The 144,179-nt window shown below is 37.2% G+C and overlaps 1 protein-coding gene across 1 annotated transcript; it reads right to left on the bottom strand.

The window, feature by feature from the left end:
• Positions 1–47,485: 47,485 nt before the first annotated feature.
• Positions 47,486–133,869, bottom strand: LOC150089207 (START domain-containing protein 10-like). Its single transcript, XM_090390373.1, has 6 exons — positions 133,507–133,869; positions 105,719–105,866; positions 88,384–88,487; positions 84,051–84,168; positions 71,162–71,214; positions 47,486–48,479 (listed from the first exon to the last, which is right to left on the bottom strand). Exons 1-6 carry the CDS (start codon positions 133,660–133,662, stop codon positions 48,255–48,257), a joined length of 804 nt encoding a protein of 267 aa, XP_090246499.1. The 5' UTR covers positions 133,663–133,869; the 3' UTR covers positions 47,486–48,254.
• Between the last annotated feature and the right edge of the window lie 10,310 nt (positions 133,870–144,179).

The raw sequence follows: 144,179 nt of genomic DNA, 5'->3' as shown, positions 1-144,179 counted from the left end.
CCCTTTAGTGCATTTTAAATCCATTGTTTTGTCGTACTTTTATCTCATTTGAATAGTATTTCTTTCGTAATTCAAATTCGCCTTTATGACCAAATGTCATAAACGCGAATTTGAATGTTGCGAAAGTGAATGTTGCGAATTTGAATGTTGCGAAAACGCGAAAGTTGCATGGGGGCTTTTGATATTTCTGGGGCCGGGTTGGGGTTCACCACTGACCGTGTGTCAATAGCGAGGAACACATTATGAGTTTTAAATTATGTAATATGGTTGTAACGTATCATTTCGTAATTTATTCGCATAAGGAGAATTGGTAAAGAAGAAATCCTACTGACTGAATAAAAGGTAACTCCTTGTTTATTTCTAAAAAAGTTGCAAACTACATAGCGAAGTGCAAAATGCGTTGGATTCTGTTCAAGGGAAGCCCTGATAGCAGCGATGTTTTCTGACTTACGTGCACATTTTCCTTCTTTACCTGAAAGTGTCTTCTTTGGTACGGAATTCCCTCAAAAAATGTAATACACGTTTTGATGACATGAACGTGCAGTACTGTACTAGTTATTAAAGCTGATGCTGAAATGGAGGCAAAATAATCGTTAAGCATCCACGATACATATGATTTTTATAATACGCTTTAATGTAACTGAAAGCTACTTTATTAGGTGCACTTGTCCATTATAAATAAATAAATAAATCTTTATTGTGAAGTAGATTTACAGCACAATATCCCATCACGGCGACGAGCGCCAGGGGTTCACATATAGATAACATAAGTACAAATTCAAATGGCTACAAAATATAGCGAACACATACAAAAGGCTACAAAATACAGATTACAAATGCAAAAAGAAATACAAATACATCATTAAAACAAGGAGCTGAACACAAATAAAGAAAAACAAATACAAGTTGGCAGTGATTCAGGTTTCAAGAGCTTTGATAAACTTGTGTCTGTCCTTCTTTTTACTTATTATGGTGTCGATGTCGGCGTCCACACGGTTGAGGGCAGCGAGCATCTGCTTGGGCAGAAATCTTTCGGTGAGTACAAGCCTGTTGTGGTGAGCCACAAGTGCTGGTACCGACCTTAGGCTTGGCTGTGGAATCCTCCAAGAGCAAGCATTCCAAATATTTGGAGATGATATTTGGCCTGAGATGAGTTTGGCTGTGAAGACCAGCCTCTTTTCAACGATCAGGAACTTCAACCTCGGGATGTCGAGTGCTTGTGCCATCATGGTAGTTGTGGTAGCGGGAGGTAGCCGAAGCTTGTTATTCGCCCATTTCAGTAGCCAGTATTCAGCAGTGTACAGCCGCTTAAGGTTTGTATGTGCAGCAGAGGCCCATATTTTTGCACCATAGAGAATGGCAGGGTAGACGGTGGAGGTGATGAACCTTTTAACAGTGGCAGGATGTCGGACGTGTAGCAGCTGCTGCTTTGAGATCCACCGTAGACGAGAAAATCTGGTACTGAGTTTGTCGATCTGGTGGACAAAGGACATCTTTTGGTCGAACAGAACGCCAAGGTCTGTGTGCGAGGGTACGTTTGGTATTCGTACCCCTGCGAGTGAAACGTTGAGTACTGTCGGCATGGATTTAAGGGAGAATATAACCTGAGCAGACTTCAGAGGGTTGATTTTTAGATTGAAGTTTGCCAGGTACAATTCTAGATCCTTAAGTTGGGAATTGATCCTATTGCTAAGCTGGGCGGGGTCGTCGCCAGGGTTAATTGGAGTTGTTTCAAGTTGTTTATCAAGTTGTTTCCATTTATCCCCTGAAGAACAGCCTAGATTCGTAGTGACATGGAGTCGAAGAGGTGTCCAATGCGCACCACAAAGGTGCTAGTCCATATTTTTTCGATTTCTTCACAGTTTCTGCAAATTAGATGGTTCTGGATCTCTACCCAGATGAACTCGTTCCACTTCATTCTACAGGTTGTCAATTAGTTGGAGATCTGGTGACTTGGGGAAACCACCACAGCAGGCTAATCCACTATTATGTTCCTCAAACAGTTCCTTACGGTTCTGGCCTAGTGATATAGGGCATTATCCTGTTGGAAAACCTATTCGCAGATAGATGCACCGCAGCCATGAAAGGCTTCACCCGGTCAAATAATCAGATAACTTGCGACATCCAAATGTTTATCTACTGGTATCAAGGGGCCCAGTATACCCCACTAAAACACTCTCCACGTCATTACACTACTACCAACACCACTACCACCACCACCACCACCACCACTAAGCCTGCATTGTTGATATCTGGAAGGGTGGGTCCATGAACTCATTTAATTTTCGCCATTTTCTGAAACAGCAGGAAATGGGATTTATCAGATCACGCAACGTTTTTTAGTCATACCCTGTCCAGTGTTGGTGCTCCTAAACCCATTGTAACTGGAGTCACAGGGACAGCTGTCCCTGTGACTTTTCCCCCTCCCACCATCACTGCAGTCCTTCCTTGTTCTGCATGCTGTCTTCATTTCCTTGGTCTTCCGTGGGCTCCCAGATCAGGAGTGATTCCTACTTCTCCCTTCCAAACTCTTCTTTCCGCTGGAAGATGCTTTCTTTTCACATCCTCCCTCTTTTGCCTACTTTACTCCACCACTTGTACTATGTTCCCCACTCTCTTCCCTTTTTTTTTTTTTTATCTTGGTCTCCGTCCAGAAAGTTCAGGCGGCCTTGGCGGAGACCAGCTAGTGTATGATAGGCAGCCTGGCTCACCACCCAGTGGTGGTGGCGGGCAACGTAGGTTCCCACTAAGGGCCCTGCAGCCAAGCAACCAGAGACACACAACAGCACAAAACACAATACTGCATAAACTAGACACTATACTTTTTTCTGGCTTTTTCAGTAGCTCTGCAATCCAACATAGAGTACATATGGGGCAGATGTGGGAAACCACCGGTGGCACCTGACTCTAAATACTATGCCACTATGTAACTGCACCATCTTGTGTTTTGGTGACAGGAGTAGAACCCGCTTCGGCCGTCTGCTACAATACCCTATTCGTGACCAAATACGACGAGTTGTGTATTCTAAGAAGCCTCTTTGGTTATCACTGTTGTACTAGGTTATTATTTGACCGACTACAGTCTTGCTGTTACTCTGCACAAGCTCTGTTAGCCTCCATTGGCGTTTGCATCAACGAGCTGTTTATAACCACCTTTGGCTCGATGTTATTTGGTTCTTGGACCATCTCGATACACCCGAGACATAGTCTTATGAAAATCTCAGCAGTTTTGCGGTTTCCGAGATACTCATACCACACGTCTGACGCCGACTACCATATCACATTCAAAGTCGCTTAGAAATTTTTCGTCTTGATCCTTCTCGCATTGGATTGCATAGTTACAGCATCCCTACGTATCTTCCGTCTCCTTCATGTCTCATGTACGAACACATGAAATGGCCACTCAGTGTATGCACCGATTCACAGCTCTGTCGCTACTAAATTCTACGATTCTCACGTCACAAGAAGTAGCCAAATTAGCCCCACCCTAGTAGTGCCGGGCAAACCAGTTTTTACAACTGTCTGTTTCTCTGCTGTTTTTATTCTACTATGTTGTTACTTTCGCCCTGTATGCAAGTGCAAGTAGCAACGTCATAGAGCAAATATGGCTAGGTAAAAAAACAAAGAAAAAAAGTGGGACATTACTTTGGAGTGAACCGCATATAATTAAATTTATTTATTATATACTGGGCTGGATTAAACCTTTTTGGTCTCAGGCCAGGAAATATTTTAGTGCTCCCAATTGTTCCATTTCTGCACTATTTATATACTGTATATGTAAATGTTTATATATCCAAGACTCATTACAGGCGTATATGCTCTCACAAAGGCCATCAACATTCGCGACCAAAACTGTCTTCCTTGTTTCACATGTCTGTGGGACGACGGTCAGTATCTCCTAGTTCTTACATCTTCTTCATTCTTCATAATAATGATTATACACAACTACGCACGGTATTGTATTCCATAGCAGGTTAAGTATTAAATTTGGTGGCGGGGTGGGGGAGGGATTTGCTCCTACGAAAGGTAGTTCCTGAAAATTCTGGACCAAGTCTCACATTGGCCCAGTGGTTAATCCAGTTCTCATTAGTATCACAAAATTCTAAATAGACTGTGTATTATGTTTAAATATTTTATTTTATGCGCTGAAACTTTATATTAAGTTCTTTTATCTAGCTATTATAATGAGAGAGAAAAAAAGACTGCTGGAGGATACATAAATTGGTCATCAATTAATTAGAATAAATACAAAAGAGTATTTATAAAAGCCACAGCGATACATGAGACAATGACTTTAGTGCCTTTGAAAAACTTTTAATTCGGTCTCCCTTCCTTATTCTTGTCTTTTTTTTAAGAAAAATACACCTGCTAAAAGTTGTGTCAAAGTAGTTGACGTATTGCCTCGTGTATCTGTAACCCTGGATGTACTACAGAGCCCTTTGACCTTACCCAGGCCCGACTCAAAGACAAAATATTATTTTTAACTAGTATAAAAGAATAGTATAACTTGGAAGAGAAATACTGCAATATAGCCTGATAAATTACTCACACACTAACATTTTTAAATAAGGAAAACGATTCAAGACTGTCATGATCATTAATGGGGTAAATTAGGTTTGAAAAATTAACCTATATGTCAGTGTGTTACCGGTACAGATATTACAATTTACGTTTATCTTATGTTGATCCTTTGATCCTTAAGGGAGCTAGCTGTTCAAGGGCGAATTGATTTTATGGCAGTAAATAACTATTGTTATTATGATTATCATTATTCTCAATATATTATTATTATTTAATAGTAATTAATAATATAATTAATTAAAAATTTTAATAATAGTACTAGTAGTAAACTAATAAGTGAATTGTTAATAAGTGAATATGGCTCGTAGATCAGAGAGTTGGAACCCGACAAAGAGAAGACAAATTCACACAATTTCCTTCTCTTCTATATACTCTCACAATGGAAATATTTAGGTACACTTGACCCAGCTCTGATCTGTAGATATATTCTCCTTGTCCCATTCGGTTAGCAAGTCCTCATTAACATTGAATTAAAATACGGTTGAGAGATCGCAGTTGTGATAGAGGTCTGCAATGACCATAACTTTACAATTTTACTCTCGTTGTCCCCATAAACCATTGAAATGTCCCCAAGTTCCAGGATTGGAATTTTGGGTCATTTCTATGGTTTATGGGGACAACAGGATAGAATCCTCGAAATCGGGAATTGGTTAATCACCAACCCGAATTTTTCGGGAGATATTTCAAAGTTATCAATAATAGATTTGCAAAGTGTTCATATCAATTAGATTGATTCACAGATTTCACTTTGGCTGTTCTTTCACGGAAACAACTGCAAATGCATGTATATTTTTATTATCAAACCTTCATTAAAAAAATTCATTTTAATGGATAATATTAGAGTTTTAAACTTTAATATTATCAATAGGTGCCCGAAATTTTGTGATAATATTTGATTAATATAATTGGGACCAAGCCCGAAACAAGCCAGATCAGCCGGAATGTTATCGGTTTTTCCAACCCGAGATCATCGGGCCAAGCCGGGTAGACCATTACTGTATGATACTCCTGTGCTATGCTTTGTCAACATGGCTATGGTGTATTGCCAGGGTGCATCCTATATATAAAGGATGGATAATGCATATACTGTAGAATACGAACCAATTGATTAAAATTATTCAAGATCATCCAATTTTATTCAACACCTGAATGTGTTCTGTATATATTCCGTTTATTTTATTTATACTCCGGCGCAACCACTAGGTCAGAGAAGTTTACAATTGATCATTTCGACAACGAACCAAATCGTTAACCGCATTTAGCAGTCATGCGAGCTTTTGAGTCTACTCAAAAGCATGTGTTATGCACTCTGGGTTTGACCACTCGGTTATGAACATAGAGAGTTGATTATACTCAGAACTTGAGTCATATTGAAAAATATCAATAGCATTACAGGGCTGTAACAGCAGAGAAATATTTGCCATTTGTTGTGAGACTCCTGTAGCTACGATGTGGAAATATAACAAAATTACAACTGCGCATGAGAAATATATTCACTTAATATCTTCTGCTCACTTGGATTAATATAACGACGCGAGGACTTCTAACCGAAACATTTTCATGCTAGTATTCTCAGCCGTAGCAGTAAATAAAAATTAGGATACTGGATTTGCCAGTTATTCTGTTCTCGCTTAATTTTTGTTGTGGAGTTTGAGCATCACCGGCTAAAGCCATATTACTCTGTATATACTGTCTGTAAATTGCCTGTGCTCTGTGGTCGATTTTCTGTTTGCTGGACGAAAAACCCGAATTTCCGGGAGAAAAACCATACTGCTCTCGCGTGAGATCAACGAACCCACGTTGTGAAAAAGGCCCATGAAAATTCCTCACATGATCGACGGGACTCCAACTCAGATCTTTTCCACCCGGTGTAGGAAGGACAGCAATTCTACCAGCTGTTCTACCCACGAGGGCTAGTTGATTACATTAACGATACCAGCTATAACTATGGTGAACAGGATTAGAGTGATAAAAACGCTTGTCCTCACAACTCTAGTCTAAGTTTACCTATGTTTTTTCAGCTTAATAATATCCTTTATATTTTCGCAGAAACAGAATTCAGCTGTCATGAAAAAACAGCTGAATTTTCTTTCATGCAGGAGAGAATATGGCCTTGCATTGACAAATTTTGTCAGTGTAATGATAATAATATTCATGTTTTAGATACTATATTTTTTTACATTACAATGTGACCTTTAAGGCTTCTTCTTGGTAGGAATTCACTAAAATCCCAAAACGAAATCAATGGCATTTGACTTTGCAGAAAGCAAAGTCAAATGCCATTCCATACACTAGTTGTTATCGCCCTTTCATTTCCTGGAATTGTATTTCCAATTTTAATTTAACTATTTTTATGGTCTAGTAATGTAAGACATGACCTTATGACCTGCACAGTATCACTGATATAATTATTTATGTCCTTTTTCTTTTCCTCCTTTTCTGGTAGAGACTGAACCAGAGCAGTTTTCATTAAATTAGGTTACCATTCAGGTGAAAAACTTTTACTCAGTTAAAGTCTTAGTTTGTTCGTCCAGCTAAACCGGCTCAGTGGTTAGCTCGCAAGCCAGCCTGCCCGTAACCTATAGTGTGCAGTGGAAGGCTTTAATTGTCACCACAACCTGAAGTTGTCCAGTTGTTGTAGCGACATCTAGCGGTAGCCATATATATAAACCGATGTAGGTTACCCTTGGTTGGGTTCATACAGTTATACCAGGAGTTTACTACACAACATGAAACCAAAGGTAGGTGCTTAAAGAGTAATTTTTATTTATTTATTTTTTAGTTTTGGAAAAAAGCCTGCAAGTGGTCTGTACGAATGGTGGAGGAAATTCATTTAAAGAATTTCAAATTTTGATTTCCAGATATTCAATGTTAGAACAACGCAATATTTGCAAACCTAAAGGTGAGGGAAAAAGTTTGCCTTCCAGCATTTTCAGAAGAAAACTCGTTAACAGAGTGATAAGCTTATTAGGATCGTAAACGAAATATTTCTAAATCTATGAATAACGGACCGTAGGACGGACCAGAATATTTTATCATTGCTAATATATCTATAAATAGTGCCTCATCTTTTAATCTCTATTGGCACAGTATGAAGACCAGTTATCTCTTTTTCTTCCATTTCATTTTCTCTTTAGGAAAAGTGAAACTGAATAAATTATAGAAGCATTGAAAGTCCAAACGTATTCGCAGTTTTTAAAAATATGGTCCGTTTATATATTTTGTGGCACGAAAAAGACCCTGTGGACTGGAGATGTTAAATGCATCTCCAGTTCATAAAGCGGGAACAAAGGGTGAAGCAAGTAATTACAGACCTGTTAGATTGGCTTCTCTTCCACGAAAAATAAGGCAGTCATTGATTAAAGAAGTAAAGAACCATTTGGAAGGAATACAGTTATACTGCAGTCAGAGCATGGATTTGTTAATGGAGGATCTTATATGACCAATCTGATTGGATATAACACAGTAAAAGGATCGGGTTGCAAAGTATCATTTTTCTCCATATACTCAGATTTCAGAAAACCTTCTGATACTTTTCCACATAAAAGACTGCTGTACGTGTTTGAGCAGTGTGACATTAGGAGCAAGTTACTGGGATGGATAAAAGGACGGGTGAGTGGGAGAAGACAGAGTGGTTATCAATGGGCATTGCTCTTGGACTAATGTTATTAATGCAATTCTCTCAGGTTTACGGTCCGGGGACATTGTTGTTTTCAACATTTATTAATGCAAAGCAGGCTTAATGTCAAAGTTTGAAGATGATACAAAGGTTGGCAGGGTGGTTAATGACATTAATCAGGCTGCCAAAAAAATCTTATACGAGGGGTGATAATTTAATATGCGGACTGGTGCAAGATCCTATCTTAATTGTCATCATATGAATCTTCACTGGATTTCTCCCTCTCGAAATGCTCTCCCTTGAATTTTACACATTTTCGCCACCGTCGTACCCACGCATTAAATGCTGCTTTCAAGCAGTATTTAATGCATGGGTACGATGGTGGCGAAAGTAGTGTCGTAGTGTCGAACGCGAAACGCTTGCCTTTCACAGCTTTCTTCAGACATGGAAACAGGAAGAAATCACACGGAGCTAAGTCCGATTAATAAGAGGGATGTGGAAGAACCTCGGAACCTAGTGATCACTGCGTTTTTTTTTTTTTTATGAAGACCCCAAACATGAGAGGTATTAGAACCTATCGGCGCCTCCGTAGCCAGGTGGGAAGGAGCAGCAGTGCGTAGCACACGCTTCTTGATTAGACCGGGGTTCGAGCCCGTCACCACCAAATACGGAGGATGCGGAAAGGTCAGGGAATGACCACCGCACATCCCGGAGCAATATGGCCTTAGTTGCTAATGCTCCTAAAAACTAAATAACAAACAAACAAACAGAACCTATAGTGCTTAGCGCCGTGCTTGGGATAGAGTTTGAAAAGACGAACGAAGATATTTGTTGACATTAGACTTAAACTTCTGTAGACTGTAATTTTCAGGAAATACGTATGAAGGAAGGTTGTTCCAGAAAACGGCAGTTGAATGAATAAACGAGGAAGATGAAAAGTTGGTTCTGTGAGTTTGAAGTTGGATAGTAAATGGATGTTGGCTGGTGGCGGCACGTGTTCGGACTGTTTTGAAAGAGAAAGCGGGAATTATACAAGCCAATTCAGAAGAACAGTGCCCATGGAAGTATCTGTAGAAAAGGCATGCAGCAGAAACAGTACGTCTATGAGACAGCGAGTGGAGAGATTCTGTTAGAGATGAGTCATTAATTAACCTAACTGCCCTCTTCTGAATGGAATCTAGAAGCCCGAGAGATGTTTTGGGGGCACCGCCCCAGATGTGGAAATAATATTCCATGGTACGACAGATTTGCGATTTGTACAGCGTGAACAAATCTGCTTGGTTTTCTCTTTCGCCGAGAGCGAAAGAGAAAACCAAGTGTTTTAAGTGCAGAGGAAGAAATATTTGTAATGTGCCAAGAGAGATTAGAAGTCAGGGTAATCCCCAAAAGAGATGTATCATCTTGCCTAGTAATCGGAGTGTCACAAAATATAAGCATAGGAGCAGAAGAATCCTTTTTGCGAAATATAAGACAGGACTGAGTTTTAGAAAGATTGAAATCAACTAAGTTGTCTTTACCCCACTGGAGAATTACATGGAGATCGGCATTTAAGAAATTGGTAGCGGATATTCGATAAGTTGAAGCTGATTAAGCAGGGCAAGGTTTTTTTTAAATGGAAAGTAGAATGCAATGTGTTATCATCGGCAAAACTATGAATAGGATTTCCAGTTAATGGAAGAAGGTCATTAATATACAAGAGGAAAAGTTTGAGGGGAAAGAACTGAACCTTGGAGGACACCAGCATTAGTTGAGAAGTTAGAAGACAGAGAGCCATCTGCCATCACCCTCAGTGAGCGATCAGAGAGAAAACGGGATAACCACTTACAAAAAACAGTTGGCAAACCATAAGATGAAAGCTTGTTTAGAAGACCTTTATGTCAAACACGATCGAAAGCCTTTGAGATGTCTACAGAAACTACTTGTGTTTCATCGAACTTTTCCATTGAATTTGTCCATAAATGGGTAACATAAGCCTGAATATCACCCGTGGATCGACACTGACGGAATCCATACTGGCGATCGTTGATCAGACGGAATGTTTCTAGGTTGTTTAAGAGTTGGCAGTTAATTTATTTCTCCATTACTTTAGAAAGAGTAGAAGTAATTGCAATGGGATGATAATTGTATGGGAGGAATTTTTCACCCTTTTTAGGAACTGGCTGGGTATGAGCAAATTTCCAAGCAGAAGGAAAAACACCTTTGGAATAAGAAAGTGAAAAAAATGCGACAAAGGACAGCAGTAAGTTCTTCTCTTTCTTGGTGATTCACCCCCCCCCCCCCTCTCTCTTCCGGGGTAACTCAGAAATATATATTTTTTTGGCTGGTGCAGCATAAGCCTCAGGCTTCCTTGCACTATACAGCTAATAATAATTCAGACATGTAAAAAACACGCAGAAAATTCTTTGCATTATTGATGGGATTTGAACTGAGATCGTACATGCCCCGTATATGTCTGAATTGCGTGTGTTCTGTGGTCGATTTGCCCAGGTCCTGCGCTGGATATCATCATTCTTCTCTTTCTTGGTGATTCCCCCCCTCCTCTCTCCCAGGGTAACTCAGAAATATATTTTTTGGCTGGTGCAGCATAAGCCTCAGACTTCCTTGCAACTATATAGCTGATAATAATAATAACTCAGACACGTAAAAAACACGCAGAAAATTCTTCGCATTATTGATGGGATTTGAGATCCTTTCTACCTCACTAGTGGGGAAATTACAGTGATAAAACCAACTGTACTAAAAACAAGAACTGAAAAGTTAAGATTTTGACGAATGATTGGCGCGAATAAAATTTCAATGAAGGGCTCAAATAAACTAAATATTACTAGCTGCATATTTTAGTACGTTATATTCCTCTGTTCGTTATAATAATTTAACAAACCTGCTGCGTAACGCACGTGCCCCTGAATGTAACACGCTAGTTATATTTATTGCCCTCCTAAACCGGGTGGAAAAAGCATGAGTTCAAATCCATTCAATGACCAGAAATTTTTATGAAGTTTCTCATAACGCAAGTAAGTTCATCGGTTTCAGGTGAACAAAAAAAAAAAAAAAAAAAATTGTTTTTTTTTTTTTTTTGCACCGCAAACAGCAAATCAACTGAATAATGCACACAGTTACAGACAGTAAATCTTGCGTATACACACACATAACATGTTACGTTTTATTATTTTAATAAATACAAAACTGCTTCTTTGAATTATAAATTACTAGCCTCTGTATTGACAGTTTCATCCATCAACCCTAATTTATTATTTTTAATAAATAATGCAAAAATGCTATTATTGAATTATAAATTGCTAGTCTTTGTGTTGACATATTCATCTTGCATCTACATGCTTGGTATTTCCTATGGGACATGGTCTCTGTTTTGGCTTGCCAACCTGGTCCCATTTTCTAGGTCTGCCAGTGGTGAAATAAAGGAATTAAGAATTTTTTTTCGGCACAGGAAACGTTTTCACAGATCCCCACGTGAAAAAATCCAATAATGTGAAATCAGAACTTTTTAAAGGAGGCCAGATTATCAGTTCACATGAATGGGAAACCTAGCATTCAGAGTAATTAAAATCTGATGACTGAAACGTGGTGGAATCCCATTTAATTTGTGGGAAAAAGAAATAATTCAATCACATGGGGAAAAATAATTCGAGTGATAATTTTTTTCTTTTTTTTACAACCAAAATGAAAGGTCAAGTCAATCATAAAGTTATTATTAAGTGCCTCAACTAGATTGGCACATGATCTTGAGTATCAAGGTTACAATATAGAAGGTACCGAGTTATTCATTTAACATGAAAGAAATAGAAATACTGTACTTCAAATAAACTACTACTTACAAAATTATGTTAGCATCTGCCAAACATGAATTATCAAGAGATAGATAGTTTTTCAAATACCATTCAAAAGTAGATTAATTTTTTAAAAAATAAAAATAGGTAACCAAAATTTTCAGTGCAAACCTTATTCAAATCAGTTTTAAATTTGAAAGTGACAGGCACCATAGGAAGGGGAACATGGTGAGAGCCTTGTCAATCAATTTGACAGTAGAAAGACTACAAGGCTCATGGAGTAGAATTTTTCCCAGTGTGGTCTGTGCTTGTTAAGAGACAGACAGGGATATACTGTACTAAACAGGGATATGGGATATACTTAAATAGAAAGGGTTCAAGGATATTTGCTAATGCTGTCGAGACATTGTTAGGTGGGTTGAAAAATTGCTAGCATGGTGACACACAAGCCAATAGAATTACAACAGCCACAGGCAGAAGCGTAAACGAGTGTTGCACTACCTCTATTGAATAATACAGCAGCCTGAAAAGAAAGTTTTTGGAAAATTCAAGGCCTACTGGGGGGGCCTCATAGAAAGTTTGTTTTGTTTGGGGATTGTTAGGCATGTCGGCAACTATGGCCATAGTGCACCATTATAGAACAGGCAAATACCTGGGCTGTGATAGGATTACTACGAGTAAAAACAGGTGTATATATGCCTGCATGTACACTATTGCTAGGATCATAGTAAATAAATTTGATAAATTTGAGATACCGGTCGAGACATCAAATATATAGAAATTGTACGGATATCAGAGACATGGTGTCACTGCCATAAAGATGCAGAATTTCAATACGATATGTACAAAAATGAGAGAGAGGGCAGAAAGATGGGGAGTTATGGTCTTAGTTAAGGAGCACATAAAATCTAAGGTAATGCATCCAGTTGACATGAGTGGCCAGTGCAATGCTGATTTAGCTTCATGTTAAGTAGGCACTGGGAAAACAAAATTGGGATTAGCTGTGTGTTAATCCCAATTCATCATAGACATGACTGTGATGAGTTTAACAAAGAATGTACAGAAAAATAGAGTGGGCCAAGAAATCAGTCTCTTTTAATAGAGGATTTTAACTTTTCATATATTGACTAGAATTTGTTGGCTGGTAACTCACAGTAGAATACATTTGTGGATTTATTGTATGACAATTTCATACAACAGCATGTTAGAAAGGCAATGAGAGAAAGCAATACTCTTGATCTAATTATCAGCAGCAACTCTTCATGCATTAGAAACTGTAGATAAAAGAACTACTAGCTAGCAAGATCGCAGTGTATTTGTGTGAGATTTACTTACAGATGTAATTCCTGTCAAGGGCAAAGGTGACTACAATAATCTCAGACAGATTTTAAATTCTATGCAGTGGGACCAACTGATGATATTACCAACAGCAAATCCTAAATGGGAAGCATTTTGGGAAGTAATTGTAGGGGCTACTAAGAAATGCTGTTCAAGGCAGCTAAATAGATGTCAGATGTACTGGTGAGACTTGTGGCAGAGAAGACTGTGTGGGATGCATTTAAATTATCAGATGATATACACTGGTGTGCAAAACTTAAGGACCAGTCAGGTTTTCACCTGTAGCTTCTCATAGGAGTGGCTTTGATATGGGAAAAGCAGACCAAAGGAACCTCGTGAGGTACAGAAATGATGAAGGAAACAACACCGCCACAACAACGGAAACAAAATGGTACAGAAGGACTTTATTCAAAAATAGCAACATAGCACTGGCTGCCATGATACAGATGCATCACTGCCAAAGATGGAACAAAGGGAAGAGGTGGTCCTCAGTAGGAGATATGGCCACCTCTAATGTCGATGCAGGTTTTGCACTGCCTGTCCATACTTAGAACAATATTGTTGATAAGTTCTTGTGGTAACATTGTCCATTCCTCTGTCAGTGCCATCTTCAGCTGGTGAACATTTTCTGGTGGGTGTGGACGTGCCACTAGGCATCTCCCCAGAGCATCCCATATGTGTTCAATGGGATTTAGATCGGTGGAACGGCAGACCAATCCATACAAGCACTGTCCTCACTTTCCAAAAGCATATCAACAACTGCAGTGCGATAGGGTGTGGCGTTATCATCCATAAACATGAACTCGGGGCCAATGGCACCTCGAAACAGACACACATGGTGAAGGATTACCTCAGTACAGTAGCGTGCACTGGTTACAGTACTGCCTTCCAGTATCTGGATTTGTGTACTTCCATCCAAGATAATGCCTCCCCAGATGAGAACACTTCGACCGCCATATCGATCCCTTTCAGTGATGTTTGCGGGGTGATACTATGTGCCAACCTCTTGCCAGATTAGCTGACGTCCAGAATTGCTGCTGAGACTGAATCTATTCTCATCAGTAAAGAGTGCCTTACCCCATTGCGCTGCTGTCCAGTCCTTGTGTTCGATGCACCCCTGTAAACAGTGTCTCCGATGAGCTTATTGGCCATCGGGCAAACAGTCCACCTTTGTGGAGTCGCCTGGTCACAGTAAACCACGATATCCTACATCCTATGCAGCTGGTTTGCAATGGGTCCCACAGTCTGGTGTCGGTCCCTCTTGGCCTGTAAGAGTATATAGCGGTCATCGTTTGGAATTGTTTTTCGTGGACAACCACCACTGGTCCTTCGAATAGCTGTACCTGTCGTTCTGAAGGCCGACCATGCATGTGAGACGATGCTATGGGCAATACTGAACTCTGCAGCCACACTCCTCGCTCTTCCCAATTATGTGACCCCGGGTAAAGTCATCCAGATGTTGTCTACTGGCCATTTCGTTGTTTGTAGCACTGTACGAATCCAATTGAACGTCTGTAACAATCGTGCTCACCATTCGATAATTTGCACATAACTGCTGCTTTTATCTGTAAAAGTTTATGTAAGCCTTCTCATCACGATTCAAACTTTTGCATGTGCAACAGCTTTCTACTGAACGGCCAGTTATGTAAATTACCACAGGCTGTTTCGTTTGATTTTGTGGTTGTAACCTTTAGAAATAGTGTTGGTCCTTAAGTTTTGCACACGTGTAGAAGCTTCAATTGGTTATAAACTAGTCTGCAACCCAGTCACACAGTAGGTTAGGCAAGCTAAGGCAGATTGCAAGAGGTCTCTGGCAAAGAGTGCAAAGATAAACAGCAAGTAATTTACTTATGTAAATACTAGAATGAATGGGATGAATCATATTGTTCCACAGGATATGAATGGTTTGTTAAATCGTTGATGATCTGGCTCACGTTGCTGACAAATTCAATCGATATTTTTGGCTACATCCACATATAGTTTTTTTGGGATGGGGATTAGCATTAGCATTAGTAGAGGCATTTGATGCAAGAAAGCAAGCTTATGCATCAGCCAAAAAAAAAAAAAAAAACCCACTTCCACTTCACCCCTCTGTTTGTTCAAAATACCTGTCCAGCTGAGCCTTAAACTTATTTAGGCTATCAACCTCCACCACAAGGGATGGAAGTCTGTTCCACCAACCAACCACCCGCTGGATAAAGGCAAATTTCCGCACGTCTATCCTACATCTGTCTTTCCTCAATTTGAATTTATGCCCTCTCAGGTGATTTTTCTGAGCTAGAGGAAGAATCCCATCAGCATTGAGCATGCTTAAACCATTTAAGGCTTTATACACCTCTGTCAGATCACCTCGCTGGTGCCTAGTCTCCAGACACTGTAATTTGCAAAACTTAAGCCTTTCTTCGTAAGAGCACCCCTTTGTTCCATTCACTAATCTTGTTGCTCTTCTCTGTACTCGTTCCAGCAGCTCTACATCCTTCTTGAAATGAATCCTCCAGACCTGTATACAGTACTCTAGGTGTGGCCTGACCATTGCCTTATACAATGGAATAATCACCTCCTTATCCCTGCTGGAAAAATTCCTGTATATCATTGACAATACTCCATGAGCTACTCTTGCAGCCCGTCTGCACTGCTCAGAGAACTTCTTATCTGCCTGCACAACCATCCCCAAGTCCCTTTCATTCTCTACCACTGTCAGTGTAGTACCACAGAGTTGATACGTTACTCTGGGGTTGCTGTTTCCCATGTGTAGTACTTTACATTTGTCAATGTTAAACTTCATTTGCCACCTCTCAGCCCATCTGCTCAACCTTTCCAGATCCTGTTGCAGCAGCATAGTGTCAGTAGTGTCCTTGACAACCCTGCCAACCTTTGTATCATCTGCAAACTTGGACATTAAGCTTGATATACCATCATCAATATCATTTATAAATACAGAAAACAATAATGGACCCAACACTGAGCCCTGAGGGACTCCACTAATAACATTAGTCCATGATGAGCAGTGTCCATTGATTACCACTCTCTGTCTTCTCCCCCTCAACCACCCCTTTATCCATAGCAGCAATTTGCCTCCAATGTCACACTGCTCCAATTTGTGTAGCAGTCTTCCATGTGCAACAGTATCAAAAGCCTTTCTAAGATCCAAGTATATAATATCAAAGTTATTCCCTGCATCCAGTTCTTTTGTGACTGCATCATAGTATCCAATCAAGTTGGTCAGGCAAGACTTCCCCTTAACAAAACCATGCTGTGTCTGAGCTATAACTGAAGTCTTGTCTAAATGATCCTGCAGTGCTTCTTTAACCAGTGCCTCCATTAATTTTCCTGGAACTGAAGTTAAGCTCACAGGTCTATAATTACTTGTGTCAGCCTTTGATCCTCCTTTGTGAATTGGGGTCACATTTGCACATTTCCAGTCTATGGGTACCTCCCCTGAGTCCAAGGAAGCTCTCATAATTATGGCTAAGGGTTTGCTTACTTCCTTTGCTGCCTCCTTTAATATAACTGGATAGATCCCATCCACCCCGGGCGCCTTTCTTGTGTTTATCTTCAACAGTTTCTCCTCCACTTTACTCCCAGTTATTTCAAGATTCTGTAGCTTACTGCTAGAGTTGAATACACCTCTGGCATTCCCCTTGCTGAATAACTCCTCATGTGTGAATGTCGATGCAAAATATTCATTTAGTTTGTTAGCTACCTGAGCAGGATCATCAACAGTTGACCCATCAATATCAAGTGGACCAATCTGATTCATCCCCTTCCTTCTAGAGTTTACATAAGTAAAGAACTCTTTGCTGTTTTTCTTTGCATCCCTTGCCAAGGATTTCTTGTAATCTGCCTTCGCCTGCCTAACCTCCTTTGTAACTTGGTTGCATATCAACTTGTATCTATCATAGGCTTCTGTGTCATGTGTTAATTTGTAAGTATCCCATGCATTTTTCTTCTCTGCCATATGCCTCATTAGTTCATCTGACATCCATTTTGGCCTAAACCTTAAACAATATTTCTTAGTTGGTATGTAAAGCCTAGTAGCTTCCAAGATAAGTTCTTTGAATGCTTCCCATTTTGAATTTGCTGTTGGTAACATCATCAGTTGGTCCCACTGTATAGAATTTAAATACTGTCTCAGTCCATCGTAGTCGCCTTCACGGAATGCCAGAAGTATATCAAATTCTAACAGGGAGCTAAATGATTTTGTGATAACTGGGAGGATAGTGGAAGGAAAATTGTTGAAACTAAATGTAAAAAAGGTACCTGGATTGGATGGTATCTATCCAATTATATTAAGGGGCAAAAAAAGAGGTGAGCAAATCTTTAGCCATAACTGTAAGAGCGTCTTTGAATTTATGGAAGGTTTCTGTGGACTGGTGCTGTTGAATATATTCCAAATTCACAGAGGGGGGGGGGGGGTATCAAAGAGTAACAAGTAATTATGGATCTGTTCACTGATTTCTTTTTCAGGAAAAATAATGGTGTTCATTGGTTAAAAAAGTAATCCCAGACCATCTAGATAGGACTACAGTTAAATTCAGTCAGAACATGGATTTGTTAATGGGCAATCTGAGTGGATGCTATGATGAAATAACAAAGGAAATGAATGCAAAAACAACTTTGACTTCATATACTTGGATTTAAGAAAAGCTTTTAACCCCTGGCCTGCCATGATGTGCCATAATACATTAAGTGTATTATGGCCATCTTAATTTCAGGTTGCAATAAACATCTCTCTCTCTCTCTCTCTCTCTCTCTTTTGACACTGTTCAACATAAAAGACTGCTGTACAGATTGGAGCAGTTGGGCATTATGGGAAAGTTAGTGATATGGATAAAAGGATGATTCACTGGGAGAAGACAGTGAGTTGTTATCAATGGGCACTGCTCTTGGACTACTATTACTAGTGGAGTTTCTCAGGGTTCAGTGTACTGGGGGCCAGCATTGTTTTCTATATTTATTAATGATGTTGATGAATGCACATCATGTGTAATGTCTAAGTTTACAGATAATATGAAGGTTGGCAGGGTGGTTAATGACAGTAATCAGGGTATGCTACTGCAACAAGATCTAAAAAGTAGGCAGATGGATTGAGAAGTGGCAACTGAAGTTTAACGTTGACAAATACAAGGTATTGCCTATGGGTAGCATAGGCAATATTTAACATACCAACTGTGTGATACCACACTCAGGACAGTGGAGAATGAAAAGACTTGGGGATAATTTGTCAGGCACAAAGTTCTCTGAGAAATGCAGATGGCTCCTAGGATGGCAAACAGGTTTTTTTTGTCAATGATATAAAGGTATTTTGCCAGCAGGAATAAGGAGATGATTATCCTGTTGTATAAGGCAATGGTTAGGCCACATCTTGAGTACTGCTTACAGGTCTAGAAGCTCCATTTTAAGAAAGATGTGGATCTCTTGGAACAAGTGCAGAGAAGAGCAATGAGATTCGTGAGGGAAGCAAAAGGGTGGTCTTACCAGGAAAGGTTTTAGTTCTGCAAATCTTCAGTCTTGAGACTAGGCACTGCAAGGGTATCTGAATGAAGTGCTTAAGGCTTTGAATAAGCTAAATACTGAAGGAATCCTCTCTCTCAGACTACACAAGAGTGCATAAATTCAAATTAAGGAATGATGATTGCAGAAATTTACTTTTGGCCAGCTGGTAGTTGCTTGTTGGAACAAACTTCCCTCTGGTATTGCAGAGCTGGCTAGCTTGACTAAATTAAAGGAAGAACTAGACAAATTGTTAATTAAAAAGGGGATGGACAGGTGATATGGGAAGTATTTTTTTCCTCTCTTTTTTGGTGTTTGCTTTCTAGCATCATTTGCCATCACTAATACTAACCCAACTGTTGATTTCTGATCATCATGCATATATAATATTAATTATTCTCTTTTCAATCTCTCTCTCTCTAGAATACAGTCCTTTTCAAAATATTCTATTTCTGTCCCCCTCCCCACTTTTTGTAAGCAAGCAGTCCGTTCCTCTCTCCTTATCTTTTTCAAATGTTTGTTAATATAACACCTTCACATCAGCATGTTTAAAAGTGGTATTTTTTCGTAGTCATTGAGTTTTTTACATTAGTCCAAATCAATTCAGTATGAAAGCAGTATATCCCTGATTACTTAGAAGCAAATCGATATAATATTTTTTCAGTTATGGCTTATTTAATTTTGTTATTTCATCCAATTTTGATTTTAGTATTGAATAACTGTATGGAATATTGTCTTCTCGAAGTCATTTTTTAAATTTACTTTTATACTTGATGAAATAGGAGTCTTCATCTCACATTTCATAGTATGAAGTGTTACCATAACTACAACTGCTGGAAAATTAGGAATCAACTTTTCTTTGGTCCAATTTTGAAAAATTTCACCACATTTCCATATGATAATCTCATCTTAATTGTGTTGGCTTATATATGAACAGCAAACCTTTAAAAAATCCAATGTCTTCTCTTGCATGAACAATAATCAGTCTATTTCTTTTAGACAAGGGGGCAGGAAAACTTATCCATATATTTATATGTGCAGTTTGAAATCTGTACATATAAATATATGGATCTATATAAATAGATCTGTATATTTATATATACAGATTTTGTACTGCTCATAGTCTTCCTTTACAGTATAAATAGTAAATCTGTTTTGTTCTCAACATCTATTAATATTTTACTAATAAATTATTAGTAATATATTGTTTTGCCAAATATAATCAAAAGTTTTGCTCCAAAATTGGCTTTGGATTTTTGACTGTTGTTGACATTTTTTCTAATATAAAAGTCATGAACTAATCTTCATATAGCACTTTTATCAAAATCATCAATTCCTAGCTTTTTCTTTTCTTCTTTTAATATTCTTATTTGCTATTGCTATTTAAATAATAATTTTGACATCATGTGTACAATCATTGTGCACATGATGTCAAAATTATTATTTAAAGTGACATTATAAAATACAACTCTCGCTTTAACTTATTTTACCAGACAAATAGAATTTTCTATTTTTGACTCTTTTGTCAAAAAACTTAAAATATTAGAAATGATAATTTCTCTTGTTTTATATGCAAGGACACTGTTTAAATCTTTTAATTGCTGTCAGCTTTTATTACTTCTAACCTACTTATTTCTGAGTAATGGTTTGCTAATTGCTAATGGGCATTTTCACTCATAACACTAGTGTATTTGAAACACCTAATACCTTGCCAGGAGCATTGAGAAAAGAGGTAAAGCAGGTTATCAGCCCTAGGCCCAGAAACTGTGGGGAGTATCAAAACTGGACTCTGCCCCCATGGAAAAAAAAAAAGGTGGGGTTGGCCCAGTTCCTGTTTTCCTGGGCCCATGCTGACCTTCAACACCCCTGCATATGGCAAACATTTGAGGTGTCACAAATTTTTAAATTTCATTTGGCTGTTGTACCTCCCAGTTTTTATAGTTGCAGTAGTTAACATGATCATTACTTGTGTACAGCTTCATCCATCTGAAAAAATTTTCATCAGTCCTTTTAATATGAAATTTAGGAATTCGGCTCATTTTGGATGATCAGTTACTTTTATTTCAAGTCTAACTTTGATTTTGTAGGCATGTAATCTCAGATGCTTATGTGACACATTTTGAATAATTTGTTTTAGTATACCTAAAGTTATAAATTCATGAACAAAAATTTATTCAGTCCCGTATACACAATAGTCTATTGCAGCGGTTCTCAAACTTTCTGAGCACATGCCTCCCGCCTGTAAAATTTTCCTGGCACCTCTCTCTTGAAGTAAAACATCTATAATTGTGTGATTTCTTATTTTTAATATGTTAATACAATAATTATTAATACATGAAATAATAATCGGGATATTTTATTTTTAAAAAACATTAATGTGTTTGTGCTTGCTTTTTATTGCATAATTCATCAAACCTAGGCAGTTTCGAACTGGTGACACATATTTCTTTTTCAACATTTAATTTTGATCTGTACTAAGATTTAATGACTGCCAATGCCGAAATCCAACTTCAAAGGTGAAGAACTTGCAAAATGCACTAGTATTTGCAAAGCTTTATTGCTACATTCCGAGTATTCGTGTTTTGCTAAATACCAAATTCATAACCAAAATAACATGCGAAAATACCCGAACCAATTGCTCGTAGTAACCACATCCCAAGAATACGGTCAGGGAACACAATGCTTTCTTTTCATAAAAAATACCCCAAATATTTTATATAATTATTTACATTAATAATACAGATCAAATAGTAGTAGACATCTAATAGTAAAAAAATCTTTTTAATACATTTTAATATTTTCCATGGAAATCTTACATAAACTACTACATCGTCAAACTATGCAACACACAGTTTGAGAACCCCTGGTCTAGTGTGTTCCAGAATCTCATCTAAATTCATTTTCTTCCCATTCATTACAATTTTAAAATGCTTCCAGTTTCTTTAAATTAAGTAAAACACTGACAAATTGTTTTTGTTAGTGGGAACTTCTCCACTATGTGTACATCTCCAGGTACACATGCACCTGGAGTTACACTAGCATACAAAATTGGCTTTGCTAAAAAATTATCAATAAATTTTAATGTCTATATGGTAAATTTATTTGTATTAATCATATGTTTTCGGTACATTCTTCGTCTCATTGTATTATAAATAAGCATCGACTTGAATATGTATTCAGGGAACATAAACTTTGAAAAAAAAAAAAAAAAATGGTATACAATATTCTTCGAGCAAATTCTAAGGGCTAAAATAACGAAAAGGAAACCATAATGCAGTATTACCATAAAACAATCAAAGTAACATTAAAAACTTCTTGACATAGAAACATCTTTGGTGGCACCTACTAAATTTCAGACTGAAGTAAAACTAGTTTGTCATGAAAATGTGAAGCGGAAATGATGCAAATTACTTCATTTTCTAGATGAAGCTAACGTAGTCACTAACGTTGATTCGATAGAGTAAGTAGCGAGTGTAAACATAAAACATTATATTGTTCATAACTTTGGTTCTAGCTGTTCGATTTTAAAACAGTTCTGATTTTCGTCAAAGATGTTTTCACAAAAACCATCTTTTGTGCATAATGGGTACACATGGCCTTTTTTTTCCTAGATGAAAATATTGTTCAAAATACAAGCAAATATTTTGTTTTTAGGGAACTGCTATTAACTGTATACAAGCAAAAAAAGTAACAAACATAACTGATTAACAACCGGAAATTAAAAAGAACTAGAGAATGTCATGAACTAAGGAAATTATGATACTGGGTTAACCTACAGAATTCTCCCACTGGATTTTTTATTACTATATCACTTATTCTTGGAATGAAAAACAGAAGTTTTTGTTTGGGAGCGGGGGTGACTGGGGAACCCTCAATCCTAGCTGATTTTTAGCCATAATATGAAAAAAAAAAAAAAAAACATAAATGTTTCTCCCTTTCAGATGGCATTTAAATTTGAATCCAGACCTTTTGCAGATGGTGGGTAGCCTTTAATAGCCACTTGTGCTAATTGTAATTGCTTGAATGTGTTGGCCAAGGACATTTCTTTCATTCTATAAAATATAACTATAATAAATATAAATGCAACAAGGCATATATGATACACTATAAAAGCTTAAAATTATGCTATTAAATATAGGTGTAGATACACCATAGATAGCTCTTAAACAAAAACTACAATCATAATGTAAAGGCATAATTTCAATTGTATCTCATATTGCAATCATCCTTCACAACGAGTTACCTTGTATTGCACTACCTCGAATAAGTAATGCTTCACTAATAGAGAAGACTAATGTTACTTATTCTTGGTGGGCACCACCACCCAGACGGCACCATTTGGCATGATCTCTGTTAGTGAAGCGTTACTTATTTGAGGTAGTGCAATACATGGTAACTCGTGAAGGATGATCACAATATGAGATACAACTGAAATGATGCCTACACAAGCCTTGAAATGGTGCCATCTGGGTGGTGGTGATGCCCACCAAGAATAAATAACAATAGTCTTCTCTATTAGTGAAGCATTACTTATTTGGGGTAGTGCAATACATGGTAACTTGTGAAGGATGATCACAATATGAGATACAACTGAAATGATGCCTACACAAGCCTTGAAATGGTGCCCACCAAGAATAAGTAACAATAGTCTTCTCTATTAGTGAAGTGTTACTTATTCAAGGTAGTGCAATACAAGGTAACTTGTTGTAAAGGATGATAACAATATGAGATACAATTGAAATGATACCTTTACACTATGATTGTAGTTTTCATTTAAGAGCTATCTATGGTGTATCTACTCCTATATTTCATAGTACAATTTTAAGTTCTTATAGTATTATGCCCTGTTGCATTAATATTTATTATAGTATTATTATATACATCTGGCATCTCTCATATTGTGGGATTAACTTTACAAATGAATTTTCATGATTGCAAAACCAGGATACCTGCCCACACACAGATAAAAGAACAAGCCTAAAAATGGTGCCATCTGGGTGGTGGTGCCCACCGAGAATAAGTAACAATAGTCTTCTCTATTAGTGAAGCGTTACTTATTCGAGGTAGTGCAATACATGGTAACTCATTGTGAAGGATGATCACAATATGAAATACAATTGAAATGATGCCTTTAAACTATGATTGTGGTTTTCATTTAAGAGCTATCTATGGTGTATCTACACCTATATTTAATAGTATAAAATATAACATATACAGAGTGATGCACACTCTCTTGTCACTCTTTCAAGAATGTAGAGGATAGCAACCCTACTCTCTTTCCATCTTTTAAAGACAAGTTTCTCACAAAACTGTTTTTTTTTTTTTTTTTTCATCCTACAAAACAAGAAAACAGATCACAGAATATACACATTTATAGGCATAATATAGTGAATGCTACGTCATGGCCTAAGTTTCCTCAGTGCAAATTTTGAATAATCTAAAACAACTCTCCCACTTTTTTTTTTTTTTTTTTTAATTTCAGGAGCATGTAAGGAAATAAATATTGTATATATTCCAGCATGTAAGTTGACCTTCGAATAACAAAAAATTCATCTAATATTTTAATATACAGAGTATAAAATCTTGATCTTGAATTAAGGGAATATGCTAGGGTTAGAAAGACATGACTTAATACTGATATATATACAATTTCTTATGGACTGTATACATTTTTACAGTAACATACAGTACATTGCCTCACCTTTTAAAACCGCAGAATTTGTGCATTACCTACTTCTTCATTGGAAGAAAAAAGTTCATGGAATTCACTGGGGGCAATCTTATCAAGTACAGAAACTCCCCGACTTACATAATACTCGACTTACGCAAATTCGACTTTACATAAGTTTTTGCTGGCCAGTGAAAACTGATAAAAAAAATATGGAAACATGTTTTGCATCTGTAGAGATAAATGGAGATATTGTGAAAATATAATATGAACCCAATAAAACATTTTATTTTATTTTTTTTTTGTAATTCGTTCCAACTCCTTGGAAGTTGAAAATTTCGCTATATTACTAAGCTTTTTATCTCTCTAAAAGGTAATATTTATAATGGCAATTGCACTACTCCTTCATTGTTATCATATGTTCCCGTTATAAGAATTTTGAACGCCTTTGTGATTTTTTCTAAAGCACGTTTCTGGAGGTCACAACCAAAAAACAATTTGCCCTTTCCGGTTTATTGGGCTTTTCTGTTAGCACAATCTATTATAAATGGGTAGTAAACTCGCTCTTATTGCATTTGCGATAATACCAATAACTGAAATTCTGTGGGTTTTTAAGTTACGGTATTATGGTGAAATGTGTTCCCCTTCACTGAAATTTTCAATCATATAAAAAACAAATTTTCAGAAACTTCTCTTCATTCCTATTTACGTATTACAATGATGAAGGGAAAGGGACCAATGGAAAGTGCAAGTGCTGGCAGTGCCAGGAAATGAAACAAAATTGATTTGGAAATGAAGATGAAAATGATTAAGTAAGAACCATGACAAAGTTTGTCATCTATTGCATGGGAATTAGGTTCCACTGCTTCAAGTGAATACTATTTCAAAGGACAGTGCACATATAAAAGAACATGTTAAAGGATCAATGCATTTAAGATCAACAGTGATCACAAAACAGCTTTCAGGTGCTATATCGAAGATGGAAAAGCTATTAATAATATGGATGGAAAATCAGATTCAGAAGCAAGTGCCCATTCAAGCAAAAGCAAGAAATATTTATGAAGATATTAAGGATAAGTATGGTGAACCCCAAGCCAAGTTCGTGGCAAGCAGTGAGTGGTTTAATAGTTCAAGCATCATGCTGGTTTTCAAAACTTCTGGTTTCCAAAAGTATGCGGTAAAGTTGCCACTGCGATTCTGCAACTGCAGAGAAATTTTGTGATGTGCTGTAAAAAATTATTCGTGAAGGTGGCTATTCAATGCAACAAATTTTTAACGTTGATGAGACTGCTCTGTATTTGAAAAAAAATTCCGGATCGAACATACACTGCCAAAGAAGAAAAGAAAATGAAAAGACAATGTCAGGTTTCAAGGCTTCAAAAGATAGAGCCACGCTCTTGCTTGGAGCTAATGCAGTGGGAGATTACAGATTAATACCACTGCTTGCATACCATTTTGGAAATCCTCATGCATTTAAGGGCATCAATAAAGCCGCCCTACCCGTGCATTTCCGATCAAACGAGAGAGCATGGATAACAATATCTGTCTTTCAGTATTGGTTTAAATGCTGTTTCATTCCCGAGGTTGAAAAATGTTGTAAAGACATGATGTTCCTTTCAAGATTTTGCTTCCATTAGATAATGCTCCTGGACATCCTACGCATCTAGATGATTTCAATTTGAATGTGAGCGTCATATTTCTACCACCAAACTAGACTTCACTCCTCCGAACAGGGTGTTATTTCGAATTTAAAAGCATACTATTTATTTGCTCATAAATAGTATTCGCATAAATCATATTCGCATAACATTTGCTCATGCATTGTCTGCAGTAGACGGTGAGAAAAATTTTATGGTAAGAGACTTTTGGAAATCTTACAATATTTACCATGCCATCTTAAACATTAATAAGGCCTGGGCGGAAATTACTAAAAAGATGTTTAAATGGCGTATGGAAGAAAATATGCCCATGGCATGTAAAAGGCTTCGAACGGTTTGAAAAGGACAAATCATATGAAGAGGTTACAGATAAGATTGTAAAGGTTGCAGAGCTACTTCAGCTGGAGGTTGGTGCCAAAGACGTGGAGGGGTTAACAGAGGAAAAGAAGGAATTATCTAACAAAGAACTTATTGACTTGCCGACAGCAATAGTGAAAGAAGAAAATGCTGACGAAGCTCGAAATGAACCAAATGAGGAGCCGAGGCACTTCATCACCAGAGAGATGGCAATGGCATTTTGTAAAATTGCATCAGGAATGGCGAGGTTTGAGAAGATGGATCCTGACAGCGAACAATTCTTAAAAGTTAACAGAGGGGGTGAATGATATGCTTGCTTGCTACAATGAAATCTATGATGAAAAGAAAAAAGCCACCATCCAGTCATCCATTAATATGTTCTTTCGTAAAGTTGGGTGGCTAACCCCCTCTAAATCTCCACAACCCTCAACCTCCATAGTGGTGTACTTATCAGCTGAAGACGTCAATTCTGGCAACAATGCTCGGGAGGTAAAACTTACTGCCATTATTATGCCTGTCCCCTCTCTTTTTTTGTAATTTTATAATTTTTACATTTTTTAAATTGCACATTTTTGTAATTTTTTCTGCGCATGAGATAAAAAATTGAATAAATACAATAATTCTATTCACATGTTCATCGAACATTTCTTTTTTGATTCAATTAAATCAGCGAGCACAGTTGCGAGTGTTGCATTAAAAGCATTCCGACATGTAAAAATCTGAATTACGTAGAGTTCCATGGAACGCAATCCTTACATTAATTGGGGAGTGGCTGTATACTTCTAGAATTCTAAAAAAGTTAACTTTTGAGCCTCAATTTTTTTATAGCACAGCAGTTCCTAAAGTGTGGGGCATGCTCGCCTGGAGAACACACTTGGTTTTGTTTTTGAAGAGGGCTTGTTGTTTGCTAGAATCACTAATCACTAATCCAGGCACGACGTGCTTTTATTTATTTCTATTATTCGTATTTTATTTCTTTGAGATTAAATGTATTGAAGTATATATTAATTTATAAAAGTATGTACATATTCATAGCTAAATTTTATGTTAAATCTGTTTATATGCACTTGTTCTGGAACTTGGGGACATCAAATTTATGAAAAATTTAGGGAGAGAACTCAAGGCATAAAAGTTTGAGAAGTTCTGTTAGCATTAGCAGAGGCATATGATGCAAGAAAGCAAACTTATACAGCATCAACAAAAAAAAAAAAACCCTTCCCATTTCACCCATCCATTTGGTCCAAAGGTTTGTCTACTTCTTCCTTGTATTTATTTAAGATATCAACTTTCACAACGGCAGATGGAAGTTTGTTCCAGCAATCAACTACTTGCCGGCTAAAGGCATATTTCTGCACATCTATTCTACAACTGTCTTTCCTCAATTTGAGTTTATGTCCTCTCGGGTTTGTAATCTAAGCAAGGAAGAATCCCATCAGCATTGAGCCTGTTCAATCCATTCAAGGCCTTATATGCCTCAATCATATCATCTCACAGGTGCCTAGTCTCCAGACGTTGCAATTTTCAGAACTTAAGCCTTTCTTCGTAAGAGCACCCCTTTGTTCTCCTCATCAGTCTTTTTGCCCTTCTTTGCACCTGCCCCAGCAATTCTTTGTTCTCCCATCCTTCCTAAAATAAGGCCTCCAGACCTGTATGCAGTACTCAAGATGTGGCCTGACCACTGCATTCTTATACAATGGGATAATCACCTCCTTATCCCTACTAGCAAAATTCCTGTATATCATTGACAAAACCCCATGGGCTGTCCTGGTGGCCTGTCTGCACTGCTCAGAGAACTTCACATCAGACTGAATTATTACTGCAGTCTTGCCTAGATGATCCTGCAATGCTTCTTTAACCAGTGACTCCATTATTTTCCCTGGAACAGAAGTTAAACTAACAGGTCTGTAATTACTTGTGTCATCCTTTGTTCATTCTTTGTGAATTTGGGTCACATTTGCACATCTAAGATCCATGGGGACCTCTCCTGAATCCAAGGATGCTATTATAATTATAGTTAAGTGTTTGCTCACTTCCTTTGCTGACTCCTTTAATATAACTGGATAGATCCCATCCACCCCAGGTGCATTTCTTATGTTTAACTTCAGCAATTTCTCTTTCACTTTGCTCACAGTTATTACAAAATCATTTAACTTCCTGTTAGAGTTTAATAAGCTTTTGTTCTCCACTTCCCTACAGAATTCTCCATGTGTGAATGTAGATGCAAAATACTCATTCAGTTTGTCAGCTATCTGAGCAGGATCAGCAACAGTCAAACTATCATTATCAAGTTGACCAATCTGATTCATCCCCTTCCTTTTAGAGTTTATATAAGTAAAGAAGTTTTTGATGTTTTTCTTTGCATCTTTTACCAGCGATTTCTTGTAATCTGTCTTCGCTTGCCTAACCTCCTTTGTGACTTGATTTCAGAGTAGCTTATACCTACCATAGGTTTCTGTGTCGTCTGATAATTTATATGCATCCCATTAATTTTTTCTTTTCTGCCACAAGTCTCATTAGTTCATCTAACATCCATTTGGACCTAAACCGTGAACAGTATTTCTTAGTTGGTATGAAAAGCCTAGTAGCTTCCAAGATTAATTCCTTGAATCCCATTTAGAATTTGCTACTGGTAACATCATCAGTTGGCCCCACTGTATAGAATTTAAAAAATCTCTGAGACCACTGTAGTTACCTTTACGAAAGCAAAAACCCTTCCCTTTACCCCTGATGGTAGTTACATCTTTAAGTAAATCCCACATCAGTACTTTGTGAAAATGCACTTCCATATTGAGCAAATGCAATATAGCAAATGCGCTTCCACATTGAGGCATTGTTTACGGAGAAACCAGTTTGTAGTATAATAATAAACAGGCACTATGGACTAGCACAGTTACATAATAAAAGCCTCCCATGTACACATATATTATCATCAATAATAGCAATGTCATGCCATCTGTTATGCGTTTAGGTTTTTGTTTCGTGACCTACGTAAAGGAGTATTGTGTACTCTTACTGCTTACTTTAAAATTTTCTGTACAGTGTAAATAAAATTTTACAATGTAAACTTTTAAAACAAAACTCAGAAGTAATTGAATTAATAATAGATAATGGTTCTTAATGCAAATTTTATTATAATTACCATATGCAAGACATGAGAGATGACTGCAGTATAAAGAAATTTGTGTGGAGAATATATGATTAAGCACAAATTTTCAAGTAAATAGATAGCAGTCAACTTATACACCAAATTGATAATAAAGAAAATGTTAATATGACCAAGCCATATGAACGTTCTTTATATTTTTTATTTATTATCTTTATTTAAAAATGGTTTTATTAGCTAGGTAAAAAGAAACACGTTCATATGAACATGCATTTAAAAACATATTGCTACTTTAAAACTTAAAGAATATCTAACATTCTTTGAATTATAGCCTAACAGCTTCTGGTTACTGTATTTCTACTAATTCCCGATAAAACAACCCCAGGGGCTCACATCTGGTGAGCCCCTGGGTCCTGAGCTGGATATCATCATTCTTCTCTTTCTTGGTGATTCCCTTTTGACACTCTCTCTCTCTCTCTCTCTCTCTCTCTCTCTCTCTCTCTCTCTCAGGGTAACTTGGGAATTTTATTTTTGGCTGGTGCAGCATAAGCCTCAGGTTTCCTTGCACTGTATAGCTAATAATAATAAAAATTGCAATGCTTTTATTAATTAAGTAACTCACCTCCTAATTCACATCCTAACAGTTTTCTAATTTTAAAACAGAATCCCCTTAGAATTTTCAATTGTTTGGAATTTGAACAATGTTCATGTACTCCTCACTAATCAGGAGTGAGTGCCTTTGTGCATGTGTCCAGTTTGATTCTTCTAACCTCTTGCATGTGCTTTATTTATGACAATTGAGAATGAAGTGTTTCTTTGAAAAGCCTTGTTTGCTAGAATTGAGTTATTTAATAAATGCATTGCTATTAAAAGACATCATTTCAATTCCTGGAATAGTTCAGGAATTTAAATTTTCTTTATTTTGAAAATGAATTATGCATATATTTAAATTTCTCTTTCTTTTTTTTTTTAGGTAGTTATTTTGATTCTCATTTTGGGATCTGTGCTAGAAGTAAAAGCTGAAATAAAAAATTCCAAGGACAGTCATGACCTCATGATCTCAGAAAGCATTCAGAATAACTATGGCCATCAAGGAGCTTTATACCGGGCATCAGGTGGTGGTACTGGCTATGATACACAAGGAAATAATTATGGAGGTGGAGCTAGAAGAGATTTTAACAGTGGCTCTAGAGGTGGTTACAGTAGTCAAGGAGGCTTCAGGAGTAGTTCTTTAGGTCAAGGCATTCACAGAAATGGCTATGGAAAACAAAGTTATGGAGTTGGTAATGCAGGCCATTCTCAAAGTCAAGGAAGTGGAGGAGGAGGATATGGTGGTCAAGGAAATGGAGGAGGATATGGTGGTCAAGGAAGTGGAGGAGGATATGGTGGTCAAGGAAGTGGAGGAGGATATGGTGGCCAAAGAAGTGGAGGAGGATATGGTGGCCAAAGAAGTGGAGGAGGATATGGTGGCCAAAGAAGTGGAGGAGGATATGGTGGCCAAGGAAACTACGGAGGACTCAATGGATATGGTGGGCCAAGAAACTATGGCAGCAGTCAGGGAACCTTAGGGGGAAGTGGAGGAGAAAAATGGGGTGGAAGTTTCAGCCATGCCACATTCTCAGCCAGTCGCTTCAGTAGCAAGCATGGGTCTCCGGGTGGATATGGAAGCCATGCACAAGTTTATCAACCTAGTTTTGGTCCAGGTTCTCAGTCTGGTCTTGGATTTCACAGAGGCTATGGACACAATCCTAGTTTGAGCACAGGTGGTAGTGGATATGGAGCTGATTATGGTAGTGGCTATGGAGGCAGTTATAGTAGTGGCCATGGAAGTAATTATGGAGGTGTTTCTGGGGGTGGAATTGGGGGTCACGGTATTGGACGTGGTCGTAGCAGAGGATTTGGAATTGAAAAAGTACTCAATGGTCCGAACTCTTTTGGACACAGCAAAGAAGTTGGATGGGTAACGAGTTATGATAATGTGGGTGGCAGAGGGCAAGGGGGAAGGGGCTCAGATAAACTAGTTGAAGCTGTCAAAAGCAACATCGACAATCTTTTTAATAATTTTTCCTTCTAGGTGAAACTGCAAAAGTTTTATTTAAAAGACACGGAATCATAACGGGTAAATCTAACATACTAGTTATTATAGATCTTATTCTCTATCAGAGAATACAAATCAAAAATGGGTACTCAAACATCCCTGACAATCTGTTTACTGAATCAAGCACACTGTTAACTGCTTCAGTTTTTTCTTTATTGTGCCGGCCCTTATTTATTTATAAGAAAGTATTCTGTTATATATTCCATACTTGTACAGTGAGAAATGACTGTAAGAAAAATAAGTTATAATATGCATATTAAAATATTTTTTGTTAGAGAGAGAGAGAGAGACTAAACTAATTAAATTTAAGAACATATTGATGAATTTATATATTTAATTATGTAGATGACATCACCAATATTATTCAAACAGTAAAATTACATGAATCAAACTGATGATAAAAAAAGACAAAAAGGAACAAAAGAGCATCACTAAGAAGCAGTTATGACCAGTTTCAAAATTTTGTACAAAAGATAAATTAACATCAACAATTACAACAGACGTTTACAATTAACAATTATCTTTATATATGTTATGTAATATTTATAACTTTTATCCTTTAATGGTGTATAAATTTATTACACAGTAATAATATGTGATGATGTGTTTTATTTACAACAGCAACTGTTGTTAAATAAAATTTAACAACGTTGTTAAATAAAACACATCATCACATATTATTACTTTCAATAATACAACTACCAGTATAGTATTTCTAGGAATACTGAATCAGGCAGAAAGTGGTTAAATGAGTTTTAAATCATCACATTTAATTTAAAAGTAAATGAATTTAGTTAATGGTCTGATGGAACAAAACAGAAGGTGGAAATTTTTGCGTATATTTTATTTTAAAATCTGAGAGGGGATTTCTAATATTTTTAAGTTATAGCAAAACTTAAAATAGAATAGAAAAATCTTGAAAAATTTAGAGAGCATAAACTTTACATTTGAAATAATAAAGTACAGCACTTAAAGACTAAAGTGAATCCTTTGCTTTTTCTTTTTCACTTCATCTAGCTAAAGATATGTCTAATTTTGAAGCATTAGCATTAGTAGAGGCATATGATGCAAGAAAGCAAGCTTATATAAAATCAATCAGCCAAAAAATAAAAATAAAAATTCCCATTTCACCGATCCATTCACTCCAAATCCTTGTATAGTTCTGCCTTGAACTTATTTAAGTTTTTGACCATCATTATGACAGATTGAAGTTTGTACCAACTATCAACCGCCTGCTGGCTAATGGCAAATTTCTGCAACAAATTGAGGAAAGATAATTCTACAATTATCTTTCCTCAATTTGTATTTATGCCCCCTCAGTTGAGTAATCTGAGCAAGAGGAAAAATCCCATCAGTATTGAGCTTGTTCAAACCATTCCAAGGCTTTATACATCTCAATTAGATCACCTCACAGGTGCCTAGTCTCCAGATGATGCAATTTGCAGAACTTAAGTCTGTCTTGGTAACAGCAAACCTTTGTTCCACTCACCAATCTCGTTACCCTTCTCTGTGTTCATTCCAGCAGCTCTACATCCTTCCTAAAATGAGACTTCCAGACATGTATGCCGTACTCAAGGTGTGGCCTGACCATTATGTTATACAAGGGGACAATCATTATCATTAGTAGAGGCATATGATGCAAGAAAGCAAGCTTACACAGCATCAGCCAAAAAACCAAACAAACAAACAACAAAAAAACCTTCCCATTTCACTCATCCAGTCCCTTCAAATGTTTGTCTAGGTCAGCCTTAAATTTATTTAAGCTGTCAACTTTCACAACAACAGATGGAAGTCTGTTCCAGCAATCAACTACCTGCTGGCAAACTTCCGCACATCTATTGTATAACTGTCTTTCTTCAATTTGAATCTATACTTCCTCAGGTTCTTAATCTGAGCAAGCAGAAGTATCCCATCAGCATTGAGCCTGCTCAAACCATTCAATGCCTTATACACCTCAATCAGATCAGCTCGCAGGTGCCCAGTCTCCAAATACTGCAACTTGCACAACTTAAGCCTTTCTGTGTAAGCAGGGCACCCCTTTGTTCCACTCACCAATTTTGTTGCCCTTCTCTGTACTTGTTCTAGCAACTCTACATTCTTCCTAAAATGAGGGCTCCAGACCTGTACATGGTACTCAAGGTGTGGCCTGACCATTTCCTTATATAAAGGGATAATCACCTCCTTGTCTCTGCTAGAAAAATATCATTGACAAAACTCCATGACCTGCTCTGGCAGCCCATCTGAACTGCTCAGAGAACTTCATATCTGACTTCACAATTACCCCCCACGTCTTTTTCATTCTCCACCTCCCTGAAAAAGACCTAGGGGTAATCACCTCCTTATCCCCGCTAAAAAAATTTCTTCGTATCACTGACAAGACCCCATGAGCTACTCTTGCAGCCTGTCTGCACTGCTCAAAAACTACATATCTGACTGCACAATAACCCCCAAGTCCTTTTCATCCTCTACTACCCTGAGTGTAGTACCACACAGTTGATATTTTACCCTGGGGTTACTGCTACCCACATGCAGTACATTACATTTGTCAATGTTAAACATCAGTTGCCATTTCCCAGCCTATCTGCTCAACTTTTCTAGATCCTGTATTGTCTAGATCCTGTTGCAGTAGTATACTGTCATTAACAACCCAGTCAACCTTCCTTTGTTGCCTCCTTTAATATAACTGGACAGATCCCATCAAACCCAGGTGCCTTTTGTATGTTCAATTTCAACAATTTCTACTCCACTTTGCTCTTAGTTATTATAAGATCATTTAGCTCACTGCTAGAGTTTGATAGGCTTCTAGCCTCCACTTCCCTACAATCATTCCTCATGTGTGAATGTAGATGCAAAATACTCATTCAGTTTGTCAGCTACCTCAGCAGGTTCATCAACAACTGAACCATCGATATCAAGTGGACCAATCTGATTCATCCCTTTCCTTCTAGAGTTTACATAAGTAAAGAAGTTTTTGCTGTTTTTCTTTGCATTCTTTGCCAAAGATTTCTCATAATCTGCCTTCGCTTGCCTAACCTCCTTTGCAACATGATTACATACTAGCTTATATCTACCATAGTGTTCTGTGTCACCTGATAATTTATATGCATCCCATGCATTTTTCTTCTCTGCCACAAGTCTCATTAGTTCGTCTTACATCCATTTAGGCCTAAACCTTGAACAGTATTTCTTAGTTGGGACATAATGCCTAGTAGCTTCCAAGTTTACTTCCTTGAATGCTTCCCATTTAGAATTGGATCAATGGGATCATCATCAGTTGATCCCATTGTATAGAATTTAAAAACTGTCTGAGACCACTGTAGTCACCTTTACAAAAGCAAAACCCTTCCCTTTAACCCTGATGGTAGTTACATCTTTAATAAATCCCACATCAGCACACTGTGGTCACTGCCAACTAATGGTTCCTTTATCTGCAGATTCTTAATGCATGAATAGTCACTATTAATAATCAGATCAAGAGCATTCCTCCTTCTACTTGCCTCCTGGACATGCTGCTGTAGAAAACAATCATCCAATAAATCCACAAAAGCCTTGCTAATGTGTGAGTGACCAACCCAAAGTTTCAATTAATATCTGGAAAGTTAAAATCCCCCATTATAAGACAATCTGATTTACTGGCTCACTCTGTTTCTCTGTACAGTTGTTCATTATACTCATCAGAATCATTAGTCCTACAACACAATCCTGCTCTTAGGTTTGTTTTCCCAGTGCTTATGTCACACCAAAATGACTCAACATTGCACTATCCACCCATGTCGGCTGGATGCACTTCCTTAGATTTTGCGTGTTTCTTAACTAACAGCATGACCCTTCCTCCCTTTCTATCCTGTCTGTACAAATTGTATTCCCCAAATTCAAGTTCTGCATTCCTTATCTCTGTGTGACATCACGTCTCTGATATCCTAACGATATCTGCATTCAATGTCTTCACCAGCACCTCAAGTTCATCCAGTTTATTTACTATACTCCTAGCATCGGTGTACATGCAAGTATACATGCACCTGTTCTTACTCTTAGTTATCCTAACATAGCCCATATATTTACTTGTTCCATGATAACTCCCAGCAGTCCTGGAAATCCCCAGCACCTTGCTTTCCAGGCTGCTGCTCATTCCAATACAGTGTTCTCCCCAGAAAATTTTGCCAGCCAGGTGGCATTATGAAGTAGCAGGGTAGGGAAGTGTACTACTTTGCAATATTATAAAATTTCTGTTATTTATAAATGTGACTTAAGTAATCCAAAGCAAAAATTAATTGCATAAAATAAAATTATATGCTGCTGTCATATTGACCTCGATCACATATATATGTTCGAATCAATATTGATCGAGATCAGTGAGCGGTTCCATACGGTACCATAAGAATCAATTAAATTTTAGCCAGGTGGTGCACCCATTCGATAGGTCCTGGGGAGCACACTGCAATAGAAGCAGTGCAAGAATCACTTTCACCTCTGCCTGCAACTACCATTAATCTATTAGGCTGTGAATCTCCCAAAGTTGGCAGTTTTCCAACCCACCTAACACTGCCTCGATAGCATTAGCAAATATTCTTGCACCCTTTTTATTTAAGTGTATCCCATCCCTGTAGAAACAATCTCTGCTGTTAAAAAGCACAGACTAGGTTCAGAAAAATTCTACCCCATGAGCCTTGCACAATCTCTTCAGGACTAAACTGATTGACAAGGCTCTCATCATATACTCCCTCCTATCATGTCGGCAGAACTGTAGACACTTTCAAATTTAAACCTAACTTGCGACTTTTTTCAACATTGACCTGTACTTGCTAAGTAAGTCCGCAGATCTCCTACTCTTAATGTCATTAGTGCCAACATATACGATATCACCCTTTGTGCCCTTAAAAGATGACATCTGCTCTACAACATCATCTACTTTTGCCCTTGGCAGACATAGCCTGGTCCTGTTCCACCTATCCTTCTTGCACAATATGTTTCCCTGTCTCCTCCCTGACAATAGTCACCAACAATAACTAGCTCCTGTGGGACTAGCACATTCTGCCCTGAAGACTGCCGTTGTGTTGCTTGATGCACAAGAGTGATCTCTGCCATTGAGTTGGGCAGTTGAGAGCTTGATGGGTCCTCCATTTTAAATCCTTTGAGGGCATCTACCCTGACTCTTCAAACTCTCATAGATGCCTATCAGAAATTAGGTGAGATGTCACCTAATTTCTTGACACTCTCTGGACCTAGCACACACAAAGACATCCTCCTTGGTTAGATCATGTCCTGTTCCAGAAAGTTCCACAAACATTTCGCAAGTTGCACATTTTTTTAAGCTGTGTTGCATTGGAGAATTGCCATCTTCGGTTCTATTCTCCCGCAAGCCACAGCACTCCAACTACTTTGTGCATGTTGCTTTACTGATCTAGTCTGGGGCTTGATTTCCGTTTAAATACGATTTAATTGATTAATATACTATATTATATTACACTTGACTATACAATACTATACAAGGCTAATGCAGTGATACGTATTATGCTATATAGTTTTATGTTATACCTCAAGCCCTCAAGTTTGAGATATATGCTATCAAGTTACGCTATACCGTAATGATCACAATATTAAATTAGTTATATCATTAGCTAAATACAAAAGATATATGCCCAAAAAGTGATTAAAACTTCAAACTACTTATTTATTACAATTAAAGCCCTACTTTTCTTCTGTGCTACTAGTTATGTGCTACAATATTCACGCCTGAAACGCTGATACAATAATGATATGAGTAGCGAGTCATAACTTACAAAATCACTAGCTAAATTTAAAAAATAAGCTAACGAGCACTACTAAGCCTATTTAATCTAGTTGTAAAACACAAATTAAAATGTTATTTAATCAAAAATACAATAAAATGCTTTGAAGAACACTTGGATGCAGATAACAATTTTGACATTATACAAGGGCTGTTCAATAAAGAATGATCATAATTTTTCATGAACAACTGTACCTTGCTATTTCTAGCTGAGCTGCAGAATTTTAGGCCAAATCAAGCTGCATCACATAGCAGCTGCGCAGTGACCTTGGCAGTTGGCCAAGTTCATTCCTGTTCAGATTTGACTACATAAAAATGAATGTGACATATGAGAAACAGTATGTTGCTCTCAAATTTTGTTTCCTTCTCAAGAAAATATCAGCTGAAGCTTATGATATGTTAAAAGAGGCTTATGGTGCACAGCTTGCAATTGTTTTAGAATGTTTAAAGATGGAAATGATTCAATCACAAAAATCAGTGGTCCTGGAACTCCAACCACTGCTGTCACCTCAGAAACTATAAACACTGCTTCTGTAATCATGAGAGAAGATTGTCATATAACAGTAAAGCAACTTGCAGAGACGTTGAGAATATCAGGGTGCGTACAGTATTCTTCATGACCATTTGCATATGACATGTGTTTGCGCACACTGGGTTCCAAGATTACTTGCAACCAAGCAATAGCAGGTTCTCATGAAGGTTTGTCAGGAGCTGCAATGGATGGTTACTGAAGATGGTGATGTTCTCCATGTGATAACAGAAGATAAGACATGGCTTCGTCATTTTGACCCAGAGAGTTAGCAACAGAGCTGTGTTTTGAAGTCTACGTCCAACACCAAAAAAAGCAAAAGTTGTGGCTTCTGCAGGAAAGGTTATGGTGATCTCTTTTTTTGACATTCAAGGAATGGTGTACCGATATGTTGTGCCATGTCATACAACTATTACGGGAACCTTACTACAGAACTGTACTGCATACTTTGCTTCACGACAATGCAAGACCTCACATTGCTCATACTGTCGTCAAGTACTTAGGAAGCATTAATGTCAAATGTGTTCCTCATCTGCTCTACAACCCTGACCTTGCACCCTGCAATTTTTTTTAATTTCCAAAATTAAGGAAGGAACTGCAAGGAGGGGCCTCCGTAGCCAGGTGGGCAGGAGCAGTAGTGCATAGCACACGCTTCTTGATTAGACCGGGGTTCGAGCCCGTACCCACCAAATACGGAGGATGCGGCAGGTCAGGGAATGACCACCGCATATTCCCAGCCCGCATAAAGGGTGAGGGTTGGCATCAGGAAGGGCATCCGGCCGTAAAAATTGCATGCCAAAACAATAAAAACGCCGACCCCATATAATAATGGGAAAAGGCGAGGATAAAAAAAAAAAAAAAAAAAAAAAAAGAAGGAACTGCAAGGAAAAACATTTCCGGTCATCATGAAAAGTTGTAAAGACTTGTAAATTTAATCTCCATGTCAAAGAAAATAATGGTTAAAGAAGTAACGCAAGGTCAGCTCAATAGGCATGAAGCCATAAGCATAGGCTTGTTAAAGGCAGATCATGCCTCACCAATCTGATTCACTAGGAATTATTCAGGGAGGGGAATGCCAGAGGTAAATTAAACTCTGGCAGTGAGCTAGATGATTTTGTAATAACTGAGAGGAAAGCGGAGGAGAAATTGTTGAAGATAAACATAAAAAAGGCACCCGGGTGGATGGAATCTATCCAGTTATATTAAAAAAAGTTAGCAAAGGAAGTAAGAAAACCCTTAGCCATAATTATGAGAGCTTCTTTGGACTCAGGGGAGGCACCCATGGACTGGAGATGTGCAAATATTACCCCAATTCACAAAGGAGGATCAAAGGGCGACACAAGTAATTATAGACCTGTTAGTTTAACTTCTGTTCCAGGAAAATTAATGGAGGCACTTGTTAAAGAAGCACTGCAGGATCATCTAGACAAGACTTCAGTTATAGCTCGGACACAACATGGTTTTGTTAAGGAAAAGTCTTGCCTGACCAATTTGATTTGATATTATTATGTGGTCACAAAGGAACTGGATGCAGGGAATAACTTTGATATCATATATTTGAATCTTAGAAAGGCTTTTGATACTGTTGCACATGGAAGACTGCTCAAAAAATTGGAGCAGTGTGGCATTGGAGGCAAATTGCTGCTATGGATAAAGGGGTGGTTGAGTGGGAGAAGACAGAGAGTGGTAATCAATGGACACTGCTCATTGTGGACTAATGTTATTAGTGGAGTCCCTCAGGGTTCAGTGTAGGGTCCATTATTTTCTGTATTTATTAATGATATTGATGATGGTATATCAAGCTTAATGTCCAAGTTTGCAGATGATACGAAGGTTGGCAGGGTTGTTAAGGACACTAATGACAGTATGCTTCTGCAACAGGATCTAGAAAAGTTGAGCAGATGGGCTGAGAGGTGGCAAATGAAGTTTAATATTGACAAATGTAAAGTACTACATATGGGAAGCAGTAATCCCAGAGTAACGTATCAACTCAGATGACAGTGGTAGAGAATGAAAAGGACCTGAGGGTAATTGTGCAGGCAGATATGAAGTTTTCTGAGCAGTATAGACGATCTGCAAGAGTAGCTCATGGTATCTTGTCAATGATATACAGGAATATTTCTAGCAGGGGTAGAGAGGTGATTATCCCCTTGTATAAGGCAATGGTCAGGCCACATCTTGAGTATTGTATACAGGTCTGGAGGCCTCAAGGAACGAGTACAAAGAAGGGCAACAAGATTAGTGAATGGAACAAAGGGTTCCATTCACTAATCTTGAGGTGTATAAAGCCTTGAATCTCAATGCTGATGGGATTCTTCCTCTTGCTCAGAATAAGATTGCCTGAGAGGGCATATATTCAAGTTGAGGAAAGACAGTTGTAGGATAGATGTGCGGAAGTTTGCCTTTAGCCAGCGGGTAGTTGGTTGGTGGAACAGACTTCCATCCATTGTTGTGGAAGTTGATAGCCTAAATAAATTTAAGGCTGAGCTAGACAGATATTTGGAATGAATGGAGGGGTGAAATGGGAGCGTTTTATTATTATTTTTTTTTTTTGGCTGATGCTGCATAAGCTTGCTTTCTTGCATCATATGCCTCTACTAATGTTAATGCTACAATGCAATTGTTACAAAGGAAATAAATGCAAAGATAATTATGACATCATATACAATGTTTATATTAAAATATAAATAAGAGCAATGTGGCATTAGGGGCAGGTTACTACTGTAGATAAATGGACGGTTAAGTGGTGGAAGGCAGTGGTTAAAAATGGCACTGCTCTTCACAGACTATTGTGATAAGTAGAGTATTGCAGTGGTCCATGTTGGATCTGCTTTACTGTCTTTAATATTTATTAATTAACATTTGCTTAGTTTATCTAGATCTTCTTGAATAGTATACCTTGGGCACTGATTAATAGCAGTAATTAGGGTATGCTATTCAAGATCTAGATAAACTAAGTAAATGGGCTGGAAAAGGGTAACCGAGGTTTAAAATGGATAAATGTAAGATTATGTGTTTGGATAGCAATAATCCCAGAATAGCATAACATTTGGACAATACCAAACTCAAGGTAGTGGAGCATGAAAAAGATCTAGGAGTAATTGCACCATATGGCATGGTAACCTTTCAGCAGTGCAAACAAGCTTTTAGAACAGCCCATGGGGTTCTGTCAGTGGTATACAGAACTTGTCAAGTACGGACAAAAGCTGACTGACTATCTCTTGTACAAGGCACGCCCTAACAATGCCACCAGATTCTAGTGTTGACCCCCCCCCCTTTTTAATAGACCTTGCCACTGAAATCCTTGAAAATTAGGCCTAATATACCTTCATATTCATGAAGGTATACTAGGCCTAATACTTTCATATTCATGAAGGTATACCAGGCTTAATGTCCAAGTTTTCAGATGATACAAAGGTTGGTAGGGTTCTTAATTACAGTAAGGATGGTATGCTACTGCAATAGGATCTGCTACTGACAAAAAAACTGTCCAAAGTGGACTGTTTTTAATGACTTTTTGTAGCTTCCTGAAGTAAGAAATGACTTCATCTTCCATTTTGCACTTCATGAGTTCAGTGTTTTCAATATTGAGGTTTTTTTTACCACTTCTCTTAAATGCTCTCAACAAGAAACGACAGTCTTCAACTCTTCAGCTGACACTTTTTTGGTGTCTTCTTCTTTCTCTTCAGTGTCACTATCCTTAATTTTCTCCAACTATTATCGCTCCTCTGTTGTTAGCTCATACCCATGAGCATCAATAAGGTCCTCCACATCCTCTTTGTTAACCTCCAGTGAGGCGACTCCATAGCCAGGTGGGCAGGGGCAGCAGTGCATATTACATGCTTCTTGATTAGATCGGGGTTCGAGCCCGTGACCACCAAATACGGAGGATGCGGAAAGGTCAGGGAATGACCACCGCAAATCCCCAGAGCAATATGGCCTTAGTTGCTAATGCTCCTAAAAACCAAATAAACAAACAACAACCTCCAGAGCCATTGATTTACCAAGAGTGACAATATCATTTGTCAAAGCACCATCATCTTCAAATCTGTCAAAGTTATGGATGATTAAAGGCCAGATGTTTTTCCAGGCTCAATTTAAGCACTTGGTGGAAACATCATTCCAAGCATTTACCATCAGCTTCACACAATACAGGATGTTGAACTTCAACCTCCAAATAATTTGAGGGTGACAGCATTTTCAGTAGAGGTCACTGCAAACAACTTGTGAACATTTTCTTGGTATATATTTTCTTGAAGTTTGCAATCACTTGTTGGTCCACTGGTTGAAGAAGAGGAATGGTGTTGGTTGGCAAAAATTTGACTTGAGCAAAGTCAGATTGTGCCTCAAGAGATTGAACAAGGTTGGGATTATGGTCTAGTATATTATCCAGCAGGAGCAGTGCCTTCACAGGAAGCTTATTTTTCTCAAGATAACTCTTCACTGAAGGACAGAAAACTTCAAGGACCCATTCACTGAAGACATATCTTGTAACCCAGCCTTCTTTTTGCTGTGCCAAAACACTCCCATTATGCTTTTTTTGTTGTTTAAATATGCTGGGGGTTTAGAGTGATACATCAGCAAGGCTTCAGCTTAAAATCTCCAGAAGCATTGGCACCCAACAGGAGAGTGAGCCTATCTTTCACAGACTTGTGTCCAGGTAAACTAGCCTCATCCTTAGTGATGTATGTTCTCCTGAGCATTCGCTTCCAGAAGAAGCCAGTTTCATCAACATTAAAAACATGCTGGGGAAGATAACCCTCCTGATCAACAAACTCTTGTAATTCAATTTTAAAGGCCTTGGCTGCATTTTTATCAGCACTGGATGCCTCTCCATGCCTTTCAACACTTTTGATATTTGCCCTTTTTTTGAAGTGCTCAAACCAGCCTCTGCTGGCTTTAAAATTTACAGAGCACACAGCACTGCCACCAGTGCTGTGCTGTGTGCAGAGCACTGCCACCAGTTGATGGAGCTTTAAGTTTCAGATTGTCATAGATCTGCTTAGCACATTGGCAGATAAAGGCACTGTGTCACCCTTCATCTGCTTTTCCCTAATCCATATTAACAAAAGTTTTTCTATTTCCACAATAAAATCCCTTCCCTTATGCAATGATGTGGAATCATTACTAACTTTAACACTCTTTAGTTGTTGTTGTTATTTGGTTTTTAGGAGCATTAGCAACTAAGGCCATATTGCTTCAGGATATGCAGTGGTCATTCCCTGACCTTTCCACATCCTCCGTATTTGGTGGTGACAGGCTCGAACCCCGGTCTAATCAAGAAGCATGTGCTAAGCACTGCTGCTCCTTCCCACCTGGCTATGGAGGCGCCACACTCTTTAGAATATACTATTGTTTAACTATTGTAGAAACTGTGACTGAGGAAACCATACGTACTAATGCACTAATTTTCACTCCATGTTTTTTTATCATCTCCTGCTTTACTTTAATCGAAATTTTATTCTTAACTTGCGCTTTAGGAGCCATGGTTATTTAATTTCAATTTATTTAATTAATAAATTCAAAAATATCCACAATTAAATTATTGTAATTATGTAAAATTAACAAAAATACACTGCTTACAAACTGAACAAGCACATCAAACAGAAAATAAAGAAACTGTCCAAAATATTCTAACAGGTGGGAATGTTGTGTTGAACAATAACAATGATGCCAATTAGTTGAGAACAATCATATGAGTAATGTTCCGCATGCCACACATCTGAAAATTTCCACCCATGCATCATTCCAGCTGTATTAGAAAGACATTGGTTCCTGCAAATTTCATCGTTCCTTAAAATAAAAGATTGTATGGAAGGCAAAGCGGTTCCAGAGAATATCAGATGTTGATGTTATTAACATCTGATGTTCTCTGCTTGCAATTGCCATTAAACTATTATATACATATTCAACATAGTTTTCCAACCATCTAATCTGCCTTGACAGTATCAGCAAATATTCTTGCACTCCTTCTATTTAAGCGTATGCCATCCCTGTAAAATACAGTTCCTATCTAATAAAAAGCACTGGCCACACTGTGAAAAATTCTAGTCCATGAGCCTTGCACATTCTCTCTAGGGCTGAACTGATTGACAAGACTCTCTTCATAAACTCTCTCCTATTGTGGCATGAAAAAATTCCAAACAATTTAAAATTGAGCTCTCAACTCATAGCGCTTTTTCATCACCTCATGCCTGTTAAGTAAAGCCTCAGAATGGTGTCATTAAAATCATTAATACCAATGATGTACAATTTTACCATCTGTGCTCTTATTATTAGTTAGTTATTTGGTTTTTTTTTTTAGGAGCATTAGCAACTAAGGCCATATTGCTCCAGGATATGCGGTGGTCATTCCCTGACCTTTCTGCATCCTCCGTATTTGGTGGTGACGGGCTCGAACCCCGGTCTAATCAAGAAGCGTGTGCTACGCACTGCTACTCCTTCCCACCTGGCTACGGAGGCGCCTCTGTGCTCTTAAAAGATGATAAAACGTTTATGCCAGCATCAACATTTTCCCCTATCAGGCATACTAGGGAGAAATAGTTAGACCTGTGTTAGTTAGACTGTGGGACCAGTGCCAAGGCTCTCTTCATAAACTCCCTCCTATTGTATCCCAGAAAAAATTCCGGCCTTTTGCTGCATTGCTGATGTACAAGCAGGTTCTAGTGTTGAGCTGGGCAGATGAGTGCGATGGATTCCTTGTTTTAATTCCTCAATGGCATCATCTTCAAGTTCTCTTATTCACTCTTCAAGAACACTGTACTTGTATTTAATCTCCTCTCACTCTTTGCACTGAAAATGCATGAAGACATGGCGCCTCCGTAGCCAGGTGGGAAGGAGCAGCAGTGCGCAACACACGCTTCTTGATTAGACCGGGGTTCGAGCCCGTCACCACCAAATACGGAGGATGTGGAAAGGTCAGGGAATGACCACCGCATATTCCCGGAGCAATATGGCCTTAGTTGCTAATGCTCCTAAAAACCAAATAACAACAAGCATGAAGACATCTCCAATGGCTGTACTATATAGATCTAAAGATGCTTCGACAAGGATGCAGCAAATGCATACACTATAAAGCCCCAAAAATTGGAATTACCCTTCTACTCTCCCACAAGCCCAATCATATGCACTATTTTCAGCTATTTGCTTTGATGCTCTAGCCTGCAGCACAATTTCAATTTAAATTAAATATACCACACTAAACTAAGTACACTAAACTAAGAGATACGTAAGTACACTAAACATAATCACACTAAACTAAGAGATACATAAGTACACTAAACATAATCACCCTAAACTAAGAGATACATAAGTACACTAAACTTAGAGATACATCAGTACAATAATAATGTTACTCTATTCCCAGGTTATGTGATAGTAGTAAGTACAATGGTCCCTTCATTAATGATGTCTTTTATTAAAGATATTTTGGTTCACAATGCATCTCTCACTGGATCCTAAGCCACTCCCCTCTCTTTCTCTCTGATTTTCATAAATATGTTGCCATTTTACTAAATGAAATCAATAGTCATAGCCTGAAAAGAAAAGAAAAGCAGGAAATCTATTTCTGTGCCAATGAAACAAGAAATTATTTCAAAATATGAAAACAGTAATTAAAGTTATACAATGTTCGTTATATAATAAAGCTCTGTAAAATTATCATTATGTAATGATCTTTTTAGCTAAGGGCAAGAATTTTTTTGCCAATTTACTGTATTAATCACGTTTGTATTTAACAATGTTAACATGAATATTTATTTACTAATATAAAATGTTCAAATACTGTAGAGTACTGTATTATAAAGTAGAGTTTATTTGTGAAAAAGTTCAACTTTTAATGGTCTTCAAATGGATTAAGCTTTTAACACACATTTCATATACTCGATTAACAATAATTTCAGTTTATGACCATTCTGTGGAACTGATTAGAATCATTAAACAAGGGATCGCTGTATTACTACTACATACTATCACAGAAATAGCTAAAATGTTGCTCTTTGAAATTATTTATAGGGATGAATGGTAAATTAAGCATTTTCACCTGCACAGAATAAAATAATTTTTAATTTCTTAAAGGAATTACAGGTAATTCTCAGTTGTTTCATGGCACATCCTGTACCACTTCTTCAGTGGCTGTATTGCCATCCTGATAATACCATCTACTACACACAGAGTGTGTGTGAGGCAGATAGTGCTGTTGTGTACAAACATTTCCTCAAAGCCTTAATGAAGAGTACCTACTGTATGTAAGGCTGGTTAGATGAGGCTTAAACCCACAGATCTGCTCTCAATGAAGGTGCCTGTTGCAGAATCACAGAGATTAAAAATGTGCTCCTGTTTTAACTTTATGAAAAATAGAAGTTAAAACAGGGGCACAAAAGACAAACAATCTGATACTTGGCCCACCAATGACATTCCCAGGTTCTGTTCGCAGTTGCCTCTTCATCCATATAATATTTTTTTATTTTAACTTATTCATGAATAGTAAAACAAAGCACTTTTTTCTGAAAAAAAAATTTTAAAAAATTCCGAACTTAATACCACATAAGCCACATTATAATATACCACATTAGCTATTTTTTCTTGGAATAACTAATCCACTGAGTAATACAAAATATATGCTGCTGTGTCTCTACTGTTACTAAAATAAAAAGAATCCCACAGAATATTTTATAAGTTATTTATTGGATGAAACATTATATGCAGATATTTCTGCAATCAAGGAGCTAAAAAAATGAGAAACTAAATTTCTCAGTCAAGCAGCAAAAAATATTTATTTGCATAAAATAAATCAACTTCTGGATAAAAATTAAATTGACATTTCATCTTAATTTACATATTCTTCACTTCTCAGGTATATTTCTTATATATATATATATATAATAATAATAATAACAACAACATTTTATTTTCTATATATGTATATATATATATATACACACACACACACACACACATACACATTGCAAGTAGTCAGATGTGCTTTTGCATATCAGAAACATATTTTTGTTGGAAAGGCAACAAAATCCAACATATGCTTTCTAGGAACCCCATAAAATATACAAGATATTAGTTTGTTTTTTTTTCATCTCTCTTTCAGAATATGATTGTGAATATTGAGCAGTAGATTTTCATTGTGAACATTTGTAGTGGTAGCACCATATGGTTTAAAGTAAATAAGTACATAACAAATAAAACAGATCATACTGATAAAGTAAAAAGTCACTACCACTGTTGGTTCTTATATAGCTGAAAGTACTAATTTAAACAAACGTTTTTAGGTTATCTAATAAATATTAAAATTATAGCAAAGGTTGCTGCACAAGACAACATTACCCATAGGTTTATAACTATGAAATATAAAAAAATTCCATATCAGAGTTGTGGAAAATGTTTATGACTGTGCGTGACAAACTTAACTGACCTATTAAAAAGTTCTGACTGCTGTCAGGATTTTTAAAAACAAAAAACATTTTGAAATTTGAACAACATACACGGTACATTTTTAGTTAAATCTTAGAAAATAAAAAGGATACTTCACATTTCTTCAAAGAAATATTGGGTACTTAAAGATCAGGGGTGTAAAGCAACAGTTTGGAAGCACTCAACAAGAAAAAATGACTATCTACTGAACATAACAGCATCCTTTGGTAAATATGCTTCTCTCTAAAGTTCAACATTAAAGATCTTTATGCACAATTTCTATTTTTTACTATATAATTACTAAAATCACTTTGTACAGAGTGTATTTTTTTATGAGCACCAGTAGGTCCTACTGCCATCCAGCAAACACACTGAGTGCCCATTAGCACCAAAAAAAAAAAAAAAAAATACATTCTGTCTTTCCAGGTTAAACCAATAAAAGAGGGGTATGAAAAATACAAATCATACATAAATTAAATATTAATGTCATATTAAATAATACTTCTAGAAAAGATTCTTTGTGCAGGAACCTTTCCTATTTAAGTGATAATGTTTTGGCTAGTGTTAAATAAACACTTGTTGAATTACAGACAACACTACAAAAAACTGGAATGCTCCAAAGTTAAAATGACTATCCTAAGAAAGGTAGCTGACTAAATGTAAGAGGCATACATTTAAATTCAGATATATCGCTATCACAATTTTAAATCACAGTCAAGACTAAAGTAAAATCAAAAAGTAAAAGCCAAGATTAAAATTAACTAGAGAAAGACTTAATATTTCAGTTCATATTTGGCTTTTATCATTGAAGTTACTCATCATCATCAAAAAAGTCTCCAGTCTTAAAAGAATTTTCTTCTATTCCGCTTTCATCTATAGACTCTGTAGAACCAAGAAATTGATTTTTAACACAGTCTTCTAGTTTTATCTTTGGAAGAGTCATCTGCTCAGGAAACAGCCATGGTTTACATTTTGGATTGTGCTTCTTCTTCCATTTCTCATAACCATGGCATGCTTTATACAATTTCTTTGTCATCTGCAAAAAAAAAAAAAAAAAAAACTGAACACTTCTTACAGTTCTTCAAAATTGCTACATCCTATGATCAAATTTTTATACAGTTCTGATTATAAATATAGGCCTATAATCTGCAACTGATTACATTACTTAACATCTGCAACTGGTAGAGAAATTTTTACAAAAATTTCACAAAAGTTGGCTTTATTTAAAGTATGGAAAATATAAGACTATGTAAAGCTTACATGATGAAAAAACTTAAATGCAAAAATTAAAACAAGTAGTAGTAATAGGAATAATACTACATGAGAACTTGCTTATGAGAATTTCAAAAAAAAAATTACTGACAGGCAGTGCTGCAGAACTAGAATATGAAATATAGGATTATTTTGTTTGTCATTAGCATAGGCACATGATGCAAGAAAGCAAGCTTATATAGCATCAGCCAAAAAAAACCTTCTCATTTCACCCATCCACTCACTCCAAATGTTTGTTTAGTTCTGTCTTGAATCTGTTTAAGCTATCAACTTCTACAACAACAGATGGATGTTTGTTCCAGCAATCAATCACCCACTGGCTAAAGGCAAACTTCCACACATCTATCCTACAACTGTCTTTCCACAATTTGAATTTATGCCCTCTCAGGCAATCTTATTCTGAGCAAGAGGAAGAATCCCATCAGCATTGAGCATGCTCAAACCATTCAAGGTTTTATACACCTCAATCAGATCACCTCGCAGGTGCCTAGTCTCCAGGCACTGTAATTTGCAAAACTTAAGCCTTTCTTCATAAGAACAACCCTTTGTTCCATTCACTAATCTTGTTGCCCTTCTCTGTACTCGTTCCAGCATCTCTACATCCTTCTTAAAATGAGGCCTCCAGACCTGTATACAGTACTCAAGGTGTGGCCTGACCATTACCTTATTATTATTATTATTATTATTAGTCATATGATGCAAGGAAGCCTGAGGCTTTTGCTACACCAGCCAAAAAAAAAAAAAAAAAATTCCTGAGCTACCCTTGTGTGTGTGTGTGTGTGTGTGTGTGTGTGTGTGTGTGTGTGTGTGTGTGTGTGTGTGTGTGTGTGTGTGTGTGTGTGTGTGCGTGCGTGTGTGAGAGAGAGAGAGAGAGAGAGAGAGAGAGAGAGAGTCAGAAATAGAAGGGAATCACCAAGAAAGAGAAGAATACAAGGGGATAATCACCTCTTTATCCCTGTTAGAAAAATTCCTGTATAACATTGACAAGACACCATGAGCTACTCTTGCAGAGCATCTGCACTGCTCAGAAAACTTCATATCTGCCTGCACAATTACCCCCAGGTCCTTTTCATTCTCTCCCACTGTCAGCATTTCACAGTTGTTAAAATGTTTTATTATAATTTAATGGATAATAATGTTACATACCTCATTTGATGTACTAAACTGGTGATATCTTTGATTCGGTAGTTCTTCTCAAGTATTAGCATAGAATATTTTCCGTGGTATGCTGAATTTAGAATACATAACATTTCTACTTACTGTACGTGCAGTATTTTAACACTCCCTCTCCCCAGAACGCAGATTCCTAGTTTTCAATATACACAACTCTAGAACAATTCTTCGAGTAACACACTAGGTTAGTTTAATCCGTTGAACAAAACAAACACCTATCTCAATAATATTTCTTCATAAGAAGCAGACAAAAACTTTTTTGCTACCGTTTACTGAAAATACATTTTTATAATTGTAAATAAATATAAAACTGCTTTTAAGTACTTGGAAAATATTTAAAATATTACATAGTATGAAAAGTGATAACTGTCACGAATTCGTGATCTGCTTATTTGTTCCAGAATGAGCGGGGAATGCCATCATCTCAGCAAAATGTGAACATCAACAAAAACCATTTGCTCATTGTCATTTGTGCCATTGCGCTAATATAACCAGGCGACAGTATTTAATTAGTTAGTTATGCATTACATTGCGAGTCGATCATAATAGGTTTTTTTCCTTCAAATTAGTGAATTTTAGATTGCTTCACAGCGTAAATCTTTTCATTAGTAGTACTCGAAAAAAATTACTGAATTTCACTCTATGAAGATTAAAGATACAGCCCCTTTACTTGATTTAACTTTTGATAAAGAACTTTCGAGTTTATTCATTGCTGTTGATAATTTTTAATGCAAAAGATCTATTCGAAAATAGAAAAAAAAACTGTGCTTTGATATATACACTGTAAATAAACTTTACTAAATTTACTACATAAGTAATTCTTAAATGCCGCTATATATATGCTTATGGTATGAGTTCATTGATTCCAATTTTTCTGTAATCTTTCTCTCTTTGGTTTCAATGTTAACTTCAGTTTGTTCAGAGGTTTAACGATCATCCTAAATAGTGACGTACGCTCCCCAATCAGGTGATCCATTCGAACGCAGATGAGGTGAGTACGAACTCTCAATGGATTAAGGCAGGCTGGTCCAATAAAAAATAATTTTCTCAGGACCGGTGGTAGTACTGACACGTATAGGTCCATTATCCTAAGTAAAATAGTTAAGTTTATCTAACTAAACAAGAAAACTCAACCCAATTTTGATCAAAATTGGGTATAGTGTTTGGAGAGGGGCTGTTACTTTGTATAATTCCATGCATTTTACTATTAAAGCAAGTGTTTTAAGAAATTGCATCTTTAAGGTTTAAAAGTTTATTTGTCATAGAGAGTGGATTTACTGGACCAAGGTGCAGATGGGCAAGGTGATAAGGGGCCTGCAACAATGTTATTACAAGAAATTTTTAATTGTTTAATTGCATTTCATTTACTGCATTTCTGTATGAATAGTGGCAATGATGCACGAAAGCAATCTTGCATATATAATAAGTTATAAAAAAAGTACTTCCCATTTTACCTCTCCATTCCCAATAATAGTTTTTTCCTTGATTTATTCTAACTTCCTACTTGCTAAAGGCAAAGTTTTGCTTGACTGTCCAGCAACAGCAACCATCCTCCTTAGTTTGAATTTAATCCCCCCTCATATGTGTAGTCTGAACAAGAGGAAGGGTTCTATCAGTATTGAGCTTATGTAGCCCATTTAAAAGTCTTGAACACTAGTCAGACCTCCTCACAGGTGCCTAGTCTCCAAATACTGCAGTTTTCACAACTGAAGTCATTTCTGGTAAGAGTACCCTTTTGTTCCTCTCACTAAGTTGTTTTATTAATGCCTCTAAATCTGTTCATAAATATCGTGTGAATAAATTGTATAGTGTCACATAACTGAGTTAATTAAGCTACTGTTTTATACAACAATTTAATATTTCATGTACTTATGTATGCCAGTCTCCTTTTAAGGATTATATCGCTCACTGGTTGCAATAGTGCCACGACTCAAAACTATTAATTTTTGAGATAATACAACTAAAGAGGTTGGGATAGTGGACTCTACATTTATGCAATAACAGTACAAAGTGAGTTCAATATTACCTCACTAGGTGACACAAGTGTCATTATGCTATCTGAGTTTTTATTGCATCGAGAAGCATCAACAGTGGCACTTCTTCAGTGTGCCCCAACCTTGGGACTGAATGGAGCGCAGTCTGTGTGCAACAGTGATCCTTTTTTGAGTTGTGCCAGTATTGGAGTGTAATTCAACCTTTGCTTATAATATCAGTTGGCATTATTTTAGTTGAGCCACTATTGTACTAAAAATTTATTATAACAACCTATTTGTATGCTGCGGCAAACTTTCGAATCAAAACCAGTACGCACAAATTTCTTATTGTAGGTCATATGCAAAACGAGGGTGACTGTGCACACTCATTATTATAGATGTTTGTTATTTGGTTTTTAGGAGCATTAGCAACTAAGGCCATATTGCTCCAGGGATATGCGGTGGTCATTCCCTGACCTTCCCGCACCTCCGTATTTGGTGGTCACGGGCTTGAACTCCGGTCTAATCAAGAAGCGTGTGCTATGCACTGCTGCTCCTGCCCACCTGGCTACGGAGGCACCTTATTATTATAGAGAAATATTAAAAGATCGCTAAAGTCTGGTCCTGTATTTGTCCCATCACAATATGGTTCATTAGCTAGAACTGCCAGAAAGATAGGAAAACCTTTCAAGGTGACAGAGATGAGTCATTGCAATTTTTACGACCTGAAAGATTTGGCACAACGCACTTCTATGAAATTTAATAAAAATACTGATGAAGTAAAATTCGACTTTAATGATATTGCTATCTTTAAAGTAGAGAAGCAGCATCTATACTTTTTCTTTTATAAAATATCATACAAACAGGATGATTATAAATCAGTTAATGTTAAAGCTAGTAAATTAAGAAAACCTTTGGTCATTTGTAGATTTCGAATTGAAAAAAGCCTACAAGATTTCCATTCCGATTTCGAAATAGAAGCACAGTGAACAAACAATATTGGTCAACTAACAATATTGTTTGTTGAACAATAACACAATTCCCAAATGTCATGCCGGCTTTTATAAGTCTAAAATTTAATTTACAGAAGGATTAAAAGTTTCCTAAGAATGACTAAATTCTTCCATTTTGCTTGTTTGTAGACCAATAATTACGTACTAACTTCTTGTTCTTATTTATGCTTTACCACAATTATGTTCTCAAAGATTAAAATGTAGTTCATACATGTTCCTGAGTTTATGAATATAAAAAAAGCTGTTGTTTAATTTTTTTTTTTTTTTTTTTTTTTTTTGTTCTTTATCCTAATTACTTTCCATCTTTAGGAGACTCAAGTCACAAATTTCGAGTGTTTGTTGGTGCAATAGTGGCACAACTCAAAAGGGGGGGGGGGTTGATTTGATTTGATTTGATTGAGTTTTTATTGGCGCATCAGCAGCTATGGCTATAATGCGCCAAACCCTGGGGGGGGGGTAAATTTCCAAGTGTTCTGGTTACTCATAAGGGAATGATGTTGTTAGTGTAGTACCGCACAGTTGATACATTACTCTGTGGTTACTGCTTCCCATATGCAGTACTTTACATTTGTCAATGTTAAACTTCAGTTGCCACCTCTCAGCCCATCTGCTCAACTTTTCTAGATCCTGTTGCAGCAGCATACTGTCATTAGTATCATTAACAACCCTGCCAACCTTCGTATCGTCTGCAAACTTGGATATTAAGCCTCATATACCATCATCAATTAGACCGGGGTTCGAACCTGTCACCACCAAATACGGAGGATGCGGAAAGGTCAGAGAATGACCACCGCATATCCCCGAAGCAATATGGCTTTAGTTGCTAATGCTCCTAAAAACCAAATAACAAACAACCATCATCAATATCATTAATAATTACAGAAAACAACAATGGACCCAATACTGAACCCTGGGGAACTCCACTAATAACATTAGTCCACGAAGAGCAGTGTTCATTGATTACCACTTTCTGTCTTCTCCCACTCAACCATCCCTTTATTCATAGCAGCGATTTGCCTACATTGGCACACTGCTCCAATTTGTGCAGCAGTCTTCCATGTGCAACAGTATCAAAAGCCTTTCTAAGATCCAAATATATATCATCAAAATTATTCTTTGCATCAAGTTCCTTTATGTCATTCATCAATAACAGTGCAAGATTTGTTCTTTTTCAACTATAAGTCCTGAAATGAGCTATGCATATTTTTATTGCCTCAGCCAGCAGAAACTTTAAGTTAATATGGCTAGATAGTCATCAAATTGGTATGGCTTATTAAGATAATAGTATGTCTCATTAAACTTCATTTATATCAACTTACGTGTCCTTTAATTGATGTGCCTGGGTTGTCTTGATACATTCGTCATACAATGTTCGATGAAGCCAAACCTCAATCCTCCCATCAGTGCAGCATTTTCATCCATTAGTGTGAAGGGCTTTGTTCATTAAACCTCTGATATGTTGCCATTTGGTTTATAGTATATTTCACCAAAAAAAGTTGGAGAACTGTTTAATTTTTTTTTTAGTCCTCCCAGACTTGAATGCCATACAACTAAGAAATATGGAGTCATACAAGCAGTGTTTATTGTTACTGTGGCATTGAGTTTCACCACTACAAATTTTAGCAGTGGTTGGCCATTTTGTGCTAATCTAACCATTTCTATTAGCCCCATGACTTGGAGAAGGGAGGAGAGAGAGAGAGAGAGAGAGAGAGAGAGAGAGAGAGAGAGAGAGAGAGAGCACTATGCCATCCAAACTAAATTATACCATATTCTCTGACGTTATCTGTCCTTTGTTCTATATGCATACATTCTGTATCATTCTCTGTTATTCTGGAATGGATGCATTGTGTCTTAGTTAAGGTGCTAGATTGTGTTTGTCACTGGATGTTGTTAGCTGTACTTTGAAGTGTATATATGCTGAATCTGAAAGCCAGCCTGCTGGACAACTACATCAGACATTAAATGATGTGTGTCTTGGCATCTATAGGAACAGAATAAATTTCACAAACACACATTATACTCTAATGTGCATTGGGGCATCTCACCCATGGGAAGTAATGATTAATTCCACATGTCACATGAGAGATAGGTGGCTAGTACCAGTTAAAAGTAGGATACATAGAGGCATGCACACTCAATGACAGAGAGAACAGAATAGGATGAGAAAGGACCTAGATTCCTTCAGAAGAGCTGTATTGCCACATAGCAGATCCATTTGGCAGAAAGAGCGGGATAAAAAAAAAGGTAAACTGCAGCCATTATCAAACCAATGCAGGATGGAAGCCTCCTCAATGATTCATGCTGAGGGAAATGGACCACAATCTGCCACGCTGGTCCAGTGCAGATTGGCAGATCGGCCATATTTAGCAGTCAGGGGCTTGAACCCCGATCTACTCAAAGAGCGTGTGCTACTGCACTCCTGCTCTTGACTACTCTGTAGTAGACTACGGAGGTTTACATAGAGTGGGATACCCAAAATCAACTGCTGAAAATCTCATATGGAAGACAGAAGGTAATGTGACTACTTGTCTTAAACCACATAGGACCACAAATAAACTACCAGAGGATGTCAACAGTTGAAACAGATAGGAAGAGAAAATCACAAAGGAACCCTTAATGTGAAGCTGTTTACAAGCAATGCAGATCACCATCTATTCTGGTACAGAGAAAGTAAGCTTCCCTGTAACTAGATACATTAACTTTAAACTAGGGTCTGTAACTTTTACCTTAGCACTCATAAACTACCAAAGCAACTCATCCTAAACAAGAAGAATTATTACAACAATATATTTCATATCAGAAATTGACCAACAAGAGATGATCACATGATTTTTTTCAAGGTGATTCAATGTGAGAGAGGGTGTGTGGCAGTCTTGTGAAGTGATGTAATAAACATACCACTGACATGCTCTCTGCCTACTTTTGCTGAGATTTAGCCCAAAAACAGAATTAAGAATAAATGAAAAAGGGGCCTGTGGTACTGGATTCCATGACAAAAGAATTAAGAATATTATTTTTTGGTGTAAAGAACATTAGTTTTACAGGACCCAATCTCAAAATTTCAGTTATCAAGTTAACAAGAATTTTAAAGCATTATTATACTATGGAGGTTTTGATAGGGTGATTGTTGTAGTTTGAAATAAAGAGATTCAATTTTTCAATGTTTGAATTATCAAGAGTCTACTGTAATAATAAAAATAATAAAATAACAAAAAACAACAACAACACAACCACCCTGTGCACTTGGTAGCAGTACCAGTCACGGGGTGGGACCCCCACATCAGGGAGAAATAATATAACAACAATAAAAATAATATTAATAACAACAACAGCAACAATAATGGTATTTAATTATATAACCACTCAGAATTTCTTGTTTATTCATAGATGATGAATGATACCAGTGATTCTAGTAAACATTTTCTTTATGCTATGAAAGCTTGTTGTCTTGCTGTTTTGTTTATTAATATTAATAAATACCATATAAATATTTTCAACATCCTTGGAAAATGGTTCCTAAAACTTATATATGTCAAAGTGGAGAAAAATGGTAGCATTGTGTTAACTTAAACAAAGACTCGAGATCTTGAAAATAATTGAGAGAGATTACAACCACAATGAGTCAGTAAGATAATTTAATGTTTGTTTGCATACTTACAATATTATGGCACAGAATTCTCTGGTTCTAAAATCTTCTGAGACCAGTAAGGTAGAGTTGTGTAATGGGCTTGAGTACAGGCATACCCTTTTTCAGCAAAAATTGGAACAGTATCATATATACACAAGTATCATTATTATTATTATTCTAACCAGTAGGATTATCTTATTACACTCTAAATATGAGGGACATTTGAGAAGTTCATATGAAGGGTTATTTGAGGAATCTGGTAAAATGTTACTTTTCAGCATAGTCCCCTTTGGATTTAATACACTTTTGCCACCAATGCTGCAATGCATTGAATCCAGCTGCAAAGAAAGTTTTCTCTTGGGCTTCCAGGAATGCTTCCACTGCAGCAATGGCATCGCTGTCAGTTGGAAAATTGATGCTAGCAAGTATTTTTTCAAATTAGGATATAGGTGAAAGTCCAGTAGTGCTAAATCTTGTGAATATGCAGAATAGTCCACGATTTCATAGCCACACTTTTCATACTAGACAAGTGTCTTGTCTAGTATGAAAAGTGTAGCTCTGAAATACTAGACATACTATGACATACTTGTGAGCAGGTGCATTGTCCTCCTTTGCTGAGTTTTCCTCGACATTTGTCTTTGATGTTTTCATGCAAACACCTTACACGGCCTGTGTAATATGACCCTGCAACTATCTGGCCTTTCTGAAGGTAATCCACTGGAAACACTCCATCAGCATCCCAAAAACCTGATGCTATCAACTTGCCAGAAGAAGGAACTGACTTGCTTTCTTTGGAAGGGTAGGGGGGAGAAAAACTATTTTACACTATCTGGACTGCTCCTTTGTAATGGACCCACATCTCATCCATGGTCACAAACTTTGCAAGTAATTTGCTGGATCTGCTTGAAAATGATGCAAATGTTCATTTGCCTTGACAACTTGTGAATTTTTTATTTGCTGTCAACAACTTTGAAACCCATTGTGCGGACACCTTTTTCACAGCATGAACCTCTATTATTATGTAGTACACACATTCAGATGAGATACCCAAGACACTGGCAATGTACTGAACTGTCACTCATCACTGGATTGTGCACACTATCAACAACTTCTAGAGCAATGAATACTGCAGGTCTTTCAGGTTCTCCCTCCCTTGTTTAAATTCTGCAACTGTGGAACAAGAAAGAGCATCCCCCCAATGTTGTAACCATATCCTTAACCTGACTAATCACGGTGTTATTCTTTTAAACTTTCTCTCCCCATACGCCAGTAACTCACATTGTTTCCCACACAACGGAACTCTTTCATCTTTTACCTCTAGATCACCTGCTGACCATACCTTTTAACTGCTACATACCGACCCCCTTCACCAAAATTGCCTTTGGCTTACTGCACACTAACTGATTTATTATTATTATTACAATTAGCCATATGATGCAAGGAAGCCTGAGGCTTTTGCTGCACCAGCCAAAAATAAATTTCTAAGTTTACAAATTTTATAAATTTCTGTGGAGAGAGAGAGAGAGTTGTTGTTGTTGTTATTTGGTTTTTTAGGAGCATTAGCAACTAAGGCCATATTGCTCCGGTGCGGTGGTCATTCCCTGACCTTTCCGCATGTTCCGTATTTGGTGGTGACGGGCTCGAACCCCGAGAGAGAGAGAGAGAGAGAGAGAGAGAGAGAGAGAGAGAGAGAGAGAAGGGAATCATCAAAAAAGAGAAGAATGATGATATCCAGCTCAGGACCCTGGGTGTGCCAAGCCCATACTCACCAGATGTGAGCCCCTGGTAGTGGCAAATGATTCAATAAAGCAAGCTTATAGAGCATCTTTCCTCATTCACACAACTTTGTTGACTTCAGGACTTGTAATTAAAAAAAGACATTAGTGAAACTACATGAAATTTGGCAGGTTACTATTTGAAGTGTTATACACTGAAATGACAGAATTCATGGGATACCTGATTTCTGGGCAACATGACGCTGTTACCCCTCTCGCTAGCAGACGGACCCATTACTTGGCAGGTATATAGGTACATAACAACACTGCATTCAGGTAGACGGTAATTCCGTGTCAGTATGGATAAATGTTGCAAGTTAACCGACTTTGAAAGAGGGACAATAGTAGATGTCAGACGCATAGATCACTCTATTGCAGAGGTGGTACAGAAATTGTGGTATCCCCGTTTGACAGTATCAAGAGTGTATCAGGAATACACTATTTCCAGAATAACATCTCATTGTGGACAGCACTGTGGGTGGAGAAAGGTGGTAGATGAATGTGGCCATCGACTTCTGTCTCACATTGTTTCAGCCAACCAGAGAGCGACAGTGGCACAAATTACTGCTGACTTCAACAAGGGAAGTGCCAGAAATGTCTCCACCAAGACGAAAAAATAATTTTGATATCATATATTTGGATTTCAGGAAAGCTTTTGACACTGTTGTGCATGGAAGACTATTGTACAAATTGGAGCAGAATGGTATTAAGGGTAAGTTGCTACAATGGATAAAAGGATGGTTAAGTGGGAGAAGACAGAGGGTGATAATCAATGGGTGCTGCTCTTCTTGGAATAATGTTATTAGTGGAGTCCCACAGGGTTTGGTGTTAGGTCCATTGTTGTTTTGTATATTTATCAATGATATTGATGAAGGCTTAATGTCGAAGTTTGCAGATGATACAAAGGTTGGCAGTGTTGTTAATGACAGTAATGGCAGTGTGCTACTGCAACAGGATCTAGATAATTTGGGCAGATGGGTTAAGAAGTGGCAACTGAAGTTTAACCTTGACAAATGCAAAGTACTGCATATGGGTAGAAGTAACCCTAGAGAAACGTACCAACTGTGTGGTACTACACTTAAGGTGGTAGAAAATGAAAAAGACCTGGGAGTAATTGTCCAGTCAGATATGAAGTTTTCTGAGCAATGCAGACAGGCTGCCAGGGCAGGTCATGGGGTTTTGTCAATGATATATAGGAATTTTGCTAGCAGGGAAAAGGAGGTGATTATCTCTCTGTATAAGGCAATGGTCAGGCCATGCCTTGAGTACTGCGTACAGGTCTGGAGGCCTCATTTTAGGAATGATGTAGATTTACTTGAGTGTGTACAGAGAAGGGCAACAAGATTAGTGAGGGGAATGAAGGGATCCTCTTACCAAGAGAGGCTTAAGTTCTGCAAATTGCAGTGGCTGGAGACTAGGCACCTGCGCGGTGATCTGATTGAGGTATATAAGGCCTTGAATGGGTTGAGCACACTGAATTCTAATGGGATCCTTCCACTTGTTCAGATTACGAACCTAAGGGGGCATAAATTCAAATTATGAAAAGACAGATGTAGATTAGATGTGCGGAAATTTGCCTTTAGCCAGCGAGTGGTTAATTTCTGGAACAAACTTCCATGTGTCGTTGTGGACACATAGGTTGAATAAATTTAAGGAAGAACTGGACAGGCATTTGGAGGGAATGGTGTGATTTTTTTTTTTTGGCTGATGCTGCATAAGCTCATACACTTGCTTTCTTGCATCAAATGCCACTGCTACTACTACTACCATCAGGCGATCATTAGCCGCAATAGGTTGGAGCTGCTGACCCACCAGAGTCCCCACACTGCTAACACTATGAAACAGGACTGACTCTATGCCTCAAATAGGCAAAAGAACATCGGCACTGGACCTTAGATGATTGCAGATGGGTCTCCTGGTCCGATGAGTCCTATTTCCAGTTATTTCGAGCAGACAGGAGGGTGCGTATCTGGCGGAAACTGCATGAAGCTATGCTGGCACACGTTGGGACCCCTGGTATGTCTAGATGCATCTCTGAATGGTCCAGGTTATGTGTCCATCCTTACAAACCATCTGCATCCCTTCACGGTCATCGTGCATCCACATGGCAATGAACTCTTCCAGCAGGACAATGCACCTCCCCACAGAGCCACGGCGACTAGAACATGGTTTGACAAGCATTCCGCAGATTTTACCACCATGGAATGGCCTCCCAGTTCATCAGACATGAACCCTGTGGAGCATCTTTGGGATACTGTGGAAAGGTCCATTAGAGCTTTGGATCCTCCACCCAGGAATGCGAAAGAATAATGACAGTGGTGCAGCAAGTACGGATGGAAATACCCGTGGAATGCTTTCATGAACTAGTGGACTCAATTCCTCGCTGTGTGACTGCCCTTATCCAGGTGAAAGGTGGGCCGACCCATTACTAGGTAGGTATTCCCATGATTTCTGTCCACTCAGTGTACATTAAGTACAAAAATTTTTAACACGGTACCACTACCCTTTCATACTCAGCCCACGAACTTTTCAAGTGCCCCTTCTTGTACATACAGAATTCATGTACATACGGAATTCATGTTCCAGCTATTGGATATTTTATTAAGGCTTAGCTGTATACAATAGTTTTCAAAATTCAGATAGCCAACATATCTGGATAACCTAAGATCCTGTTCCCTAGCCATTCTAGATAACCAAGCTTTTTACTCTATATTATCTGTAAAGAGTAGAATGAATACTGTTTATTCTTTATTACAAGGAACTAACTAGCATCTAAAATTCTGAAAGAATTTTCAATTTTAACAATAACTTCCAAAAAAGATTATCTGTATTTAATGAAGCCAGGTTTAGTTTATCTTCCAGTTTTGAGATTTGAACACATGGTAATCCGAATTATAATGATAATAATCTACTCAATATTATCTTGATTATTTAAAAGATTTACAAAGTATTTGACTTATTACATAATTATCCTTTCCTGTTATTTCTTATCCTTTCAAACTTCGAAAGGATACAGGAGATTCATATAAATTCAAATAAAGGAGATTCATAGAGAAATTCAACTAGATGGCCATGCATGTCTGTTCAGTATTACTGAAAAATAAAAAGTGCAGGCAGTTTTAGTGATCTGAAATAAAAGATGCTGTTTGTTGGAATAAATGGTGCTATCTGTTGAACCAGTAAAACTGTAGTTTAAAACAAATACATACACTTGAATGCTCCAGACAAGCAAATAAATGTACACTGCATTACAATTCACTAGAGCATAATATAATATTTCTCTAAATGTATAAGGTGTCAAACCTGATACATGTAGAGAAAAAGGGATACTTGTGGAAAACAAATCAATCTTCAGGAAAGCTAAACATTCCCAATATTATTTTAAAGAGCAAATAATAATTATTATTACTATTATTACTTATAGTAATAATAGTAAAGTAGTTATTGGTCCAAACTAGATTTCAAACAGGCCAAGATTAAAAAACTTGCTTCTTGTACAAATTGTAGTAGAGCATTCTGGTGTCTTTCCAAAGCTGCTGGCCACAACATTTGCCCATCTCTATTCCTATCTCTGGCAAGATCAGATGGTTCCATTACCACTTCAGCCATGGATGGAAATACCTTCCAACTCAAGTATTGATGATCTTGGTAAATCACTTCCTACCGTTCCCAGAGCACTCCATTCAATGCCTCTTGTGGTCTTCCATCAAAAGACGTCAGAAGGATTTTGAACAATCTTAATGCTAAGAAAGCTCCAGGTACTGATGGTATTTCTGCACTTGTTCTCAAATCTGTGCTCCTGAACTTAATCCTGTTCTGTGTCGCCTTTTTCACTTTCTTATTCCAAAGGTGTTTTCCCTTCTGCTTGGAAATTTGCTCATATCCAGTCAGTTCCTAAAAAAAGGGTGACAAATCCCTCCCATCCAATTATTGTCCCATTGCACTTACCTCTACTCTTTCTAAAGTAATTGAGAAATCCATTAACCACCAACTGCTAAACTATTTTTAAACATTCCATCTGATCAACAATTGCCAATATGGTTTCTGTCAGTATCAATCCACTGGTGTTATAATGGCTTATGTTACCCATCTGTGGGTAAAATTTAATAGATAAGTTTGGTGAAACTCAAGCAGTTTGCTCTTGACATTTCAAAGACTTTTGATCATGTTTGGCATAAAGATCTTCTAAATAAGCTTCTATCTTATGGCCTGCCAACAGTTTTTTTGTAATTGGGTGTCCAGTTTTCTTTCTGACCACTCACTGCAGATGATGGTAGATGGCTCTCTGTCTTCTAACTTCACTAATTCTGATGTTCTTCAAGGTTTAGTTCTTTCTCCCACTCTTTTCCTCTTGTATATTAATGATACTCTTTCACTGACCAGAAATCCTGTCCATAGTTTTGCAGATGATACCACATTGCATTCCACCTTCCAGTTTGAGAAACCTTGCCCTGCACAAACAGCTGCAACTTCTTGAATATCCACTACCAATTTCTTAAATGCTGATCTCCAGGTAATTCTGTAGTGGGACAAAGATAACTTAGTTGATTTCCATCATTCTAGAACTCAGTCCTATCTTATGTGCGGAAATTTGCCTTTAGCCAGTGAGTGATTGATTGCTGTAACAAACTTCCATCTGTCATTGTAGAAATTGATAGCTTAAATAGATTCAAGGAAGAACTTGATAAACATTTGGAGCAAGTGGATGGGTGAAATAAGGGATTTTTTTTTGGTTTTTTTTTGGCTGATGCTAAAGAAAGCTTGCTTTCTTGCATCATGTGCCTTTGCTAATGCTAAAAAAGGATTCTACTCCTATGCTTATCTCCGACGACACTCTGATTTCTAGGGAAGATCATATATCTCTACTGGGGATTACCCTAACTTCTAATCTTCCTTGGAATAAGCATATTGCAAATATTGCTTCATCTGCATCTAAAAAACTGGATTTTCTCTTTTGCTCTTGACATTACTTTTCTTTCAAACAGCTGTTCACTCTGTACAAATTGCAAATCCACCCTACCATGGAAAATCACTGCTCTAGATGTGTGAACATCTAGAGCGGTGCCCCTAAAACTTCTCTCAGACTTCTAGATTCCATTCAAAAGAGGGTGTTTGGGTTAATTAATAACTCATCTCTAACAGTTTCTACACTCTCTGTCTCATAGATATTCTGTTTCTGCTGCATGTCTTTTCTATGGATACTTCATTGGGTACTGTTCTTCTGAACTGGCTTCTATAATTCCCCACTCACTCACTCTCTCTCTCTCTCTCTCTCTCTCTCTCTCTCTCTCTCTCTCTCTCTCTCTCTCTCTCTCTCTCACAAGTATCTTCTTTCATCTTCTCAACCTTCAGTCCCTGCACACTACTAAGTACCATAGGTTCTAATACCTCTTGTTTTGGGATTTTCTTAATAAAAAAAAAAGTAATAGTAAGCAAATGATGCAAGAAAGCAAGCTTATAAAGCTTCATCTGTCCATCCTCTCTAACAACATGTCTAATTTGCAAAGTTTTTCAAATTACAGTGTCTGGAGACTAGGCACCGGCGAGGTGATCTGATAGAGGTGTATAACGTCTTGAATGGTTTGAGCATGCTCAATGCTGATGGGATTCTTCCTCTTGCTCAGAATAATCACCTGAGAGGGCATAAATTCAGATTGAGGAAAGACAGAGATGTAGGAGAGATGTGCGTAAATTTGCCTTTAGCCAGCGGGTAGTTGGTTGGTGGAACAGACTTCCATCCCTTGTTGTGGAAGTTGATAGCCTAAATAAATTTAAGGCTCAGCTGGACAGGTATTTCGAACGAACAGAGGGGTGAAATGGAAGTGTTTTTTTTTTTTTTTTTGGCTGATGCTGCATAAGCTTGCTTTCTTGCATCATATGCCTCTACTAATGCTAATGCCAATTCCTGTATATCACTGACAGAACCCCATGGGCTCTTCTAGCAGCCTATCTGCACTGCTCATAGGACTTCATGTTAGAATGTATAACTACCTCTAGGTCTTTTGCCCCTAGGTTTCTCTCATTCTCCACCACCTTGAGCGTGGTACCACCCAATTGCCATGTTATTCTGGGATTACTGCTATCCATATGCAGTACTTTGCCCTTAATGTCAAACCTCAACTGCCACTTATCAGCCCATCTGCCTAATTTTTCTAGGCCTTGCTGTAGTAGTAGGCCTTGATTCCTATCATTAACCACCTTGCCCACCTCTGTATCATCTGCAAAATTACATATTAAGCCTGATATTCCTTCAGCAGTATTGTAAACAGTAAGGGCCTAGCTATGAGTCTGAGGGACTCCACTAATAACATTAGTTCACTAAGAGCAGTGCCTATTTATAACCAGGTCAGTCTTCTGCCTCTCAACCATCCCTTTATCCACAGCAATAACTTTAAATAGAATAGAATAGAATCTTTAATTGCAGCATGACATACATACAATTAGTCCCGTCAAGGCATGGTGGTGCCAGAGTTTACAACACATATTTACAAAAGAGATACACATGAGAAAAACATGTTACATGATATACATCAAGATTATTGGAAGGCAAAAGCACGGTTGTATATTTGCAGTTCAACAAGGATTGCCCTCCTGTATTGTTTGTTGTTGCTAACTGTGTAGTTCTGAGAGCTGGGGGAAGGTGGAGTTTGATGCTGGCCCATTTTAACAGCCAGAATTCTGCAGCAAATATCTTTTTAAGATTGGGTTCAGCAGCTGAGGCCCATATCTCTGAAGCATATAGTACTGTTGGGTATAGGTTTGATACGATGTATCTTTTTACCAGGTGTGGAGCAGCTGTTGCTTGGCAGCCCAATGTAGTGAAGTCAGCCTCGAATGTACGAGGTTAACATGTTTGTTGAAGGATAGCTTGGAGTCGAAAATGACCCCCAGATCTTTGTGCGTTTGAAAACTTGGAACTGAGGAGCCATTGAGCACAGGATCCAACATTGTTGGGCTGCCCTTTAGTGAAAAAATGATTTGTGCCGAGTTCAGGGGGTTAATTTGGAGGTTGAATGCATTAAGGTAGTCAGCCATGTCCTATAGTTTCCTATTGATTTGCTTAGTGGTTTCAGCTGCCGAGTCAGATGGCAATATCCTAATAAGGAGCTTGACATAGTCAGCATATGTGAAATTTGCCTCTAATGGCATAATGCTCAAATTTGTACAGGAAACTTTTGGTGCATCAGTGTCAAAAGCTTTACAGATAACTAAATATATAATTTCAAAATTGTTTGTATCCAATTTGTATGTTACTGCATCACAGTAGCTAATCAGATTGGTCAGACAAGATCACTCCTTAAAAAGGGGGTGATCAATTGTTGTCTGACCAGGATTATCTCAACAGGAATAGAATTACTATTGAGATAATCCTGGAATACTTCTTTAACCACTGATTCCAGTATTTTCCCTAGAACTAAAGTCAAGCTTACAGGTTTATAAGTGCCCATGTTTCATCTGCACACCTCCAATCTATAGGAACTTCTCCTGAATCAAAAATGCTCTCATAATTATAGCCAAGGGTTTGCTAAACTCTTTTTCTGCTTCTTTTAAGTTAACTGGATAGACATTTAGCTTCCTGTTATAACTTTGTGTACTTCTGGTGTGGCGCCTCCGTAGCCAGGTGGGCAGGAGCAGCAGTGCATAGCACACACTTCTTGATTAGACCGGGGTTCAAGCCAATGCCCACCAAATACGGAGGATGCGGAAAGGTCAGGGAATGACGACCGCATATCCCCGGAGCAATATGGCCTTAGTTGCTAATGCTCCTAAAAACCAAATAACAAACAAACAAACAAACTTCTGGTGTTCCAATCCCAAAAAAACTTCTTCAAGCATGACTGCAGAATAGAGAATATTTAATTTGTACCATTCGTATCTAGTGTGCCAATATTTTTCATCCCTTTCCTTCTAATGATAAGCAAAGAATTCTTTGCTATTTTTCTTTGCATTCCTATCCAAGGACTCCGGTGGGCCTACCATTTAAGAAATAGTAGTGAAGAAATTGCTTTTGTCATCAACGAAGCTCTGGTTGGGCTGACGATCAGATTCATTTGTGAAAATCCTCATTCACATTCACTTAATGAAATTGGTATCGTACTCAGAGCATTCATCAAATGCTCTTCAATTTTTCCAAAACCGTCTTTTCGATTAGTTATTCTGGAAATCCACAAATTGCATCTCTTTCATTTAACTGAAGTCTAATTGGCAATTTTCTAACTTCACTCTCACCAAATTCCAACATTTTTATGTTTAGAAGGTTTAATACCTTCGCTGTCCTTATTTTCCTTCTCTCATCATCGATATTATCACTAGTTCTAAAATTTGAATTTTTTTCTTTTCTTTTCTTTTTTTTTAACTGTCCAAAGTGTCATTGTCATTTGGATATTCAGCTATTGCGACCATGTAAACAGAGATAGGCAAAATTTATGGAAAAATGTGGATAACGCACTTCCACGAAATAACAGATGATTATTTGTTGGGGTAAAAGTCTCAAACAGAGCACTTACAGTTGATTCACAGTGGGGTCCAACCTACGGCCCGAGTGGAAAGTGACTACAGCATTTTAAATTTTGCTAATTATCAAAAATATTTTCTCATTAAATGTTTTGTTTAGTAAATGTAATCATGTAGTATACTTAATAAAATTTTCAAATATTTTCAATTTTAGGTGTATCATTATTTTTATTTATTTACCTTATATTCATCATAAGCAGTGATCTTTTAGGTTGTAAATTTTCTAAAGTGAGCATTTAAAGGCTAAAGTAAGGTACTTTTTTGAAAAACAAAAGGAAGTCATATTTTTATAATTTTAATAAAATCTAAAAAATAAATTAGTGACATAGATTTGTTACACATAAAAGTGTTGGGAATTTGCATTATTTATATATAGCCGGAAAATAAAAAACGTAATATGGAAACAGAAACTTCCTTTTACATGTAACAAGATGTGGAAAATGTAATGCGCTAATTTTTCTTGAATCACTCAGTGTGGCCCCCCAATAGAAATATAACTTTGAATATGGCCCCAGTACGAGAAAAAGTTGGACACCACTGCAGTAGAAGGTGGGCCAGAGCCCACTGGGAATACCCCCTTGATCTGCTCACTGTTGACCAAGGCAACTTCTCTGTATGTGGGACAGGTAGTTGGATAGATTTGACCAGGTGCCCCTAAGTTGTAGAATGGTAATCCCTTTAGCTCTCTCAATTCTTGCTTAGCAGCAGCACTAATTTCCTAAATTGCCTGAAGGCCAGAAGTGCGAACAGTGTGTACCCAGTTAAGTCTCTCCTAAGCCGATTGTTATATGAAAATTTTCTTCGCTCAACGGAAACTATTTTAAATGTAATTTCCAAGGGGAATTTAAAAAATTTTGCTATAAAAGGAGTTTGTTAAACAGAAGTCCGAATGAGTAATTCAAAATTCTAAAAATGGTTATAAAGTTTTATATAGAAAATATCTTAACAATAGACAGTGAAAAATGCAAATTTAGTTAAATAACATTAAGCTTATTTGAATAGTAGGTAAACATGTGAAAAAAGTTTACAGAATATTACAAATTTCGAAGTGTACTGCATCCAAAGTCACTGTTAATAAAGATGACAGTACACCATACGGTTGCGTACCATCCCAAAAAAAGCACTGGAATTATTTATTCAATTTTTTTTATCTCATGGGCAGGAAAAATTACAAAAGTGTATAAAATTACAAAAAGAGAGAGGAGTCAGGCATAACATCAGCAAGTTTTACCTTTTGGGCATCATTGCCAGAATTAATTCTCCAGCTGACAAGAATTGCGCTGTGGAAGTATACTTTAACGTTGTGAAAACCAGCATTATGTTTGAACCTATTATAGCACCCATGGCTTTCTACGAACTTGACTTGGGGTTCACTGTACTTATCCTTAATATCTTCATAAATACTTCTTGCTTTTACTTGAATGGCCATTAGACTCAGGGGCACTCACTTCTAAATCTGATTTTCCATCCATATTATTAATAGCTTTTCCATCTTTGATATAGCACCTGAATGCTTTTTGTGATCACTGTTGATCTTAAATGTGTCGATCCTTTAACATGTTCTTTTATACATGCACTGTCCCTTAAAATAATATTCACTGTTGAAGCAGTGAGACCTAATTCTGTGCAATAGATGACAAACTTTTTCCTGCTTTGTACTTCTTAATTAATCATCTTCATTTCTAAATCAATTTTGTTTCGTTTCCTAGCACTGCCAGCACTTGCACTTTCCATTGGTCCCTTTCCCTTCACCATTGTAATAAGTAAATAGGAATGAAGAGAAGATTCTGAAAATTTATTTATGTTTTTTATATGATTGAATATTTCAGTGAAGGGAGAACTCATTTCGCCATAATACTGTAACATAAAAACCCACAGAATTCCAGTTACCAGTATTATTGCAAATGCAATAAAATCGAGTTTACTATCTGTTTATAATAGATTGCGCTACGAGAAAAGCCCAATAAATCGGAAGGTGCAAATTGTTTTTATTTTTTTATGGTAATGACCTCCAGAAATGTGTTTTAGAAAAATATCACAAAGGCATTTAAAATTGATTCTTATAACGGAATATATGATAATGATGAAAGTGTAGTGCAATTTCCATTATAAAAATAACCTTTTAGAGAGATAAATAGCTTAAGATATTTTCACAATACCTCCATTTATTCCTAGGGGATGCAATATACGTTTGCACAATTTTTTAAAGTTTGCACCAGCTGGCAAAAACTTACGTAATGTCGAATTTCCATAATTCGAGTATTAGCCAGGGAGTGGTTGTATATCTTAAAGTGGATCCTACATCAATATATTATGATCGCTGCTACCTGTGGTTCCTTTATCTGGATATTCTTAATACATGATGAGTCACTACTGATAATCAGATCAAGAGTATTACTTTCTCTTGTTACCTCTGTAACGTGCCACTGTAGAAAGCAGTCATCCAATAAATTCAGAAAATTTCTACTACCGTGTGAGTGACCAACCCACAAGTTCCAATGAATATCTGGATAGTTAAAGTCCCCCATTATATGACATTTCAATCTACTAGCCCTTCCTGCCTGTCTGTGTGGTGGTTCATTATACCCATCACAGTCATTTAGCCTATAGCAAACTCCTACTCTCATTTAGTTTTCCTAGTACTTATGTTACATCAAAATGACTCAATATTCCACTGGCCACCCATATCATCTGGGTGCATTGCCTTAGATCCTATGTGCTTCTTAACCAAGAGCATTATTCCTCCACCCTCTCCTGCCCTGCCTCTCCTTCCTATACACATTGTACTCACCATATTCATATTCCACATTGTTTATGTCACATTTGCTCCATGTTTCTGATATCCCTAATATGTCCATGTTTGTTGACTTAACCAGTGCTTCAAATTCATCAGATTTGTTTACTGTACTCCTAGTATTAGTGTACAAGCAAGTATACATGCATATGTTTTTTGCTTTCAGTAACCCTAACACAGCCCATGTATTTGCTTTTCCTACGAAGACACCCCCCCCCCCGTCCAGCAGACCTCATAATCTCCAACACCTCACTCAGACTACTATGTCCCAGTAGACACAGTGCAAGAATCAATTTGGTCTCTATTTGCAACTGCCTTTAAACTGTTATTTAGTGTATTGCTCTATTCAAGCAGTTTTCCAACTCAACACTGCCTCAACGGCATCAGCAAATATTCTTGTATCCCTTTATTTAAATGTATACCATCCCAATAAAAACAGTCTCACCTATTAACAGGCACAGACCATGCTGGGAACAATTCTACCCTATGAACCTTGCACATTCTATCCAGGGCCAAATTGATTGACAAAGCTTTCATCATATACTCCCTCCTATCATGTCTGAACAGAATTGCTAACACTTTCAAATTTAATCCTAATTCACGACTATTTTTTTCCTCAATATTGCGCTGTACTCATTAAGTAAATGCTCAGATCTCCTATTCTTAATATCATTAGCACAACAATATCAAAAGGTGATATTGTTGTGCTAATATTTTGTACAGCAATATCACCTTTTGCACCCTTAAAGAATGATAGCTGCTCCACAACATCATAAACTTTACTCCTGGCAGGCATGCCCTGATCCTATTCCACGTATTCTTTTTACACAATGTTATCTAAAACATTTTAGAAAAACTACATAAGGGCACAAACCACAGAAAATGGAGCTGCCATCACTAGCTTATACTAAAATAAAAGCCTAACTGCAAAGCAGATTTAGCACATGCTTCTTGATTAGACCAGGGTTCAAGCCCGTCACCACCAAATACAGAGGATGCGGAAAGGTCAGAGAATGACCACCGCATATCCCGGAGCAATATGGCCTTAGTTGCTAATGCTCCTAAAAACCAACTAACAACAACAAAGCAGATTACATGCTTGGCACATGCTCTCCTCTGTGTTAAAAATGAGCAGATTCATATAATGATGACTTTGAAGCCTATCAAAACATCAATATATTTGATAGGTCTGTATTTGAAAACGTGCATGCACGCACACACACACATTCATATTTTTAAAAGATATCACAAACTTCTCTCTGGTTTTATAGTAAACTTCCTATAAAACCATAAAAGATATACAATTTTTAAAAATATTCTGGTAAAGCCAAAAATGTCAGAGTTACATAAATATATTTGTTTGGATTTGAAAAGATCGAATAATTTAAAAAAGCATTTAAGTATTAATCTTCAGATGATTTAGAATAACTTAAATTTATAGGAGAGTGAACAAGAATGTCTTCAATCAAGTCTATTTTAAAGTAGATACATTTTCCTTCTTTCAAAAATGTTAGAATTAGCTAATTTAATACTGCAGCTAAAAAAAAATAAATAAAATAAAATAAATAATACAAACCTTTGGTGCAAACATCTGCGTCAGTTTGTTAACTAACCAAGGAGGTAGTGAACCTAAAAAAAAAAAAAAAAAAGAAGAGAACTTGACTTATATGCTATTAATATCTGAGAAATTAAAAATCTGAGAATAAATGCTAGAAAAGATAAAATTGGAGATATATATATAATCACAAGCAATATAATTAATGCATATATTTTTCAAATAACTGTATTTTAAAATAAAGAGAACTAACTTTATTTCCTTTGCTCAGTCATTTTACATAATTATACATTTTATTTTAACTGATATAGTTCTGTGTGATCAGGTAAGTCTGAATTTCATTTATGAATATCAGCAAGCAGTGGTCTAAAAAATTAAAAAAACCTTAATTAATTTCAAGTTACACAGTTATTATTATTAGCCATATGGTGCAAGAAAGCCTGAGGCTTATGCCGCACCAGCATTACCCTGTGAGAGAGAGAGAGAGAGAGAGAGAGAGAGAGAGAGAGAGAGAGAGAGAGAGAGAGAGAGAGAGAGAGAGGAGAATAAACCAAGAAAGAGAAGAATAATGATATACAGCTCAGGAGCCTGGGTGTGCCAAGCCCATACTCACCAGTTATATGTTTTCCTGTATTTAAAAAATTTTTGAGCCATAAAAACCAGAAATAACAAAACCTATGAAACTGGAAATCCAAATGTTAGAAAATTAAAACACAATAAAGCTATCAAGATTCACATATATGATATGTAAAATAACAGCACACTCCTAAACTTCAATAGAGCTTTTCAGTCACCTTCAGGAAAGGGTGCAAGCATCCTTTTTTTACAATTAAATTTATGCCCCAAGATGCCATCAGCATTTAGTTTACTCAACCCTTTTAAAGACAAACAATTCAATTTCGCCATGCATGTGCCCAATTTCCTAGGTTTTTTCATTATCAATTACCTTGGGTTTGTTGCTACCTAAATGGTATGTTATACCAGGATTGCTGCTACACAAATGAAGTGCCCTGCACTTATTGATGCTAAACCTCAATTGCCTTTCTGTGCCCATTTGCTTGACTTATATCTATCTTCCTAAAGTAACATATCCTGGTTAATTAATTAGCCACCCTGCTCACCTTTATCTTTAATAAACTTAGATATCAAACTCAAAATACCTATATTAATACCATTAATAGCATTAGAATTAGCAAGGGCACATGATGCAAGAAAGCAAGCTTATATAAGCATCAGCCGAAAAAAAAAAAAAAAAAGGAACACTTATTTCACCCATCCCCTTGCTCCAAATGTTGGTCAAGTTCTGCCTTGAATCTATTTAAGCTATCATCTTCTACGACAGATGGAAGTTTGTTCCAGCAATAAACCACCTGCTGGCTAAAGACAAATTTCTGCACATCTATCCTACAACCAACTTATCTCAATTTGAATTTATGCCCTTTCAGGTGATTATTCTGAGCAAGAGGAAGAGTCCCATCAGCATTGAGCATGCTCAAACCATTCAAGGCGTTATACACCTCAATCAGATTACCTCGCAGGTGCCTAGTCTCCAGACACTGTAATTTTCAAAACTTAAGCCTTTCTTTGTAAGAACAACCCTTTGTTCTGTTCACTAATCTTGTTGCCCATCTCTGTACTCGTTCCAACAGCTCTACATCCTTCTAAAAATGAGGCCTCCAGACCTGTATGCAGTACTCAAGATGTGGTCTGACCATTGCCTTATACAAGGGGATAATCACCTCCTTATCCCTGATACAAAAATTGCTGTATATCATTGACAAGACACCAAGAGCTACTCTTGCAGACCATCTGCACTGCTCAGAAAACTTCATATCTGACTGCACAATTACCCCCAGGTCCTTTTTGTTCTCTACCACTGTAGTACTACAGAGTTGATACGTTACTCTGGGGTTACTGCTTCCCATATGTAGTACTTGACATTTGTCAATGTTAAACTTCATTTGCCACATCTCAGCCCATCTGCTCAACTTTTCTAGATCCTGCTGCAGCAGTGTAGTGTCATTAGTGTCATTAACAACCCTGCCAATCTTCGTATCATCTGCAAACTTGGATATTAAGCCTGATATACCATCATCAGTAACATTTATAAATACAGAAAACAACAATGGACCCAACACTGAACCCTGAAGGACTCCACTAATAACATTAGTCCATGAAGAGCAGTGTCCATTGAATACTACTCTGTCTTCTGGCACTCAACCATCCCTTTATCCATAGCAGCAATTTGCCTCCAGCAGCAATTTGCCTTCACACTGCTCCAATTTGTGCAGCAGTCTTCCATGTACAACAGTATCAAAGGCCTTTCTAAGATCCAAATATATGATATCAAAGTTCTTCTTTGCATCCAGTTCCTTTGTGACTACATCATAGTATCCAATCAAATTAATCAGACAAGACTTTCCCTTAACAAACCCATGCTATGTCCGAGTTATAACTGAAGTCTTGTCTAGATGATCCAGCAATGCTTCTTTAACCAGTGCCTCCATTAATTTCCCTGTAACCGAAGTTAAACTAACAGGTCTGTAATTACCTGTCTCCCCCTTTGGTCCTCCTTTGTGGATTGGGGTCACATTTGCATATCTCCAGTTCATGGGTACCTCCCCTGAGTCCAAGGAATTATGGCTTAGGGTTTGCTTACTTCCTTTGCTGCCTCCTTCAATATAACTGGACAGATTCCATCCACCCTAGGTGCCTTTCTTATGTTTGTCTTCAACAATTTCTCCTCCACTTTACTCTCAGTTATTACAAGATTATCTACATTACTGCCAGAGTTGAATACACCTCTGGCATTCCCCTTGCTGAATAACTCCTCATGTGTGAATGTCGATGCAAAATATTCATTTAGTTTGTTAGCTACCTGAGCAGGATCATCAACAGTTGACCCATCAATATCAAGTGGACCAATCTGATTCATCCCCTTCCTTCTAGAGTTTACATAAGTAAAGAACTCTTTGCTGTTTTTCTTGGCATCCCTTGCCAAGGATTTCTCGTAATCTGCCTTCGCCTGCCTAACCTCCTTTATAACTTGATTACAGACCAGCTTATATCTATTGCAGGCTTCTGTGTCATATTAATTTATATGTATCCCATGCATTTTTCTTCTCTGTCATATGTCTAATTAGTTCATCTGACATTCATTTAGGCCTAAATCTCGAACAATATTTCTTTGTTGGTATGAAAAGCCTTGTAGCTTCCAAGATTAATTCTTTGAATGCTTCCCATTTTGAATTTTCTGTTGGTAACATCATCAGTTGGTCCCACCGTATAGAATTTAAATACTGTCTCTGACCACCCTAGTCACCTTTACGAAAGCAAAAACCCTTCCCTCTACCCTTGATGGTAGTTACCTCTTTGAGTAAATCCCATTTCAGCACACTGTGATCACTGCCACCTAGTGGTTGCTTTATTTGCTGATTCTTGATGCATGAAGAATCACTACTGATAATCAGATCAAGAGTATTACTCCCTCTAGTTGCCTCCAGAACATGCTGCTGTAGAAAACAATCATCCAATAAATCCACAAAAGCCCTGCTAGTGTGTGAGTGACCAACCCACAAATTTCAGTTAAAATAACTAAATAACTAATAAAAAAGTTAACTACTGATAATAATACATATTAATCTTGCAACAGCTGAACAGTGTAAATTAACTGATATAATAAATTTTTGACATGGACTATGTTGCTTATTCAACTGTTGCAATGCTAAAGTTCTTGCATGGCCAAGAACTAAAATGGTCTTGGGCAGGACACATAGCTCGAAGACATGATAACAGATGGACTAAGAAAATAACAGAATGGTACCCAAGAGGAGCTAGAAGAAAACCTGGAAGACAAAGGCGGAGATGGATAGATGATATTCATGAGTTTTTGGGTAGTAAATGGATGGCCAGTGCTCAAAACAGAAGGAACTGTAAAGTTGCTGCAGTGGATTGAAAATGGCTGATGATGATGAAGGCTAAAGTTACACATCTCACTGCACTTAAAGTGGTATTAAACTGCATAGCTGCTTACTTTTGCCTTTCAAAAAGTTAGAGATCAAATATGAATCAGGTTAACCCCCCCACACCTGTTTGAAAATTATCCGGTACTCAGCATCACAATGAGGAAGGATTAAAATTCCAAGAGTGACTTGGGATAATTTGTTTATATATCATGCTTCCTTTTGCAAATGTCAGTTCCCAAACCAAGGGCTACCATGCATCAGTTCTTTCTTCTTTTATAACTGCATCTGGTAAGTTCTGACAGAACTGATTGCAGATTAGTATTAGTATTAATAGTAGCAAATGTTGCCAGGAAGCAAGCTTATACAGCAATCGCCAAAAAAAAAAAAAAAAAACAGGATCTGATTCAAAAGTATACTCTGGCAGACAGAAAATGATAAAAAACACATCCTTATTTAATTAATCATTATGACCTTAACCAAATTCCTGAAAAATTCTTCTTCATCTTATTACTGTTCAAGCACTGGCAAGATTTAGGCAAACTATTAAAGCAATCACATCACATACAGTGACGTTTTCAATACAAATAAAGATCAGCTGCAGGATGGTTTTAAATACAGGGAAATTCAAACAGCTGCTTTATAACATAGAGAAGGCTTTTGAGTTGATGAAGCACAGATTGGAGAACAACAACGTGATAGTAAACAGGCGAATTAAGGTCCTGATAATCCCCATGATTTTGAACCTATCACAGCCATCAACGCAATGCAATGGAGAAGTTATGGAATGCTAATTTTCTTGGAGACACCTCTGTTCTTCCTTGTGTAGACTCCCTCATTGACAAAGTGAACTCAGATCAGAAGCATGTCTATGAGTGTACTGTTAGGGCATTGAATAATGGCAGTATTATGCGTCATTCTGTTAGCAGAAAGGGGAAATGGGGAAAAGTGACTTGATACAAACTATCAAGGCCTGATCAAGAAGAATCTACAAAAGAATGTTGCCACCTTTAATATCAATGGTCTTACCATTCACAGGCTGTTACAATTACCAGTTGAACACAGTTACATGTTCAAATACAAGAAACTGTCAGACCAGGCCCTCAAAGTGTTCAGAAGCGAACTACAAAACATTATTCTTTTTATCACTGATGAGGTGTCCATGATTTAACCCTCATGTACATTCATCTTCACAACACAAAATGAAAATGATAGTTGACTTTTCAAGTCACATACAACAGTAAAGTACTTCCTCACTGAACAAAAGAACAATCTTCTCTTGTTTTTGGGCTCACAACCTTTGGCAGAAGAAATGATTATGATTAAATCAGAATCAATCTTCTGATTTAGTAGTAGTAGTGGCATGTGATGCAAGAAAGCAAGTGTATGAGCTTATGCAGCCAAAAAAAAAAAATTACAAAACAATCCCCTCTAAATATTTGTCCAGTTCCTCCATAAATTTATGTAATCTATCAACTTCCACTACGACAGATGGAAGTTTGTTCCAGCAATTAACCATCCACTGGCTAAAGGCAAATTTCCGAACATCTATTGTACATCTGTCCTTCCTCAATTTAAATTTATCCCCCTTAGGTTCGTAATCTGAACAAGTGGACAAATCCCATTCAAGGCCTTATACAGCTCAATCAGATCACCTTGCAGGTGCCTAGTCTCCAGCTGCTGCAATTTGCAGAACTTAAGCCTCTCCTGGTAAAAGGATCCCTTCATTCCCCTCACCAATCTTGTTGCCCTTCTCTGTACATGCTCAAGCAAATCTACATCCTTCCTAAAATGAGGCCTCCAGACCTGCACGCATTTCAAGGAGTGGCCTGACCATTGCCTTATACAGAGGGACAATCACCTCCTTTTCCCTGCTAGCAAAATTCCTGTATATCATTGACAACACCCCATGATCTGCCCTGACAGCCTGTCTGTATTGCTCAGAAAACTTCATATCTGACTGCACAATTACTCCCAGGTCTTTTTCATTTTCTACCACCTTAAGTGTAGTACCACACAGTTGGTATGTTTCTCTGGGGTTACTTCTACCCATATGCAGTACTTTGCATTTTTCAATGTTAAACTTCAGTTGCCACTTCTCAGCCCATCTGCCCAAATTTTCTAGATCCTGTTGCAGTAACACACTGCCATTACTGTCATTAACAACCCTGCCAACCTTTGTATCATCTGCAAACTTCGATACTAAGCCTGATATGCCTTCATCAATATCATTGATAAATATCCAAAACAACAGTGGACTCAACACCGAATCCTGTGGGAATAATAACCTCAATACATGGACAGAGGTACATTGATTGGAGAGCGATGTTTGGATTTTAAAATGTTGGCATAACATTTAAAAGAAACAAGCAAATTGCTTTATTCAAGCCAGAAGAAAGGAACATGAGTGAGGATAACATGCCTAGAATTATCAGCATGCTTGGTCTGTTTAAGATTGCTTTCACCATGATTTTGCTTTTCAAAAGTTCCTTTTCTTGAGTTAATCAATCTGTCTTTCAAATCCTTTGGATAATTAATTCTGAGCTCATCATGCAAGGTTGATGAGACTAGAAAAATTTTAGCAATTCATGCTCTTCATCTGCTCTGTCCACACAGTTTTATTTGTTTTCTTTGGTTTCTCCACTGACATTTACAGAAATCTCTGTTAATTATCACAGATTTAAGAAAAATTCAGAAATTAAGTTAAACCTAATTATATGCACATGTTGAGTAGCACTTGTCATGTACAATTATTGATAAAAAGCTGACTTTACTGATGTGTGTTTTACTCCAATCAGTAACGCACTCTGGCTTTGTGATACTGAAGCATCACCTGGAATCCAACTGTTAACACATAATCTTCATTTCATGCAGTCAGTGCTCCTGTTACTAAAAGGCTGGCGTCTAACTGCATGCATTTATTGAAGAGTGCGGGTTTCTCAATTTGCATTTTGCTTGCTGACAGGTCTAAAGGAAGTTTTAATATCAAAATAAAATTAAAAATATATGTAAAATATATCAATTTTTAATATAAAAAATTGATTTTTCACAGTTGTGTTCGGAAAAGATTGAAAATAAAGGTGACATAAAAAATGTGAACAATTTTTAATTATTTTTGTTGATTTTTCAAATGAAAGCATGTGGATTCATAACCCCACACACTTGGAGGAAGAACACTCTTTTTTGTGAAAATCTTTTATGAAGAGCACTCTGCTTTTGTGAACTGGATTTGGAAATGAGTCGGTGCCACTCACTAGTGATAGGATGTTGTACTTTTTAATTGGTAACTCTAAAAAATGGCTCATGTGGCTAACAAAGGTTGTCACTGTTTTACCAGTCTAGTTACACATATAAACAAAGACAGCCAACATGTACACACATGCTTCAAAATCTTTTTTACTTTGGTGGCATGCATAAGTTGAAATTCTTTAAATCTAATCTTTCCTTTTAGCACTTCTTTTTAGAAAGTACTAAATGTACACTAAATATCCAACAACTTCTGTAGGAAGGTATGCTGCTCCCTTTTCGGTGCCTCCGTAGCCAGGTGGGCAGGAGCAGCAGTGCATAGCACACGCTTCTTGATTAGACCGGGGTTCGAGCCAGTGACCACCAAATACGGAGGATGCGGAAAGGTCAGGGAATGACCACCGCATATCACCGGAGCAATGTGGCCTTAGTTGCTAATGCTCCTAAAAACCAAATAACAACAACAGCTCCCTTTTCAGCACACAAATTAATAAGATGACATGGCCAGACTATTATTTTATTGATTTATTTACTGTGTGATGTGGCATCTTCCAAAACTTTGGCAACACCACTAATCAATTTAGATTATTACAAACCACTCTCCCCCCCTCGCATTGCCCAATTGCAGGGTGAGAGGACATTAAAAAGACAAAAAAGTAAGCAATAACAATAATAAATAGAAAAGAAGAATACACATACATACAGGAGACAATTCAAGGTCCAGGTGTCCAAATCCAGTCCAAGGCCTGCTGAACATAGAATTGCCAGCACAAGGAGCTTGAGCTCCGTAAAATCACAAACTGCACAAGGAGCTGGAGGAGTTCTAGAATCATAAATCAATACAAGAAACTGGAGCTCCCAGCATGTGAATCAATACTCAGAACTGCCTGTGACAATTAAAAATGCTGAACTGCCAAGGGATATCAAAAGAAAACCAAAGATATCAATTATATGGATACAGAAGTGGGAATGAATACCCACTCTGATTCAGAAGCAGAATACTGCATCCTTGCTCACTCCCTCCAAAACAAATTCAGTCATTCTATTCCATCACACAGAACAATCCTGTTAGGTGGGTCGGAAAACTGCTAGCTTGGGGGGAGACAAAGACCAATAGATTGACAGTAGCCACTGGCAGAGGTGAAAGAGATTCTTGCACTGCTTCTATTAGAATGAGCAGAAGCCTGAAAAACAAGATGCATGGTATTTCAGAGACTGCTGGGAATCATTGGGGTACAAATAAACACATAGGTTGTGTTAGGGTAGCTAAGAATAGAAACAGGTGCAGGTATACTTGCGTGTACACCAATGCTAGGAGTTTAGTAAATAAATTTGATGAATTTGAGGTATTGCTCAAAACATCAAAGGCAGATATTGTTAGGATATCAGAGACGTGGTGTCACACAGATATAAGGGATGCAGAACTGCAATTTGGGGAGTACAACGTCTACAGAAAGGATAGACAGGATAGGAAGGGGTTATGCTATTAGTTAAGAAACACATAAAAACCAAGGAAGTGAAGCCAGTCGACATCGCTGGACAGTGCAGTGTTGAGTCAGTTTGGTGTGACATAAGCATTGGGAGATCAAAATTGAGAGTAGGAGTGTGCTATAGGCCTAATGACTCTGATGAGTATAAGGAACTGTACAGGGAAATAGAGTGAGCCAGTAAATCAGAGAGTCTTATAATGGGAGATTTTAATTTCCCAGATATTGACTGGAATTTGGGGGCTGGTTACTCACACACTAGCAGGGCTTTTGTGGATTTATTGGATGATTGTTTTCTACATCAGCATGTTCAGGAGGCAACTAGAAGGAGTAATACTCTTGATTTGATTATCAGCAGTGATTCTTCATGCATTAAGAATCTGCAGATAAATGAACCACTAGGTGGCAGTGATCACAGTGTGCTGAAGTGGGATTTACTCAAAGAGGTAACTACCATTAGGGGTAAAGGGAAGGGTTATTGCTTCCGTAAAGGCGACTACGATGGACTGAGACAGTATTTAAATTCTATACAGTGGGACCAACTGATGATGTTACCAACAGCAAATTCAAAATGGGAAGCATTCAAAGAATTTATCTTGGAAGCTACTAGGCTTTACATACCAACTAAGAAATATTGTTCAAGGTTTAGGCCAAAATGGATGTCAGATGAACTAATGAGGCATATGGCAGAGAAGAAAAATGCATGGGATACTTACAAATTAACACATGACACAGAAGCCTATGATAGATACAAGTTGATATGCAACCAAGTTACAAAGGAGGTTAGGCAGGCGAAGGCAGATTACGAGAAATCCTTGGCAAGGGATGCAAAGAAAAACAGCAAACAGTTCTTTACTTATGTAAACTCTAGAAGGAAGGGGATGAATCAGATTGGTCCACTTGATATTGATGGGTCAAGTGTAGATGATCCTGCTCAGGTAGCTAACAAACTAAATGAATATTTTGCATCGACATTCACACATGAGGAGTTATTCAGCGAGGGGAATGCCAGAGGTGTATTCAACTCTAGCAGTAAGCTACAGAATCTTGAAATAACTGGGAGTAAAGTGGAGGAGAAACTGTTGAAGATAAACACAAGAAAGGCACCTGGGGTGGATGGGATCTATCCAGTTATATTAAAGGAGGCAGCAAAGGAAGTAAGCAAACCCTTAGCCATAATTATGAGAGCTTCCTTGGACTCAGGAGAGGTACCCATAGACTGGAAATGTGCAAATGTGACCCCAATTCACAAAGGAGGATCAAAGGCTGACACAAGTAATTATAGACCTGTGAGCTTAACTTCTGTTCCAGGAAAATTAATGGAGGCACTGGTTAAAGAAGCACTGCAGGATCATTTAGACAAGACTTCAGTTATAGCTCAGACACAGCATGGTTTTGTTAAGGGGAAGTCTTGCCTGACCAACTTGATTGGATACTATGATGCAGTCACAAAAGAACTGGATGCAGGGAATAACTTTGATATTATATACTTGGATCTTAGAAAGGCTTTTGATACTGTTGCACATGGAAGACTGCTACACAAATTGGAGCAGTGTGACATTGGAGGCAAATTGCTGCTATGGATAAAGGGGTGGTTGAGGGGGAGAAGACAGAGAGTGGTAATCAATCGTGGACTAATGTTATTAGTGGAGTCCCTCAGGGCTCAGTGTGGGGTCCATTATTATTTTCTGTATTTATAAATGATATTGATGATGGTATATCAAGCTTAATGTCCAAGTTTGCAGACGATACAAAGGTTGGCAGGGTTGTCAAGGACACTACTGACACTATGCTGCTGCAACAGGATCTGGAAAGGTTGAGCAGATGGGCTGAGAGGTGGCAAATGAAGTTTAACATTGACAAATGTAAAGTACTACACATGGGAAACAGCAACCCCAGAGCAACGTATCAACTCTGTGGTACTACACTGACAGTGGTAGAGAATGAAAGGGACTTGGGGGTGGTTGTGCAGGCAGATAAGAAGTTCTCTGAGCAGTGTAGACGGGCTGCAAGAGTAGCTCATGGAGTATTGTCAATGATATACAGGAATTTTTCCAGCAGGGATAAGGAGGTGATTATTCCATTGTATAAGGCAATGGTCAGGCCACACCTAGAGTACTGTATACAGGTCTGGAGGCCTCATTTCAAGAAGGATGTAGAGCTGCTGGAACGAGTACAGAGAAGGGCAACAAGATTAGTGAATGGAACAAAGGGGTGCTCTTACGAAGAAAGGCTTAAGTTTTGCAAATTACAGTGTCTGGAGACTAGGCACCAGCGAGGTGATCTGATAGAGGTGTATAAAGCCTTGAATGGTTTAAGCATGCTCAATGCTGATGGGATTCTTCCTCTAGCTCAGAAAAATCACCTGAGAGGGCATAAATTCAAATTGAGGAAAGACAGATGTAGGATAGACGTGCAGAAAATTGCCTTTAGCCAGCGGGTGGTTGGTTGGTGGAACAGACTTCCATCCCTTGTGGTGGAGGTTGATAGCCTAAATAAGTTTAAGGCTCAGCTGGACAGGTATTTTGAACGAACAGAGGGGTGAAGTGGAAGTGGGTTTTTTTTTTTTTTTTTTTTTGGCTGATGCTGCATAAGCTTGCTTTCTTGCATCAAATGCTTCTACTAATGCTAATGCTAATATGAGACCTTATAAGCTGTGTAAGCTAGCCTTGTTATTGATGACACACACACACACCTTCCATATTTATATTCACAGCTGAGTTCTACAGCACCTGTATATCTCAAGAGTCTGATTTACAGTGATGCCATACCCCACCATGAGAGACCCCCCCCCCAGTTTTCTCAAAGGATATACCTATCCTGCCAGTCTTTCTGGCAGGAGAAGGTCTATCCTTTGCAGTCCCCTGAGCATAACTCCTGACTCCAGCAATCCAAATTCTTAGAATTATAACCAAACACTACACTGTTCTATGCTGCACTACCAATCCCAAGCTTCCAGGCACAGAAGCATCCTATGAAATACCACAGTGACAAAGTCTTGGAAAGAAGGCCAGCCTAATACCACAAAGTGCTCAATCTCCTCTTTTAATATACCCTTGCTATTCCATGTTTAGGTCTACCATAACAGGCATAGCATTAACATTAAGTTCCAGATAACCTTTTTAAAGGAATCCCACATCCTTTTAGGTTGTTCTGAAGACGATACCCAACACTATACTCTGTAGTCACCTTTCAATGGAGTGAGATACTTTCAATTTGATATTTTCATTACATAATATCACCACAAAGGGATATACCTTGGAATCACTTTGGTTAGAGCCATCTGTAGCAATGCAGAATAGCCCATTTTTCAGCACTATCACTACTTCTTTCCTTCTCTCTCTGTGCAATTTCATTAACAATACCTGATGTTTTCATTCTTTTATGAATGGTTTTTTTTTTGCCATTTCACTATTGGGAAACATATCTGAACAGCATAATCACTGAACAACTAATAGGAAGAATATGTTCTATATCAAAAGATGCAAGTAAACACTCAGCACATGTGATATCATCATTATTACAAAATGCTACACTATTTTGCATTTATTTTGATGCACTGTGTGCTGTCCAGATACTTACTGCTTTACAAATGTCCGATTACATCACATTTCCTGCTACTTGAAATTGAAAAATCACATCTACATAAGTACAAAAGGCAAAGGTTTTACCATTTTAGATTTTACAATACATGAAAAATCTTCCATATATGTATTCTGAAATTATACATCTTTTTCTTTGGCATCTTACTAAAAAATATTATTAATTGGCTTTAACACATAAATATAGTATGAAATTATTGTATATTACAGAGAGCAATGCTGTTATACCTGCTGCCCAATTCATTAATAAAAATAAGCCAAAATTAACAACTTTTTTTTTAAATTCTAATTTTAAAGTAAATTTACTATTTTGTATGAAAAGAAAAAAGACAGAAAAACTGATATTCTGTGAAAATAAAAAGACAGAGAAAAACTCAATTTTTGCAAACACATGGAGTTGGTTTATCACCATTGGTTTATTACAACAGATGGAGAAAGGGTCAAATCAAGTAAAAAAGATGGATTCTCTGTTGCAAATCCAGAGAACTGGAAATTATGAGACTCACAAAACCTGTTATAAAAGAAAGAAAAAAGAGAAAGAATTGTGCAATAAATAATGATACACTGCAAAGGATGATGGTACAGACTTTATTTATACAAAACAGATATTTACCTTTTGGATCACTTTGAGTTATGTAGCTTAATTCACAACCTCGCTGTCCTGTTGGCCGAACAATAAAACCTGTAAGGTAAGAGACTGCTCGAACAAATCCCTTTTTTGGTGGAACAGACTAAGGATGAAAAGGTTAAGAAGGATTGAGGTTTTAATCCCAATTAATTAATTAATAAATGGATCTGAATAACTGAATTTTAATACTAAAACTGAGTTTACAGATTTCACAAATTAATTAAAAAAACATGCTAGCTTTATAATTGTTTATTAAAATAAATATAAAAATGTATTTATTTATTATTATTTTAAAAGACAATTTACAGTTTTTTCTTTTAAATTTTCTTTATAAATACATTAAAATCCCTTTATAAAAAACTATTTTAACAAAAATATATTTAGATTCCAGTCAACTTTCCATACAAAAGCACTGTTAATAAACAGTGCTTTTGTATGGTCCCACACTCTGGCAGTTCTGTGAAAATAAATTGCCAGAGTGTGAGACCACAGAATTGTCCAGGATACCAGTGTATGACTTGGTAGTGATGGTTCTTGACACTACAACCATCTGAGTCTGAACTGAAAGAAGCTGCCATACACCATGGTTAGGTTAGGTTATGTTAGCCTCCTGGCCTACTCTGAACTTCACTGTAAACACACTACACTTTCATACATAAAATTTCCCATACATTCTTCACATCACACTCAACCTTCAGATTTGAAAACTGTAACATAACTCGTCGCTCTACAGGATTCTTTCCATTCTTTCATGGTCCAAGAATTATGGGCTAGCATAACATGTGTAAACAATGGCAACTGTTGCATAATGCAGAACAGCTCTGCCATGAAAACTGTACAGTGCAGCTCCCTGCAGACTACAAATACAATTACTCCTCTGGACATCTGGAGCTTCAATTTAACATCTCCAAGGACACTGCTTGGCTTACTGTCACTACTTCCTCCATGGATCAGTGATTCCTACCTACCTATCAGGTTTTTTTTGGCATACCTAACCATTTGCATACATACATTTGTTCTTCCAGCTTTTCACTACATCAGCTACAAGTGACTTTTGAACTGAGGCTGTGTAGTCAACCAATCTCAGATAGATACAATAAACAAACTATTCCCAAAACTGACTATAAACAACAACTATACTTAAATGCTTAAGTATGAATATTGTCTATATACCAATTTTTAACTTTAATTCACTAAGTTAATTGGCATATAAAAGGTGTATTCTTAATTCTGATTTACTGAAAATGTTTACTTAAATGAACAGCTGAATATATTGCAAGCTTCAAATTAAAAATGTAATTTAAAGATAAAAATGAATGATTTGAAAATTAATACTGTATGGATAAGGTAGTCCCTAATTATAAGAATGTACTAATTATATTTTTGTTGCTTTTTGGCCTTTCACCTCTCTTCTACTACTACGGACAAGAATAGAAAGGCAGTTCCTGATACATGGTCAAGTGTAGTCCTCTGATGAAATACCTGATCATGTATCAATATTTGTTTCAGCTGACATCAGATTCTGCACATTTGCCTTACCTCTATTCGACCTTTATATAATATGTTTCCCCCCCCCATATCTGATGACAGCTGTACCACTTTTTATTTTATTTTATTTTTATTTGTGTTTTATTTGTATTTTACTGTACTAATTTTACTTTACAGTTCACCCACCTTCTATTGGCTTTATAATTCAGCCCATAATTTTCTTAATTCATCATAACTTTTAGAATATTAGTGTTCTTTCACATATCTACTACACTTCCTTTTCCACTATCCTTGCCCTTTTAGTTACTGGCACTTTGTGTAATTTTCACTTCTATTTATGCATACTTTATTCAATATATTAATACAAATTTATATATACTCTTGCATCCTTTAATGCTGCTTTGCAGTTTTAGGCACATCTGTCATACCTGATTTATTAATCTTTCATTAACTGAAAACCTTTTTCATCCACTGTAACTTTAAAAAAAAAAATTATGTTTAATATATATATATATATATATAGAAAGAGAGAGAGAGAGAGAGAGAGAGAGAGAGAGAGAGAGATGGGGAGAGAGAGAGAGAGAGATGGGGAGAGAGAGAGAGAGAGAGAGAGAGAGAGAGAGAGAGAGAGAGAGAGATGGGGGGAGAGAGAGAGAGAGAGAGAGAAAAGAAACTTAAAAGTATACAGAACAAGAGTAATAAATATTATACAGTTGCAATTAAACCCAATGACTATTAGAAAATGTAAACTATACAGTTTTATTAAGTGTTCTGTAAAGTTACGATCTTAATAATTAACTGTTATAATCTTAGTAATTAATTGATAAGGAGATTACTATACTTGCTTTTCACTTCCATTAAATACAAAAAAAATATTTCCATTAAATACAGAAAAAGAAAAAAAAATCAATAATTTAAGAAAAAAAAATTGGATGTACTTGAAATGTAATGCACTGTGTACATTAACTAATTTGTTTATTACTATTATCACTTGTTATTTTCAATTAATCAAAAAATATTTATTCTTTAGAAAACTAAAATAAAAACAAAAACATATATATAAAATATAGTCTGTTAATCCTGTCAATTTTTCCATTGAGTGAGAAAACTGTTATGCATTCAAAGTTTTAAACGTACATAAGCATATATTCCCGATTACCTACTAAAAAATTATAAAATATATGAAAATATTATAAAATTATAAAATATACCAAATACCACTAAAAAATTATAAAATATATGTATATATTAGATATCATTCTTCAATTCCATTTTCAAATTTTTTTTAAATGTGTTTCAAATTTGGCCTGTTTTACAGTATGTGAAATGTGATACCTATTTATCTTGTTTTCTGCTGATTAGCATCCATCTTGACTGAATATCGTGCTTCATTTCCACATCTTCATTTATGTAAAAGCAATAAGATATCTTTCAAAAACAACAGACATATGAAACTGCAGATGTTTACTTAACTGGGATAGGAAAGGCAAGTAATCTTGAAATTCAAACAAACATATAATTTAAAATTTCATAGCAATGTTGGCACCTATTAATTCCCATGCTTCTCTTCATGCAAATGAAAAAGAGTTACATAAATGATGGGATGGCACCTGACAGGTGCTTGTGTTTAATTATTCTACAAAAACTGTAACAAAAAACTTCAGAAAATGATGCAGTAAAAGTATGACTACATTTAGGATGCTAGAAATAATTTCAGATTTTTTAATCATTAATTAAAGGGTAAAGCAGGATTTTTTTTTTAAGGCACCTGTCAGAGCCCACACCACCACTGCCCGGTTAATCCTCTGTTACTTGCACCTCAAAATACAACAAATTTGTCTGTATGGCAACTCACAGAACAACATTTTTTATAATTATTAAAAAAAAAAGTTTTTTTTACTCAACTGAAAATGGTGTTCTTTAATTATGATATGCTAAACTCAATAATAAAATAGCAAACAAAAGCAAGAGAGCAAGAGAGACCAATAATAATAATAATAATAATAATGTTTTCATCATATTTTTTTAAGAATTTAAACTCATTCATTCCCCAAACTGAAACACAGATGATCAAGTAGCATTTGGCTGATGACAGAAACATCTGTGTTTTTTATGGAATCTCGCACAGGTGCCAGCAAGGTTGTCACCACATAGAAATTGAAAGCTGAGCAGAAGAAAGATAGATGCTTTTGCTCACCCGGAAGTTATTAAACACCAAACAAAAAAATTTAATTTCTTGTAATTCATAGTATATTGAAATGAAAACTGAAAATACTGAATAATTTGGTGGGAAAAGGTACACTGGAGCATTTGAATTCATTTCTAATTTTTAAAAAAACAGAAAAATTTGAAAAAGAAGCATTTGTCAAAGTTCATATTTAACGGAAAGGTCTCATTCCGTGATAATGCCAGGTTATTCACCTACAAAGGATAACCTGACATTCAAGTGCCTTTACAGCAATATTCTTCTTCATTGGGTAGTGATTTTATTTGGAATATGTAGTACAATACCAAGGTAACTCATAAGTTGAATGCCTCCATAATATCAGTTAAATGCACTTAGTAACAATCAGTTTGCTCAATTGTTATGCACAGACTGAGGCTACGCCTACTTACACAATTATGTTTTATAGTTCTCACAGACAAGACCATTGCCCTAAATTTGCTGAGTTTTTTTAAAAAAATTAAATCCAATAAAACCAACATTTTAGACTTGTTATCGGTTCAGAACCTGAAACTCACCAAAATTTTATATATTAATAACTCTAGAAAAATTAAAATAAATTAATAAAAAGCTACATTGAAATGAGAATAAAAGTCACTACATTACCTCATGGTACACTGAATGATTAATGATTAAATATTCTGTTCCTTTATCTAACCAAGACCTCTGAAGTACAAAATCACGATTTTTCAAAGGCGATGGACATCTCACTATCAAAAGCAGTGTACATTAATCATTAGATATTTAATAAAAAGTTGTATTTCATTATTAAATTAACACTAATTTCTGGCAAAAGGATTATCCACTACAAGAAATGCATATTATTAGGAAATAGTCAAACTGTGTGTACGTGCGTGTGCATATGAGGTGTGGCAATAAAGTTCCCAGACTGGTGCTGTTGTGGTCATATTCAATGAGTTTGAAAATAAAAGGAAGTGGTTATGTTGTAGTTCAAACGTCCTTCAAAAGATGGTGCTACAGTTGTTGTTGTTGTTTGGTTTTTAGGAGCATTAGCAACTAAGGCCATATTGCTCCGGGATATGTGGTGGTCATTCCCTGACCTTTCCGCATTCTCCATATTTGGTGGTGACGGGCTCAAACCCCAGTCTAATCAAGAAGCGTGTGCTACGCACTGCTGCTGCTGCTCCTTCCCACCAGGCTACGGAGGGGCCCCTGGTGGTACAGAGATTGTCCACTAGGCTGATGGGTTGCAAGTAGCAACTGGTTTCATTAATAGTATTAACGTTCCATCACGATTTTGCAATGAAGAAACAATAGAGTACCAAATTTTGCTTTAAACTGGGAAAATTTGCAACAGAAATGTATGAAATAATAAACACTGTTTATGGTGATGAAACGTTAAGTTGTACCAGCATGTTTGAATGGCATAAACAGTTGAGACAGATGTGAGGATGTTCGTGATGACCCAAGAAGTGGGCATCCACCAATCTCTCGAAACAAGGACAGAGTTAGCATTAGTAGTGGCAAATAATGCAAGAAAGCAAGCTTACACAGCATCAGCCAAAAAAACACTTTCCATTTCACCTATCCATTCCTCCAATAATTTGTCTTAATTCTTGAATTTATTTAAGCTATCAACTTCCACAACAACAGATGGAAGTTTCTTTCAGCAATCAACCATCCTGTGACTAAAGACAAACTTCCACACATCTGTTCTACAACCATCCTTCCTCAATTTGAATTTATGTCCCCTCTGGTGCATAGTCTGGGCAAAATAAAGATTCCCATTAGCACTGAGCTTGCTCAATCCATTCAAAGTTGCAAGAATTCAGGAAATTTTGGCAAGATCTTGTTTTTTGACCCACAGAAGGCTGATGATTTCAATATGAGTAAGGAGGTGACTCATCAAATTCTGAATGAAGATTTAGAAGAAAGTTAGGTCTGTGAAAAATTTGTGTTGCACAGCCTCAAAGATGGGCATAAGCAATATCAATCCCAGGGGCTCACATCTGGTGAGTATGGGCTTGGCATACCCAGGGTCCTGAGCTGGATATCATCATTCTTCTCTTCCTTGGTGATTCCCTTTTATCTCTCTCTCTCTCTCTCGGGGTAGTTCAGAATTTTTTTTTTTTTTTTGGCTGGTGCAGCATAAGCCCCAGGCTTCCTTGCACCATATGGCATAATAATAATAATAATAATAAAGAGTCATCATGTGAAGACTTCATCCAGATTTGTCAAGGCAATCCTAATTTCCTTGACTGTATTTTCACTGCAGATGAGCATTGGGTGTTTCAATACAACTCAGAAACAAAGCATCAGAGCATGCAGTGGACTTCATGCTCTGATGCAGAAATGATCAACAAAGCCCAAAAAAATTTTGTTTACAGGAGACCATAATCAAGAATACTGACCATGTTTTGTATAAAACGAAGAGTGATTGAAAAGGAATTTGTACATGAAGGGGAGAGAGCCAATGCCAAATTCTATATACAGGTACTTCAAAGACTAGTGAAGTGCATTTCCTGGGTGAGGTCACAATTTTGAGAGAAAGGCAGCAGAATCTTGTTGCACAACAATTCCCCACCCATTCTGTACTTGTGAAGACATTTCTGACGAAACATGGCATGGTACAGATCAACTATCCGCCCTATTCTCCCAATCTAGCACCAGCAGACTTACTTCTTCCTCTTTCCTAAGATGAAAACTGCCCTCAAAGAAAAGAGATTTCAGGGTATTGAGGACAAAGAAAATTGTAACTGCCAAACTGAACATATCTCTTTGGATGCCTTTGCTGACTCTTTTCAGAAACTTTTAGAACGGTGTAATAATCAGCTGGTGATCACTTTGAATAAATATAAAACCATTTTTGAGATCCTTCACTTTGTGTTCTTTTTATTGAACCAGTCCAGGAACTTTACTGCCACACTTGTATATGCATTACGTGGAGAACTTGTTATGACAGCCGGCACATACCTATCATCTCATTGCAATAATGGAATACAACATGCGGGTATAGTCAAAGCACTTAATAGAAAATGCCCAAGGAAATGGGAAAAACGGTCATTACATTGAAAGTCATAAAATTAGCAAAAGAACAAAAAAAAAGTATGAACATTTAATGTAATTCATACAAATACAGCATTAAACAAGAAAATGAAGTGAGGTCTGTTCCTCACTAATTTCCTCACTGTTGGGCTATTCTTTATGATTAACAGAAAGCACACAAAGCTTCACTTTATTCATTGCATCACTCAAGGCCAAATCCAGCATGTTTAAAGCAGTTTAAAATCACTTTTCATCATTCTCATCCAGCGCCAGCCCCAAAATTTGCAGGACCCTGTTCAAGAATTATTTTCAGGCCCTGTTTGTTATTTCCTTTCCTCCAGAAGTTAAAAACAATACAGATATTATTGAAAGTGAGTATAAAATAAAAATTACATTTTTAAATAACTTCCTATGTTTGATATCAAATGAAACATGCATATTGAGAATGAAGTATACGCTCTACTTCTAACAATTTTCAAGTCGACTCATGCAAGCACTTTTGGAGTAACGATAAAGTGGGTAACCAGACATTAAGATGGCTGTAGGCTCATTGATAGAAATGCAGAAAAGACATGGATGATATTATTATTTAGACCATTTGAGCATGGGGGCCCTGTTTAACAGAACCGGTTGAACATGCTTGTGGCCAGCTCTGCTCTCATCCCATGTTGAAACACATAAATACACTGAAACATATCTTGCTTTGTGTTTTATCTTCAAGACAAAGCACAATTTTGTTTAATTGTATATCAAAAAAAAAAAAAAAAAACCACTATTCTTTGAAGCACATACCATGAAATGGTTGAAGAAAAGATGACATATTAGGTTGCACATACTCAACAGTAATTACACATAGGCCATTCACTTGGCAATGAGGAGTGCAATTATCCACAAACAGCAAAACTTTTTTCTTATTCTCCCCACTCATCTTGTGATCTGAGTCTCTGCTCCACTCTTCATAGATTTTTAATGACATCCCAGATCTTTTTGGGTTGCTTGATACATAGTCAACAATGCATTTAAACCTTTAATGCATCGGGGGTTCTGAGTTTATCCACTGATTAAAAGAAAAATGAAAGATTCTCTGTGCTAGACATGTTTTTTTTTCTACCATGAGAATGGAAATCCATTGTTTTGCCTTTTTTTTTTTTTTTTTTTTTTGCCACTACATTTCTTATCTTTAAATGCAAGCATTTTATCCAGTAGCAATTTAAAAAAAAAAAAAAAAAGTCCAGTTTTGTCAGCACTGAAGTCTGGTCGTATGTCAACAAAACATTTTTCAATGATTCTCCTTCCATTCTTTTGTAGGTTCAGTGTTAATGGCTGCACTTCCACTGCACACTTTTTTTGAATACAGTCCATGATGACTCATATTTCTAGAACCATCCATCTGATGACTTGAAATATTCATCCGATGCACAATGATCCAGCCTAGACTTTTAACAGATTTCTATCTATGGGAATTTTTAATGCATTTTCCCCCCTTTAATTATGAAACATGAATATTGTAATAAAAGAGTCTTTTGAGGTTGTTAAAACAAATGTAAAATAGCATTACATTCTAGGTTTATGGGAAATCAGTCAGGACCTACCAAGTAGGTTATTATAACATATGGGACATTAAAAAGAGGGCTTAATGTAAGGAGCTTTGACTGTATATCCTGAAAAATATGGCTAACTACTTTTAAAAATGTCATTTTTTTAATTTTTTTTACTCACATCTTTTACTATACTTGGGATAAACCTAAACTGAACCTGAAACAGCTATGGCATTCACTCACTGTTATAGCTTTCAGAAATGTAGAAGTTACTAAAGCAGTGGTGGTGTAAATTCACTGCTTCTCAGTAAGGGAGCATTACTGCTCCATCATGGCGACTGCATCCACCTCAAGCATTGAAAATTATCCCCTTCTGCTGTAATTAAACCTTCACTCTTTTAATAGTGGTTGCTGAAACATTTGCTAAATCTGCACTAGAACAAATGATTTCATTATGCAATCTGCCTGATTTTCTTTTAATTTAGAGAATACACTCTGGACAGCAACCTTGGTAGAACTTCTTGAAAGTTTACTGTTATATGCTTTACAACTGATAGGCAGAATCAATGTTCAACAAGGATACCATGAAATGTAATGCACTGTTTGTTACTTAATTTGTCTTATATTAAAGACAGTTCTTTTTGTACTGATTTTGTTACAGCTCCAGAAATTGCTAAATTTTAAGGTTGCAAATTGAAAGTAGTCAAAATACTTACGTACTCCATTTAGTGTAGCCCATGGCCAACATTTTACTGCTTCAGATTGAGCCAAAAACAGAATGGCACAGAAAAATGTCCTACATTGGCCAATGTGAAATTTATAGCAAAGCTAAAATAGACTTTATGAAGGCTGTTCCTGTTACAAAAACCATAAGGGAATGATGGTTAGGATAAAAAGTTTTTCATCAACATCATCATGGTCTGGCTTAGGTCATTTAAGACCTGTTTTGTTGTAGCTCTTGGAGGTGGTCTTGATCTTGCCTTTGTTGTTTCAGTCAGCCCACATCTCTCTCTTGCCTGTAGGTTTGTAGTTAAATGCTAATTTTGGGATCCAATTTGGGTTCATTCTCTCTCTATGTGACTGATCCATTTCGTCTGATACTATTTTATGTAATCTAATACATTATCTACTTTTAATTTCTCAAGAATGTCTGAATTTTCTTTGATGACCTAGCCTTGTAAAGCCTAATAATGGTCTTAAAAATCTCATTTCTGTTGCTTCAAATTTTTGTGCATCTTTCTTATGACCCAAGTCTCACAGCTGTAAAAGAGGGCTGATTTTGAAGTAACGTTATGAAGTTGTAATTTTGTTTCAGTTGGCATTTGTTTACTGAAGTGGCGTTTAATTGTTCCATTCATTTTATTATATTTTTATAATTTAGTGTGGATGTCTTTCCCTTCATTTGATATTAAATTTCCAAAATAGATGAAATCAGATATTTGTCCTAAAAAGTAAAATAAAAATACCAAATTAATCTTCCACAACAAAATGCAGTTCAACTAGTACTTCTTAATTTTATGTGCAGTTCAGCAATTCAACTTTGAGCTGCACATAATACCAATATGCAACTTCACTGCTACATAATTGTACTGTTAAGTTATCTGCCATCACCAGACTAGCATATAACTGATGGTTGTTGTTATTGGGTTTTTAGGAGCATTAGCAACTAAGGCCATATTGCTCCGGGGATATGCAGCGGTCATTCCCTGACCTTTCTGCATCCTCCGTATTTGGTGGATCACGGGCTCGAACCCCGGTCTAATCAAGAAGCGTGTGCTACGCACTGCTGCTCCTGCCCACCTGGCTACGGAGGCGCCTAACCGATGGTGTGAGATACTAAACTCTAAGGTATATGAATAAAAGAGGGTTAAATGCATTTGGGTTCGATATTTACATTATTTATTTACATCAATTTCTGGTAAAAAAAAAAAATAATGCTATATACTCTATCTGAAATTACTAGGATGCTAAATGTTATGAAACTATACCATTTGTGGAGCTATATGGTTTGCTTAAGGATATAAGCAAACAAAGTAAATTGTATGAAAACAGTTTAGGATGCTAAACTGCTTTCAAACAATTTACTTTGCTTCCAGATTATGAAAATAAATCCCAGGGGCTCACATCTGGTGAGTATGGGCTTGGCACACCCAGGGTCCTGAGCTGGATATCATCATTCTTCTTTTCCTTGGTGAATCCCTTTTATTTCTCTCTCTCTCTCTCTCTCTCTCTCTCTCTCTCTCTCTCTCTCTCTCTCTCTCTCTCTCTCTCTCTCTCGGGGTAGTTCAGAAATTTTTTTTTGGCTGGTGCAACATAAGCCTCAAGGCTTCCTTGGCACCATATGGCTAATAATAATAATAATAATAATAATATAACCTGTTATAAACAGAATTATTGTGTGCATGCACACATACATACAGACAAACAGTCTATTTCCATTTACTTTTTTTTTTTTATTTTAAAGTCTAAGATATGCAGAAACTGCCAGAGCATGGCATATGACAATTTCTCTATCCTTTTGTCAGCCTATATGCTAACACTGAAAAATGAACACATCACTGAAACTGTTTTACAGGTAAAGTCACAGATTTAGGCAGCCCTACAAATTGAGACTTCAACCAAGAATTATTTCACAGTCAACAGTAGTGAGCATCTTAAAATAACATAAATAACAATATCACTCTAACTTGGTGGTGGTAGAAAGAAGGAAAAAAAAAACTCAGTAAAATTTAGTTCAAAGAGTACATTCACAGTATATAACAATTGAGCAATTTTAATTTTTTTTTTAACTAATAAATACCCTGTTACCTGAAAGAACCTTTAGGCTCTTTCAGGTATTAGTAACTTTAAGTGTCTGCTGGTAGGAAACTGAAGTTCAGCTTATGCCTAAGAACTTCCAAAGAACAACACATGCCTAGCTTTTGAGCAAAAATTTCTTAAAATACTTTAAATGACTTTCTGTTTACATCATAGTCAGTGGCAGATTTAATAAATGGGGCCAATTTGGGAAACCAAAATAGGGGCTCATGTTACATATGGAATTTTAAATTTATTAAAATAGCAACAAAAAGTAACAGTTACTATTATATAACCGATTTGTCAAAATTCTTATAATGAACAAGAAATGAACATATTTCTATATCTATCTATATACAGGTGACCCCCGCTTAACGCTGATAAATCGTTCGGGGGAAAAAACAGAGCGCTCGGTGAATCTGCGCTAAGCGAACGCCTCATTCCCATAAAGTAACATATGTATTTGTGAGTTGCGGTCAGTGCCATAGGATATTTCCTAATCAATAATAAACGGTAGTGAAAAGATGCACAACTGTCGGTCAAAATATTTAATATTCAAATATTTGTACATATAAAATATTCTGCATTACATATGTATATAATTATATTTTTCTACTTACGTATCAAAATTAAACTTAAAATTCCAATTAAAATCATGAATTTAATTGATCTAAATTGATTTACTTTAATTGATGAATTTAATCATGAAAAATGTGTCGATTTTGGGTTGAACTTTGGTTCTCTTCCAAATAAACTAAAAGGGGTATTAATTTTAAATCCCCCGCAGCGTTACCACCCAACAATAAAGTCAACCGATCCTTCGCCGCTTTGAAACCTGGCATGTTTTTTCTTCTTTCAATATGAAACTTCTTTTACGCATTCGTTTCCATAAAAGTCCTGCTTCATCTATGTTAAAAACTTGTTGAGAAGTATAACACATAATACCCCTCTTCAATAATTTTAACAAGTTCTTTTTTGAAAGTTTCGGCTCCTTGATCTGCACTTGCAGCTTCTCCCTGGATTTTAAATCTATTCAACCAGCTTTACTAGTTTTAAATGGTTCCACATTTTTTTTTTTTTTAGGTGAGTTTTCTTCAGATAATTATATTGGCTAATCTCTCTCTCTCTCTCTCTCTCTCTCTCTCTCTCTCTCTTTTTTTTTTTTTTTTTTATAATATTTAATTTAACTGAATTCTGCAATGGATATTACTTCAATAAAATTAGTTAAAAAGTCTTTTCCATTTCAATCCTAATAGCCAGCCTAGCCCTAGTTGCTTGCAGTGGAACAGCTATCTTTTCCGCTGCTAAAATTAATTCATTTTTATTATAATTGTTCTTACAGTTAAACTTGCAAGTCCTAAATTATGGCACACATCCACTTGTCTTTGACCGGAATCGATTCGCTTCAAAACGTCTAATTTAATTTTCAAATTCAGTCTTTTTCTTACATTTACAGTCTTCGTACAAGGGCCTCCATAGCCAAGTGGTCAGGAGCGGGAGTGCAGTAGCACACGCTCTTTGAGTAGACCGGGGTTCAAGCCCCTGACTGCTGAATATGGTCGACCTGCCAACCCACACTAGACCAGCGTGGCAGATTATGGTCCATTTCCCTCAGCATGAATTGTTGAGGAGGCTTCCATCCTGCAGTGGGTTGATAATGGCTGCACTTTACTTTACTTTTATAGTCTTCGTACTGCGCCCAAACGCTGTTACTTTTTCATTCTTATTGGCCATTATTAACTCTTCGAAAATGTAACTGCATTGGTTGCATTAATTACGATACAATGTTCAAGTAAACTGTCCGTTACGCACGATGTCTAATACTGTATTGAGTGATGACTAGACTTCGGATAAATGCATATAATGCAAATATTACAAGAAATATACTTGATCATTTTTTAAAATGTTGATCTCGGAACTACGTAACAAGTACTGTACTGCAATTAAATTAGCGTGTGAGAAAATTTCACAGAGCGTGGGAAACGTTTTAACCGTATTTTTATATTCATTTTCAAGCTATCGACTCCATCAAATGAAACGATTTCGTTAAATATGCCAAAAATGCAATCTGTAAAAGGGAGTTATATAGTCAGATACGGGTTATAATATAAGAACAGCGTTATAGCGAATCGGCGTAAAGCGAACCGCTTTATAAAGGGGCCTACTGTACTAACATATGCAAAGTAGTTATTTCAACCAACTCTGCTTTGTAACTCAGGTAGGCCTCAGTTGGCATTTGGTGATCTCGCTGGGCATTAGATCTAGCAATGAGAAAGCAATGAATAAAATAATGCATAGTACTAATATAAATTGCATTCACACTAAATTAAGTTTAATTTTGCTCAATATGATCTCATTCATAATCCAAAGAGAATGAAGAAAATCTTGATAACGTACATGAGATATTCTAACATGCTTATAGTCTAGTCATCAACAGATGTTAAATGCATAATAAATGTTACATCTTAGAAGTATTTAACATAAGCTGAAATAGTAAAATTATTGATGAGCAATACTTTCCCTTAATTTTGTTTTTAAATGAATGGGTGGGAAAATTACTGATATATGTTACAAGGTGATCTGAGTCAAGCAATAAAGGTTGCAGAGTTGTATATCACTACAGGTATTGAAAATTTTGAAAACAGTATGCATTTCTGAATTCAATATCTGCCTTGGGAATGCTTTGGCCCCTCCAGCAATGAAAGTCAACTTTCATTCATTAATTCTTAGGCTTATGTTCACGTTGCAGATGAGACGTTGGTTTTTGTTGGGTTTTTTTTTAGGAGCATTAGCAACTAAGGCCATATTGCTCCGGGAATATGCGGTAATTATTCCCTGACATTTCCACATCCTCCGTATTTGGTGGTGACGGGCTCGAACCCCGGTCTAATCAAGAAGTGTGTGCTACACACTGCTGCTCCTTCCCACCTGGCTACGGAGGCACCCACAGATGAGACCATTATTCATAAGAAACCCTAAATTGCTAATATCATTTTATATAAATAACAACACCAAAAAAAGTGAATTCATCATTTGTCTAAAACATAGAGCACTACTGAGACAGCTGTGTTCAGACTTACTCATCTCTTGTAGATAATGTAGTAATAGCAGTAGAAGTAGTGGCATGTGATGCAAGAAAGCAAGCGATTGCAGCATCAGCCAAAAAAAAAAAAAAAATCACACCACTCCCTCCAAATGCCTGTCCAGTTCCTCCTTAAATTTATTTAACCTATCAACTTCCACAACGACAGATGGAAGTTTGTTCTAGCAATTAACCACCCACTGGCTAAAGGCAAATTTCCGCACATCTATTCTACATCTATCTTTTCTTAATTTGAATTTATGCCCCCTTAGGTTCGTAATCTGAACAAGTGGAAGGATCCCATCAGAATTCAGTGTGCTCAACCCATTCAAGGCCTTATACACCTCTATCAGATCACCTCGCTGGTGCCTAGTCTCCAGACACTGTAATTTGCAAAACTTAAGCCTTTCTTCGTAAGAGCACCCCTTTGTTCCATTCACTAATCTTGTTGCCCTTCTCTGTACTCGTTCCAGCAGCTCTACATCCTTCTTGACATGAGGCCTCCAGATTTGTATACAGTACTCTAGGTGTGGCCTGTCCATTGCCTTATACAAGGGAATAATCAACTCCTTATCCCTGCTAGAAAAATTCCTATATATCATTGACAATACACCATGGGTACTCTTGCAGACCGTCTGCACTGCTCAGAGAACTTCATATCTGCCTGCACAACCACCCCCAATCCCTTTCATTCTCTACCACTGTCAGTGTAGTACCACGGAGTTGATACATTGCTCTGAGGTTGCTGTTTCCCATATGTAGTACTTTACATTTGTCAATGTTAAACTTCATTTGCCACCTCTCAGCCCATCTGCTCAACCTTTACAGCATAGTGTCATAGTGTCAGCATTGTGCAGCAGCATAGTGTCAGTAGTGTCCTTGACAACCCTGCCAACCTTCGTATCGTCTGCAAACTTGGACATTAAGCTTGATATGCCATCATCAATATCATTTATAAATACAGAAAACAATAATAGACCCAACCCTGAGGGACTCCATTAATAACATTAGTCCACGATGAGCAGTGTCCATTGATTACCACTCTCTGTCTTCTCCCCCTCAACCACCCCTTTATCCGTAGCAGCAATTTGCCTCCAATGCCACACTGTTCCAATTTGTGCAGCAGCCATGTGCAACAGTATCAAAAGCCTTTCTAAGATCCAAGTATATGATATCAAAGCTATTCCCTGCATCCAGTTCTTTTGTGACTGCATCATAGTATCCAATCAAATTGGTCAGGCAAGACTTCCCCTTAACAAAACCATGCTGTGTCCCAGCTATAACTGAAGTCTTGTCTAGATGATCCTGCAGTTTGTTGTTTGTTTGTTATTTGGATTTTAGGAGCATTAGCAACTAAGGCCATATTGCTCCGGGATATGTGGTGGTCATTCCCTGACCTTTCCGCATCCTCAGTATTTGGTGGTGACGGGCTCGAACCCCAGTCTAATCAAGGAGCGTGTGCTACGGAGGTGCCCGATCCTGCAGTGCTTCTTTAACCAGTGCCTCCATTAATTTTCCTGGAACATAAGTTAAACTCACAGGTCTATAATTACTTGTGTCAGCTTTTGATCCTCCTTTGTGAATTGGGGTCACATTTGCCCATCTCCAGTCTGTGGGTACCTCACCTGAGTCTAAGGAATCTCTCCTAATTATGGCTAAGGTTTGCTTACTTCCTTTGCTGCCTCCTTTAATATAACTGGATAGATCCCATCCACCCCAGGTGCCTTTCTTGTGTTTATCTTCAACAATTTCTCCTCCACTTTGCTCTCAGTTATTACAAAATCATTAAGTACCCTGCTTCAATTTGATAAACTTTTGCCATTTTCAAACCTTAATAACTCCTCATGTGTGAATGTAGATGCAAAATACTCATTCAGTTTGTTTGCTATCTGAGCAGGATTATCAACAGTTGACCCATCGATATCAAGTGGACCAATCAGATTCATCCCCTTCCTTTTAGAGTTTATATAAGTAAAGTAATCCTTGCTGTTTTTCTTAGCATCCTTTGTCAAAGATTTCTTGTAATCTGCCTTCGCCTGCCTAACCTCCTTTGTGACCTGATTACAGATCAACTTCTATCTGCCATAGGCTTCTGTGTCACGTGTTAATTTGTATGTATCCCATGCATTTTTCTTCTCTGCCATATGTCTCATTAGTTCATCTGACATCTGTGATCTCCACTACTCCTCCCACTATTTCTTTAGACCGGGGTTCGAGCCCGTCACCACCAAATTCGGAGGATGCGGAAAGGTCAGGAAATGACCACCGCATATTCCAGGAGCAATATGGCCTTAGTTGCTAATGCTCCTAAAAACCAAATAACAAAAACAAAAAAAAAAAAAAAAAAACCCACTATTTCTCCTTTCTTATTCTTACATAGATCAAGACAGCTGGAAACCTTTTTTCACATTTCCTACTTCTTTATAGAATTTCCTGATCTGCCCTCTGTTGTGTTCTTCTTGCATTTTTTCTATTCTTTTCTTTTGTCTAAATACTGACTTTGCTTCAGCTCTTTTAACCCTGTAATCCTCAGTATTCTTTCTAGTTCCTCTCAGTAACATTTTCTGCCTGGCTTGGCTTCGTTCTTCCAGGATCTTCTCACAGTCCTGATCGAACCAGTCATTTCTCAATCTTTTTTGTTCCACTCCAAGTGCCTGTTCTGCTGCTATACTCAGTGCTTCCTTAATATCTTCTCCTTTCTTATTGATGGGCTCACCATCCTGTTATTGGTGTTTCTCCAGTTACTCCTCGACTTTCATTCTAAATCTTTCTCTAGTATCTTCATTTTCTTTAAGCTTATCTTGTTGAAATCTTTTCTTTGTTATCCCTCCTTTCCCTCTATATATCTTTGAGAGCCTATTTCGCAGATGGCACTATACCAAAATGGTCTGAGTTGCAATCTGCCCCCCTGTAACTCCTCACATCCATTACATCCGTAGCATGACAAGTATTAATGAAGATGTGATTGATCTGATTATGTGTGACACCATCAGGTGATATCCAAGTTTCTTTGTGGATATTCTTATGTGGGAAATTTGTGCTACTAATGCTCAAGCTTTTCCCTCTGGCAAAGTCTATTAGCCTTTCCCCATTTTCATTACTGGTTTCATGTAAACTGTTTCTTCCTATAGTTGGTATGTGTACTTCCTCTCTCCCTACTTTGGCATTGATGTCTCCAAAGATGAGTTTAATATCATGTCTTGGGGCCTCATCTAATGTTTTCTTTCCACTTCATAAAAGGCATCCTCTGCATCTTCTACCGGAGCATGTACACTGATCATGAATGTGTTAAAAAAGGCACTTCTAAGCCTTAGCATACATATTCTTTCATTAATTACACTGTAACTCATCATTCATGCTTTAATGTCCTTCTTAATCATAAAGACTGTCCCCAGAATGTTGTCTCTGCTTCCACAATTTATTAGGGTGTAGTCTCAGAGGTCTATAATTTTTACGTTTCCCCATCTTATCTCTTGTAAAGCTGCTACATTTATATCTCTTCAATTCTTTCTCCAATTTCCTACTTGTTCCTGGTTGGTACAAACTTCAGACTTCCATGTAGCTACAAAAATCTCTTTAATCCTTTTGGCATGCTTGGGTCAAATTCCATTTGAGACATTCCAGCTATTTCCTTGAGGTTTCGTAACATTATGTTTGTTTTCTGGGGTAGGGTTATTAGCCCCACACCCAGTGGGGGGGGGCTTGTGTGGCCAAATGAAACTACCGCCATTTTAGCGCACTGAAACAGCAGTAGAGTAACTACTAGCAGGGCCTCCCATGCTGGACAGGTTACAAGTGATGACTCAGACTAAGAGAGATACTCTGGCCCTCCACTACGTCAAAGTGGAGATACCTTTGGGGGGGCTGAATGATATATCCTCGTCCTATTCCAGCTATCCTACATACTAAAAGGCTTCGGAATGGTACTGGTGGAGGGGGGGAACTTGTTGAAATGGTGAAACATATCCAAGAATCTTCAAAGTAATCAAATTTTTGTAAAGTAAATCTTTAACTTTCCATTGCTCATGCCCTGAATAGAATAAATACATTGATATGATATCTGTGAGACATCTTTTTTTTTTCTTAATTATAAAAATTATTTTTAACTGTTTTTACTAAATTGAGAATAGTGTTTTATTAATTATGACTTGCTAAATTCAAATACAAAATATTGAACAAAAATAAATTACAGACACCAATAATAATAATGTTTTAATCATATTTTTAAAGTATTTTCAGGGTTGGTCATCCCCTGAAGTGAAACACAGATACTAGCAGGGAATCAACATAAATGCAACATAAATGTCTGAATTTTTGTCAGCTGTTTGCATGTAGTTGCAAAACCAAAGCCTGACTGCAAAATTAAACAGCTTTTGCTGCAGTCTTACAGATGCCATGTGAGTGCAGGACTTGAGTAGTAGAAAGACAGATGATTTTTCTCCCCTGGTGTCTATTAAATGCCAAATAAAGTAATTGATTAGCCATGCCATCAGAATGGATGACAGCCGGTTTCCACATTTAGCCTGGGAAGCCAAAGCTCTGGTGCACAACCAAGAGAGAGGCCATATGTGAAATGGGAAGATAACATCCAGTATATCCTGCTTACGAGGGCTGTTAATAAAGAATGACCATAATTTTTCATGAACACCCATATTGCTTGCTATTTTAAGCTGAACTGCAGAATTTAAGTCCAAACCAAACATAGCTACTGAGCAGCTTACTCATGTGCATGGTGTGACCTTGGCTGTCGGTCAAGATTATGCCTATTCAGTTTCATCTACATAATAATGGATGTGACATGCGAGGAATGGTATGCTGCTCTCAAATTTTGTTCGTCTCAAGAAAACATCTGCAGAAACATATGAAATGTTAAAAGAGGCTTATGGTGAATCTACATTTCCATATAGCACAGTTTGCAAGTAGTTTGGAATGTTTAAAGACTTACATGATTCAATCACAGAAATTGATGGTCCTGAAGCTCCAACCATTGCTCTGAGACTGTGACCACAGAAACCACAAACACTGCTTCTGTAATTGCGAGAGAAGATCACCATATAACAGTAAGACAGGTGACAGAGATGTTGAGAATGTCAGCAGTAAGCATGCACAGTATTTCCCATGACCATGCATATGTTACATGTTTGTGCATGCTGGGTTCCAAGACTACTTATAGCTTAACCCCAGGGGCTCACATCTGGTGAGTATGGGCTTGGCACACCCAGGGTCCTGAGCTGGATATCATCATTCTTCTCTTTCTTGGTGATTCCTTTCTACTTTCTCTCTCTCTCTCTCTCTCTCTCTCTCAGGGTAACTCGGAAATTTTTTTTTGGCCAGTGCAGCATAAGCCTCAGGCTTCCTTGCACCATGTGGCTAATAATAATAATAATAATAACAGAAAATTTGCATGGGGGTTTGTCAGGAGCTGCAGTGGATGGTTACTGAAGATGGTGAGGCTCTGCACAAGGTGATAATGGTGGATGAGACTACGGTCATTTCATATTCGAGAAATGTTTTACTAGCATGTTGTGCCATGTCATGCAACTGTTACAGGACCTTTTCTGCAGAATTTTACTGCACAGTTTGTAGGATCACATTCATTGCAAACAACCACAACTGCACAAGGTAGATGGACATTGTATCACAACAATGTGAGACCTCATATTGCTCATACTGTCATTGAGTACCTTAGCCATCATTAATGTAAAATACATAAATGTGTATTTATGTATTTTACATGCACCTTACAATTTTTTGCACCTTGCACCTTACATTTTTTTTTTTTTTTTTTAATTTCCAGAATTAAAGGAGCTGGAGGAAAACATTTCCAGTTTGTTAAAAGAAGTTGTAAAGACATTGGAGGCAATTCTCAAATGCATGTTGAGAACTGCCTCCAATGGTTTTTGACTGGTAGAAATATTGGAGTAAGTGCATTTCATCAAATGAGGGCTACTTTGAAAAGGATCATCAAATGGATGATTAATAAAGGTACGTTGTGAAAAAAAAATTATGATCGTTCTTTAGTGAACAGCCTTCGTATATTGAAATAAAAACAGAAAGTGATGTATAATCATTCAGAGCAGGGTTTCTTGACTGCTGAACTGCACTGCAAGTTCTCATCACTTCAAATTCTGCGCTGAAGAATAAATTTTTACATAATTTATTTATGTGTACTGTCTATATAAATTGAGTCGATGATTGCATCTTATTTGGTCCATTTTCTATTTCATTGTTACACTAATATAATCTTTATATATAGTAAAATGTTAAAAAAATACATGTTTGTTCTGGTGCTCTACCTAAATTGGGGAATACGTTGTGGTGCTCCATGGTCTACTAAAGGTTGAGAAACACTGGTGTACAGAATGTTGGTGGGGAAAGGTACATGTCAAGATTTAATTTCATTTACAAATTCGAAAAAAAAAAGAAAAAAGAAACAAAAATTTTAAAAATTGACATCTGTCAAGTGCCATGTTAGCAGTGGAAGGTTAAATGACTATAATTTTGCATATTGCATATACATTTTGAAATGATAAACAGCCAACATTTTATGAGTTTTATGTATAATATAATTACCAGTTATACAAGGTGAGATCAAAATGTTTGGAGACCGACTTTGTATCATGAAACTGCAGCATAGCAAGTTGCAACTTGTCACAACGTGTTTGTTGACATCTAAAGTAATATATGAGTAATTCATTTATCTGTAGTCAGTACAAACTAGTGTGTACTAAATATAAGGTGTATGTGTTTTGTCACATTTTAAAATGAGTGATTTTACTGAGCATGAGTCTATGGCTATGGTCCAGAAACAAAAGCCCAGTCCACTCAATGGAAGTGGAAAGTGTGGTATTCTCATAAAGTCCCAAAAAAAAAAAAAATAATAATAAAAAAAGCGAAATAATCTAAATGAAACATGAAGATCGCACTTATTGTATTTTTTGACTCACAGGGCATTGTGCATTATGAATTTTTTCCACGTTGTCAAACAGTGAACAAGGAATACAAATGTACGATGCAGTTTAGAGGAAACTGCTAGAAAAGTGGACTTCGGGGAATTGGCACTTGTGTGACAACAACCCTGCACACACAGCACTTTCCATTCAAGAATTTCTTAAGAAGCACACTGTAGTTGCCCATCCACCTTACTCATCAGGTTTAACTTCCTGTGATTTTTTTTTCCAAGGTTAAAGCCATTTGAAAGGTTACAGATTTGAAATGACTGAGGAAATTATTCAGAACATGACATAAGAATTATTAACAATTCCAAAAAAAAAACCTTCTGCAACTTCTGGAAACAGAAATGCTTCCAGAAGTTGCAGAAGCATTAGAACTGTATATGGCATCAAGGAGGACTACTTCAAAAGAGATTCATCTGAATAACCAAGTTTCATCATTTCTTGAATATTAGTTCAGTCCACAAATTTTTTGATCACACCTTGTATTAACCTCAGAAAGAGGCATTTAATAAATGTCAAAAATCCTTTCATTACAAATAATTCAACTAATTGTAGTTCTTTACCTGCATAGTACCCAACATCATTATTAGGATTAAGGCAGCCAATATCATAACTTTCAATCATATATGTGTCCCACACTTTACGATAGTCAGGGTCCAGTAATACATCAAAAAGAAGTGGTGGTGCAACATCTTTGAATGTTGTCCGCAACTGTTAAGAATATAATACTATTTTTTTAGTTAATTTTATATATATATATATACACACACACACACACATAACCATTAATAGATTATGAAGAAAAATAAAAAAGCAAAAGAAATAAAGAAAGAATGGAAACTTAAGAGGCTGTGTTAGCATAGACAACATGTTGCCAAGAAACATAACGTAAATTAAATTAAAGTAGGGCAATAAGATGGATAAGCACTGCAAAAAGCAAATTCAAGTAAAACACATTAGAGAAAAAAAAAAAAACAAGAAGTGAGTGAAACACTAGCTAAAAGAAAACTTCCTACAATCTAATATAAACCTCAAGCCCTGTAATTTGAATTTAGGATCTCTAGTGCTGGAATTGTTTAAAACACAGTACAGGTACCGGACCATTTATCCGGAAAACTCTGGACCAGGGTTTAATGTATACTTAAAATATAAAATAAACAATGAAAGTAAAGAAAGAAATTGTATTTAACAGATACAAATTAATACACTTCTTAAACTAAAGTCTGTTTAATCAATATTAATCTACTAATCTTCATGTGAAGACAATTCAACATCTGGGGTGACAGGTACAGGAAGAGAAGAAGCACAGGTATTGGAGGTTGAAGGTTGAGGCTCAAGCTCGGGCTGAACTTCACTTGAAAGTTTCTGGTTGATCTTTGTAAATATGTCCTGCAGATTCTGTTGTTTCATATACTTTGGTTTTTCTTTAATGAAAACCTCTTGTATTTTATACATCCACATTATATGCTGCTCACTGATGAAGCTCTTTTGCTCCATTCCCCGAATCAGTTCCTCAGTCAGGCTGATGCACCTATCTATAGACACTTTCTCTTCTTTCAGTGCACTGTCATCACTCATCTGATTTGTTCTGATCAGCATTCATTACCATATCTACAATTTCACTATCAGTGAGTTTGAGCACAACTGGAGCATCACCATCAATGTTTATACACTCTTGTACAGCCCCTTCAAGTGACTTGGCTACTTCACATAACAAACTTTTTGCATATTCCAATAAATTCTCCACTATTTCTTCCTCGCTATCGAGAAATAAGTTAGATGGCCATAGTTTATGCCAGCCATTTATCAAAGTATCCTCGGGTACATTGTCCCAGAACTTTGCTGCACTCCAAAGTGTCTTTAACATTAAATGCTTTCTGAAATTCTTTTATCCCTGTACCTTCATTGCAAGTGTCTAGCATTTTCTGCAGAAATACATCCCTGTACCTGCACTTGAACACACGAAGAATACCTTGGTCTAAAGGCTGAATTAGCGAAGTACAACTGGGATGCAAGTAAACAGCACATACATTGTCCTTGACTAGAACTTCAGCAGGAGGGGGTGCAGAACAATTATCAAGCACTAAAATAATTTTGCAGTCATCAGGTAGTCTCACAGATTTAAAGTGAGCTCTGGCATCGGGCACAAAGTTCTTTAGAAACCAATCGGTGAAAATCTGTGTTGTAATCCAAGCTTGCTTATTTGCCTTATAAATTACAGGAAATGCTAAAATGCCCTAGGATTCTGACTTTTCCCAACAGTGAGTAATTTGCACTTGTGGGTGCCAGCTGCGTTGGAATATGCAAGAATCATAAGTCGTTCCCTGGAATCCTTATACCCTTCTAGTGCTGACTCATCTGGTGTTACATACGATTTCCTTGGTATGTAATGCCATAATAAAGAAGTTTCATCTGCATTGTACACCTGTTCAGCTGACAGTCCCTCATCAGAAACCAACTTGGCAAATTCATCTACGCCTCTGCAGCATCGTGGTCTGCAGAAGCCTTTTCTCCATAAACCTTCAGCTTGCGAATGTCGTGCCTTGATTAATCTTTTGAACCACCCAGATGAATATTCAAATGAGGTTGTCAAATTTAATTCCGTGTGAAAAAGTTTAGCTTGGACCATTATAATGGAATGATCAAGTAGAAACTTTTCACTCCAATGCTGCCTAATCCATTCAAGCCACACTCTGTCCATGTCTACACTCTTTGACTGGTGTAAAGTTTTTCATTTGTCCATTAATTTAGTCACATCACTGTCATCGTAGAATTTAAGTATCTGTTCCTTCTGTTTCTTGATATCATAGATAGCAGATGTACGAACACCATACTCCTCATTCAAATGCCGCACTGAAGCACCTTTATCAAGTCTCATAAGTAACTCTACTTTCTTCGATATACCGAGTCCAAAATGAAATGAAATGAAATTTTGTATTAAGAAAATTATAATAAAATTGGCACAAATAATCACGTAAATGTAGAGGGGCAAGTGCACACAGCAGCTGTCATACTGAAACTGACGTGCAATTGATTGCTATGATTCATGCTTGCTATATTCCACACCTGCACTTTGCCAAAAAAAAGCCTGCCAGATTCGAAACTAGCCGGTTTTCTGGAAGTCAGATAAATGGTCCAGTACCTGTATATAGTGTTAATTGTAATGCTGCTCAGGGGGTTTCCCCGACTCTGCAATTGTTTAGAACAGTGAGAATTTCACCTTCATTCATTTTAATTAATCGCTCTCAGATCCTTATAAACCTCAATCAGGTAACCGGGCACATCAGTAACCTCTGATGTACCTAGTTGCCAAGCTCTGTAGCTCACGTAATCGGAGTCTTTCCTCATACAGTCGTCCTTCTGCCGATCTCACCATTCCCGTAGCTCATCTTTGGATCCTTTCAAGAAGCTTGATGTATTTTTTCAGATGAAGTCTCTATACTTGAACAGAGTATTCCAAATGTGGGTCTTACAATTACCTTATACAGCGGGATTGTGACCTCACTATCTCTACAGGATAGCATTCGATAAATCATCGATATAGGACACCATGAGCTTTCATGGCTACCTGTTTACATTGTTCAGAAGACTTCATATCTGCCCATATTTTAATTCTCACATCTCTTTCCTCCTCCACTGTTTTTAATTCAACCCCACCAAAGTATATAATTTATTTGTGGTTGCTATTCCCCAGGGAAGGAGGAATCCAAATAAACTATGTTAAAATTATTCCCTAAATCCTGAAGGAGCACTGCTTGGCACTGATCATTAACGACTGTGCCAATCTTTATGTCATTTGAAAATGTTGACATCATGCCTTCTATCCCTTCGTCAATGTCATTTATGAAAATGAGAAACAACAGTGGTCCAAGAACTAATCCTGAGGGACCCCCACTCTTGATGTTACACCAATCTGAAAAATATCCATTAATCACAATCCTCTGTCAGTAATCCCAACCTGTTCAACTTATACAGAAACCCCTCATGTAGCTGACCTGGCAGTATAGTAGTTTGCCGCTCATAAGAAAAAAAGACTCATAAAAATAAGAAAAAAGACCCTTAAAAATAAGAAAATTAACTTTAAAATGAAAAATTAGAAAAAATAATTAAAAACATGATTTTTAAAGGTAATTCTGAAATATATATATATATATATATATTCAATTGTAATTATTATTATATTATTATGCCATTTAGTTAGTAACTCACAATATAAGGATAAGCCAAAACTGTATAAAAAAAGATGAAGAGATAAAAGAAACATGGAAGAAGTATTTTGAAAATTTGTTGAACGTGTAGGACAGCCGGCAAAAGGGACAAAGGCAGGGTGATCATAAAAGAGGGGATGAAAGAGAAGATATGGAGAGAGACCAGACAGACTTAACATAGAATGATGTAGTGCAGGCATGGAAATACATCGAGATAGGTAAGTCTGCTGGTATAGATGAGATAAATGGAGAGATGCTGAAGGCTACAAGGCGAGGCAGGGATTGCATGGACATACAGACTGTTCTGCAAGATCTGGGATGAGAGACAGGTTCCGAAGGACCGGACAGAAAGTTTGATCATCTTGTTCTTCAAGATGGGGAACAGGAAAGTGTTCCAATTATACAGGCATTACACTGACATCACATGTGAGGAAGCTGTGGTAGAGTGGAAGATAAGAGGAATGATTGAAAATAGGATGGCCGAGGAACAGTATGGCTTTAGACTTGCCTGATCAAAGGTGGATCTAATTTTCTGCATCATACAACTGATGGAAAAGTGTTATGAGCACAATAAAGAATTGTAGATGGCATTTTTGGACAAAAAGAAATGTTTGATGCTGTGAAGAGAGAAAAAGTGTGGGAGGTTTTGAAAAACTTGGGAATACAGGAACATCTTGTGGGAAGAACTGAGAATATGTACACCAATACAGTGAGCAAAGTAAGAACAGTGATGGGTTGACGGAGACCTTCGAAATAACATCGGGTTTGTAGCAGGGAGGCGTCCTGTCACTGCTACTGTTCATAGCTGTCATGAATGATGTGCAATGTAGAGTGGCAGAACAACTTGGACAAGACCAGATGAAAGTCATGCTCTTCACAGATGACCCCTGCATATGAGTAGAGAGCAGGGAACAAGTGAAACAGCAAGCTGATATATGGGCTAGTATGGCCAATGATTTTGGACTGGTTTTCAGTCAGGAGAAAAGTGAAGTACAGGAACTCCCCAACTTACACAATACTTGACTTACGGAAATTCAAATTTATGTAAGTTTTTGCCGGCCGGTGCAAACTTTAAAAAATCGTGGAAATGTATTTTGTATCCCATAGGAATAAATGGAGGTATCGTGAAAATATTATTATGTGAACCCAATAATACATTGGTTTTTTTTTTTTTTTTTTTTCTATAATTTGTTCCAAGTCCTTGGAAGTTGAAAATTTGGCTATACAACTAATGGAAAATTTTTAACACCTTTGCGATATTTTTGTAAAGCACATTTATGGAGGTCACAACCAAAAAACAATAAAAACAAGTAGCAGTTTCCGGTTTATTGGGCTTTCCTGATAGTGCATCTAATTACAAACAGGTAGTAAACTTGATCTTATTGCATTTGCAATAATACCGATAACTGCAATTTGTGGATTTTTACGCTATTATGGTGAAATGTGTTCTCCCCCTTCACTGAAATCTTCAATCATATAAAAAACAAATTTTCAGAAACTTCTTTTCATTCCTATTTACGTATTATAATGTTGAAGGGAAAGGAACCAATGAAAAGTGCAAGTGGTGGTAGTGCCACAGGAAACAAAACAAAATTGATTTAGTTGTTGTTGTTATTTGGTTTTTAGGAGCATTAGCAACTAAGGCCATATTGCTCCGGGATATGCGGTGGTCATTCCCTGAATGACCTTTCCGCATCCTCCGTATTTGGTGGTGACGGGCTCGAACCCCGGTCTAATCAAGAAGCGTGTGCTACGCACTGCTGCTCCTTCCCACCTGGCTACGGAGGCGCCAATTAATTTAGAAATGAAGATGAAAATGATTAAGAAGTATGAAGCAGGACAAAGTTTGTCATCTGTTGCAAGGGAATTAGGTCTCACTACTTCAACAGTGAATACTATTTTAAAGGCCAGTGCACGTATAAAAGAACATGTCAAAGGATCAATGTACTTAAGATCAACAGTGATCACAAAACAGCATTCAGGTGCTATATCGAAAATGGAACAGCTGTTAATAATATGGATGGAAAATCAGATTCAGAAGCAGTGCCCCCGAGTCTAATGACCATTCAAGCAAAAGCAATAAGTATTTATAAAGATATTAAGGATAAGTACGGTGAACCCAACCCAAGTTCGTGGCAAGCAACAGGTGAGTTAATAGGTTCAAGTCGCACTGGTTTCCACAATGTTAAAATATGCAGTGAAGTCACCAGTGTCGATTCTACAGCTACAGAGAAATTTTGTGATGTGTTGGAAAAAATTATTGATGTAGGCGGCTATTCAACGCAGTAAATTTTTAACGTTGACGCAACTGCTCTGTATTGGGCAAAAATGCCAGATCGAACATATACTGCCAAAGAGGAAAATACAATGCCAGGTTTCGAGGTATCAAAAGATAGGACCATACTCTTGCTTGGGGCTAATGTAGCAGGAGATTACAGACTAAAACCACTGCTTGTGTACCATTCTGGAAATCCTCATGCATTTAAGGGCATCAATAAAGCCACCCTACCCGTGCATTACTGATCGAACCAGACAGCATGGATAACAATATCTCTCTTTGAAGATTGGTTTAAATGCTGCTTCATTCCCGAGGTTGAAAAATATTGTAAATACAACGATGTTCCTTTCAAGATTTTGCTTCTATTAGATAATGCTTCTAGACATCCTACGCATCTAGATGATTTCAATTTGAATGTGGGAGTCATATTTCTACCGCCAAACACGACTTCACTCATCCAACCAGGATGGATCAGGGTGTTAATTCGAATTTAAAAGCATACTATTTACACAAAACATTTGCTCAGGCATTGTCTGCAGTAGACAATGAAAAAAAATTTTACGTTAAGAGACTTTTGGAAATCTTACAATATTTACCACGCCATCTTAAACATTAATAAGGCCTAGGCAGAAATTACTAAAAGTTGTTTGAATGGCGCATGGAAAAAAATATGACCATGGCACGTAAAAGGCTTTGAAGGAGTTGAAAAAGACAATCATATGAAGAGGTTACAGATAAGATTGTAAAGGTTGCAGAGCTACTTCAGCTGGAGGTTGGTGCCAAAGACGTGGAGGGATTAACAGAGGAAGAGAAGGAATTATCTAACAAAGAACTTATTGACTTGCAAACAGCAATAGTGAAAGAAGAAAATGTTGACGAAGCTCGAAATGAACCAAATGAGGAGCCGAGGCGCTTCATCACCAGAGAGATGGCAATGGCATTTCGTGAAATTTCAACGGCAATGGCAAGGTTTGAGAAGACGGATCCTGACAGCAAACGATTCTTAAAAGTTAACAGAAGGGTAAATGATATGCTTGCTACAAAGAAATCTATGATGAAAAGAAAAAAGCCACTGTCCAGTCATCCATTAATATGTTCTTTTGTAAGGGTGAACGAGTGACCCATTCTAAATCTCTACAGCCCTCAACCTCCGCAGCGGCATACAGTTTATCAGCTGAAGACATCAATTCTAGCAACGATGCTCGAGAGGTAAAACTTATTGACGTTATGCCTGTCTCCTCTCTTTTTTTGTAATTTTATAATTTTTTTAAATTGCATGCTTTTGTAATTTTTCCTGCGCATACGATAAAAAAATTGAATAAATACAAAAAATAATTTTATTTACATGTCCGTCGAACATTTCTTTTCTGATTCAATCAATTCAGCGAGCACAGTTGTGAGTGTTGCACAAGCATGGGGGAAATTTCTGACTTACATAACGTTCCGCGGAATGCAACCTTTACGTAAGTCGGGGAGTTCCTGTAATGTTCTAAAGAGGAGTGATGAGCCTGACGGATACATTACTATGGTAGGGAAAGAGCGAAAAATTATTAACAAAAGTTAACTATTACAAAGATTGGAGTGTTAGATGAAGAAATAAGTAGGATACGAGCAGTTGGGAATTTTTATTGGCAGACAAGAGATCTGATCTGGAACAGGAACATACCACTGAAGTGTAAGACGGATATATATCAGACCAATTCTAATGTATGCATCTGAAACTTGGACTATGAGGAAAAAGGATGAAAGCAGAATTCAGAGGGTAGAAATGAAATCTGTGAGGAGCATAGCCAGAGAGACAAGATGCAACAAAATCAGGAATGATGTGATTAGGGAGGGAATTCAGGTTGAAAAACTCCAGAAACTGGAGTGAAATCAACGATGAAGAGAAGTACATGGACAAGGCATAATGGTGAGGCTTCATACGTTGACCCATGGAACAGCGGTATGATGACACATGACAATGTATAAAAAGTAATTCATATTAACATAAAACCGATATTACCTCTTTTTATCGTCACACACCTTTTCACCAATGAATTTCAACATTCTTGAAAGCATAGGTGACAGAAGTAGGAGATTTATCTGCATAGTCTACTAGATGGTGAGAAGAAAGTTCTGTTTGGATCACCAGCAGGTTCTAAATATATTAAATAATATCTAGTTATATTTAAGGATAGTGGTAGGCACTCCTTGAGCCATTATTATGAGAGCATCCTTGGATTCAGAGGAAGTCCCCATGGACTGCAGATGTGCAAATTTATCCCAAATTCACAAGGGGGGGGGTCAAAGAGTGACAGACGCAATTACAGATCTAAAACCTTGACTTCTGTTTCAAGGAAAATAATAGTCACTGGTTAAAGAAGTAATGCAAGACCATCTAGACAGGAATGCAGTTATACTGCAGTAATGGCATGGATTTGTTAAGGAGTGATCTTGACTGGCCAATCTGATTGGATACTCTTATGTATAAAGGAATCGGATGCAAAAAATAATTCTTATATCATATACTTAGTTTTCAGACAGCTCAAGCTTTTGATACCGTTGCACAAGAGAGACTGTTACACAAATTGGAACAGTATGGCATTAAGGTCAAGTTACTGCTATGGATAAAGGGGTGGTTGAGTGGGAAAGGAGTGGTTGTCAATGGACACTGCTGTTTTTGGACCAAAGTTATTAGTGGAATCCCCCCCCCAGGGTTTAGTCCTGGGCCCATTTTTGTTTTCTATATTCATTAATGATATAAAGGCATATCAGATATTAAACCTGATATGCCCTTCATACCCCAGGGGCTCACATCTGGTGAGTATGGGCTTGGCACACCCAGGGTCCTGAGCTGGATATCATCATTCTTCTCTTCCTTGGTGATTCCTCTCTCTCTCTCTCGGGGTAGTTCAGACATTTTTTTTTGGCTGGTACAACATAAGCCTCAGGCTTCCTTGCACCATATGGCTAATAATAATAATAATATCAGGCTTAATGTCCACCAATGGTTGGTTTGGTTTGATTTTGGTTTTTATGGCACAAAGGCCATGATGCACCAAGTCCAGCAATGTTGGCAGAGTGGTAAATCACAGTAATTAGGGTATGCTGCTGCAACGAAATCTGGATAAATTAGGCAGATAGACTGAGAAGTGGCAAGTGAAATTTAATATTGACAAATGAGAGGTACTACATATGGGTAGAAGTAATCCCAAATTAAAGTAGGTACTATGTGGTGGTACTACACTCAGGGTAGGGGAGAATGAAAAAGATCTGAGGATTACTGTGCAGCCAGATATGAAGTTCTCTGAGAAGTGCAAACAGGCTGTCAGAATAGATTGTGAGATTATGTCAATGACATACAGGAATTCTGCTAGCAGGGATAAGGAGGTGATTATCCTATTGTATAAGGCAATGGTTAGGCCACATCTTGGGTATTTTATACAGGTCGGGAAGCTCTTTTTGCTCCTTCTCTGCTGTTGAAACAACAGCAGAGAAGAAGCAACAAGTTTAATGAGGGTTTAATGAGTTTACCAGGAAAGGCTTCAGTTCTGCAAATTGCAGCATCTGGAACCTAGGCATTTGAGGGGATCTGAATTTAGATATTTAAGGCTGAATGGATTGAGTAAGCTCACTGCTGATGTCATCCTTATGCTTGCTCAGAATATGCACACGAGGGTGTTTAAATTTAAATTGCAAAAATATGGTTGAAGGACAAATGTGCAGAAATTTGCCTTCAGCCAGTGAGGTAGTTGCTTGTTGAAACATTCTTCAATCTGGTATTGTAGAAGTGGGCAGTTTGAATAAAATTGAGGTAGAGCTAGCCAAACTGTTAGCAGATTGACAAATGATATGGAAAGTGTTGGTTTTTTTTTTTTTTTTGTTTATGCAGTACAAGCTTGCTTTCTTGCATTATTACTAATATTAAATATATATTTTTAGTTAGTAAATGATCCTTCTCTATCACTAAAAACTAGAAGTCAGCACTGATGGTTGTAGGCCTCATTTTTACTAAACATTCTTTGACAGTGTAATTACACTCGTGATAACCCGAATAAAAAAATGCATAGTCTTTGTTTGTATACTTTTTGCTTTCCTTCAACTATTTGAGGAGTTATTCGGGAAAGGGAACGTTTTTCAAACTCTGGCAGGAAGCTAAATGATTTTGTAATAATTGAGAGGAGAAATTGTTGAAGTTAAACATAAGAAAGGCACCTGGGGTGGATGGGATCTATCCAGTTATATTAAAGGAGATGGCAAAGGAAGTAAGCAAACCCTTAGCCATAATTATGAGAGCATTCTTGGACTCAGGGGAAGTCCCCATGGACTGGAGATGTGCAAATGTATCCCCAATTCACAAAGGAGGATCTAAGAGTAATACAAGTAATTACAGACCAGTTAGTATAGCTTCTGTTCAGGAGAAAATAATGGAATCACTGGTTAAAGATGTATTGTAAGATCATCTAGACAAGATTGTAGTAATAATTCATACACAGCATGGGTTTGTTAAGGGAAAGTCTAGTCTGACAAATTTCATTGGATACTATGATGTGGTCACAAAGGAACTGGATGCAAAAAATAATTTTGATATCATACACTTGGATTTCAGAAAAGCTATTGGTACTGTTGCACATGGAAGACTAATGTACAAATCGGAGCATTGTGGCATTAAGGGCAAGTTGTTACAATGGATAAAGGATGGTTGAGTGGGAGAAGACAGAGAGTAGTAATCAATGGATACTGCTCTTAGTGGATTCTAATGTTATTAGTGGTATCCCTCAGGGTTCCGTGTTGGGCCCATTGTTGTTTTGTATATTTATCAATGATATCAATGAAGGTATATCAAGTTTAATGTCAAAGTTTGCAGTGATACAAAGGTTAGGAGGGTTGTTAATAACAGTATGCTGCTGCAACTGTATCTGGAAAAGTTGGGCAGACGGGAGGAGAAATAACAGTAATCTCAGAGAAATGTACTGACTGGGTGGTGTAACACTCGGGTAATGGAGAATGAAAGAGACCTCGGGGTAATTGTGCAGTTAGATATGAAGTTTTCTAAGCAGTGCAGACAGACTGCCAGAGTAGGTCATGGGTCTTGCCAATGATATACAGGAATTTTGCGAACAGGGATAAGATGATTATCCCCTTGTATAAGGCAATAGTCAGGCCACACTTTGAGTACTGCGTACAGGTCTGAGTCTCATTTTAGTAAGGATATAGAGTTGCTAGAATGAGTACAGACAAAAGGCAACAAGACTGGTGATTGGAACAAAAGAATGCTCTTATGAAGAAAGGCTTAAGTTCTGCAAATTGCAGTGTCTGGAGACTAGGTACCTGTGAGGCAATCTCATTGAGGTGTATAAGGTCTTGAATGGATTGAGCAGGCTCAATGCTGGAATTTTTCCTCTTGCTCAGATTACAAATCTCAGGGGGCATAAACTGAAATTGAGGAAAGACAGTTGTCTAATAGATTTGTAGAAATTTTCCTTTAGCCAGTGGGTAGTTGATTGCTGGAACAAACTTCCATCTGTTGTTGAGGAAGTTGAGAGCTTAAATAAATTCAAGGCAGAACTAGACAAACATCTGGAACAAATGGATGGGAGAAGTGGGAAGGGTTTTTTTTTTTGCTGATGCTGTATAAGCTTGCATTCTTGCATCATATGCCTCTACTAATGCTAACTGTATTCCAAGTTAATTTCTGAAACCTTCCAATATACTCACACAGAAAATAATTAGATGTTCCTGATTAGTTTATTATTATTATCAGCCATATGGTGCAAGGAAGCCTGAGGCTTATGCTGCACCAGCCAAAAAAAAAAATTCCCGAGTTACCTGAGAGAAAGAGAGAGAGAGAGAGCCAGATGTAGAAAGGAATCACCAAGAAAGAGAAGAATGATGATAATCAGCTCAGGAGCCTTTGCTTCATACTAGTAAAGTAAGATAATGAGGAATATACAATAACAGTAACAAGTGCTAAAGTATGATACTAATAATAAAAAGATAAAAAGTAGAGTATATCGAATTAAACTGTAAAAAATCTTGACAAGTATAACCACTGTGTGCACATAAGAATCAAAGTTTTCATAATTTAACTTGCATTTGTCTGCAAGGAACAGCAATTTAATGATTTTTAATATTTTCACCACATAAAATCATTATTTATTTAAATAAAAAGTGAAACACATCTGAAATAATACTAATATAAATAATAGTTAAAACATTATGCTATTATAATGTTTCTAAAATAATTTCTATTTCATGCTACAACAGGCAGTTCAGTTCTCCAGTAAGCAAAATCAAATTTGCCGCCCCAAAATATTTGGATTAAACAATAAAATAAGGAAAAAGGAAAGAATTACAACATATCTCATATAATATAATGAAAGAACAAAAAAAAATAACAAAATCATTCTGAAATAAATTTTAATTCTAAATCACAGTAGTCTGCAATAATAAAATAATAGAAAATCATACAAATTTATGTTTCCTTGCTTTTTAAGAGATGCGAATTTATTAATTATTTCATTTATGTTTATTTGTTCTAAAAGATCATTTTATATTGAAATTATTGCCAAATTAGAGGATCGTTGTTGAGACATTTTCGATTGTAAATAATTTTGAAAAATCCGTTCACCTGAGGCAACTGAAACTGGTAAAGTTTCAGTTGCCTGTTTAATATAAAATTCTTAATGCAACTGCTACATTTGGGAAAGTATCTATAAAATCGTTTAAAATATATTGTAACGCTTTAAATGGAGTAATAGTGTTTTTAATATAAATCTGAAGTACTCTTAAGTTCTTCAGATAATGCTAAACCATTTAACCATCAATATCGGACTCAATGTCACTTAACAATTTATTAAATCACTGACCATTTTTTAATTCAGAATTATTATAAAACATGTTAAATATTTCTACCCGTTCTTTCTTATTTGTAAACCTTTCAGTTAACGAGAAAATTGTTGTGTCCATAATTTGAAGGAAAAAATTAATTTTGAAATTTTGTAGCGGATCCTGAATAGCTTCATCTCTACTTTCATAATTGAAATTATGTTTTTCAATCTTTTCCTTACAGTCCTTTCTTCTGGAAACGAACTTCAATGCCAATGATAGTAGCCATATTAGCTGATTCCAGAATTTTTTGGACTTCCTCTCTTTTATTTTCTTTAAAATAAATATTCTGTGATATTTTGTAGACATTCAAGAGCTTCTTATATATCGGAATCCTTTTTTTTTTTTGGAGCATTTTACTTATCGGATTAATTTTATTTAAAATATCATGCCAAATTATAATTGAACAAAGAAATTTAAAAGATGTTATATTTAAGGCCATTGATTTAGCATGATTCCTTGTATCCATATTTTTATTTTCATCTTCAGTGATTATAGCAAAATACTAGAAATGACTAGCTTCTCTACTCGTCTCTAGTATTTTATCTGTAATATTTTGTGAAATTATTTCGATAATTTAATTTTGTATTTGATCACCCAAATAGTGAACGATATTTTTCGATTCAGATTTCTGAAACGGTGAATATGTGCTGTCATAACTGAATCAAATTCAGCAATTGTTTCAGACAGTTTTAAAAAGTTACCATTTTCATATAAATATTTTGAAGATTTCCTGAACGCTATACAGTGCCTTGCTAAAAATAGTGTCACATACAGTATATTATTCTGGCTGAACTCCAGAACATGGATATTTCCGTTGCAGGCATGGCCGAAGAATGGAGTCCGGTCGAGTTCTGTGATTGGCTGATTATTGTGAATGCGTAATTTACCGCATTGTGCGTCTCCGATCGTTTGAATGGATGTAAATTCACTTCTGATTTTAGCGGGAAATGCAAAAATTATCGTGCTGCTTTCGGTTATTGTGTGCTATTCCGTTTGCAGAAGGATGGATATAAGACTGTAACTGAATAGTGTGTGAATTTGATACTTGGAATACAGCACATGTTTTCGGTGTGGATGTTTGATGAAGTGTATTGGCATGGAGGACTGATGAGGTTAGTTTGTTTTTTTTTTTGCTTTCAAGTTGTTTCTTGACAATTTGATGTTTTTCACAGTAATTGTATGCACGAGTTAGTATCAGGTTCTCTTCTACCCCAGGGGCTCACGTCTGGTGAGTATGGAATTGGCACACCCAGGGTCCTTAGCTGGATATCATCATTCTTCTCTTTCTTGGTGATATCCTTCTACTTCCGACTCTTATTCTCTCTCTCTCTCTCTCAGGGTAATTCTGAAATTTTTTTTGGCTGGTGCAGCATAAGCCTCAAGCTTCCTTGCACAATATAGCTAATAATAATAATAATATTGGCGGGGATGTGGGGGGGCAGTAGTCCCCAGAACAGAAAAAAAAAAAAAAAAAGAAACATTTCTGTTGACATGCATAAGCAATTCTCATTGTTAATGCTCATGTAGTCTAGTAATGTACAGAGGAGAAGAATTAGTGGTAGTGGCTGTAAATTTTTGTTATTTGTTTAAAAAAATTGCCTTTTTATCGTTTCTTTTTCTTCATTTTAGCTCCGACATACTGTATTGTGATGTCACATGACCCCCCAATAACATGCAGGCGAGGAGGAAGAGAGGAGGATATCAGTGAGTGGGAGTTGCCTTCATGTCCTATCACTGCTTTCTCCCACTTTTTCTCGCCAAAGTACGGGGTTGCTGCCATGTTCTGGAGTATAACTCTGTGAAATATAAATATGAAACACAGACAGCACTGGACCAAGGTATTCCACGCCCTGGGCAGAAAGATTTTTTGGCGCCCTTTGCTAAGGATATATTTTTTTTGCCTCATTGTTCTGTTTTTGGTGCCCCGGGCAAGAGCCCTGCTAGCCCGTACCTTAATCCGCCACTGAACAAAGATCCAGATAAAAAAAAAAAAAAAATTAATGTAAGTCTGCAGTTTCATGTACAGTATTTGTTTCAAATGAATTATTTGCCTGTCGTGTTGAATACTAGTAAACGTTAACCAATCAGACTTCTGGGTATGTGGAACAGGTGGTTGGATAGGTTTTACGAGTACCACTAAATTACAGAATGGTAATCCCTTTAACTCTTAATTCGTGCTTAGTAGCAGCACTAATTGTCTCAACTGCCTGAAGGCCAGAGGTGTGAACTGTTAATGCCTTCCCAGTTAAGTCTCTCGTAATCGTTCGTTACATGGAAATTTTCTTTTCTACGGAAACTGTTTTAAATATAATTACCGAGGGGAATTCAAAAAAAATATCACTGAATAGAAAATTTTGTTTTAAAAAAGTTCTTTAAACAGAGGTCCAATTTGTATATGTCAAAAAACTTTTGGCACCCTCCTGAACTGCCGCCCGTAAGCGACCTTACCTCGCCTAACCACTTGTAGCGGCCCTGCCTCTACATGGCATCTTTCATAAGGGAAATACATGTCAAGTAATTACTTAAATTATTTGATTTTAGTTTACAAGCTTGCAACATAGCTCCTAGCTGACATGTCTTCACTCTGTTATATATGGATCATTTAATAGGAAACAACATACCTTCTCTTTCAATTATCTGATTATATGCAAACACTGGCCTCTCAAAAAAACTAGAGTAGAAATGTTCAACGGAAAATTTAACTATTTAGGAAGCATTTTTCTATTCAAAAATATGAACTGCTTCCCTGATACTAAATGAACTACGCTTAGACGTCTGCCATTGGGCTATTAATTCTCAATTTAATTGATGATATAGCCTACAAAAAATGTGCAACTTGTGAAATGTTTGCAGAACTTTCTGGAACAGGACATGATCTAGCCAAGGAGGATGTCATTGTGTGTGTGTGCTAGATGCAAAGAGTGTCATGAAATTAGGCACCAACTCGGCGTTGGTGGATATTTATGAGAGTTTGAAGAGTAGGGTAGATGCCCCTCAAAGGAATTAAAATGGGGGCCCATAAAGCTCTCAGCCATCCAACTCAATGCCAGACCTCACTCTTGTGCATCAGGCAACACAGCGACAATCTTCAGGGAAGAATGCGCTGGTCACACAGGAGCTAGTTATTGTTGGTTACTATTGTCAGGAAGATGGGAAATATATTGCACAAAAAGAATAGGTGGAATAGGACCAGGGTATGTCTGGTCCTATTCCACATATGCAGAGGCAAATGTTGATGACGTTGTAAAGCAGATATCTTCTTTTAAGGGCACAAAGGGTGATACTGTTATACATGTTGGCACTAATAGCATTAAGAGAAGATCTGCAGACTTACTTAACAATATAGGTCAACATTGAAAAAAATCAGGGAGTTAGCATTAGCAAAGGCACATGATGCAAGAAAGCAAGCTTATATAGCACCGGCAAAAAAAAAAAAAAAAAACTTCTAATTTCACCCATCCACTGTTCCAAATGTTTGTCTAGTTCTGCCTTGAATCTATTTAAGCTATCAACTTTTACAATAACAGATGGAATTTGTTCCATCAATCAACCACACGCTGGCTAAAGGTAAACTTCCACACATCTATCTACTCTATCTACAACTGTCTTTCCTCAATTTGAATTTATGCCCTCTCAAGCAATTATTCTGAGCAAGAAGAGTTAAATAGTTAGGGTTAAATTTGAAAGTGTCTGCAATTCTGCCCAAACACAATAGGAGGAAGTATATGATGAGATCCTTGCCAATCAATTTGGCCCTGGAGAGATTGTGCAAGGCTCATGGGATAGAATTTTTTTACAGCATGGTCTGTGCTTGTTAACAGGAAAAATTGTTTCTACAGGTATGGGATATGTTTAAATAGAAAGGGTGCAAGAATATTTGCTGATGCTATCAAGGCAGTGTGAGGTCAATCAGAAAACTACTAGTTTGGAGGGATTAGCCGCTTAATTGATTAACAGTGGCCATAGGTGGAGGTGAATGTGATTCTTGGATTGCTTATATTGGAATGAGCAGCAGCCTGAAAAGTGAGGTGTTCTGGATTTCAAGGAGTGCTGGGAGTCATCAAGAAATAAGTAAATACATAGGCTGTGATAGGGTACCTAAGAGTAAGAATAGGTGCATGTACACTAATACTAGGAGTGCAGTAAATAAATTTGATCAATTGAAGTGCTGGTCAAGACTTAAAAAGCAAATATTGTTGGGATATCAAAGACGTAGTGCCACATGAACATAAGCAGTGAAGAATTGGAATTTGGGGAGTAAAATGTATACAGAAAGGATAGACAGAACAGGAAGGGAGGAGGGATCATGGAATTAGTTAAGAAACAAAATCTATGGAAATGCATTCAGTTGACACGGGTGGACAGCGCAGTGTTGAGTCAGTTTCGTGTGACATGGGCACTGGGGAAGGAAAATTGAGAGGAGCAAGTTATAGGCCTAATGACTGATGAGTACAACGAACAACTGTACATTGAAATGGAGTGGGTCAGTAACTTCCCAGATATAGACTGGAAGTTGTGGGTTGGTCACTCACACACTAGCAATACTTTTGTGGATTTATTAGATGACTGTTTTCTACAGTAGCATGTTCAAGAGGCAACCAGAGGGAGTAATATTCTTGATCTGATTATCAGCATTGATTATTCATGTATTAAGAATCTGCAGATAAAAGAACCACTAGGTGGCAGCGATCACAGTGTACTGATGTGGGATTTACTCAAAGATGTAACTACCATCAGGGGTAAAGGGTAGGGTTATTGTTTTCATAAAGGTGACTATAGTGATCTTAGACAGTTTAAATTCTATACAGTGAGACCAACTGATGATGATGCCACTTTCAATAGTTAGAACCGCATTATTACCTAAAACACATGAATCCGGATATCAAATGCAAGTAAGCATCCCTCCAGTGCTACAGTATTTCTTTCATTACACGCAGGTTCAGGATCAGCAAATTCTAAATAGCAAGCATTCAAAGAATTAATCTCGGAAGCTACTAGGCTTTTCATACCAACTAAGAAATACTGTTCAAGGTTTAGGCTTAAATGACTGTCAGATGAACTAACAAGACTCGTGACAGAGAAGAAAAATGCATGGGATACATATAAATTATCAGGAGATACAGATGCCTATGGTAGATATGAGAGTCTGTAATCAAGTCACAAAGGAGGTTAAGCAAGCAAAGGCAGATTACGAGAAATTTTGGCAAAGGATGCAAAGAAAAACAGTAAACACTTCTTTACTTATGTAAACTCCAGAAGGAAGAGGATGAATCAGATTGGTCCACTTGATATCTATGGTTCGGTTGTTGATGATTCTGCTCTGGTAGCTGACACACTCAATGAGTATTTTGCATCTACATTCACACATGAGGAATGTCTGTAGGGAAGTGGGGGCCAGAAGCCTATCAAACTCTAGCAGTGAGCTAAATTATTTTATAATAAATGTGCATAAATTTACCTTTAGCCAGCAGGTAGTTGATTGGTGGAACAGACTTCCATCTTTTGATAGCCTAAATAAATTTAAGGCTGAGCTGGACAGGCATTTCGAATGAATGAAGGGGTGAAATGGGAAGGAGTTTTTTTTTGGCTGATGCTGCATAAGCTTATTTTCTTGCATCGTAAGCCTCTACTAATGTTAATAAACTAAGAGCAAAGTGTAGGAGAAATTAAATTGAACATAAAAAAGGCACCTGGGGTTGATGGGATCTATCCAGTTATATTAAAGGAGGCAGCAAAGGAAGTAAGCAAACCCTTAACTATAATTATGAAAGCTTTCTTGGACTCAGGGAGGTCTCCATGGACTGGAGATGTGCAAATGTGTTCCCAATTCACAAAGGGGGGGGGGGGGGAATCAAAGGGTGACGCAAGTAATTACAGACTTGTTAGTTTAACTTCTGTTCCAGGGAAAATAATGGAGGCAATGGATAAAGAAGCACTACAGGATCATCTAGGTAAGACTGCAGTTATAGTTCAGAAACAGCATGGATTTGTTAAGGGGAAGTCTTGTCTGACAGACTTGATTGGATACTGTGATTTGGTCACAAAGGAACTGGATGCAAAAAATAATTTTGATATCATATAGTTAGATTTTAGGAAAGCTTTTGATACTGTTGCACATGGAAGATTACTGTACAAATCGGAGCAGTATGGCATAATGGGCAAGTTGCTATAAAAGTTGAGAAGATGGGCTGAGAGGTGGCAACTGAAGTTTAACATTCACAAATGCAAAGTATTGCATATGGGTAGCAGTAACCCCAGAATAACATACCAACTGTGTGGTACTACAATCAGGGTAGTGAAGAATGAAAAGGGCCTTTGGGTTATTGTGCAGTCAGAAGTATTACAGGCCAAACAATTCTGAGGATTATGTTCATCTCTTTAGACAAACAACTTGATTCAGGAAAGCAACTGTGACTGCCTCATTATGGATCATTTCAACCTACCATTTATAAACTATGAGCTAGAAATAGCCATATGGAAGCAGTTTTCAAACTGTTTGGTTTATTGTTATTTCTTGTAACATCAAAAATAGTACATGAGGTTGGAGTTAGCAAGGGCAGGTCATCCAGAGGGTGAAAGGGGCACACTGCACCTGGGCAACAACATTTAAGGGGCACCTGAAATCCTGAAACTTACATAAACATATGAAGAAAATTTTAAAGGGGAGTGCCAAATTTCAATTGTCACCCAGGTACCATATACTCTAGGAATGCCCCTGAGGGTTTGCATTAGTATTGGCAAATAATGGAAGAAAGCAAGCTTATACAAAATCAGCCAAAAAAATGTATTAAATAAAATAAAATAAAAAAATAAATGAAACCCACATTACCTGTCCACACCCTACAATAATTTGTCTAATTCCTCATTAAATTTATTCAGACTACCCACTTCCACGACAGAAGATGAAAGTTTATTTCAACAATCAACACCCACTGGCTAAAAGCAAATTTCTTCTCATCTATCCTGCAACCATCCCCTCTCAAATTTTTGCTCCCTTGTGTGCACTGTCTGAGAGTAAGGATGCCTTCAACATTTAGCTTACTCAATCCATTCAAAGTCTTAAATACTTTAAATCAAATCACCTCACAGGTACATAATTTCCAAATGCTGCAATTTTCAGAAATGAAGTCTTTCTTGGTAAGAGTACCCGTCTGTTCCCCTCAGTAATCTCGCAGATCTTCTCCGCCCTGATTCCAATAGCTGCACATCTTCCCTAAACTAACACTTCCAGATCTGTATACAATACTCATGATGTAACCTTACCATTGCCTTATACAGTGGAATAATTACCTCCTAATTCCTGCTGGAAAAATTCCTGTGTATCATTAAAAAAAACCCTGTAAGCTTCCCTAGCAACCTCTCTGCACTGCTCAGAGAACTTTGTGTGTGACTGCACAATTATCTTCGGACCCCACCTCGGGCTTGGATCAAAGTACTGAAAAAACCTTGGGAGGTGCATTATGGCCATAGAAGCTGATGCGCCAACAACTACCAAAAAAAAAAAAAAAAAAAACACAATTATCCATTAAGTATTTTTCATTCTCCACTACCTTGAGTATGAAACCACATAGTGAGTATATTATTCTGGGATTACTGCTACCCATATGAAGTACATTACATTTGTCAATGTTATACTTTAATTGTCCTACTTTTTTTAGATGCATGGCATACTCTGGTTATTGTCATTATAAAGGTCATCGTTCAAACTTAGGCATTAAGTGCCTTTATCAATATCTTTTTTTAATGAAAATCCCAAACACGAGAGGTATTAAAACCTATAGTACTTAATATTGTGCATAGGTTGAAGGTTGAAAACATGAAAGAAGATATTGCTGACATTAGACTTGAACTTCAGTAGATTGTAATTTTCAGGAAATACGTATGAAGGTTGTTCCAGAAAATGGAAGCTGAATGAATAAATGAGGAAGAAGAAAAGTTGATTCTGTGAGTTTGAAGTTGGACAGTAAAAGGACATTGACTGGTTGAGGCACATGTTCAGATGACTTTGGAAGAGAGAGAGAGCAAGAATTATAGATGCCAATTCAGAAGAACGGTGCCTGCCCATGGAAGTATCTATAGAAAAGGTGTATGGCAGAAACAGAATGTCTATGAGACAGAAAGTGGAGAGACTGTTAGAAATGAGTCATTAATTAACCTAACTACCCTCTTTTGAATATAATCTAAACCCTGAGAAAGGTTTTGGGAGCACCACCCCATATATGGGAACAATATTGCATGGGAGAGCAGATTTATGATTTGTATAGAGTGAACAGATGTTTGGAAGAAAAGCAACACTGGGAGCAAAAGAGAAAACCCAGTTTTTTCGATGCATTAAGCCTGATATGCCTTTATCAATCATTAATAAATATAATATAAATCATTAAAAAAATATAAATATCAATCAATATCTTTAATAAATACTGAAAACAACAATGGGCCCCTACAATGAACCCTGAGGGGGTGGGTGCTCCACTAATAACATTAGTCCAAGAAGAATAGTTCCCATTAATAATTTCTTTCTGTTTCTCTCACAGAACCATCCTTTTAACCATAGCAGCAGCAGCAGCATGCTCCAAATGCCACACTGCCCCAATTTGTATAAACAGAACTCTTTCATGTGGGTCAGTATCAAAAGCTTTTCTGAAATGTAAGTATATGATATTAAAATTATTTTTTGCATCAAGCTCCTTTGTCACTACATTGTAACAGCCAATTAGCTTGATCATGGATTAAAAAATCCATGCTGTGATTGCCATATAACTGCATTCCTACCAATATTATCCTGCATTAGTTGTTTAATCAGTGACTACAGTATATTTCCTGAAACAGATGTCACACTTACAGGTTTTAATTACTAACTTCACCCTCTGACCACCTTTGTGAATTGGGGAGACAACTGCACACACCTACAATCCATGGGGGTCCACCCCTGAATCCAAGAATGCTGTCATATGGCTAAAGGTTTGCTTGGTGCCTTATATACTTTTAGCTTCAACAGTTTCTCTTCCACCTTCTCAGTTATCACAAAATCGTTTAGCTCCCTTGTTTAACTTTTTGAATTTGTGGCATTACCATTCCTAAAAGCTTCTTCAGGATCATCAACAATTATGCTATTCATGTCTAGTGGGAAAATGAGGATCATCTCTTTACTCTAGTATGAACATTAAGCAAAAATTTCTTTGCTTCTTTTCTTTGCATTCTTAGCCAAAAACTTTTCATAATCTGTGTTAGCTTACCTAACCCCTTAGTGACTTGATTGCAGACTCATTTGTATTTATTACAGGCGCTTGTGTCCACCGATAATTTATATGCATCCCATTTTTTTTTTTTTATTTTTATCTGCCATGGTGGTTCCTCATTTACCATACTCACCAGATTTCTCTCTCTCTCTCTCTCTCTCTCTCTCTCTCTCTCTCTCTCTCTCTCTCTCTCTCTCTCTCTCTCAAGCTTACAGCCCCCTTAAGAAGTCAGTTTGGTAACAACTGAGGAAATTATTCTGAATGACACAGGAACTATTAGCAATTCCAAAAGAAACCTATCAGAAGTTGTGGAAACATTGTCAGTGCATATAGTGTCACAGAAACCACCTGAAAGAGGAGCCATCCGAATAGCTGGTAAGCTTCTTCATTTCCCAAAAATTAGTTCAGTCCCTGAACTTTTGGTCATACTTCATATATTTCCCAGCATTACTCCTTAGATGGTATACAGATTCAACATTTTTGGTACCATACTGATCTAACATGTTTTACAAACTGGAAAGTTACATTTGGAAGTGATACATTCTTGTTGGTGATAGAAACAAATAATCAAAAAAAAAAAAGAGTTATTGCAAGGGGAAAAAAATTAGAAGGTTTTTTTTTTAAGATATTCTTAAATTGGAAAAATTTTGGGCAATACTGTGAAGGAATTATGCCAGAGTCAGATAGTTTTCATATCAAGCTATACTAAAATTACAAAAGTTGTAATCAGGGTCAGATTTACCAATAGTCAGAGTAAGCAAGTGCCAGTGAGTGGATAGCTGCCTCATACCAGTAATGATATGTCCTCATTTGGATATATCATTACTGGTACCTATGCAAGATTTTTTTGAGGGGGGTGAGGTTAGTTGGCAGCTGTATATCCCCATGCCCAAGGGCAATTTGCAATATAAATCTACTCCTGGTTGCAGTTGGACACATCAACAAGGGTAAACACTGTGCTGCGTGAAAGCTGCCATCACTCTCAAATATTGCATCACTGCAAAGTGAAGCCAAAGTTTTAAAAACAAAATACAGTAAATAAGTCAAAAGTTTAAGCATGATATTATCTGTATATTGAACATTAGCAGGCAAAAGTATGCACCGCCAGAACTGAAACCCCTTCAAAGCTGCCTTTGATAAAGTTGGAATAGGCCAAAAAAATAAGTCTACCACATGAAACAACAAGCACGTTTCAGGTGAGTTCATGTAGAAAGGGTGTCCCAAACATTAGTGTAGCAAGCATAACTTGTATGGAAAAGAAACTTAACCCACTTCAAATCAAAACAATTATAAATCAAAAAAATAATAGAGCGGATCAGTTAAATTATGTTTGAAATTGCATTTCGTCAATTACAGGATACCATTAGGTAATAATAGAGGCCAAAGGGAGTTCAAACACTAAATACCGAAATAAAATAAAATAAAATAATAAATCTACATCAATAGAATAAAGTCTGAGTTGTGTCACTACAAATATGCCAGAGCAGAACAGCACAACATAACTTAATGAAGCACGATGTAACTGAAAAGATTTAGGTATATGTATACATACAAACACACAAGCAAATTTTGTACTTGTATATATTAGAATTGCTATTGTAAAAATTATGAAAAGAAGCAAACTTATGATGCATCAACCAAAACGATAAAAAAAAAATTTACACACTTCATTTGCCTGTTCCTTCTAATAATTTATTCAATCCTCCTTTAAATTTATTAAACTACCCGTGTGTGTGTGCGCATGTGTGTGTCGTGCAGCCTATATATGGAAAGACCCATACACAGGATCTTTCCAAAAAGATGCTACACTTTTAATTGATGTATTCAGTGGATGTCACGTAAAAGCATAAAAGCACCTTCAAGCATAATTATCTCAAAGTTAAGATCACAAGCTTCTTGTACTTGTGAGACTCACCAGACTAAACATTCTAATTTCTAATTGCAAACAGAAGGTTATCATTCCTATCAAATTATCATTTGAAATCTAATCTTTAACTAAAAACATAAAATAATATCTTATGTATGGCAAAATAAAAATTAAAAACTTCAAATGAAAATAAACCCTTAAACATAATCTCTCAAACCCATTGGAAAAGAAAAACCTTCCCTTTCACACAATTATTATTAGTTGTAGCAAATCATGCAAGAAAGAAAGCTTATATAGCATCAGCCAAAAAAAAAAAAAACTAACAAAAAAAACTCTCATCCCCTCAAACAGTTTGTCTAGTTCTTTGAATTTATTCAAACTACCAGCATTCACAACTGCTGGAAATTTGTTCCAACAATTAACTACCCGCCCGAAGGGCAAACTTCCACACAACTATCCTGCAACAATCCTTCCTTAATATGAATTTATGTCCCCCATACCTCATGTGTGTAATCTGAGCAAGAGGAAGAGTACCATCAACATTAGTGAAAGCAATCCTGAAATTTTTTCACATAATATACACATTTTTTAAATTACAGCAATACCTCACTTAGCACGGTTTTCAATTAAGTTTAAGTCGAAAATTTAATGTACATATTAAAACTCATTCAATAGCCTAGACAGGTACTATACATATTGCCGCGTTGTCGTAGTCTAGGTATGGTACATATATGCTGTAGTGCCAGCTCTATTGTCTACCATGCACACGTGACAATAGCTCCCTTCAGGCAGTCAGCTGCAACGTGCAACAGTGTTCAGTATTCTTAATTCCATCCTGACGAGATGACATGATAGTTTATCAAACTTTTCATTTCAAAATTTATTTTTTATCCCTTTAAATATGATCGAAAATATATCTGCATCTTGGCTATAAATCACTGCCAACAACATGCGTTCTGTTTGGCAGCATGTTTTGTCCCATTTGGTAAATGATTTCATTGCAAGTTCAAATAATTGCTGAAGACATTGTGAAGGTCGGAAAAAGGCTTGGGATTCAAAACTTTGGACACTGCCAATGTACGTGACTGCATTGACTCACATGTGACTTGGATGATAAAACTCTTCTTGAAATTGATGAGCAAACTGCATGTGCAGAAGAGGAAAACAATTCTGAAGTGGATAACACTTAAGTGCCACAAAAACAATTTTCAACAGAAGAACTGGAGAAAGTTTTTTGGGGGGTTGACATGGCCTGTGAGATGATTACGAATGGAGATCCAAATGTTGAACGTGGCATCAAAATACGGCAAATTTTACCAGATGGAATTCGATGCTACAAAGACTTGAACACCGAGAAAAAGAAGAAATGGCTTCATCAGACTTCATGATTGAAATACCTAAATAAATAACTGCTTTTTTAAAGCTTTTCTCTCATCTCTAATGATGTTACCTTTTCATTAATAAAATTTTTGCAATATATTTTTAAATTTCAAATCCTTTTAATTGGTTATCAAGTTATAATTTGTTTATAACTGTTTCTCTGGTATGCGTTCAATTAAAACCCATTATAATTATACCTCAATGAACATAGTTTCACATTACACTGAATAGTTTCAGTGCCAATTATCAGTGCTGTGCGGGGTATTGCTGTACTTTGAATTTGAAACCAAAAATAAAAATATAAATAAAAATAAATAATTTGTCAAATGATATTTATTAGGAAAAACAATTCTATAGCAATGTTATTTGTGATTATTAATTACTTATATACATTTCAGTAAATTAATTTCTTTCATGATTCAAGGCATTTAATTTACTAATATTATCAACGTAGAACATATTGAGTATTACAGCTCTGATTCATACTATTTATATACATTTCTAATTTCAGGTTTAGGACCTTATCAGCATGCCATATTTTAAAACATGGTACAAGTATTAAATAGTTTTATAACTAACATATATTCTAAAAAAATGCATATACCATATTCACCTCAAAATGAAATAGAAATTTTTTTCTATATTCCATAATTCAGAGAAATTACAAGGAAACCCAGAATTTGAACAAGGCATGGTTAGATTCTAAGAGGCAGTAGTTCTAACTTGTGGGGATCTTGTGATATTATTCATGAAATTCGCTGCTGTTTCATACTTCTTTATGTAACTGATCTTTGTGTAATATTCACACTATAACTACCATATTTAATTTTTTTTATAGCTGTCAGATGCCATTTCATACTGGGTCTTTCTACCATATGAATTCAAATATTTTCCGAGCTGGATATCATCATTCTTCTCTTTCTTGGTGATTCCCTTCTACTTCTCTCTCTCTCTCTCTCTCACAGGGTAACTTGGGAATTTTTTTTTCTGGTGCAGCATAAGCCTCAGGCTTCCTTGCACCATATGATTATTAATAATAATAATAATAATAATAATAATTTTACAAATTTCCACAGTGTTCATGGGAAAGAATATCCACAACGATCATTAATTCGTCATCACTATATTCTACATATAGAGATGATACTTATATATTTTACATCTCTATACATTTTTATAGAGATCTCTATACATTTTTATATCCTCAGGGGCTCACATTTGGTGAGTATGGGCTTGGCATACCCAGGGTCCTGAGCTGGATATCATCATTCCTCTCTTTCTTGGTGATTCCCCTTCTACTTCTGACTCAGGTTTCCTTGCAACATATGAATAATAATAATGTCAGAAAGCAAAGCTGCAGAAACCAATAATACTAGAATATAAAATTATTAAGAAAGAAATGAATAGGATGGCCAATAACTGTAACAATGGAAATAATACAGAAGACCTAGTAGAGAAAATGTCAAATAATAAAAAAGGCAAACTCCAAAATTTTACATCTAAATTTTATTATTTCACAATATGTATATTTTTTCTTAGTTTTTTATATGACGATATTCTTTTCTAGAGTATTTTTAATAATTTATTATTTTTATATATGCTTTTGTATTTATAATTTTTTTTAAATTATACTTTGATTTGTTTCATGTTCTTACTCCTTTATTTCTCTTCACTCTTCCTTTTCTCTCCATTACTTTTATCTATAAACTTATATATATATAGATGGATAGCAGAGCCAGGATTTAAAACAGATAGAATTCAAAATCTAGTTGTTGGAAGTAGTGGTATTATTTTTGCCAAATTCTTTTTTTAAATTTTTAAGAAAATCTGTTACAAAGCCATGAAAATTATTTATACTAGAAACAGTGTAGTGCTTAATGATTTTTTGGTAGCTTGTTAATATATTTAAAGGCTGCACATTTAGGAGGAAGGACTTAATCTGCTACTGAAAAGATGTACAAGTGTATACTCATCCAGACACAAAACAAAAGTATAATAATAATGATTAATTGCATTTCTCACAATTTTTCTTATACAGGAATGTACATAAGTGAATGGATATAGAGGCTGGATGAATAGCTTCGATCTAGAGTTATCACAAGAGGAGCAATGGCAAAACTACAAATATTCCGACTCTCCCTGCAAGATTTACGACTCAGCACCCTCCCCCCCTCACAACAGTAGAAAACCAAGTGTCCAATACCCGCAGCGGAGGCGAACCTACCGGTATGGTAGTTTCGCCAAATGACGAGGAAACAGAGAAAGGCGTACTATTCAGAGTTTCACAAAGGAATAAAAAATATTTTAGAATTTAACTCTCACATATTCTTGTATGTATAAATTACCGCCTCCTCTTCTTTAGATTATTTGTAAAACTCTTTCGTTCAGCTTCAAATCCAATACATACAAACACACTAGCGTAAAAATGATGCGTATAGCCTATGTGATATTCCTCCTCCCACGCAGCAATAAAAATTACTTCGAATATTGTTATCAAAATACTTGCCTTAATCATTTTAAACTCGCTTTCTGGTACAGGTTTGGTCCATACGATCGTTGGCAGTTTGGTATATTCCTGCTTCCACCCATCATTCGTATTTAAGAGCTCCTTAAGCTTCTGGAAATCGCTATCATCGGCAACTCGAACTTCACCTATCTCCATTTCAGTCTGTAAGTAACCAATTTATTTTATGATATGTTCAACTTTTAGGTTTATACCCTTTTTGAACTAAGTGAAGTAGCACATTTTGCACGAGACACCCAAAGACACCCTTGCCATAACTATTAGTTATGTTTTCGCAAACGTTCGCCTGTGCGTCGCATCCTTGGAACCTGCGCGTAATGAAAGAAATTAAATACTGTAGCACTGGAGGGATGCTTACTCGCATGTGATATCCGGAAAGCCGGATACATGTGTTTTAGGTAATAATGCGGTTCTAAGTATTGAAAGTTGGTTTCCAAGAGTCCATTCGATGCTGAAAGTACTCTTTGCATCCGTTGCATGGACTGATGCAAAGCAAGAAAATTTTCCAAATTATTATTTTGTGTGTGTGTATATATATATATATATATATATATATATATTTTTTTTTTTTTTTTTTTTTTTCTATTTCGAATGTTCGTTTTCCGATAAACAAAAATATATAAAAATAAATTTACACTGATACTAATGACGTAAATTTACAAGAAAACCCCATCTTTCTGCTAAATTGTGTTTATCCGAAATGCAAGCCAGTCTCACCTGTCTTGTGAACGGAAATTCATAGTTGAGGAAGCCAGCCTATTTTAATTTGAAGAAATAAAAACTACTTATTCTCACGTTTTTTTCTCCCAATCTCTCTCTCCCATTTATCTGGTGTGATTTTTATTTTAACTGATACTAATTCTGTAGAGGAATTTAGGATTCAAGTATAATAAATGGTTATGGCTGTTATTAAACATTTAATAAGTTTATCACAGTTTTAAAATGTGCGAGATATAGGCACTGCTTACATTTTCTCTCTCTCTCTCTCTCTCTCTCTCTCTCGGAGTAATTAGGAAAAATTTTTTTTTTTTTTTTTTTTTGTCTCGTGCAGCATAAGCCTTGTACCATATGGCTAATAATAATACACGCTTGGAAATCCCAACTCTTTTACGGTTATAAACAAGATGAATATGTTTTTTAAGTACGTCAAACTAAAAACAATTTTCTTTAAACATACTTGATACATAAAAGTTTCATATATTTCCAATTTTAAAATTACACAACTTTTTTTTAAAATCTCGATCTTCCGGTTGAGTTTTGAGTTTCGAGGAGGCGTGACGTCATTTCCTATGCCTAGCCCGCTATGGTTAGTTTTAAGTTGTTTATCCCTTCCCCTTACCTCTGTTTTACAATCGGGAACTCGTTTTCCGATTTTAAAACAGCTGAAAGGTGGGTTATATGCAAGGAGGCCTGAGTTAGGATAAACATACTAACTCAAAGGCGGGCCGTTCCGAGGTGAAAAGGGTGCTCTGCACTCGGGCGTCAACGTTCAAGAGGCACCTGAAACTCACATACATATATGAAGAAAATTTTAAAGGGAGGCGCCACATACGCTAGGAACGCCCCTGTGATTAAGACTAACCATGTCAATCACTGATCTCGCAACGATCAACCGGAAGGGTACCAGCTTGTAAAGGTTAACCAGTGTTTGAATATTAATAAATTCAGCGTCGTTAAAATACAAATATTCCCATCCGTTCGTTATGAAAAGTACAGAGGGATATCTCGTTATTCTGTGAAACAGTGCTTGCGTGCTAAAAGACGGCTTGTGGTAGAATAATACTCAGCGGTCGCTGAAACTCTGTCCGAATTGTAAGGTGTACAATTCGGACAGGGTTTTCGAGCACGGCTTCCCAACTTTTTCCCATTCCCGAACCCGCAAGGTAAATTAACGTCATTGGCTATTCAAAATGCACAAAATGGGTGCTGTCCAAATTTCTATGTGATATTCTCTAATAAATCCTTTTCCCCTGAAATAAAAACGAATTTATATTCAATAAGTGAAATGATACTTTAATGTGTACAGTTTTCTGCATTGTACAAAGGGTACTAGGAAAGTTTTGCAATATGACGCAACAATGAATCACAGGAAGCTGCTTGTTGCTGCATGTTGAGACATGTTCATACGTGCATAGTAGCCACCGCGCCAAGTCGATGGGCTCAGTTATTCATTAGTAGTGAGAGTGTAAAGTGCTTGCGATGGCATCGTGGTCACAAAACTGTCCTTATCTCATTTCGTGATAATTTCGTGCGTGGTTTAACCATAGATCAGTGCTTAGAAGAAATGACTCTTGCACTAGATGATGATTGTCCACATCGTACAACGATATTCAGGTGGTATAGAGAATTCCAAAGGGGAAATTTCACTCTGGAGGATTCTGAGAGGCCGGGAAGGCTACGAACGTCAGTTACGGAGGAAAACGTTACTGCTGAGGAAAATGCTTGACGAAAACAGGCGAGTGACCCACCAACAGATAGAGGATACTTTGGGCCTAAATGCACCAGCAATTCGTTCGATTCTGCAAGATCATTTGCACGTGAAGAAACTTTGTTCTCTCTGGGTGCCGCATCAACTGACTGAAGAGCAGATGACACGACGTGTGACTTGGTGCCGGGAGATGTTAAAAAAGTTTGATAAGGGACAATCTCGGTATGTGAACAACATCGTGACAGGTGACGAGACTTGGCTTGTACTATTACGATCTGCCGACCAAGGCTCAAAACAAAGTTTGGGTCTTTGATGATGACGACACACCCGTAATTGTCAGAAAATCCCGATCTGTAAAGAAGAAAATGATAGCTGTATTTTTCAAATCGAGTGGAATTGTGGAACGTGTCGTTTTGGACACGCAGAAGACAGTCACAGCTAAGTGGTATACTGAACAATGCCTGCCTAAAGTCATTGGATCTATGAAGAACCTGCGGCCAAAGTCAAGAATGGACACCTGGTACCTCCATCACGATAATGCTGCAGCTCACCGCGCCAAAGCCTGCACCGAATATTTGACCACGACAGGACTGAAACTTCTCGAGCACCTTCCCTACAGTCCAGACCTTGCTCCCTGCGACTTTGCACTGTTCCCGCATGTGAAAATGAAGCTAAAAGGGAGGCGGTTTTCCAGTGATGAGGACCTTCTACGGGCTTGGGACAACGAGTGTGCTTTACTCCCTAGTGAAACTTGGCAGAACTGGTTTAAAGATTGGTTTCGGAGGATGGAAAGGTGTATTGAATGTAGAGGAAATTACTTTGAAAAAATTAAATAAACAAAGCTGTATTGCAAAACTTTCCTAGTACCCTTTGTAATACACCTGATTCAAATCCAGTACCTTAGAATTGATACTGGATTTGAATCAGGATTCCATACCCAGGGTCTTGAGCTGGATATCCAGTATCTTAAAATTGACTGAATATGCGGTTTTTTTTTCACAGAGAAAGTTCAAGGATGTTGCCACCGGAGTCCTGTACCACAAATGCATTGCAGCAAAAGATGCAAGCTACTTAATGAAATGTTTGGGAAAATCTTGTGTTTTGATCTAATAAACAAAAAAAAAAAAAAAAAAAAATTGTGCTTTAAACAACGCACAAAAATATTACAGAAACTAATATAAAACAACATTGTACAGTGTTTCAAAAATGATGGTAAATAATTTAAAGGTGAAAAGTACAAACTAAAAGAAGCAAAAAAAAACCAGTGAACATCGGGCTGCAAATGAACCGTTTTCGAGATAATGCACATTTTCTGTTAAGATCCGCCCGCCACTGACTGTTTGCTGAACTAGCACTAGTTTAGCAAAAAGCTTTGAATCCTTTGCTAAGGGCGGTTTTATTAAACATAAGAAAATACATTTTTAATTTTTGGTTTTAACACCACAGGATTTTATAGATGTTACAGGATGTTACAAAAGGTGTTCAAAATACTGTCCTTGCATCCATATGCTGCATTGAGTTGCGAATCCTGTCAACCCCAGGGGTTCACATCTGGTGAGTGGGCTTGGCACACCCAGGGTCCAGCTGAAGATGGCCCTGAGCCATCTTCAGCTGGACCTTAATGTCGATGCGGCAAAGCCTGCATCGACATTAAGGGTGGCCATATCTCCTACTGAGGACTACCTCTTCCCTTTGCTCCACCTTTGACAGTGATGCATCTGTATCATGGCAGCCAGTGCTATGTTGCCATTTTTTAATAAAATCCCTCTATACCGTGTTGTTTCCGTTGTTGTGTCCTTCATCATTTCTAATGGGAAAAGCATACCAAAGGAACCTCACGAGGTTCCTTTGGTATGCTTTTCCCATATCTAGGCACTCCTATGAAAAGCTACAGGTGAAAATCTGACTGGTATGTTGTTCGTTTGTTATTTGGTTTTTAGGAGAATTAGCAACTAAGGCCATACTGCTCCGAGAATATGCGGTGGTCATTCCCTGACCTTTCCGCATCCTCCGTATTTGGTAGTGATAGGCTCGAACCCCGGTCTAATCAAGAAGCGTGTGCTAAGCACTGCTGTTCCTTTCCACCTGGCTACGGAGGCGCCCACCTGACTGGTGTTTAAGTTTCACACACTAGTGTAGTATGCCTGCTACGTCTCAGAGCATTGAGAGAGGGAAAAGGGATAGAATGAGTATAACTAACCTAAACAAACAAGTCAGTGGTGGATCCCAACTCTGTACAGTTCACCTTATCAGTGGTGGATCCCAACTAGAAATGTGCAATACCTCGATAGTGATTCACTTAAGGACCCATGTTCACTAGGCTTTTTTTTTTTTTTTTTTTTGCATATTGTAGTCTGTACAGTTCATTTTTAAATTATTCACCATTAGTTTTGAAACACCCTGTAAATATTTTGCATTATCGCTGAAATAAACTGAATTTCAGTTACTGCAACAGTCAGATGTGATACGATCCCACTACGAGCATTAAGAGCCAGACAAGTGGATAGACCCACCTTTCCTGGCAACTGAAGATAGGATTTCAATTCCAGACCCTGTTTACAATGCCTAGGTACAGGGAAACTGACGCCTTACCCCCCCCCCCCCGGACGCTCCTAGGTCCCACAATTTATAATATAAAGAGACCGAGTCCATTACATATGTTAAATTTAAGGTTTTCAGACCGCTCTGTCCACGAAGAATGTGTACTTTTGTAACTGTCTTCTTCCACTTAACCATTCCTTTATCCATAGCAGTGAGTTGCCCTTAATGTTGCATTGCACCAGTTTGTACAGCAGGCTTTTATGTGCCGTAGCCCACTCCATCGCACATGAGACGTTATAGGCCACTATCAAACTCATCAAGCTTGCTCAAGTTATTTTTAGTAGTAGCAGCAAATGATGCAAGGAAGCAAGCTTATACAGCATCAGCAAAAAAAAAAAAACTCAAATATTATACACTTCATCTGTCTATCACATCAAATAATATGTCTAATTCTTCCTTAAATTTATTCAAAATACCCACGTCTACAACACCAAATGTTAATTTGTTTCAACAACCAAGTTCTCTTTGACTGAAAACAAATTTTCACATATCTCTCCTGCGGCCATCCTTATTCAATTTCAGTTTATGTACCCTCGTATGCATTGTCTGAGAAGGAGTTATAATGCTATCGTCATTAAGTTTATTCAATCTATTTAAAGCCTTAAAGACTTCAATCCGAACTCCTCGCCAGTGTCTAGTCTCCAAGCATTGCAATTTGCAGAATTGAAGTCTTTTATGGTAAGAGTATCCCTTTGTGTTCTTGATTAATCTAGTTTCTGTTCTCTGCATCCATTCCATCAGAACCACATCTTTCTCAAAATGATTGTCTCTTGTCTTATACAATGAGCTAATCACCTCTTTGTTCCTGCTGCCAAAGTTCCTGTATATCACTGACAGAATCCCTTGAGCTGTTCCGGCAGCCTATCTGCACTGCTCAAAGAACTTCATGTCGGACTATACAAGTTGCTTGAAACATTTTGCTAGCAGTCCTCATTTGACAAATACTAACAGACAATCCTCCCCAAATTTATTATGAGCGCCCAAACAAATCAACAGTACTCAATAGATTACCGTTGATCTGTTTAAAATGTGTTTTGTTTGATATGTTCTAGCAACCATTAACAAAATCATTACTGCATTGAAAATAACTAACTGGCATTCATCTATTTGATGACTGAGTCGGCTGTGAGCGTTCCATCTCTTCTAAAACTACATGAGAACTATCAGGTAGGGAGGGATGCTCTGACTTTTCTAATACTTCTGCTTCATAAATGTACAGCTACAGTGCCCATGAATGAAAACTATTACTGCGAAGTGATCCCAGTATAATTTCTGAAAGGCACTGTATTATCTGGCCTCCTCTTCACCACACTCATTCCTCAACTAGTTAACCAGGATAGATTACTGTTTTAGTGATATTGCGGTTTCCGGACATCAGCGTAATCAGGAACTAGGGTGTCACAAAAACAGTACTCAGCAATTATCCGCCCTGTCCCAGAAGAAGCCTCCATCCCATTTGTTCTGAGCGACACCAACATGGTAGGCATGTTGGTGTCGCTCAGCCGATATACATGCTGTTCACAAGGACTGCCCAACTTGGCTATGTAAACGGTATTTACGGTATATAGCTGACAAATATACAATATAAAAGTACCAGTCTCTACTCTACCCCCCCCCCATTGTATGCAGCGATAATCTGGAATCAACAGTCTCCCCCCCTTCATTATCAAACCAGTTCACTTTTGAGTACTGGCTTTTAATGTGCGCCATCCACAAATTAAAGTTATTATCCAAGCTCCAAACAACAGCCATGGCCAACACTAACAGTATCCCAAGAATCTCATGACATATTGGGATTGAATTGTAGTTCTTACACTTTCCCTCTTCAAACACATCCTTTACTCCAACGGCATATATTATTGCGTATCCAGGATTTAGATGTCGAGTCAAGAAGTTAGGGCAGGATCGAATATACAGACGACGAACTCAAGATTACCGTAGTCATCACCCCTGACCGAGTAATTGATATCCACAGTTAATTCGTTAGAACGCCCATGCACTAATCACTTCCGCATGCAATCTGAAAGAACTTACCTAATTCCTCTCCTTGGATCTGAGTTTACTGGGCAGCTAGATGGTAAAGACTATTGACCGAATCTGTCACCTTGGACAGTGATCATTTATCTTCTTTCTTTCGTATCTGATTTTATTGTATTCTCTAGTTTTAATTTTATTATAATTAAAACGTCTTTTATAGTTAAAGGATATTCCCATATTTTGTGTTAAACCCTGACCAGACTGACGCGATAAACTGTTGCAACATACCATTTGCTACTTATATATACTAACTTGCCATAAATATTCGTACAACCATCCATTGATAGTTGGTCAAATCTTACAAATTATCACATGTCAGACAACTGTAAATATGCTCGTAGGCCTTTAACGATGTAGTAGTACGATTGTGAATGCAAGATGCAGTGATTGACGAAGTTAAAAAAACATCGAGCACGGCATGATAATAGGGTACCAGATAAGCAATCGGTCTGCATGTGTGATATTTCAAATGCACAGAACATCCCGAGGCACACGACTATTAAAGGATGCACGCGTACCCTCCTGGACTTCACACTTGATCCGGACAACAACCGAAAACTGGAAAAAGCAAGACTCTAAAGACACCTGCAACAGGCATTGCAGACCAGATGGACGGCCTCGACGAAAGGGGAGATCACCAAAAAGTTCATCCCGACAGCTGACAGGTTTTACCCCATCTCCCCGACCTGGTTCCACCCAGGACTCCACGCACCGTTTCTCCTCATGGGCCATGGTGCATTTAACGCCAAACTCACCTACTTTGGGATCACCCAGGATCCTCTATGTATCTGTGGAGAGTTGGCATCATCTGATGTTTGACTGTGAACTTTACGAAGACATCAGATGCATTCTCATCACAAAAATAACATACCTGTCACGAAACATGGAATCGCACCTACTGGTAACGGCGGATGAATATAAAGCCTTTACGAAATTTTCGCAAGCACTATTTGCGCGAAGAAAAGCCCTCACAGTGGCAAATTCGTAACTGACGAAAACAACCGCTCGGTTTACTTGATTGACCAAAGAGCACTCAACCCTAGGCTCTTCTGACTCCAAACATTACACTGCCCAATGCAGGGGTAGCACACGGCCTAGACGACTCAGCAATGCCACAAGAATGGACTTCATGGATGGCACACCATTCCCATGTATGACAAAAAACCAACCTGACAACTCTTGGATGGGACCGCACAGTCCCAAAAACTGCAACCGAACTTGACCTACTTGATTTGACTATGGCATCTGCTGTTTTGCTACCAGTACCATTCTGGCGATCCGTACTGACTCACTTGCTCGGTACCTTTATGGGAGGGGATGGGCCTGTCTCCTGGATTGGAGGAGACAGGCCCATCTCCTCCCGGCCGCCCCCTTCTTACCCTGGTGGGGAATGTCCCCACTGATCTGTCTGGGGTCGCCTTCTCTACAGTCCCCATATTTCTGATGTCTCCCCACTCTAACCAAGACAACAGCGTACGCCTTCTAAATTAACGCTTAACACAGCCAAATTACTAGCGTTAAATTCTAACCTCGCTCTTATTAAACCATTTCGGCCTAATCAAACTCTAGTGTTTATATATTTTTTTTACAGTACGCCCTTGCCACTGAAATCTTCGGAAACTAGGTGGAAGGGCCTGCCAGAGTACGAAATATAATCTATTGGGTACCTGACATGCCTTCTTGTGGCAAAGAGTGGGCAACGGTGGGTCCCATTAGGAGCCCAAAGGCTAAATGGTCAAATCCGTAGCCTAGTGGTCAGGCGTGCGGGTGCATAAGTACGCGTGCCTTGAGTGACCGGGGTTCAAGCCCGTGACTACTGAATACGGTGCTGTTTCTTCTATTCTATCTACCTTGTGAACTCCTGTGACCGTTTGGTCGTCCCGGAGTTATTATACAACGCACCACGACATTACAATACAGAACAATACCCATATACTTTTTAAATCTCCAGCCTCCACAGAGTACTGTATTTCACAAACAATGCATACAACGCGGAGATGGGGGAACCCCTGGTGCCGTTAGACCCTAAATACTCTACACTTTACTTTACTGATGTGCTCTGCAAATGGAAGCGGAATGTTGCTGATACTGTCAAGAAACAACTAGGAAAACCTGCGAAGTTGACAGAACGTAACAGGAGAGCTCTGCAAAAAATCCTTCGCTCCAAACACAGGATTATTCTTTGCAGGGTTGTCGCAGCACAAACAGGCTCTCATTGAGATGATTAAAATACATATCAGCACGCAGGACGCTGTATGATATGGGTTACCACAGCCTTGCAATCTTTAACAAGTCACTAATCTGGTTGTATTAGTTGGGGTGATCCCCAACTAATACAACCAGATGACATATACGCGTTGTTTGTGTGAGGCCCGCCATTCTTCGACCGTAGACCAATGAAAAGTGCAGTCATGGTACCTGGTCTACCAGTCTGACAATCGTAACTGAGTGTGGCGGATGGCCAGATAAAGCTACCTGCCAGATTGTATTTTTCCTACACTGAAGTTTCACGGAGATACCGTGACGTCTGGGGCTGTTTTACATGGTTTGGCCTTGGAACATTGGTTGTTTTGGACAAACTTATGAATGATGAGGTCTCTAGCCACGATACGTAACATATTATTGTCTAAGGTGTCTATATAGACACGTTTACATGTTTATATAGATGTCCTGGTCAATAATGTGTTATATATTAGGGTAGTATGTCCGGCAACCTGTTCCAGCAGGACAGTGCTCCGTATCACACTGTTGGCGTTGCGACGAACTGGATTGTGGAGCTGAGCTTGGAAAAGCTGGACTAGCTAGCCCCCAACTATCGTACTAGGCTAAATGTTCCGGTTCTCGTACGATCACAGAAGTTGTGTTTGGCCTGGTTAGTAATTGGGAGGGTGACCACCTGGGAATACCCGGTATAGTTGCCTTTTTACTCCAGGGGCTCACATCTGGTGAGTATGGGCTTGGCACATCCAGGGTCCTGAGCTGGATATCATCATCATTCTCTTTCTTGGTGATTCCTGTCTCTCTCTCTTTCTCAGGGTAACTCGGAAGTTTTTTTTTTTTTTGGCTGGTGCAGTCATACAGTGTAAGTAAGCCTCAAGCTTACTTGCACTATATGACTAATAATAATAGAACCCTGACCTCAATCGTATAGCGAAAATCTGGGTCAACTTGATGGTAGGATGCATGTGAGGAGGTACTGCTCAAAAAACAGAGTTGAAACTGGTCGCCGCGTTGAATGCCGAATGGTGGAAATTATCAAAGAACATTTACAAAAAAAATACAGGTGACAAGAAGAGCTACTGTCATAAAGGCTAAGGATTTCAACACACATTATTATTTTTCCTGTAAATAAAGCTCATTAATGTTTAATGACAGTGTATCGTTCAACCTTCCATTTTACTATAAATACACTGGTGTTCAAAGAAAGTGCATCACCTAGGAATTTCACGTTTCTAACTCTTTTTTGCGATGGTATGTTACATTAATCACTAGCATTACAAATAAATATATAAACAAAATATATTTATTAATAGTTAAGGCAAAGCTAAGTAATAATTGACAGGTGCTATCAAAATATTTCAAAATGAGC

This window comes from Mastigoproctus giganteus, chromosome 2 (genome assembly GCF_048544385.1).
Source record: "Mastigoproctus giganteus isolate SK-2022 chromosome 2, ASM4854438v1, whole genome shotgun sequence".
Taxonomy (NCBI): domain Eukaryota; kingdom Metazoa; phylum Arthropoda; class Arachnida; order Uropygi; family Thelyphonidae; genus Mastigoproctus; species Mastigoproctus giganteus.
Note: the sequence above shows the minus strand (reverse complement) of the source record. Positions and strands in the feature narration are given on the sequence as shown.

Bases quoted from the DNA above. Each gene is read 5' to 3' on its own strand.
- LOC150089207 (XM_090390373.1), bottom strand. From the start codon at position 133,662: ATGGAGATAGGTGAAGTTCGAGTTGCCGATGATAGCGATTTCCAGAAG. The intron at 105,867-133,506 runs GCAAGTATTTTG...TATTCTTAACAG, and splicing joins GCGAGTTTAAAATGATTAAG to TTGCGGACAACATTCAAAGA. The intron at 71,215-84,050 runs GTAAATATCTGT...TTTTTTTTTTAG, and splicing joins AACTCAAAGTGATCCAAAAG to GTTCACTACCTCCTTGGTTA.